At 43.1% G+C, this 144,179-nt stretch overlaps 1 protein-coding gene across 2 annotated transcripts; it reads right to left on the reverse strand.

The window, feature by feature from the left end:
• Window positions 1-2,019: 2,019 nt before the first annotated feature.
• Window positions 2,020-121,434, reverse strand: LOC126092302 (serine/threonine-protein kinase Sgk2-like). 2 transcript variants are annotated; one of them, XM_049907826.1, is made up of 11 exons: window positions 121,255-121,434; window positions 120,883-121,040; window positions 119,986-120,126; window positions 95,655-95,750; window positions 95,204-95,346; window positions 74,476-74,628; window positions 73,932-74,205; window positions 51,703-51,969; window positions 40,719-40,892; window positions 31,468-31,608; window positions 2,020-4,334 (listed from the first exon to the last, which is right to left on the reverse strand). In XM_049907826.1, the coding sequence occupies exons 3-11, from the start codon at window positions 120,100-120,102 to the stop codon at window positions 4,158-4,160; spliced, it is 1,542 nt and encodes a 513-aa protein (XP_049763783.1). In that variant the 5' UTR covers window positions 120,103-120,126; window positions 120,883-121,040; window positions 121,255-121,434; the 3' UTR covers window positions 2,020-4,157. The 2 variants fall into 2 exon arrangements, with proteins under 2 accessions (XP_049763783.1, XP_049763782.1); XM_049907825.1 differs by lacking the exon at window positions 120,883-121,040.
• Between the last annotated feature and the right edge of the window lie 22,745 nt (window positions 121,435-144,179).

Raw genomic sequence — 144,179 nt, forward strand, 5'->3', positions numbered from 1 at the left:
TTTCATAGATTTCTCGAATAAGTTTTCCTTTTGAAGACAGTAAACAAGTTTGAAATGTATGTCTAAAACAATAAATGTTACACAGGACACTTTGCATTCAGTTCAGCATTAATATTATATAGCACCACCTGACACTTAGATACTTATACTCCTATAGCAACAATATTATGGAAACAATAGTTGCTACTCACCATTTAGCAGAGAGATGCTGAGTGGCAGATATACACAACAAAAATACTGCCACAAAATGAGCTTTCAGCCAACAAGGCATTTGCAAAAAATATACAAAACACTCATGCGCACAATCACATGGGTGCGCACGCATGCCCCCCCCCCCCCCCCCCCCACACACACACACGACCAGTGTGTCTGCCAGCAGAAGTTAAGAGGTCTGTCTTCTGCCAGATACTGTGGTTGTGTGTGTGTGTGTGTGTGTGTGCGCGCGCGCGCGCGCCCGCCATCAATTTTTAACAAACGCCTTCATAATGTTGCTACTTTCCATCCTGTATACTTCTAAAGTGTTGCATCAATTGTATCTAGACCTCTTTAGTTTAATTTCACAAATTTGTATTATCTAAAATGCAAGTTTTCATTAAAGGAGTACCCAGTATGTATGATCTAAGCTATGAGCGACAATAGAGATATTAGCACAACAACAAAAAATTAATTTATATAAACTGTGGGTATGTTGCAGACTTGCCACATGTGACCCAGTTAATATCCGCATTAAAGTGCTTCAGCTTCAAAAGTTAAGAATATTATGCAGAATAAATCACTGCGAAGAATCCTCTCACAGAAGTTGTATGCAGACAAGTGGATGTGGAAATACTTGTGGGATGAATGACTTGTCTAGTATCTTTGAACTAGATGGTGAGAACACAGCCCATAAAACATGTGTCCCTCAAAATAAAAGAAGAGATAAAGTACAATATTTATACCAATAATTCTTTTCCAAATTTGAACACATTGTATAAAAAAGAAATATTTCTAACACACAAACTCCTATGTCAACAAAAGTAATCAATTTTGAAAACGTAATTGTATAGATAAAAAAAACCTACTCTCACCAAGTGGTGGCAGGAAAACACACATATAAATGTATGTAAATTTGCAAGATTTCGAAGCCAGTGGCTGCTCCTCCTGGCAGGAGGCTGAAGGGGAAGGAAAAGGGTTGAAGGAAAAGGACTGGTGAGGTTTAGGAAATGGGCAACTTTTCCAAACTCTCCCCATTTCCTTAACCTCACCAGTCCTTTTTCTTCACCCATCTTTCTTCCCCTTCAACCCTTCTGCCAGGAGAAGGAGCCACTGGCTCCAAAAGCTTGCAAATTTACATACCTTTATGTTGGCATTCTCCTGCCACCACTTGGTGAGTGGAGTTTTTACCTATCCAGTTACACTTCACTTCATAAAGTACTACATTACTCATGACTACTGTTACTTTATTATTTTCCTTTTTCTCCAGTTTCTGACAAGTTAAGATTTATCAAATTCTGAAAATAATTTTCAAAGTTTAGATATTCTGAGTTTTTGAACCCCTCTACGTTCCTCTGTCACACTCATGTACTTTTGTTTGTAATGATTACTACTAATATTTTTTGGTGTAACTGTTATACCTAATGTTATCTCTGTGTTTGTGCATAACAAGTTACAGGTTTGTTCCTCTCTTCCATTAAGTACCTAGCTGTAAGGTGAAGAAAGTTATGAGATAAGCTCTTTTACAAAAGCTATAAGCATGGTTTGTTGTTTTCGAATGCATGCAATTATTCTGATGTGATAATTCTATTCACTGTGGCACAAGACAGATGCATCAGAAACCATTTTGATCAGCTATTTTTTTCAGAAGATTCTGAAGACCATTATGGTTACAAAGAAAATTTTGGTACGAGGTTATTTTATTCAACAATCACAAACTTGTACTTTATTTTTTTAAATGTTGCATCTGACTCAGTAATGCATAACAAAAAAGATCATTTTTATAAACAACTAGAAGAATGAAAAACTATTCTGTGAAACAATTTATTTTTATTTAAGAAAACAATACTGCATAAAGTGACATAGTACAAAAATATTAAATGCAATGAATATGCACATCACTGATGAAATGTATTACCAGTACTTACATTAGATTTACAAACATTTCTCCTCCTCAAATTTAAAAACTAGGAAAATATTAATGTCAGGTATGTTCTGTTTTCATTTAGAGGACAAAAAGGTGGCAAATATCTTCTGGTAAATATGCCAACATTTTGCCCATCTGTGCATAGCGAGCACAATGATAAATCAAACACTGTATAAATCATATTTCATGTTACAGTGTGAAATAGTAAAAGAATATTGTCTGAAATGATAACACACATCAGTTGTGCAAAGAGGTAAAAAATGAAGTGCAAACAGTAAGCAAAAAATTCAGTGGTACAAGATCTGCCACGTTAAAAATGATCAGATAGCATTTGTATCTTTAAAATGCAATAACTTCATAAAATTTTATATAAATAGAAGTAAAAATATTTTATTTTTAGTATCTATTAAAAATAGAAAATTATCTATAGATAACAGCAGTTTGTAGTTTACACAGCATGAACATTGCTGGAACTACAGAGAGGAACTAAAGTGAACACTAATATAACAGATCTGCAACAACAACCACAAGAGCTGTTAAGTACCTTTAAACATAAATGTGCCATCAAATAATAACTATAAGAATGAAGGTTACAATAATCAAGATGCTTAAATTTGAACACACAGTATCTGCAGCAGGAACAACTAAGTTAAAAGTCCACTTAATGGGAGTGGAGTAATGTATTAAATAATGTACATGTTGCAAACTACCACAATTTATAGAAATTGATACTCTGACTCAGAAATACATTTCTACCCAGACATTTCACAAAAAAATACTTTATAAATTATTAATGTGTTTCATCAAAGGCACTATGAGAAAGCTATCAGAGTTTGACACTACATTAATACACCTTTATTTCTTCACACAATTTTAAAGTATCCACTTTCAAATACAGAAATTACTTCTCTCACTTAAATCTTCCTATCTAATTTATTTTGTAAAACAGCACCACTACATACTTTATTTGGCAAGCACCCATGTGCATAAACATGGGAAAAGGGCATTTGCATATTTGCATTACTGTATCGTATAAATTAATACTTTCAATTTGGAACAAATTGACTATATGATCAGTTTATGCGAGAATTGCTATTGTTCTGGCAATTGTAGATCATTTATAAGTACTAGTTTATGCATAAATAATAATAAATAATATGGCATTAAACATGAAAGACGAATTATTGTCTTTATATGAAGTCCACCCAGATGCTTAAGGATCCAGGAAGACATTATGAGTAGATTATGAAAGCATCACAGTTCTTTAATACAGTACAAAAACATGTTACTACTGCTGAATATGTGATTGCAGTTAATACCTGCATTTCGAATGGCAGGGTGAAGTAACCACAGGTTTATTCTAATGTAACTACAGTATAAACAAAACATTGTTATAGTTTACTATCACAGTCTCACTATCACTTAATGTGATAAGTATGCAAAAATGATTGATGGTTGGAAACATGGGGAACCATTTCGAAGTTGATGTATTGGACTAAATGTCATGCTAATGATTTTCCATTTACAAAAACTGGGTAATTTTTTGCAGTCATTCCTTCTGGGAAATATCAGGAAAATATAAATCACAGACATTCTATGTTACAAAACTAGATCACTGACAGCATGGAATGTACTGAACTTTCTTCCAGTTCCTTTTTGGCAAGAAGGATATGTATGTGCACTGACAGTGACTAAAAGTTTCCAGTCTGATGATAATATACAGAGTGCACTATCAAATATATTTAAAACTATACTGTCTGCTATCAAAATTCACACGAAACTGCAGTATAAATGCATTAACTGCAGAACAGCGGACTTCTAGGAAATATCAGATCTAGCACATATGCGTGCGCACACACAAAATGACTGCCACTCACACGTTTACTCTGTCCCTATATTCTTTGAATTTACATTTATCTAATCCACAAAAATGTGTGTCTGTTGTCCTATTCCCAGCACAGACTGGTTGGTTGCTCACTTTCACTGAACAAAAGTAAAGGGGGAAAACCATTTGACCTACTAACAACAAATTCAATCGTCAGAGCATCTCATCTGTAGGTGGCGCATAAGAGAACCCTGCAAAAATGTCATCTGGTATCCGCACACTGGCTGAAAGAGCAGATCCCTTCCTATGAGAAGCCGATGTTGCTACTGATGCTGGTACGGCCTCACATGTGAACTCTGGATCAATGTTGTGCAGGTCTAAAACATCGCTCTGAAACAGAATTTAAAAGAGAACAATATAATAACAACCCTGTTGTGTTCGATGGACTCACCGTCAATGGCAAAATCTACAGGTGATTGCTTTTACACCTGCATATGCTCGTGGATGTCCACATGCATTTGTTCACACATTCCATATAGTTTTTCAGGGCACCTTTGGCTACTATCCTACACAAGGACATGTACTAGAGATTCTGAGTTGCAGGCAGGCACAACAATAAGACACTCAAACGAGTTAGATTTCAGCCAAAAAGAACTTGAAAGGAATCAGACTTTGGTTTTGTGTGTGTGTGTGTGTGTGTGTGTGTGTGTGTGTGTGTGTGTGAGAGAGAGAGAGAGAGAGAGAGAGAGGGAGAGAGAGAGAGGGAGGGAGAGAGAGAGGGAGAGGGGGAGGGAGAGGGAGAGGGGGAGGGAGGGAGGGGGAGGGAGAGGGAGGGAGAGGGAGGGAGGGGGGGGAGGAGAGAGGGAGGGGGGAGGGAGGGGGGAGGGAGGGGGGAGGGGAGGGAGAGGGGGAGGGAGGGGGGAGGGAGAGGGGGAGGGAGGGGGGGAGGGAGAGGGAGGGGGGGGGGGGAGGGGGGGGGGGGGGGGGGGGCGGGGTGGGGGGGGGAGGGAGGGGGGGGGAGGGAGAGGGAGGGAGGGGGGGAGGGAGGGGGGAGGGAGGGGGGGAGGGAGGGAGGTGGGGGAGGGAGGGAGGGGGGAGGGAGGGAGGGAGGGGGGAGGGAGGGAGGGGGGGAGGGAGGGAGGGAGGGAGGGAGGGGGGAGGGAGGGAGGGGGGGAGGGAGGGAGGGGGGAGGGGGGAGGGAGGGAGGGAGGGAGGGAGAATTCATGAAATTTATGTGACTTGATAGAATGCTCGCAGATTGTTGCAAAATAATTAAGTTTTAATTTCATTCTCTGCAGCCAACATAAATTGTACATAAAACAGAACAATTACTGCATTCAAATTTATAGCAAATGAATGTACTTGATTGACTAAATTACAGTGTTGCACCTTGCGATTGAGAGTGACTGCAAATCTCTACTAAAGCCTTAAGATTCTGCAATGAAATTTTAATAAGTCATTCAATTAGTTTCATGCAGTCCCACCTTTGGCCCTAGTTTTTTTAACTTTTTCATTGTATCTGGCCACCTTGTACAACTTCCAGCTTTTAGATAAGAATGGGAAACGAATACAGAAAATATGAGGTTAAATAACAACTTGAAGCCCATAGGTAAGGTTGCTTTTTTGCAGAACTTTCAGTACGACAGAGTGCACTGATAAATTTTTGAAGCTTTTGTCAAACACAGACAGTGAAAGAACCGCCTGACTCAGACTGTGTCCCAATGATAATCTAGAGCACGCGAAGAGTCCCATATTGCAAAAGTGGGGCAATGCTCGTTAACTCACTGCAACACAACAAGCAGAGCTATAGTAAGAAGTGCAAACTGTGCAGTATTACAGCACCCTGAAAGTCATTCTGCAAAGTCTACAATACGGAGTAATACTATGCAACATCCGAGCTCAGCTGCTCCGAGGCGTTCTAGTAAAAATGAGAACTGCAGGGGCAGGGAAGACTGTCCATAACTGAGACATCAGAGTGCAGACAGGACTGCTGATACCTATGGTTAAATGTGAGCACAGCGTACCTAACCTGCTACAATGACATGTCGTCTGGCTTTAAATGCCTTTTTCAGACAACTCCTCTTCAGTGTCCGGTCATTCTGCCTGCGGCACTGATCCCGATGGAATGACAGTCTCATCAGTTACAGGTTAACTCTGCTAGCGAACCGTGACGTGCTGCTTGCTGTGTGTTTGAAGACTTAAAACTACAAGACTGCAGCCTGCCAGCTGCGATCGGATTCATCGCGCCACACTGCCACTGCCGACGGGTCACATCCGTGACTGACAGAAGATGCAGACCGACTGGGCCTTCCTATGGCAAAAGGCCGAACCGACTAAGCTGCTACCTTCTGATTGCTGGGTGGAAACGCCTCCCAGGCTGCACACGTACCACCTTCCTGACAGTACATTAAATGTTGTCAAGGAGCACTGAACTTTCGCCTCCACAGCAACTGCCATCCAGAACATGCTGCGAGTACAGGTATAAGGATGCATTCATCTTTGAAAGTGCTGAGGCCTACTGTCTACACAGAGGCGTGTCCACAGGCTGCCTTTACCACCCCCTGCACTGCCTCATTGTTAGGCGGTGTGCCTGACCTGTGGAAAGCTATGTGGGCTGCCAGAGTGCCGTGTCTGTCACTCGTCGCCAATCTGAGCAAACTGCCCGGTCCATTTCCTGCATGCCGGAAAAGACAATATTCATTGTAGCATACATTTCAATAAAATGCTATTACAGGTACTGCTGTTACACTTACACCTTATCCCTTGGAGTTCGGTCTCCAACACTTCTAACATCACTGCCTCATTTGTCCAGCCTTGGTGCCCACTGACCTGACCTGAGGGATGACTGTTACAGCTTGTGTACAGAAGTGGGCCTCTTTACATCTGCCACCATCCAAGAAATGGTGAGAAGTGGTGTTCACTTCCCAGACATTGTAACAAATGGTCATCACATCGACATTGCCACAATCAGCTTCGTTCACCTTTTAGTGTGCACAATCAGCTTCGCTCATCATTTAGTCCTCACTTCAGAATGAAGGGTGGTGAGTGAGAAATAATGTTTGTACATTGTTGCAGGTGTTTTTGTTTCACTGTATAATTTGTTGGCCATGATAGGTTGCACAGATGCTCATTTCAATCTGAAAGTAACTCTGGTACAACACTGCGAATCTCCTGACCTGTCTGCATTCACAGGCAATTGTCACAAAATGTATTTGACACATGTCAGGTGAGAATTTTGTGATCTTTTGATCACAAGTTACCTTGCAACAAGACTGTGCCAGTCAGACATTTTACTTGCTGATGTTTGAGTCATGTGGTGCGGGACTGTAACAAATGTACATGGGCTGTGATTAGCCATTAGAATCAGTGTAACTCCTTTTGTTTAGTGAACCTTATAATTTGAACATTATGTTCACTTCCCTCGTATTGTATATTCTTTGGTTAGGCAGTGGCATGGTATGCAATACGCCAATGGAAAAATGCTCCGCTAATAAGAGTGGTTCTCTTGCTGCTATGATGGAACAGACGTAGATTACAAGCCTCACTTGAGCAGGAGTGGGGAATTAGAACATTACAGAAGCCAGGCAAAAGCACTGCAGGCTGACAATGGAAGACATAACTGTGTTTCTCAGAGATGTTTTAGCTTCTGCCAAGTTCAGTGGTTGGTTTGACTTAACATGCCTTCGTATGGTCAGTTTGCAACTAATTGGGGAAGCTACAGCATGTCACCTAACTGAAACCTTGCAGGATGCACAAACATTTCAACATTTGGCTGAGGTGTTATAGTAGATGTACCGGAAACACCACAGATCTTTCTCCTTTAGGGAAAAATTGAAGACATTAACTCTGAGGTACAACAAGTGGATTGAGTCATTCACGGATAGCATCCAAAGACTCAATGTTCAGACACATGAGCTGACACGAAATGAAGAAGTGAGTACGGTCTTACACCGAGAAACTGAAAATATGGTTTTGTATGTGTTTTTTCATGGCATTCCTGCTGGAGTGTCACATAGGTTGTTATTGATTTATGGTGGAGGGCGCTAAACAGCTAGGTCATCAGTGCCCTTCCATTAATGTTATACGGAAGAAGACTTTCATAATCTATGGAAGGAGATCAATAAACTGGAAAACATTTGATTCGACCACAGGAAATGTAAAGCAACAACAGGTAGGTGAGGTTCAGAAAAGCCCGTAATAAGACCCCAGCGAGGCACAGTGGGATAACTAAATGACATCATCGAGAAAATACCTGTAAAGATGCTCTTAAGAAATAAGACAAGTAAGAGTGGCTGGATGACGACTTAGAAATAATATGCGACCCAGCCACTCTGTCACACATTAAGATTGCACACCAAGTATTTTGGGAAGAATTCCGGACACCGCACACGAACAACACTCACCTCGTCATCAGTTAAAATAGAGGGAAGATCCTGTGGGAGACCCAGTTCAACCCTCAGGTCATCATATAAAACACACTCGGTTAAAAGATGTCGTACTGACAGTTGTGTACCGCATCTGTGACATACTGGGGGCTCCTCCCGATGTAAGAGGAAACCGTGTGTCAATGGCCTAAGCCGAGTAAGGACTACTACTTCACGCTGTCGCAAGTGGAAGGAGGTGATCCGTTGTCGCACTGAAGTCTTGATGGAACATAATTTATTGTTCCTCACTTCCAGCCACTGGGACTCCCACCAAAATATGGCCTTCCTGGTCACAAATGAAGTGACAACCCACTGAGGGACTGAACAGCGGGCAGGAGGAGGAAGGGAGGGAGCGAGTGTCTCTAGCAGCAGCAGCAGCAGCAGCAACTTCATTTCCCTGGATGCCTATGTGCCCTGGGACACAGCAAAAAATGATTTCCTTGTTTTGCCTACGCAAGAGAAGGAGAGCGTCCTGCACTTGTTGCACCATCTGATCTGCTGGGTACATCTGTCCAACAGTGAGAAGGGCTCTTTGAGAATCAGAGAAGATGATAAATTTTTTGTCACGGCGCCATCTCATCTGCTCCATTGCCCTCAGGATAGCAAACAATTCTGCATAATAAACTGAAAACTGCTCTGGGAGCCCTATCCTGAAGATAGTGTTGGGGAACATGACACAACAACCGTAAACATCTCCCTGCTTAGAACCATCCGTGTAGACGGTAATAAAATCTGGGTGGCTACGTAAAATTTCATTAAATTTAATTTTAAAAACATGGACTGGGGTACAATACTTCTTGTAAGCAGTCAGCTCTAAAAGCAATCTAGGCCTTGGTAGTAGCCAGGGGGATGCACTACTCCACCCCTGGCTTTGGACCTTAATGCCCCCCACCTGTAATAATTCAAGGCTCTCTCTCGCACGGATCGCAAATGGTCGTGTCGCTTGTGGTCGATGATCGAACAGCCGTTCCAGTGGCAGCTGAACAAAGTAACTGGATGCTGGCGATGTAGGAACGGACAATTCCCCATATGCTCGGCGTACCACGAGAAGAAGACGTCGAATAGACAGCCGTGACTCACCAGCCTCCATACACAAACTAACAACGGGGCTCATGCGATAGGTCCCTGTTGACAGCCTAATACCCTCGTGGTGAACTGCATCCAGCATTTTAAGGTACGAAGGCCTCGCTGACTCATAAATCTGGCATTGGTATTCAAGCCGGGGTCGCACAAAGGCTTTATAAAGTTGGAGCAGATGTCCTCTGTCGGCTCCCCAAGACCTATGACTAACACATTTAAGGATGTTTGAGGCCTTGAGACATCTCAGTTTCAATTCTTTAAGGTGTGGCAACCGTGTTAACTTCGCATCAAAGGTAAGACCCAGATACTTCACCTTTTCCTTAAAAGTGAGATCGGTGTCCCTCATTTTTAAAACAGGCAAATTAAACAGAGAGTCGAAACAATTAAAAGCAACACAAACTGTTTTCTCTAATGACAATTTAAAACCTGTGGTGCGAGACCATTCCTCCGACCATCTGATCGTCAGTTGCAATTGCCGAGTAACTGTGGTGAGGCTGGAGGATGCACAGAAGATGGAGAAGTCATCCACAATTAAGGAACATAGTACTGGACGTCACACTGCAGTTGTAATACTATTGATTGCGATGGCGAAAGCCGTGACACTTTAAACACTCCTTTGAGAGACACCATTCTCGTGCTTAAAACAGTCAGACAAGACATTCCAAACCCTGTCTCTAAAATATTTGTCCAAGAGAAAGGACCGTATGAAGGTCAGTAGACGTCCACGGAATCCCCACTGATGGAGATGCGACAAAATATTATGCCTCCGGGCAGTATCGTAGGCCTTTTCCAAATCGAAGAAAACACCGATAAGGTGTTGCTTACAAAGGTAAGCTTGTCGAATTGCAGCTTCGAGCACGGTCAGGTTATCGAGAGTGGAACGATACCTCCTGAACCCACAGTGGGAGGGACCGAGTAGGGACCCGATTTCCAGAACCCACACTAGGCGCCGATTGACCACACGCTCCAGTCTCTTTCCTACGCAGCTTGTCAGGCTAATACTATGATAACTACAAGGGTCTGACCGATCCTTTCCCGGTTTTAAAATTGGGATTAAAACAGATTCCTCCCACGAGCTGCGAACGTTGCCAGTTATCCAAATTTTATTGAAGAGCTGAAGGAGGACTTCCTTCGACCGTCGGTCCAACTGTTGTAACGTGCTGTAGGTTATCTGGTCGTTTCCAGGGGTCGTATAAGCAACTGACAATGCAGAATCCAGCTCCCACAGAGAGAAAGGCTAGTTGTATTCTTCCATGTTGGTGGAACAGAAATCAAGATCAGCCTTCTCCTGTGCCTCCTGATATTGACGGAAGGTGGGATCCTGGCTAGAATTGGCTGTAATGGATTTATATGCTTCAGCCGTTGTCTGAGCTATATCCATTGTTGATGTTACAAGAGACCCCTGTATTCGTACAGCTCCTATTGGTGGTCGAGAGTTGTGCCTCGAGACCCTCCTTACGGCTTCCCGTACTTTGCATGCGGGTATGGACCTATTTATGGAGTTCAGGACTTGCCAAGACCTCTGCTTACTCTCCCGAAATATTCTCCCCGAAATATTCTCCTCGCATTTGCATGCGCCATTTGAAAGTTTGCAAGATTCTCATCTGTAGAGCATTGCTACCCTCCTCTTCCTGATTGCAAAGCAACACTTGTCATTCCACCAAGGGCAGGTCGCCTCCTAGCACTTCCACAGACTTTGGGATGGATGCATCAGCAGTATGGTGAATTGCAGCTTTAATGTGATCCACTCAGTCCTGGATGCCGTCACATAGCTCATAAACAGCTAACTGCCTGTAAAGCATCCAGTTAGCCATCTTGATAACCATCTTGGTGGCTTTCTTTCAGGATCTGCTCCATCAGGCAGATGGATCCAGATTGTGATTTGGTCACTACCACAAAGGTCATCGTCCACTGCCCACTGAGCAGTGTCCCCAAAGAGCAGGTGAGCAGAAGGAGGGGTCTATGGCTGTAGACGAACCTGTAGCAGTGCTAAAATGTGTGGCTTCACCCATGTTCAGCAGTATAAGATCTGTTGTGTGTAGCACATCCTCAAGTGCCCGGCCCCTGGGGCATGTGGTTTTAGAACCCCATAGTGCACTGTATGCATTGAAGTCCCCCGGAAGGAGAAAGGGCTGGGGTAGTTCATTAAGAAGGTGAGTGGGGACCCCACTATCAAGAGGCTCATGGGGTGGTAAGTACACAGAGCACACTGTGATGTCAACCACTTGTAGTGTTGTTGTTAAGGGAATTGGTGAGGGGTGAAAAGTGTCCTTTACGAACACTGCAACCCCACCTTTTGCCCTGTCACCAGTAAGGTTGTCGTTTCTATAAAGGTGATAACCTCCAAGTACAGGTGTGTCAGTCTCTTTGGAAGTGAGAGCCACTTTTCTTCGAAGAAACTTGGCATTGAGGGACACACTGCTTTTGGGGTACCTCTGGGCTGTGCACTGTGGAAGCATTACTGGTCTCTTCCATTGTAATGCTGTTTGAATCACTATGTCTTTCACTTTACTTTGGCACAGACAGGTGCAAGTACAGGTGCTAGAGGTGGATAAGGGAACACTGGACATCGTCTGGGTCAAAGCGTCGACCTTAGTAATAGGTTTATGCACCGACAAAGCATAAGAAGTAGCAAAGACAGGGGGTTTCATCGCCCGATAGTCCTTTTTGGTTTCTGCATACGGGATCTGCTTAGTCACTTTGATTTCCTGAATTTTGCGTTCCTCTGCAAAAACAGGGCAGGCTTGGCTTCAGACTGGGGAGCTTCCAGAGCAGTTAATACGGACTGCTGGAGATGGACAGTCAGTCCCAGCTTCATGGGCTGCCTTTCCACACTTCCCCCAAGTCACTTCACCTCTGCAACTCAGCATTGTATGGTCAAAATTCGAAGCATCACATACGGTTCGGTACATACGGCCGAACCCTAAGTCGGAGGAAATCTGCCACGATGTGTTCAGGTAGCGTTGGAGAACTGAAGGTAACAATAAAAGTGGCAGTCTTCTCAGTCTCTTCATTGTTCTTGCGTGTCCTTTATTCTACCTCTATGATCTCCTGTGGTGCCCATTCTTGTTTGAGTTCAGCAACATCTATATCCATAATATCACAGCAGGTTACCACACCTCTGCTGGAGTTAAGGGAGTTATGCAACTCAACAATGTCGTCGTACTCAACCAATTTCTGTGACTGCTTAAGGAGTTCCACCTGCTTTGCCCGGTTAGTCTCAACAAGCAAGGAACCACTGTGCAACCGCTTATAGACTTTAGGGTACCAGCCAGCCCTTCTAAGCCTTTATGGATATAGAATGGGGACACTTTTTCAAACGTCCCCTCCTTCCTCTTGATCATTACGAAGACATTATGATTCATGACTCCTTGAGCCCCGTTACTGACAACAAGTTAATTATCAGGAGGACTAGCCTCCCTCATTCTCTTTGATGAATGGGTGTGAGAACTCCCAGGCAGTACACCCTTCCTGCTGGGAGGAAAAGAAGAAGAAGATTTCGAGGGTTCCATCTCAGTCCCACGAGCAGCTAGGGAAATAAGGGTCCACTCAGACAGAGCCCCGCGTGCCTGAGTAAGGTTAGAATGGAGAATCCTTCGAATTTGGCTATGGATATTGGAGTAGCTATGCACTTGAAGGAGACAAAAGTTGACAATGGGTCATAGTGACTGTTGTGTGTGTTTTGACAGTAAGGTGTCACAGTAGTGGACATGATAGGCAGAAACAGTGTCATAGGCCAAAGTGCTACAAATGTGGACAAGTCAGTCACAAAGCATAGGAGCGCAGTGCACAGAAATGAGAGAACTAATCTCAGGAGAAATATTTGTTAAACGTGAACAGGAACATATCAGTCATCAGAAGAGGTTCCCAATAAAATGTGATACTGCAAGTTATATACAGAGATGGAATGCTACTTGTGGGTTTTGCTGGTGGCAAGGAACATAGATTTTTAATAGATACAGGGCACATTTATCTTTCGTCACACTACATCTCCTGGGTAGGAAAAGATAGGAGCTCCTTGTAATACATTATGTGAAGTGGGTTGCAATGGTATAGATGCAGTGGGGACAACACAGTTCAATATAAACTTGGAGGAACTTTGTTTCTACTAGGTGATAAAGCTGCAAACGAAACAAGATGGGTTCTATGATAAGGTGCCATCAGGCATGGGGAAATTAGTTTGGTCATTTGAGAATACAGACTTACCACAGGAAATGTTTCACCTGTTTGAACCACTGGGGAATAACGGACATTTGGATCAATGTACTGTTTTCTACACAGAAGCAGCACGGCGCACATAAGTAACATATGTGGGGAATATTTATGGTTCTGGTTGGCCTGGATAGTTTTGGTATGGACAATGTGAATCTACTGAAATGCTTAATGATTGACACATTAGATACTTTGGAGGAAGAGGATACAGATATATCATACATCGACCACAACCACAAGCATACCATAAGTTATACTGTGTTACAAAGTAAAATGACTCGCACATCAGGCAGTGACCAGCAAGTTATGGAAGCACTATTGTTACTGTTTAAGGATTTGTTTAATGCACAGAGTCTATTACCCATGACTCCTATTACCCAACATTGCATATCAACAGGAAGTAATGCTCCAGCTTATAAGAAGCCATATCACACACTGAAGCATTTACAACTGCTCACGGAGGAATTTATTGACCAGTAACTGGCAGAAGATATTACAGATGCCAGTGAAAGTCCACAGGGAGAACCTGTGGCCCTGGTCCCAGAAAAGTCAACAGATGGCCCCAAGAAATATCACTTTTGTTGCAATTACAGATATTCGAATGCTCGAACTACCAGCGAGGCCTATCCAATAACAAATATCATGGCAGAGCTTGACAATTTCTCTACAATGGATATGCATAGTGGGTATCACCAGATGGAGGTTGTACCACAAGGTAGACTTAAAACAGCTTTTTCAATCCCAGAGGGCCTTTTCAATATTGCCAGATGCCATTCAGGATTAAAAAAGTGCCAGCCACATTTCGGAGCTTGCTAGATGGTATTTTGCTTGATCCGAAAGCTAGAAAATGTGTGTTGTATCTCGATGACACAGTTCTTTTGGATGACATGGATGAACATTTGTTAACGGCTGGAGGAACTATTTGACAGACTAACAGCAATATGTCTTATGCTAAGTACTAACAAATATAATTTTGCATAGACTAAAGTCAAGTACTCGGGCCATGTCACTAATGGGACAGGTGTAGGAACCGATCCCCATTTAGCATCAGAATTTCTGAATTTGCAACTCCACACAACAGGACAGTTACAATCTTTTCCGTAATTATTACCAAAACTTTATTAAAGACATTGCACAAATTGATCAACTGTTAAATCACTTGTTAAGGAAAAGTATTAAATTTATGTGGTCGACAGAGTGTGACTGTAACTTTCAAGCATTAAAGAACGCATTAATCAAAGACCCAGTATGGTGTTTCCAGATTTTGACAATGAATTTATCCTTCCTTGTCAGGCTAGCAATACTGCTCTCTGTTGTGTTCTGAGTCAGGATATTGACAGAAGAGCATCCTGTATCATACATTTTGACAGTTAAATAGACCAGAACACAGTTACCATACCACAGAGGAGGAAATGTTAGCAATGATCTATGGGACTTTAAATGTTACCTATATGTGCATAAATTCAAAGTAATAACCAATCACAATAACTGACTGGGCTTGAGGGATCCCTCTAGCAGATTAACCAGGTGAGCTCTAAAGCTGAGCAAGTTTGATTACCGTATTTACCCGAATCTAAGCCGCACTCGAATCTAAGCCGCACCTGAAAAATGAGACTCGAAATAAAGGAAAAAAAGATTTCCCGAAACTAAGCCGCACCTGAAATTTGAGACTCGAAATTCAAGGGGAGATAAAAGTTTTAGGCCGCACCTCCAAATCGAAACAAAGTTGGTCCATTGTAATATGAGACACAATTTAGGTCGAATGAATGACGATACAGCTACAGTAGTTTGGTTCGAGTCGTAAGCTTTACCAGGTAGCCATTGCTATGCGTCAGGCGCTCCGTCCGTATTTATACGGGTACCCTTCCTTTTTCACGTGCTTCGTCTGGTTTGAATCGATTGCTTATTTTGTTTGATCTGATAAGTGCCGTTTTCTCTGTTATAGGTGTTTACGTCACTCTAAGCTGAAAATGCATCACTGTACTGTGTCATGCATTGTTTGTCGCATTCTGATAGTGCGTGTTTACGGCCTGTCGCCGTTTGCGGCATGGCTTGCTTTTGTGCGTGCTACCGCCGCTTACAACTAAAAAGAGGCGAATCGTCTCATTAGCGAAGCAATGTCAAGAGACTGCTATTTGTTGTTACTTACACTGCTGCTTTCTTTGAGAATGATCAACAAGAACCAAATAATAGGCTGCGTATGATAGAACATGTTCTGAACGAGAGTTAGGCGAAAATTTTTCTCCGTTTGAAAATCTTTGCGGCCGCTTCTTTAGTACATCAAATTCTGCACAGAAATTAGAGTCATCTTAGATTTAAAAATCTAGTCAGTTGCCGTGGTTCATTTCTGACTGTATCACTATTAGGCTAAGAATAATACGAATATAAACAGACACGATAAGTGTATTCTTCCGCATTTGCTGTTGTCTCACTCTAGTTTCGTAGTTTATTAGGCAGACAGGATTTAAATGAGATAGCAACAAACACGGAAGAACACATGGCAAAATGTTTATATTCGTATTATTCTTATGGTGAATGGTGAAGAGAATACTGCTTGTGATTCACATTTCATCAGGTTACTATTAGCAACCATCTCTTCTCACAGGTAGGAAAAAATTCAGAATGTAGAGTTGGCCATATTGAAAAACATCCCAAACAGTCTTGCCAGTCGGATTTTCGTAGTACATTGAAATTCTAATACATTCGAAGATGAACAATACGGAATTTGTATTTACTTCGTTGGATAATGTATGAAAATGCAGTGGTCGAAACTCGGGGCGGAGAAAAAAAAGCTCGTCTTCCACCTTTTTTTTTTTATTTATTTACTGACGCAGAGGTTTTGGCGCCAGTATTTATCTTTGTGCCTACAAAGCATGTCTGTGTAGCGCTACATATATTCAACGGCAGAAGTTAGTTGTGGCGGCACCTACCAACGTTTTTCAGAACTTCCGCTTGCTTTGCACTCGATTCTAAGCCGCAGGCGGTTTTTTGGATTACAAAAACTGGAAAAAAAGTGCGGCTTAGATTCTAGTAAATACGGTATAAAGTTGTTCGCAAGCCTGGGAGAAAGCATACAAATGCAGATACTTTGAGCCACACAGTTACAGTACTGCAACCGTTTGGGAAAAATGTGACTGGCAGATAGAATAGTCAGCTGATGCATACTCTCAGGAATTTCGGTCACAGCTGCAGTTCACAGCACATGTAGGCTTACTTTGCAGATCTACGAAATCTGGACTGTACATAGCGGTTCCATTGTAACTGAGAAATGATGTTACCACAGGCATGTGACCATATTTTGTCAGGTAATGGGGGCCAAAGAGCAACTGATAGGAGAGTAGCTAAAAAGTTTTGGTGGCATACGAGACAACGCAATGAGGCTCGATGTGTGAAACAACAGCCAGATTTCAACCATAAAAGAACTCCTCTTCAAAGTTGTCTGAGGCGTCCAAACCCTTTGAAATGGTAGGGCTTGATACTTTAGGCCCCTTCAACAGAATTCCAGCTGACAATATGTACATATTAACAATCACTGACCATATTTAAAGGTTTATATCTATAACAGTAATTCCAAACCAGCAAGTTCTACAGTGTTAGTGAATAATTGGATTCTTAAATCAGTTGTGCTGGAAACCTTATCAGCTGATCAAAATACTAACTTCTTATCTGATATGATGAAACATGTATGCTGTGTACTTCATGTTCGCAAGTTAGGGATGAGCCTATTTCATGTGCAAACATCTGACAAACGGGACATGCTCACGGAACAATGTCGAAGATGGCAAGTCACTAGGTCGACAGCTAACATGCACATTGGGCCATATACTTTAGTTGTGTCGTCAACACATACAATTCTACAGTCCATACAAGTACTGGTCTCTCACCCTGCAAGTGGTCTCTCGCCCTGCGAGGAGGTGTCTGGATAAAAAAAAGATGCTGTCTCACTCCAACATACTGAAAGCATCTGGTGTAAGGCCAGGGAAGAAATTTGCTAAAGGAATACACGAGGTTTCGCAAAGTGTTCAACAAACCTAAACAAAAGCACTTGAAAAGCAAGAATGAACACACTGGTCCATAAGGTGACCCCCCCCCCCCCCCCCCCCAGGTCAATGTTTAGATCCAGTTACCTACCAAACTTCCGCTGTACACATCAGAAGAGTAAAGCCATTCAATAGCAAAATAGATAGTTTATTGCAAATTCGAATAACAGTGAAACAATAACAACATGTATGCAGCCCTCAACACTGAAATTTAAGAAAGCAACTATGTTTGCAACCCTAAATGTAAACTCTCTAATTAAAGTAGGAAAATTGAAATCATTGATTGAAAAGCTGAACCAGAAAGAAATTTTAATATGTGCATTGCAAGAAACAAGGTTTTTAGATGAAACTGCTTTAGATTTTGAAAACTATCGTTTATTTAAAGGAAAACCAGGTAAAATCTTAATGAAACAAATGCCATACCTGGGAACAGCATTTCTGGTACATCACTCAATTTTAGATTCAGTTACTAACTTCTACTCGAGTTCTGAGAGACTATCCATTCTTGAGATTAAATGTAAAAACAAAGGATACTCTATAATCAACTGCCATGCACCCATAAACCAGGACAACAAAAATAACCCGGAGAAAGTTGAAGAATTTTGGGAGATACTTGAAATGGAACTGGATAGATGCTCAAAGAAGAACATAAAAATGTTAGTAGGCGATTTTAACGCACAAATAGGAAGGGAGAAAAAATACCATGGAACAGTAGGCCTCTTCCCAGGTCACAAAAGAACTTCAAAAAATGGAGAAAGGCTTATAGAGGTATGTAGGCATTTCAACTTGAAAATAATGACAACACATTTCAAAAAGCTGAGCCGAAAAACTAAAACATGGAGATCACCAAATCCACTTCTCGGAGAATTCCAAATTGACCATGTGGCTATCTCACTTCATTGTCAAGAAGAAATTCAAAACACTAAAGTGCTGAAAAGCCTTGATGTTGATTCAGACCACTATTTGACTACGATTAAATTCAGACCACTCCCATTTCGAAAAGAGAAGAAAACCTTTTACAAAATTCCAAAATATAACACAGAAACTTTAAAAAATGAAGAAATTAAACAACGGTTTCAAAGAGCATTGCACAAAGATAGCGATGGCATATCCACAATAAATAAGGAAGCGGGATGGGAGGAGATCAAAAACGAAATAGTTGAAATAGCAAAAGAAAATTGTCTCGTGAAAAGAGTAAGAAGACATCCATGGTGGGACAATGAATGTGATGAGAACCTGGAGAAGAGACAGAAATTGTGGCAGAAATGGAACTCCACAAAAAATCCTCAAGATCTTGACAATTTTAAAATCCAGAGAAGAGAAACAGCTAAGCTTTTCCGTAATAAAAAAAGAAGACAATTTCAGGATAACCTAGAACAGATTGAGGAAGACTTTAAAAGAAATAATTCTAGAGATTTCTACAAAACTTTTAGAAAACAGCTAACCAAATACCAATCCCCAAATTTATGTTTTAAAGATGAAGAGAACAAGCTAGGTTTGACAAACAAGACTAATTGTGAAATATTAGCAAAATATTTCGAGAATCTACTAAATTGTGAACCACCCAAAGATAAAATGAGTTTTGAAAACCACCGAAATACTAATACCGAGTCAAAACCTCCAGACGCTGAAGAAATAAAACACATAATACACAGTCTAAAAAACAATAAAGCCCCAGGTGAAGACTCCATAGTACCAGAAATCCTAAAAATAATGGATACCAACCTCCCACAAGTTTTGGAACATATGTTTAAGAAGATCTGGGACGAAGAAAGAATTCCTGAAGACTGGCAGTGTGCCCTGATACACCCACTACACAAAAAGGGGGATAAGATGAATGTTAATAATTATAGAGGGATCTCGCTACTACCAGTAGGATACAAAATTTTGTCAAGGAAATTACTTCAAATCGTGGAGCCAGTTCTGGATAAAAAAATAGGTGAATATCAAGCAGGTTTTAGACAAGGTAGATCCTGTGTTGAACAAATATTTAATCTGAAAACACTAATTCGTTACAGAATCTCAAGAGGCCAGAGATTTGCAATAGTATTTGTAGATTTCAAAAAAGCATACGAGTCGGTAGATAGAGAAACATTACTGAAAGTATTGGAAGAATTTGGGGTCGATAAGAAAACAATTCAAATTATCAAACAGACGCTAACAAACAGTAAGGCCAAAGTTAAATTTATGGGTGAAATTTCAAGGAAGTTCGAAATTAAAACAGGTGTTAGACAAGGTGATGGTTTATCCCCAATCCTCTTCAACTGCGTACTGGAAAAGATATTGAGAATATGGAAAGAAGAACTCAAAGGCACCAAGAATGACATCAGAATTGGAACAAAAAAAGAAAAAATAGAAGTGGACTGTTTAGCTTTTGCAGACGATCTGGCAATAATTACAGAAAACGAAGAAATAGCTCAGAACTACTTGGAGAAACTACAAGAAGTTTCGGCCAGAGCTGGACTGCAGATTTCATTTGAAAAAACCGTGTATATGTCTAATCATAGAAATAACAAGAAAAATCTTATTACTAAATACGGCAATATTAAGAGAGTAGAAAAATTAAAGTATTTAGGTGAAATAATTCAAGTGAATGGTTTAGACAAGAGTGCAAACCAGGCGAGAGCAAGGAAAATGGAATTTGCTTTTCAAAAAACCAAAGACATATATAACAAAAAAAAACATTTCGATTCAAGCTAAATTAAGACATTATAAAACTGTCATTAGACCAGAATGCCTGTATGCATCGGAGTGCCTAACTCTTAACAAAAAGAGGGAAATAGAAAACATGGAAAAGAAAGAAAGGAAAATTTTGAGAAAAATATTAGGACCGAGAAAGATTGGAGAAGAGTACAAGCTAAAGAGTAATAAGGAAATATACAAAACTATTGAGAAAGTGAGTGAGGCAATGCGTAAACGCAGACTAACGTTTTATGGTCACCTGTCGAGGATGGATGGAAACAGACTAACAAGAAAAGTGTTTGAACATAGTAACAGGAACGAAAAAACCAACAATAAATGGATACAGATGGTGAAAAAGGATTTGGCCTATTTTAATGTCACCCGTGAGTCAATCAGGGACAGGGAAAAGTTTAGACAAATAGTGAACGAAATTAAGTGTTTTCCAGAAGAAACGAAACTAAAGAATAATAACAGGAAATGGTCGGAAGAGCGGAGGAGGAACCACTTGAAAATGATGAGGAAATATTGGGAAGAGAGAAAAAAAGATCAAAAAGCCGGGCAAGTGAATTGTTGAACGTGGTCCAAAGATGGCCGAAATCGAAAGAAGAAGAAGAAGAAGAAGTGAAACAATAAAGTAAAAAACTGAGGAAGGTTAAGAAGAATGTGCTATCAGATACTCATGCTACATACATGGCACTGTGCAAACTTAGATTGAGGAACTAGTTTACACTGTACTAAAAATTTTTTTGTTGTAGTTTGATGCGTATTTGTATAGTATGTTAGGGGTTAATATGATATTAACGTATGTCACTGTTATGCTTGTTATGTGGCACTCCTTTCGAAAATGTGAGGGGAATTGATGGGCATTCCTTTCCACTAGGTGGCTTAACAGCAGGGACACCCTAAAGAATAACTGTATTCATGACGCTACTACATGTCATCAGAGAAGTGAGAAGTGCAATTCTGAACCAACCACTAAACTCCAGACTTGTTTTCCACACAATCATATGGTATTGCTGGCTAGTCCTTACTGGACCCTAGGATTAATTTTTGAGGAATGGAAAGACAGAAACAAGATTTGCAGGCTACAAGAGGTATTCAGGGAGTTACATGAAGAGGCACAGATAGGAGCTATTGGCTCTGAGACAAATGATGAATACCGAGAGCTGCAACTTTCGTATAGATTAGATTAGATTTACTTTCATTCCAATTGATCCGTAGTGAGGAGGTCCTCCAGGATGTGGAACATGTCAGAAAAACAACAATACATGACAAATATTTACAACTAAAACAAATAAGCTAATGTACCATTCCACAGGTCCCAAGTGGAATGATCGTCATTTTTTAATGAACACTAAGAGTCATTTTACAAATACTAATGCACTGAATTTAAAATAAAAAAGATTTTTATTTATTTATAAGGTAATAAACATGTAATACAACTACTGTAATACTTATTTACAATGAACACATTACTGCACTGAAATGGTGCAGAAGTTAGATTACGATTATACTTACACACACACACACACACACACACACACACACACACACACACACAGACACAGACACACAAATTTTCAGTGAACACATTACTGCACTGAAATTGTGCAGAAGTTATGTTGTACTTATATACAAATCAGTTGGTTTTACTACGAAATTCATCAATGGAGTAGAAGGAGTTGGCCACCAATAAATCCTTTAGGCTTCTCTTAAACTGAATTTCATTGGTTGTTAAGCTTTTTATGGCTGCTGGCAAGTTATTGAAAATGTGTGTTCCTGAATAATGCACACCTTTTTGTACAAGACTAAGTGACTTTAAATCCTTGTGAAGATTATTCTTATTTCTAGTATTGATTCCATGAATTGAGCTGTTGGTTTGAAAAAGTGATATATTTTTAATGACAAATTTCATTAAGGAATAAATATATTGGGAAGCTGTAGTTAGTATCCCTAGTTCCCTAAACAGGCTTCTGCAGGATGTTCTTGAGTTCACACCACATATAATTCTTACTGCACATTTTTGTGCCCGGAAAACTTTAGCTTGGCTTGATGAATTACCCCAAAAAATAATCCCATATGACATTATGGAATGAAAGTAAGCATAGTATGCCAGCTTTTTCATTTTTATATCCCCTATGTCTGACAAAATTCACATTGCAAACAGAGATTTGTTAAGACACTTCAACAGTTCTGTGGTGTGCTCCTCCCAGTTGAATTTATTATCAAGCTGTAATCCCAAGAATTTAACACTGTCCACTTCTTCTATCTTCTTGTCATCGCATGTTAGACATATACTCTTGGGACACCCCTTACAAGTTCTGAACTGCATGTAGTGTGTTTTTTCAAAGTTTAGTGACAAAGAATTGGCTAGGAACCAGTGATTAATGTCCACAAATATTTTATTGGCTGATCTTTCTAAGACTACACTTGATTTGCTATTTATTGCAATGTTTGTATCATCAGCAAACAAAACAAACTTGGCATCTGGTAATGTTACTGATGAAAGGTCATTGATATACACAAGAAAAAGTAAGGGCCCAAGATGGAACCTTGTGGGACCCCACATGTAATTAGTTCCCAGTTGGATGATGCCTGATAGCTTGATACATGTCTCTTTCCAAATAACACCCTTTGTTTCCTGCCAGAGATATAAGATTTGAACCATTTTGCAGCATTTCCTGTTACACTATAATATTCTAGTTTACTTAAAAGTAAAACAAGTATAACAAGTTTAAGAGCACAGACATAGCAAGTGACAGAAGCAGTGCTGCAGGCAGCTATACATAGAAAGAGGGGATGGCTCAACACAGGTGGGACCTTGTTAAAAACCATATTTTTTAATACAACGATAAGGCAGGTGCAAGATACAGTAGTTAGTGTGCAAATTATGGTATAGTGGCATACCACTCGACTAATGAACCCAGAACGTAATGTACTGAGCTACACTAGAGGGACTTGAGAGGTAGCTAAGGAACTCAAAGAGTGAGTGAGCAATGCAGTAGCATCAATAATTCCCTGGCAGTCATTCCGAAATGATTGAGTAAATTAGATGAGAATATGACTACCACTATACTGTGACAAAATACTATTGCTAGAAAGTATTAATGACACAAGACATCAAGTTTCAGGAATGTGAGAAGCCATTTACCGTGCAGTATGTGGGCAAGTAAGTTCGGCACTGATGCCACTGCAACCATTTGCGGAAATATTGTGTCAAGCACAGAGATTTTTCATCAGAACTTCAACATGTGGTAAAACTGACACAAAGGAATTTAGCACTATTTTATAGCAAAGCCAACAATGATGTTACAACAGGTAAGACAAAATTACTTATATCAATCCAATTTCTGGTAGTAAATCAAAATGCATATTATCAATGCTATACCATCATTCATCCATATCCGATGAATTGGGAAACTATGAGTAAATGGGTGCACCTGCAGACTGAAGTAGTAGTGATAATTACAAAATAAGGTGATGCACACACACTCTCATGACAAGAAAGGATATGCAGGGAGTGTAAAACACAAGTGTTTACTAATTGTCTCACTAGATGGTACAAACAGATACACATTCATGTAAGGTACAACTGTTCTGAGGTGAACATGACACTGCACAGTGTCACATAAGTGTAGGAAAGTAACACACACTTTCAGAAAATATGAAGCCACTGGATTTACTCCATCTGTCTCCAGAAACTGTAATAATTAACTGTTAAGAGGATGGGGAATCTAGGAGCATGGAAAGGATGGAATTACAGAATAGTGGTCTCTTGATCAATGACTTGTGATATAGCAGGGGGTAATTATCGTTTACCTGCAACCATTACCAGTTTGACCATGTTTAATTGTAAATTATCAACACAAATGTTGTACTGGCCAGACAAACCTTTGAGTGTCCTACCAACCCAGAATCTAACATTTCTTAATGTCTCCTTGAATCCATAACTCCTACACTCAATCAGTGAGCTAATCACACAATAAAAAGGATGTATTACTACGGGAAAGATGCTCACGCGTATTCAATATTTTCAAGATTATTATCGTTGGAATATTATTAATATAAGTGTTTTTACAACTGGGCATAGCGGTAAAAGACATTTTGATGTGTCCCACCTCCGCTGTTTTTTCACGAGTATTCAGTTTATTAGAACTTTGAGTTTCCATTGCTGAGTGGCTTTTCTTCCATCCCACTACCCTGTGATGTTTTCCTTTATTACCATTCTTTATAGCATTACTCTTCTCAGTTTTCATTCTTACTCTTCTTTCCCATGTTTACTAAGCACCTTCCAAATCGCGTTAACTTCCGAGCCACACTATATCAATGATCAACCACACACAAAGTGTGGCTTTGTAACTGTACAAATTGTTGATGCAGCATCTGATGCTTCAAATTCTTCCCTCTGATAATTATATTTATACCTACTGCTCCCACTTCATCCCTCATCCTTAGCATTTTATTTGCCACACCTGTCAGTGCCACAAGAACTTGTGATCCTTGATCTACCCCTCCCCCCTCTCTTCCCTTATCACAAAATACATATACTCCCATACATTATCTGTTCTTTTCTCACATGTTACTGTACGTTTTTCACATATTTGCATCTCTCTACATATTTTTCACGCATATTTGCTCTTATCCAACTCCTCTCACAACCATCAACACCTTATACTGCCCATTTCTATGTTATTCCTGTTTCCAAAAACAAAGAAGCTGTAACTTACCAAATGAAAGCGTTGGTATGTTGATAGGGACAATGAAAACAATAAAAAACACACACACACACACACACACACACACACACAAATTTCAAGCTTTCGCAACCCAAGGTTGCTTTATCAGGAAAGAGGGAAGGAGAGGGAAAGACGAAAGGATGTGGGTTTTAAGGGAGAGGGTACGGAGTCATTCCAATCCTGGGAGTGGATGGATGTGTGTGTGTGTGTGTGTGTGTGTGTGTGTGTGTGTGTGTGTGTGTGTGTGTGTGTGTGTGTGTGTGTGTGTGTGCGCGCGCGCTCGCGCGAATATTTGAGTTTATACCTGTCCTTTTTTCCACTCCCGGGATTGGAATGACTCCTTACCCTCTCCCTTAAAACCCACATCCTTTCGTCTTTCCCTCTCCTTCCCTCTTTCCTGATGAAGCAACCTTGGGTTGCGAAAGCTTGAAATTTGTGTGTGTGTGTTTGTGTGTTTTTTATTGTTTTCATTGTCTCTATCAACATACCAACGCTTTCGTTTGGTAAGTTACAGTTCTTTGTTTTTAGATATATTTTTCCCACGTGGAATGTTTCCCTCTATTATATTCATATCATTATTCCGGTTTCCTTTACACCATCCCTGCCACAACAGTCCCCTGCTCCATCTTTCTGCCCACTAAAGAAAAATACCCCTTTTCCAGGCTATACCCCTTTTCCAGGCTAAAAGGCAATCCCACATCCTATTCCTTATATGCTGCCTAACCCTGGAATCATTTAATGGCCTAATCATAAAAATTCCTCTCTGGATCCCACCCCTCCTTTCGCAACGACCTTCACCTTTTCAGCGTCTGCCATTCCCTGGCCCTCAGAAACCTGCTACTGCAAAAGCACATCTCCATAGCAAAGGTATCTAAGAACCATCTCTGTTTCCTCTGAAAGATACTGCTACTGTGTGATCCCTGCTTCATACATCACACCTCTGAAATTGAATCCCTTACTCTCCAGCACCTGGAGGAGCATTCCAGACACCATCTCCATAAGTTATCCAACATGCTGACATCCTACTGCTACCTCTGGGCACCACTATCCAACCCCTATCCTATTCACACTGCTCCTGCTTGCCCACCCCTCATAACACCTAAGCCCAGCCCTTCACTAACCTTTTCAACTTTTCACATCCCCCAAACTCCCTAACAACACTCCAAATCCAGAGCCAAACGTTCCCATAACATCACTGTTAACCTTTCCATCAAAATCCTCAGCTCCACAGAAATTTCAGTCCTATTCAAATACCTCACCTTTAGCCCTAAACCCAAATTTAACCATGCTGGACTTGTTGCAGACCTACTCTCCTTCTCCCAAGACATGCAATGGAAACACTTCTTTGTTGCAAATCCCTCCAACCAAAGTAGCCTAATTCTAACATTGCACCCTGCCTCGCCCAGTTCATATTAACATCAAAGTGTGATGCCCCACTCCCTCCCACCTACTCACCCATCCACCAGTCACCTTCCAGAATTCCTTGCCCTAAGCCATCCCACCTGGAGACAAAGGTTCCACCACTGTTGTTATGAATCACAGTGACTACCTGGCAATATGTCTTTGCCAACTATCAGACTCCTCCACTTACAAACTATACCAGAGTTATCCCATCCCGCAAGTCCAACACAACCTCCAGTCCCTGCTTAAAGCCTTAGGCACTTCCCAGAACCTCTCCCCTGAATTATCCCCAAAATCCATAAAACCAACAATCCTGTGCATCTCACTGCTGCTGGTTATTGTGCCCCCACTGAAAGAATTTTGGCCCTCGTTAACCAAAACCTTCAACCAGTTACCTGTGATCTAGCCACCCACATCAAAGATACCAACCTCTTCCTTCACTGACTCTCCACCACCCCCACCAATTTACCTACTGGATCCCTACCTGTCACTGCTGACGCCACCTCCTTGTACACCAACATTCCTCAAGCCCCTGGTGTTACTGCTGTTGAACACTACCTTCCCCAACATCCTTCAGACTCCAAACCCACTAGCTCATTCCTCTTATACCTCACTGACTTCATCCTAACCCACAACTATTTCTTCTTTGAAGGGAAAGTATACAAATAAATTTGCGACACAGTCATGGGCACCTGCATGGTACCCTCTGATGCCAACCCGTTTATTGGCCTCTAGAGGGGATTTTCTTAGGCTCCCAAAATGCCAAACCTTGCCTGGTTCAGGTTCACTGATGGTATCTTCATGATCTGGACTCAGAACCAAGACACACTGTCCTAATTCCTTCAAAGCTCAACACCTTCCCTCCCATCCATTTCACCTGGTACTCCTCAAACCAGAGCGCTACCTTCTTAGACACCACACACATCTGTCCACATTAAAGCCACGAATCACCAACAGTACCTGCATTTCAACAGCTGTCATCCCTTTCACACCAGAAAATCCCTCCCATATAGCCTGGCCACCTGGAAACTCCCTTGGACAATATGCTGAAGGTCTCACAAAAGGCTTTACAGACAGGCACTATTGCCACAGATGAAGTCTGCAAACAATTCTCCTATGGCATTTTCCCATCACACCCCTAATCCTCCCACCACTCCAAGAACCAGTCACAGAGGAGTGCACCCTTCATCGCCCAATACCATCCTAGATGGGAACAACTAAACCCCCTCCCTTGCTGGGGCTTTGATTACCTACCATCATGCCTAGAAATGAGGGACATCCTTCCCAAGATCCTTCCCACCCCCTCCTAAAGTGGTGTTCTGTTGCCCGCCCAACATCCAAAACATCCTAGTCCATACCTATGCCGTTCCCAATCCCAACCCTTTGCCACGAGCATAATATCCCCTGTGGAATACCCAGGTGCAAGACTTGCTCAATCCATCCACCAACACTTCCTGTCCTCTCACAGGCTTATCTACTCCGTCAGAGGCTGTGCCATCTGTGAAAGCAGCCATGTCGTATGCTAGTTCTGCTGCAGTCATTGCACACTTTCTATATTGGTATGACTACCAACCAGCTATCCACCATGTTGAACAGCCACTGTCAAACTGTGGCCGAGAACAAAGTAGATCACTGTGAGGCACAACATGCATCTGACAATAAAATGCTTGATTTCAATGGCTGCTATCTGGATCCTCCCCTCCACCATCAGCTTTTCTGAACTTTGCACAGGGGAGTTATCCTTACAACACATTCTCTGCACTCAATTATCCCAGCCTCAACCTACGGTAACATACTGCCCCACACTCTTCATCCAACAGTTTCCACCCCCCCCCCCCCCCCCAGTCCTATCACCTCCTCTCCATTCTTGTCTCCCACCCTCTTGCTCCTCTCCTTTTTTCACTTTATTTTCCTCACCTCTCACCTCCAGTCTAGTCCCTGCACGCTCTGCCAGACAGTGCTTTTCTCCGCCCTCTTACTGACCCAAACACTGCTGTCTCTTCCTCTTCCCCACCTACTCCAGACTGTTAACTTTGTCTGCAACTTAATGTGTCATCTTTAAGGTAAGTAGCAACCTATCTTTTCCTACGTTGTAAGTAAGAACTAGAGTAACTGGTCATAATAACTGTTGTTAGATTATAGTAATCAGAGACTGGGGTGGTGATGAACACTAAGACCCACTCTCAAGAGTTGTTAAACAATAATTGCTAAATTTAAACCTTTGTAAATATAGCCTATGTACATGAAGTTGTTCTATGATGACACCAACCCAAAATTTGGGACAGATTTTTTGAAGGGAGCTTTGTTGGACAGCAACCCTGTCCCTGGGTGCATTAATAAATTTTTCTCAATGCAGATGGTAAAAGAACCAAGTCTGATTCAGACACTGCGTCACAATCACAATCTAGAGAACACAAAGAGTGCCAATATTGCAAAAGCAGGCAACATTTGAAACTCACTGCCACACAACGAGCAAAACTATAGCAAGTGCAAATGGTGCAGTATGATAGCATCTGGAACAACATTCTGCAAATTCTACAATACAGAGTAATAGCATGCATCATCTGAGTTTGCCTCTGTAAGGCGTTCTAGTACTGATGAGAAATGCAGATGCAGGGAAAACTGTCCATAACTGAGGCACCACAGCACAGACAGGACCACTGACACCTCTGGTTAAATGATGGCAAATGGCTGCCTAACCAGTTACAATACCCAGCTTTAAATACTCGTGTTTCAGACATCTCATCCTCAGTATCTGGTCACTCCATCTGCATCAGCAATCCACATGGTATGACAGTCTCTCTAGTTACAGGTTAACTCTGCTGGTGAACCTCGATGTACTGCTTGCTGACTTTTTGAAGAAACTACGAGACAATAAACTACGAGACAATAAAACAATTTTCCAATATAAAGGGTAAACTTTACATGAAGACAAAGGATTACACAAATTAATTCTCTGATGCACCTTCCTGATGACACCAACCACTATCATTCATTTTCACTTTTAAATGTTTATATAAAATAAATTTTATTTTCCTGAGAACTATTTTTACACAACGAAGATGGGAGTATTAAGCAAACTCCTAACGGAAACTATTCAAAGCACTATTTTATAAAATATAGAAATTATTTCTGTGAGTGGGTACTGTAGGCTACATTTGATCATATGGCTTCAGTTATAAATCTGCTACATATATCAAGTCAAAGGCAGACATCAGAGGGCAGAGGCAGACATCAGAGGGCAGAGGCAGACATCAGAGGGCAGAGGCAGACATCAGAGGGCAGAGGCAGACATCAGAGGGCAGAGGCAGACATCAGAGGGCAGAGGCAGACATCAGAGGGCAGAGGCAGACATCAGAGGGCAGAGGCAGACATCAGAGGGCAGAGGCAGACATCAGAGGGCAGAGGCAGACATCAGAGGGCAGAGGCAGACATCAGAGGGCAGAGGCAGACATCAGAGGGCAGAGGCAGACATCAGAGGGCAGAGGCAGACATCAGAGGGCAGAGGCAGACATCAGAGGGCAGAGGCAGACATCAGAGGGCAGAGGCAGACATCAGAGGGCAGAGGCAGACATCAGAGGGCAGAGGCAGACATCAGAGGGCAGAGGCAGACATCAGAGGGCAGAGGCAGACATCAGAGGGCAGAGGCAGACATCAGAGGGCAAAGGCAGACATCAGAGGGCAAAGGCAGACATCAGAGGGCAAAGGCAGACATCAGAGGGCAAAGGCAGACATCAGAGGGCAAAGGCAGACATCAGAGGGCAAAGGCAGACATCAGAGGGCAAAGGCAGACATCAGAGGGCAAAGGCAGACATCAGAGGGCAAAGGCAGACATCAGAGGGCAAAGGCAGACATCAGAGGGCAAAGGCAGACATCAGAGGGCAAAGGCAGACATCAGAGGGCAAAGGCAGACATCAGAGGGCAAAGGCAGACATCAGAGGGCAAAGGCAGACATCAGAGGGCAAAGGCAGACATCAGAGGGCAAAGGCAGACATCAGAGGGCAAAGGCAGACATCAGAGGGCAAAGGCAGACATCAGAGGGCAAAGGCAGACATCAGAGGGCAAAGGCAGACATCAGAGGGCAAAGGCAGACATCAGAGGGCAAAGGCAGACATCAGAGGGCAAAGGCAGACATCAGAGGGCAAAGGCAGACATCAGAGGGCAAAGGCAGACATCAGAGGGCAAAGGCAGACATCAGAGGGCAAAGGCAGACATCAGAGGGCAAAGGCAGACATCAGAGGGCAAAGGCAGACATCAGGGGGCAAAGGCAGACATCAGGGGGCAAAGGCAGACATCAGGGGGCAAAGGCAGACATCAGGGGGCAAAGGCAGACATCAGAGGGCAAAGGCAGACATCAGAGGGCAAAGGCAGACATCAGAGGGCAAAGGCAGACATCAGAGGGCAAAGGCAGACATCAGAGGGCAAAGGCAGACATCAGAGTGCAAAGGCAGACATCAGAGTGCAAAGGCAGACATCAGAGTGCAAAGGCAGACATCAGAGTGCAAAGGCAGACATCAGAGTGCAAAGGCAGACATCAGAGGGCAAATGCAACACGGGGTTTAACAAGGAAACAGGCAGTGCTGACAAGAAAGGATAACAGCACATGTATTTATCGGCACTTCTCAGTTTATTTCTTTTCTTTTTTTTTTTTACTTGTGCAAATTTAGGTAACAGTTTCTGGATTTGGCACTCGAGATTACTTTCTATTACACTAGAATTTTACTCTTCCCTATTACTGTACATAGTTAAACTGTTGCACCTTTTGTATCTTGTACATTACTTCAATATCCTTTTATTCCCTCCTGGCACTATTTATTTTTGCTTACTTCCATTTCTAACCTTGCCTTTTTCCTTCACATTGGAAAACCTTTTAGTTTAAAAGCTCAAGAAAATTTTAATTTCAATAATTATTTCAGGAATAATAGAAATATTGTAGAAAGATACATACCACATTAGGGTTGAAAGGTGGCTGAATTTTCTTTGCAAGCAGCAACTCCCAATCAACAGAGTCAAAGAAAGAATGTAGTTTTACTTCATCGAATCCACGATAACCAGATCCCAAGCGCTGCTGGTTGTCTTTATGTAATAACTGTAACATAGAGATACATGAAAAACTATTTTACCTTAACCATAGTAAAACTATTACTAAAGTGAGATGCAGCTCCTCTAAAATTATTTCAGTTACTCTATTTGCTTACGTTTTAGAGTAGATGGTTAACAAATATCATCTTCGAGGGAAATGAGAACTGTCACTGCCAAGGTCTCAAAGAAGAGAGTCAAGTACAATCATTCAAGAGCTACACTGTTTCGTAAATAGATCATCAGAGAGAATGGAGGAGAGAAATGTCGCCACTTACAATACATAAATTTGTACAGTAGGAAGTAAGGCAACTGCATAGCTGGAATAAATCAAGGAGAGTGAAAGTATTCTTTTTACTAGCTTGGCATTGTTATAATGGCTCAAATACCACTATTTTTTAAGTTCACCACACAAAGGAGATGAAAGGGGGGATGAACTGAATTTTTAAAGCTATTAAAAAACTGCCCGTTTTGACGTACTCTCATTCCATTACCAAATCAATAGCTGCAGTTTGTATGTTGTCATATGTGGAATTGAAAAAAAAAGAATAAAAGTTTGATACATCTACCACAAAGAGCATTCAAATAGGTTTGTCACTATGTACATAAAACTGTTGACTGAAGGTAAAATATGACCCTCCAACACTTCCTTGGGAAACACCAGTCTCTTGATATAACAAAGATGGTGACTGTTATGGAAATAGCATTTGTTCAGTGAGGATTGAAATATAATAGGAAGTTATGCTATCAGCTTCCACACACCAATATTCATATATTTGTTAAAATTTCACGACCTATAGATAATGATCAACATGGCACCAAATTTTGTTGATGTGTGCACTGATGGGCCAAAACATTACGGGCCCTGCCCACTGTGACATTCGGTGCCGCCTGGAGGCACTGCAGGCATGTGACACGGCGACAAAAGGATGTAAGCAGACGGGTGATCATCCTAGCAAAGATATGGGCTGCAAATGGGGAAATACATTCAGATAAGTGACTCTGACAAAGGGCAGATTATTATTATACACAGTCTGTGAATAAGTATATCGAAAACAGTGAAGCTAGTCAAATGTTTGTGTGCTGTCGTGAGCATCTGCGAAAGAGGTGGAAGGACAGTGAATCTAACACTAGGTGCCAAACTGTTGGACATTCACGACTCTTGACTTAACATGGGTTTGGAAGCTTGTTTACTCTGTATAGTAGGACAGTAGAACAGATCTGTGGCATCTCTGCCAAAAGAGCACAATGCTTGTGAACGCTGTTCATCATACATTGTTGAACATGGCGCTCTGCAGTAGACCACCCTCCGTGTTCACATGCTGACCCACAGACATCGTCAATTATGATTGCAGTGGGCATGGGACCGTCGGGATTTGACAGTCTATCAATGGAAACATGTTGGCCCTTCGGGTGAATCACATTTTTGCTGCACTAGTTAGTCTGTTGTCTCCACAAACGCCGTTATTGGGGTGAACGGTGGCCTGAAACATGCAGTGCGCCATGGATGCAGGCTGGTGGGAGCACTATTACACTACGAGAGACATTCTATTGTGCTGGCATGGGATCTGTGGTAGTAAACGAAAACACACTGACAGATGCAAACCACCTGCATCCCTTCATGCTTGATGTTTTACCTGACAGTGATGTCTTTAAGCAGTATAATTGTCCATGTCTTGGAGCCAGAACCAAGCTACAGTGGTTTGAAAAGCATTACACACAGTGCATACACCAGCAAGTGGTGGGGGGGGGGGGGGGAATAAAAAAAAATTGTGGATTTTCCTGGATTTCCAGGTTAAAGACACACTTTTTGTGGGTGAAAATACATATTTTCTTGGGTGAAAATATACTTTCTCCATGTTAAGTAACAGTATACTTTCCCTCTGAACTGTAAAACAGACTGGAGTCTGGCTCTAGCTGCCAGAGACTGCGGTCACGTGTGTGCAAGTTGCATTTGTGTGAGTGTGTGCATGTGTGTATGTTTTCTAATTTTGAAAAAGGCCTTGTTGGCCAAAAGCAAATTGTGTGACAGTCTTTTTGTTGTGCTTTTCTGTGACTCAGCGTCTCCAGTATATGGTGAGTAGCAACTATCCTTTTCATTATATTGTTACATTCCATTCTAAAAATTAACAAGGTTACTTGTGAAGCCAGGAAACTGTATAACTGGCAGTTTATATTCTACTCCAGGAGTAAATATAAGGCTTTGTGGGGAATTACAAATGATAAAACATGGTGTCCTGCCAGTCCACAATTTACTGAAGAATGGCAATCTGTATATTAACAGACATCGACAGCACAAATTAAGGAATAACGTCAAGCCTAGAGGGGATGCCAAGACTAGTGTTGAAATATACCTTGCAATTGAAAAACACTGTGTTTCACGTAACACAGATATGTAAAATTCCGTTAAAGGTTTCAGTGTTTTTTTGGGAAGCCAGTTTTCTTGGAGTACCATTACTGTATTATCTCACGTGCCAGAAGATAAAATGTACACTTGAAATTCAGCAAATTGTTGAAATTAGCTAATAATGTGGAATGAAATACTTTGTTTCAATTAAACTGACTGTCTTTGTGGAAAAGATTAGTAAAGGCCATTTTCTTTAGCAAACTGACAAAAATAGCTTCAGTGTTCTGCAAAGCCATTAAAGCTTGCCTGCCAATAACATGGAAATGAAATAAGATCAGACTGAAACTAACAACATATTTAAGGCTTCCATAATTATGTAAATATATTTTAATTCATTTGACAGCATCCGGCCATAGAAACCCATTTTGTTTTCATCTGATATGAGAGCTGTAAATGGAGAGAGAACAGCAAAATCATGACACAGAAATGTGGGTCACATGGAGATTCTCCCTTCTACAACTCTGACTGCTCTGAAACTGGCAGGTTAGGAGTGCCAGAAAATTTTTCCGAGTAGTGTCTGGCTGCTTGCAGCCACTGCTTATACATGTAGCCACACTTCAAGCAGTGAGAAACAGGTGAAGGTGCTTCAGCTCTGTGCATGCCTCTCAACAACTGGTAACTACCCAAACATACCTAATTTAAACAGTTGTGATGTCACGCTCATTGAAAGCAGCTCGTTGTTATGAAATATTACATAGTCTTTATGGTCAAGCATTTGACACATTTTGCTTTTGGAGGACACTTTTATGTGCATTATGTTTTGTTGTTGTAAATGGCGCATTTTCTTTGTAACTTAAGTTTTGCATTGGTGTTTTTCTCTTGATTATGTTTTACTGCTGCAGTATTATTCTGCAGTAGCAGGCTAAAGTAAAATTCTTTATTAGAGTATCAGTTCTTACCAGTCAAAATAACAAAAATTTAACTCTAAGATAAAACAGTGAAAAATTCCTGGAATTCTAAATCCTGTGTTTTTCCCAGTATTCTCCCAGATGAAAAAATTTCCAGGTTGTTTCTGGATCTCCCAGTTGCGCTGGGGCTCACACACCCTGATTGTAGCAAACTCGTGTCTACGTCTCGGTGACCAAATTCAGCTGGTGTAAATCCTATGGAACCCATCTGGGTCACTATCTAGCAGCATCATTGTGTACAAAAATCAGTGGCCTGTTATTTATGCGAATTACGTGACCTGTGCATAGACATCCGATGCCATGTACAGACAGAAACCTACCAAGAAACTGTCTGATCCCTGATACTCAGAATCAGTGATGTACAGTATTTTATTCCAAAGATGGGCAAACATGCTATTAAAGAGGAGGTCATAACGTTTTGGCTCATCAGTGTATAACAGTATACTAGCACTAATTCATTAAGGTTTATACTTATGCCCAGACCCCATGAAAGCCTCAGACCATGTGCGTGTATGACCACTGCAACTGGCATGTGCAGTGGCAAATATCGTTTTGAAACAAGTCCTCTATCAGTCTGTCCTATAGTGCCAGCTGCAAACGTCAGATGCTTCCACGGTGACGTGTTAACCTCCACCTGAGCAACATATAGACAAATTTGAAGTGTAACAGCCTGCAGTGTCATTCGTTGTAATTGCAATGTCTGTTACTATTTATTGAAGTAATGTGAACAGGCATCATCATGCCAGTGATTTTTTGAGGTTGGAGTAGTGTCCTTCATGCTACTCCATATGTCATTTTTAACACAATAACACCTAGTTCCTTGTGGTGAGGTACGTGCAAGTGTTCTTCAAACCAACAGCTTGTCTGGCCCACACATTTGGCATGTACAGGGTGAACAATCATAAAACCGACATACTGCAGGGACAGATTCCTGACTGGAAACGGAGGGGAAAAGGTCCTCTGAACAGTTGTCTGGAAATGGACGGTGTGCATGCAATGATAACAAATAATTTTGTAACACAGTACAGAACTGCATCACATTCACGTCACAACAGATGTTCAAAGTGGCCTCCATAGGATGCAATGCACGCAGTCATATCTTGCATCATGGATTGCCACATTCTTTCAAACATTCCAGCCCAGCTCTGATTAGCATCGCAGGCATCATGAACACTATGATGAAGGATCTGCACGTCAGGTACTGGTTCAGCATACACAATGCTTTTCAAATGCCCCCAAATGTGAAAGTCTGGAGGTTTAAGACTGGTGATCTAGCAGACCATGCTAAAGGTCCACCAAATCACTTTCAAATGTCTGGAAAAGATAATGTTGAGGTGGCGGCAAACACTAATGCAGAAGTGCGATGGTGATCCATCGTGCACAAGTAACAGTCTACGCAGAGTATTCCACAGAAGTCCACGTATGTTCCTCTGTCACAGTGTTGTGGAATAATAACCAGTCCAAGTATGTGGTCACCAAGAAATCCTGTCCTGATTACTGATACTGGATCGACACTGATGAGATGCCTCAATCATTCACAAGGTTAGTCTGTATCCCACAAATGACCATTGATGACAGAAACCCCATAATTGTGATGGTCTGGTGTAAAAACCATCCACAAAATCCTTCTTGTTGAGTGAAATCTGCTGCTGACAATCCTTGCACTCATTGCAGATTATAGGGACAGTAGCAGCTCTCATGCAAGATACACGTAACCGTGCTTTGGCTTACACCATATTGGTGGACCACTTGCCTGGAGCTTGTACTACAGTTTGTCTTGAAATCCTGTAAAACCTGGTCCTCCAAATCTGGTGTACGCAGTCTACCATCTCCCTGCATCTTCATCTGTCTGATCACACAAATGCCCAAAAAGGGCTTGAAAAGTTGTGTGATGAGATTGTTGTCCATGAGAGTATTTGTTTTTGTGTAACCATGCTGCCTCGCAGCCATTTCCATCTGTCTAACCATACATCTCTGCTTGTTCCAACATGAATACCAGACCATTCTGCTGCATCAATGATACAACCTGCAACACACAAGGAACACATGGCACGTGATCAGAGGAACTTTCATTCATCAGTGTCATCTACCATGGCAATGATGCATTTCCAGACACATGTTTATAGGATATTTTTCCCTCCCTGCAGTTTGCCAGTTTATTAAAGTAAGCTTTTATGTCTGGCAACTGGTTTGTTAGCAACTTTTTGTTCACAGTCTACCAGCAATCACTGCTGATGCTGACACACACACGCACGCACGCACGCACGCACGCACGCACACACACACACACACACACACACACAAAATCTTTATAAAGATATCTTCTGGAGAAATGTACTGAAGCCCTTCTATTCTATGCCATGATGTTTAGAAGTTGACTGCAGGACACAGTGGGCTTCAAATTATACTAAACTCTCAAAGTCAGAGACCACAAAGCTCTGCAGTCCTTATCATTTGTGTACTGCCATGTACTTTTTCCATCACGATCTTTCTTGGTGATGTGGTTTTCACAAATGTTGGCAATGTTTTGTCTTACGTATTTCTCCAGCAATTTTATTCTTTGAAATGGTTTATCAGTTGTTGGGTAGTACATCACAGGGAAAAAGAGTAGGGATCAGATTCTGGTGAAGAATTGATATGAAAACTAAAAGTAACATCAATACCTGGTGAATGAGTATAAGTCACAATAGGAATCTTGTTTTAATAATTAACTAACTCTATGCTCACATTATAGGATGAAGTACTGTAGAAGACCTTTACAGATAGTTACAGTAGTTGATAAATGACAACAAATCTCCCAAAAAGATTGTAACAGCGGACTGTCATGTTCAAGTAGGGAAAAATTTAAAACCTTTTTCAGTGGACAAGTTAGGGTGTGAAGTGAGAAATGAGAAAGGTCATATGTTAAGACAGTTTATACAAAACAACATGCTTCTCCAAGATGCAGTTTTATGCAAGAAAACAATAAGAAAATAGACTTGGCAAGAACAATATGCCAGTAAAAATTGCCTGTCTTGTATTGAAAATCAGACTCATGGGACAGGATGTGACAATCTGCAGTAAGTTTCAAATTTGTGCCAGACACTTTTCTTTTTCTTCTTTTTCCTCCTCCTTTCAAGTGTTGCGTATATGCCTGTTTTGTCCTCTAGTTTGTGGCCTGTTATTCTTTCCAGTACCTGTCAAGAACTCATTACTGTTTTAGGCACTGCATTTTCATTCAGTGACATGATCTCTTCCTTTATTTTGACATTCTTTGATCTGTACATTTTTTCCTTTCAGTCTTAGTTCTTTTCTGACAGCTGTACTCATTATATCAGATAATCTATAGCCAGCAGCTCTTCCTGAGAAGTCCATTTCTGCAGCTTGTATACTTCATTCATTTTCAGCTGTTATTGTCATGTCTCACTACCATAAAGTATAGATGATGATGCAATTCTTTTGTAGAGCTTTATCAGGCTTTCTTTCCTCTCGCCATTTTATTGTGTTTTGTATATGGTCTCATCAATATAACAAAATCTTTCATTTTTTTGGTGCGTCTTTTTCGTTTGTGAAGCTGATTATATTTCCCAAGAAGTTGAATTCAATCACTCACTCACTCACCATTTTTTGGTCATTTATTAACATTTTGCTTGGGACTGGATCTTTACTTTTGAAAACCCTGGCTTTTGTCTTGTAGGGTTGAGACTGCTAGGTTATAGCTCTTGGGAGTAATTTTTAATTTAGAAATGTCTCTTACAATTTTGTCTCTGATGTCTGCTATAAGAAGTTGGTCATCAGCAAAAAGCGTTGTCATTACATAATGTCGAGGAATGAAGTTATAGACGTGAAACCTTATTTCGTTTAGCCATTGCCTCAATGTTTCAATGACAATGATATTAACAAGTATTAGAGACAAACTGACATACTTGTTGTAATCCTAATTTTGCTCTTACTTTCATATTATCTTTTCTGGCGATGCCAATTTTGGAGTTTTAGTACATTTGCTGGATTTTATTAAGTGTGTGGTATGCTTCTACTCTCTAACTGCAGATGTGTGTGTTTATTAAATTCTACATGCTTTTCACTTATTATGACAAATGTTGTATCTGAACAGCACCTACCCTTCCTGAGCCCAGTTTGCTCCTCCAGTAAGATAGTTTCCCAAATTACTGTGTGCTTGTGTTATCTTCGAATATATTTCACATCCATTTTTGAGTAAGGAGAGGACCCTAAAATCTTCAGTGTTTACTGTCTACTTTCTTAAACAAAGGTGTTCTTGTGGCCAATTTACACTAGTTTGGAATTTCTTTCGTTGTCCAGCATTTGTTGATGAAAAGAAGAAATTTAGGTTTCAAAAGATGCATCATCTATCAATTCAGGGTTCATGCTGTCCCTTCTTGGTATTTTCATGTTTTTCACTTTCTGTAGTACATTATCTAATTCTGTCATTTCTATTTTGTTTACACTTACTCCATTCTCCTCTTCAGGGGTCACATTTGTACTTCTTTTGTCCAACACTTCTTACAGTAACCCAACCACTGAAACTTAATTTTCATCTTTTGTATCCTTATTCCAGTACAGTAGTGTGTTGATTAGCCATACTAAATGGGGGACACAGATGTTTGGAAAACTGGTTTATTTGGGTAATCTAACTATACTTTTATTTACCAGTAAAAACTACATATATTTATCAAAACTACAATCTCTTATTATTACAAAGGCAAGCACAGTAGGAATGTATGTAGTACAGCCTAGTAAACAAAATATATGTAATACATGTGCATTTTCCATGTAGATTACATATGTACAGAATCAAAGCTTAAAAAAGTCCTTAATTTTGGACTGTCTAAGCAAGCCTAACCACTTACTAGAAGCTAAGTCACTTACTTTTTCACGATCACATCTGATATGAGTCATTTTCAACTTGAGCTTCAAACCATCACTGCAAGGCAGTACCTAAACACGTAAATGCTTCACAAGCAGCCAATATATATCCAACTTCATTTTCTGGACAACTAGTTGATGAGATGCTGGGGTGACAGGCAAAGTTGACAAGTGATTGTAGCTGAGAACAAATGGTTACAATTGTTGGCAACTCGGCAGTGTTGTGGGGGAGGCGAGGGGAGGGTGGGCGGCATGTGCGAGCAAGTAACAGTTTGGTTGAGTGGTCATTCGGTTGACCGACATACAGATAAATGACGCTCTACTGTACTTAATTATTTTATATGCAATATTCACGAATATCTTTTTCTATTTAGGTTACAGAGCAAAAATACATGCAAAGCTATAAAGAAACACAATCATCAGGCTGAAAGTCCTTCACAAGAAATTAAATAAACAAGGTAGGAAATGACATACTTACCAGCCTCCTATCTATAACTTACAAAATATTCACTAACATTATCACCAATAGAGTGTAAAACAAATCACTGAATTTTAAGAAAGCAAGGAACAAGATGCCTTTAAATGAGGATCTAGCACAACTGGCCATTTACAAGGCATAAATAAAATTTTAGAATGAAGCAATGAGTGTAAATTATTTTTATACTCTTTCAGTCACTGGTAGTTGCAGTTTAACAAGATGGTAAATTATTATTTTACTAGAACATCTGGTGGAATTGCCATAGTACATAAACATAGTGCCAACAAGATAATGTATTAAGTTGTTTGTAGTACATGTACTGGGATAGATGTTGCTTACAGAGGACTAAACATTGAATTAACTCTTCACTCACCGCCAAGGAAATGAGATTTCTTCAAGACATTATTTCAGTTACGAAAAGTAATTTTTTTTTTTTTTTTTTTTTTAAACTAATGCATACAAACCTTGGCAAGAATGTCTTTCGCACTTTCCGAAATCCCAGTCCTTAACTTCAGTGGTTTATTCAGAATGCGGTCATACATGTCATGAGTATTGCGTGAGTAGAAAGGGGGTAACCCATGCAACATTTCATACAATACAGCCCCAAGACACCACCAGTCCACACTGCGATCATAGCCCTGATAGGAAAGAAAACTGTCATCACTTTTTTCTTTTATTAAACAAAATTCCAACATTGAAATAACAAACAGTGAGAAGCAAACACACTTGCAGATGAAATTTAGGAGTATACAACTGGAGTAACCAAATGTGGAATACCCCAATAAATACTGTTTTAAGAGAAGTATATTGCAGACAAATTCAGAGGAAGAATCCTCACGAAATTTAATTTAAGTGCTGCTGCACTTTATTATTCAAATCATTCTTTACTTTTGCTCATCAGTGTAATGACCCTTATTAGGTTGGATCAGTAGAGGAGGTAGAGTAGGTAGGGAAGGTCCAAGAAACAGCAGCACATTCAACAGCAGGTACATACAATAAGTATGACAGCAGCAATGAGATGCCCATCCAACTCCTTTGCAGATGCTACAAGACTCACATTGAGCACCATGCCGTAGATTGCTTTTAAAATTGAGGTGGCACGCAGGAAGAGGGGTTGAGGATGGGTAGCTATCAACTCAGAGGGAGACAGATGGTTTGCTGGCTACGAATGTGAGAGGGAGGGGTGGCAGATGTACAAGCTAGGTATACGAGGCACGGATGGCAGAGGCAGTGACGAGCATCGCACGAAGAAGCTGACATGGAGATGTGGATTGGGATGGGGTGATAGGACAGGGGAAAGGCAAATTGTTGAGTGGGAGGTGTGGGAACAGAGTGTTAAGGGTTACTGGAGATTCAGGCCAGGAGGGTTACAGGAGCAAAAGTGTTGCAAGGTAACTCCATCTGTGTAATACACAAAAGCTGGTGCTGGAGAGAGAGGAATCCAGATGAACTGGGTTGTGAAGCAGCTATTAAAACGAGCATGTTGTGCCACCAGATGGTCAACTTTGATTTTGGACACAGATAGTCATTCATTCTGGTGGACAGTTAGTTGGTTGTCACTCTGAGACAAAAAATGGTGCAGTGACTGTAGCAGAGTTAGTATATTATGTGGCTGCTTTCACAGGTGGCCCTGCCTCTGAAGGTGCAGGATAAGGCTATGACCAGACTGGAGTAGGATGCACTGGGAACGTCTTTTCCAGGGATACGATCCCTGTCGCCAGGTGATGGAAGTGGGAGTGGCATAGGTAAGGACTAGAATTTTTTTGTATGTTGGGTGGGCAATGGAATAACACTTCAGGACAGTTGGGAAGGATCTTGGGTAGGATGTCCCTAATTTCAGGGCATGATAGATAGTGGAAGTCCTAGTGAAGGATATCGTTTAGTTGTTCCAGTTCAGGGTGATAAAAGGGGTGCTCCTTTGTAGCTGATTCTTGGGGGGGTGGTGGGAGCATTAGGGCCGTATGGTGATATGGCCAATGTGCACTCAGTATGTCTGCCTGGGAGCCTCATCCAAGATGTAGAGATGGCCTTGCCTGAGGCTATCATGCATGAAGGGTGAGTTGTCTGAAAGTAGGGGCTGACAATGGGACCAATAACACTTGTTGCATAGGTTCTGAGGTTATCCTCAGTTCATAGAGGTGGCTGACTGAAGTGGTGAAGACCGCTGGCCTCACATGTGAAGTGTAAGCAGAGCTCATAATTTGCAACATTGTTGCCAGACTTTGTCAGGTTCCTTTGGTTCAGAGCCAAGTGAAGGGTCTCAACCAAAGGCTTCATCAACTCTGACAGTCTTGGCTGCAGATTTATAGATCTGTGTTAGGAGACAGGAATTTGCAGGACTCCCCTTGATAGGCTGGGTTGCACTATACAAAGGAAGCCACTTTTTTTAGGCTACGTGGCACCCTCAGATATTCTGATGAACACTGGGCAGCTCGTATGCAGAGCTGGAAGTCAGATCACAATCAGAGTAAAGACACTTTGACTGTCAAAATTATTCTTGGGACCAAGAGATGGCTGAAACACGAAGTAGAAAGCTTTTAGATATTTGGCGATTCATGGAACATGTAGCAGAAAGACAGATCAGATGGCACAAGAGAAGGAGTGTTCATTGCAGTTAACAAATTTTGTTTTTCCTTTGAGGTCCAAGTTGAGTATGACAGTGAAGTCCTCTGGTAATTTATAACAGGTCCGGGTGGAACCAAGTTAATTGTTGTATGTTTTTACTGGCCACCTGATTCCACTGTGATAGTTTTACAGTCATTCAAAGAAAGTCTACAGGCAGTAGTGCATAAATATCCAGATCGTGCAATACTAATTGGAGGTGACTTTAACTAGCCGAGTACATACTGGGACATCTATGGATTCATTGCAGGGGGTACAGACAGACAGTCTTGCAAAGTGCTTTTGAACAAGTATTCCGAAAACTGTCTTGAGCAGCACACATATACTGGAAATATCTTAGACCTTGTAACTACAGACAGGGTGTACAATATCGACAATGTCAGTATACAGACTGGGATTAGTAATCATAATATCATTATAGCAACTGAGGTTACAAAAGTTGATAAATTGGTCAAGAAGGCTAGGAGTGTGTTTCTGTTAGAAACAGCAGGTAAGCAGTTGCTAGCATCTCTTTTAGACAGTGAACCGACATCACTCAGTTCGAGTAAGGTGGATGCAGAGGAATTATGGGCAAAGTTTAAACAGAATGTAAACTGTGGTCTGGAGAACTATGTCCCTAGTAAGTGGGCTGAGGATGGGAAAGTCCTACCATGATTTAACAATGAAATATGGAAAATTCTGAGGAAGCAAAGGCTGTTGCACTCTTGGTTCAAAAGAGAATGCACAAATGACAATGGGCAAAGGTCAGTAAAGATTTGTATGCGCAATGTATACAACTACCACCATCTTACCTCAGCAAAGGTCTGGTCAAGAACCTGAGAAAATTCTGGTCCTATGTAAAATCATTAAGTGGGTTTAGTGCTTCCATCCAGTCGCTCATTGACCAATGTGGTGGTGTAGCTAAAGATGGTAACAAGAAAGTCAAAGTTTTAAATTTTGTTTTTAAGAAATTCTTCATGCAGGTGAACTGTATGGACATACCATTATTTGACCACAAAACAGACTTTCATATGGATGACATAGTAATAAGCATTCCTAATCTAGAGACACAACTGAAAGTGTTGAACAGAAGTAAGTTGCGAGGTCCGGATCAAATCCCAATTCAGTTTACAAAGAGTACTCTACGACATTGGTCCCTTACTTAGCTTGCATTTATCATGAATCTCTCGCCAGTGCAAAGTACCAAGCAAATGGAAAAAAAGTGCAGGTAACTCTTCTACATAAGAAGGGTAAAAGAATAGATCTGCAAAATTATAGACCAATATCCTTAACTGAGGAGCCTATGTCCACAAATCAGCACGGTTTTGGAAAGCACCGCTCTTACAAAACTCAGCTTGTCCTTTTATCACATGGTAGACTGGAAACTATGAATGAAGGGCAATAGCAGACTCCATATTTATATATTTTCAGAAAGCATTTGACACGATGTCCCATTTCACACTATTAATGAAGGTATGAGCATATGGAATAGATTCCAAAATATGGGAGTGGCTCTAAGACTTCTTAAGTAACAGAACCCAGTATGTTGTCCTCAATGGAAAATGTTCGTCAGAGACAAGGATATTGCCAGGAGTGCCCTATCGAAGTGTGATAGGACTGCTATTATTTTCTGTACACATAAATGACATGATGGACAGCACGGGCAGCAACCTGTGCCCGTTTGTTGAAAACACTGCGGTGTACAGGAATGCGTCGTCATTGAGTAATTCTGGGAAGATACAAGATTACTTAGACAAACTAAGTTGTTGCGATGAATGACAGCTGGCTCAAAATTTACAAAATGTAATGAATAGGAAAAACAAACCTGCAATGTTTGCCTACAGCAGTAGTAGTAATGCCCCTCTTGACATAGTCATATCATTTGAATATCTGGGTGTAATGTTGCAAAGTGATACGGAATGGAATGAGCATGTGAGGATTGTGGAAGAATTTTGGGAAAGTGTGGTTCCCTGTAAAGGAGACCGCTTATAGGATGCCCGCAACCTGTTCTCGAGTACTGCTGTGTTTGGGATCCGTGCCAGGTCAGATTAAAGGAAGACATTGAAGCAATTCAGAGTCAGGTTGCTGGACCTGTAGGTTCAAACACCATGCAAGTTGCAGAGATACATAAGGATCTCAAACGGAATCTCTGGAAGGAAGACAACATTGTTTTCCAGGAACACTATTGAGAAAATTAGGGAACCAGCATATGAAGCTGATTGCAGAATGATTCTACTGCTGCCAACATACTTTTCACATAAAGACCATCATGATAAGATATGAGAAATTAGGGTCCAAATGGTGGCACATAGACAGTCATTTTTCCCTTGCTCTAATTGCAAGTTGAACAAAAAGGGAAATGACTAGTAGTGGTACAATGTACCCTTTGCCACACACCATATGGTGGCTTGCAGAGTATGTATGGACAGGTAAATGTAGCTGTAGATGTGAGGTATGTTGGGGTATACAGGGAGATGGCATCAACAGTGACAAGTAAGGCTCAAGGAGGTAAAGTGGATGGTCGTGTGTGGTGGGAAAGGTGGCAGGGAGGGGGGAGGGGGGGGGGGGAAGAGGGTGTCAGTAAATGAAATGGTTAGTATCTTTGACGTGAGAGGCTAGGTTTCGGGCAACTGGTTGGAGTTATTGGTAGACAAAAGTGGAAATTCTTTCAGTGGGAGCACAATACCAGTTAAAATGGGGCATCCCAGATTGATGGGTGTGCAGAGTGTTTTGGGGTGGAAGAGAGAGATGGATTCAGGAGAGAGGTCCTAGGTTGGACCTAAGAATTTCAGAAGCGATTAAAGGTTATGTTGGACTTGTGGGATGGAAACCCTATGGCAGTAAGTGGAGGAGTCAGTCAGTTGACAGAAGCTTTCTGTCACATAGTCACTCATCATGACAGTGGGGGAGCCTTTGCCTATAGGCTGGATGATTAGATTAGGATCTGTTTTGAGTTAATGTATGGCTGTCCTTTCTCCTGCTGAATGATTAGTGTACTTAGCAAAGGACCTGGGAGGCTGGTGAGGCTAAATTGTAAGTAAATTCCAAAAGTGGGTGGTTAAGTGAGGGAGGAAGGTAATGATTGAATAGTGGTATCAACAGGAAGAGGAAACCTTCCTACCTCCCAAAACAATTCCTTGTCTGTTTCAGGTTTATAGATGATATCTTTATGGTCTGGACTGTATCCTCATTGCCCCACAACCTCAACACCTTGTCTCCCATCCACTTCACCTGGTCCTACTCAACCCAATGTGTCACCTTCCTGGGCATTGTCCTCCACCTCTGACGGCTCCATCCACAATTCTGTACATTTTACACTCACTAAACACCAACAATGCCTCCATTTAGACAACTGTCATCCCTCCCATACAGCCTCACCATCAGTGGAAGGCATACGTGCAGTGACGAAAACTCCCTTGCCCAGTACACTGGTCTCACGATGCCTTCGCTAACACGCAGTGACCACCAAACCTAGTCCACAAACAGATTTCCCATGCCATATCATGATACAGTGCTAATCCTCCTACCACCCTCAAGAATTAGCTATAAAGGGGCACCCCCATTATCATCTTCAACTGGAATGACTGAACCATATCCTCAGACTGAGCTTTGATTATTTATCAGGCCCTGAAATGGTGGACATCCTACCCCAAATTCATTCCCACCTCTTCAAAAGCGATATTCAGTCGCCCACCCAATGTACACGACACTCTAATCCTTCCCTTTACCACTCTCATTCCCAACACCTTTCCACAGGGATCATATCTCTATAGAAGACCCACCCTATCCACCCACCCAGCATTCCCTACTCCAGTCTGATCACAGGCTTATCCTATCCCATCAAACGCAGGGTCACCTTGGAAGCAGCCAAGTAATATACCAATCTGCTACAATCACTGTAAAGCTTTTTATGTTGGTGTGACAACTACACAATTGTCTAACAGAATGAATGGCCACTGCCACACTGTGGCCAAGAACAAAGTTGGCCACCCAGTGGCACAACATGCAGCTGAGTGGAATATGCTCGATATCAATGGCTGCATCACAACCCAGACCTGGAACCCTCTCTTCACCACCAACTTTCCTGATCTATTCAGATGGGAATTATCATTGCAACGCATCCTTTACTCCTGTAACCCCCCTGATCTCAGTCTCCACTAAAGCATTGTCCCCTTAACCATCAACAATCAGTTTCCCCTTCCTCTGTCCAACCAACCCCGCCCTATTCACATTTCCACATCGTCACTTTGTGCCATATATACATATAAACGATCGCTCGGCCGAGGGGACAAGTGGACGGAGTGTGATGTTAGGGGACGCCTGTGAAGTTCCCCGCAGGACTCCGTGTCATTTAGTTCCTGCAGTCAGCATTTGGGTGTTGGCAAGGTAGCCTGCACTTCTTGGGCTCAGCCAAAAAAAATCTTGTGGTACCAAGAGTACGGATGAGCTGGATGTGACGGTGGCGGTGACAACTGTGACTGTGATAGCGGGGGAGGCTCGTCCTCGTCGATATGTTCTGGGACGTCTAGAGAAAGGGAGATCCTGGAGTGCTCGGAAAGAGGAGAGAGTGAACGAGTACTGCCTGGCGGCGTAGAAGGCGTGGAAGCAGAACGGGCCCTGCCCCTGCCCGCAGACGGCCAGTGAACAGGAGGTGTGGCGTCACACAGCGATGGAGGAGGAGCCGGACGTTTCTGGCGCAGGAGCACATACAGCTGATCTGCGAAGCATTGGCGAGAACCGATAGACTCTAAAGAGTGCTGCAGTAGGTGTATCTGTAGGTCGGTAGGTAACTCGGCAGACCATACTGCCCACAGGGTGACGTCTGGCACCGTGTGTTCACTCACGAGTAACCTGAGGCGGCGCCAAAATTGTGATGGAGTGTGGTACCCCAGATGCTCCTCATACAGAATCTTGATTATCAATTCCTGTGGCGAGCAGGCGAGTCAGTCCAATACCATTTTCTTGGGGAACTCTTACTTCGGTGGTGGTGGAGGTGAAAGTAGGAGATCACAAATTAAATCTGAGTGGTCTTGAAAGTGTGTGACCAAACATAGAAACTTGGAGTTGTCATCAGTCGAGTGTTGCAGCTTGAAGAGGTGTTGCACCAGTGCAAACCATGAAACTGGATTGTCCTTGTATAGGGGAGGTAGCTCGGGTAGGTTGCCTGGAGGTGGAGATGAAGGTGGCTTCAGCGTGTCTTGGGAGGCCTGCGGTCCCTCTGCACATGTGTTCGTGCTAGTATCCGGCATCACTGGTGCAGAAATGTTACTAGCACATACTTCAGAACAACGGCTGGTTGTAATGTCTCTGAAGATGCCCGAAAACACGACGCGGACGGCAAAGTGGCACGTAATGAAAGCCCGTAAACTAGACCGTAAACTGCAGGAATAGCTCTGACATTGTCTAACTTGAAAATGATGCGGAAGGCCGGCACAGCAGATGCAGACGGTACTGCAGAAGGAGCGAGTGGTTGGAGGAAGGGGGGGGGGGTTGGTGTCGGCCTGGAGATTAAGTGGCAACAATGAGAGCTTTCCACACACACTGGCCAGGCACCCTTCATGGTAGGACCATAAAATACAGGTGAAACTGTTGTAGTACAATGTTGCTGGGTGAAGAGGATATGCCGGGTGCACTCGTACCCACGTGGTCGTGAATCTGGGCCACCAATCCGGTGGTTTGTTCTGGCGAACTGGATGCATAAAATCATCTGTTACTGATTTGTGAGGACGGCGAGGCTGGCGTAGCTTGGTAATAGTTGACTGCGTGTGCATTTTGCACAAATGGCGACGTTGCACATTGCACTACTGTAACCGACGTCGTGGCGCGTAGAGGATCAAAGCACGTGTGGGAATTTCGGTCCCTTTGAACTTCGTACGAGTGATCGATCGTCCGCTTCACTTTTCACTTCTTGTTATGCGTAATCCAGCGAAACGAAGCCCGAGTCCATTGACTGAGGTAACTGCGTAACACTCGGTCATTGTGGAGTTTCTAAAGTAGAGGTTATCCTCGTGGAAGATCATAGATCATTGTCCGTTAGCTGCGAAATAATCGATGGCAGAGGGTTGAGTTGTCCTGATCGTAAGGGCTGGGCCTCCAAATCTTCGTAAAGAATGTTCGGTAATGTAGCCATGGTGTCGTACGTGAAACCTGTTGATTCTATACGACCGGTGCGGAAGACGTAGAACTTTTTCTCCAGGGTCACCAATATGGGATACTGGATATGGATCGTAATATACGTATAAATGTCTGCAGCCAAAGGATTCGTTTCTTCTTGGATCACTAAGTTCAGCTGTCCATCCACCATCACAACCGACCAGGGTCGACAGATCGAATCTGCACTTTTTACAATTCTCTGTAATCTTTGCGGTATTAAAAAGATCCATACGACAGCCTACCACCTGCAAAGCAACGGGTTGGTGGAACAATGGCACCACACCCTTAAAACTGCACTCAGGTGCCACAACTGTCTCCGATCCGAGGCACTCCCTTGGGTGTTGCTGGGCCTACATTCTACATTTAAACCAGATTTACACGGGACGATTTCCGAATTTGTTTTCAGCAGAAACCCAGTTTTACCTGGGGAACTAATTCTCCCACAAGATCCCGGGGATTCCCCCTCCTTCACAGACTTTATCGGAAGGATGCGTGCAACTTTAGAAACACCTGGCTACACCTGCCTTTCAGCCATTCCCCACCCAACACTTATGTGCCGACCGTACTCAGCTCTTGCTCACACGTCATGCTCAGGGACGACTCTGTCAGACAACCCCTACAACCTCCTTACCTCGGCCCCTTCGAAGTACTCCAGAGGGACGAGACGATGTTCGACATTATTATAAAAGATCGTCCGCAAACCGTTTCTCTACACAGGCTCAAGGCTGCCTTCGTAGATTCCGACACCCCTTTGCCGTCCCAGTCTGACTGCCCGGGCACATGTTCTTTTGATGAACCCGCTAATGAGTCTGTTCAACCTACGGTTGGGTTTTCTCCGTTCAACGATTCACCACAGCAGTTCGCAGGTTCCCCAGACATGTTATCATCATCATCATCATCCCCATTCACAGGTTTTGAAGACAATTCTGGTAGTATAGACGTCCTTCGTTTTGTGCTGCAACGTACCACCTGACCACGTTGACGACGTGTCGAGAATGGTGTTAGGTAATCGTGTGCTTGTACTGCTCACCGACAGCACAGACCCGACCCTCACCGAGGGCGTCAGCGTCAAGATAGTGCACAGCTTGTCCGTCCCACAAGAGTGCGACCCGTCACGTGTTCGAGCTTTCATTTCTTCGGACGGCTCAATATGCATTGAGGGAAGGCATGCTCACATGCTGCCTCCTCTCCCATACCACTACTCCCGAGTTGGACAACGCATTTTTATTACTTTTGTTGCAATATCACGTAACTCGTTTCAAAACATCACTTCACAATATAAAACATACTTGAAAATATCTTCCTCACTCTTAAAGTTCACATTTCATAAACTGACAACAATTTGCGTCTTTTTAACATGACGATCAAAGCTTCACTCTCTAATAACCACTTACGCGCCCAAAAAACAGAGTTACAAGTACGTCAAAGATGATAGTGACAAAAGAAAGAATACACATAAGAATAATATCATTGCAATATACACATATTGATGTATCGAAGTACCTCTACATTAATGAAATCAAATCTGAATGTTATCATAGAAATATGTTAACTATTTTACAGAAACACAGTAGAATATTGCTCGTATCTAAAGGTTGAGGTGAGGTGCCGTAATGGTTACGTAATTCAAGTACCATTACAACCTCACTTTGTAAAACTTCACACGAGAACAAGAACTGTAGTCTCAAGTGTTCCACAATCAGCAGTATTTATGTTTATAACTGTTTACTATGTCTTTTGACCTCACCCTTCATTAACAATGTTGAAAGAAGCAATGGTTTACAGAATATGAACAGAAGAAGCAAAAACCACCAACGATCACAAAAAATACTTTATAAATAAAAGTGAAATAAGTCTAGTATAAAATACTCCAACTGGAGTGAGGATAAAATGGAAAAACCATTAATAACTGGTTTGCATTCAAGTAAAACTTCAAATAATTGGGTGTTCGGTACTTTTCAAGACCTATGAAACCAATGGATATTCCAGTTTCATTTAGTTTTCTTCTTCATTAGCGATCCAGGCACAATATCCTTGCTTGGATTTCTATATCTTTGAGAATAGAACTTATGTATGATTTATTTTAATCTCTACAATATAATAATTTCCTGTCAAGTGTTTATGAATAGTTTCACAAGTTTTAAGAGTACACTTTTCCACTCTTATCTGACTATATAGGAAAGATTCAATGACTTTCACAACCTTTCATTACTGTTTTTTTTGCTGTCAATTTTCTGAATGCTATGTGTATCAACATTCCTTTTCATGTTCTGGCCATGTTTCTGCCATACATTTCTGACAATGAAGTTCCCATCTTCTGTACTAATTGGCAACACATTAAAGCTGATTTTACCTTTTGTAAAATATTTATAATGGTCTCCATTCACATACAACTTCTTTCCCCAGAATTCTATCTAATTCTCGACACTGTTCTTCCCACTATTTGTTCTATCTTCTTTCTGTTTTTAATTTTATCAAAGCCGAGAAACTAAATAGATTCATTATTACGCAGAAGTGTAAAAATTGCTTTTGCATTCAATTGCACGATTAAGTATAAACTGCATTCCGACCAATATTACATAAATCTTATCATTGAAAACATCTTTTTTGTTATGCAGTTCCTACAAACAATTAACATAATTATGTATCGGCAGTTGACTCCACAAAATGAAGGCTAATTTGTGAGTAAATTACCTCTTTCCGTAGAACCTCTGGTGCAAGATATTCTGGTGTTCCACAAAAAGTGTTGGTAGTTTCAGTAGGCAGTAACCCTTCTTTAGACAGCCCAAAATCTGTAAGTACAACATGGCCCTCAGCATCCAGTAACAAGTTCTCTGGCTTAAGGTCACGATACACGATGCCACGTGAGTGGAGGTAGCCAAGGGCAGCTGCTATCTCAGCTGAATAAAAGCGTGCTCTTGGTTCGGTGAACACACGTTCACGCTGTAGGTGGAAAAACAGCTGAAATAAAAAGATGTGTCACACAGTAATTTCATGACATTATTCAATCTTTAAATCCAACAGATTTACTAATTGATTGGCAATGAAGGTCTTGGGCAAATAAGAGCATATATTGGCAGATACTACTATATACATATTAGCACTAAATCCAATTATGAAACATAATGAAAACTTATTGATAAGACACGGGATTTTTAGGACCTACACCTTAAATTTTTTTTTTCTATCTGAATGGTTGTAAATGACTTGTGCAAAGAAAACGTTAAATAAATAATCTCAACTTTTGATTTTGTTGCTTCTTTTTCAGAGTAGCACCTACTCTTTTAGCATACTTTTCTTGTCTCTTTTACATTCTTTGGCACTTAAAACTCTTAGGTCTAGTGATTATGCTGCAGAACAAAATTATTCATCCCTTTGTGAAATTACAGCTAGGTATTAAAATATATACATACAACACAGCAATTTTAACAGATGTAAACGAAAGGTTGTGCAAATGTTAGCTGTTCCTCTCTTTCTCTTATGTAGCTCCTCAATTTAAGCCCTCAACTTATTCTCTCCAATCCTCTATTTTCTTGGATCTAATTGGGCTGTGTACTGCCAGCACTGGGCATCAGTCTGCTCCATGGAAAGACATTATCCAAAAGATTAGATACTTTCTTATGTATCTGTTTACCACTGAACGCCTATATATTCAGTGGTTACATTTACTCCTTCCATCATTTACCCATTACCCAGGACTCTTCAGTATCATATTTAAGTGATTGTAGCTTCATTTTGGACACACTTTCCACACAGATCAAAAAGCTGCCAATTTTCTTTATTACAATCTCCTGGCTGTGGATTATTTGCCATAATTTGCTTTTTCAACAAAACCATGCACAAGGTCATAGACAGCTGCCAATTTGCTTAGTCTCAAGCATATGGTTGAAGGCATTAAAACTGCCCCCATTGCAACTGACACTGTAATTTTTGTCACAATGTGAGTGTTAGGTAAGAGCTGGAGCCATAAGATAAAGGAAGCAGGTATTGCAGTGTGTGTGCACACAATGTTACATGAGTGTGTGTTAAGAAAGACTGATGAGTGTCGTTGTCAAGTTAATTAATGGATGACCTGAGAATATTTCATTTAGTTCTGTCCAATGCAGAAAAATTTTGGTTTAAGTTGAAAGACATTACAAATTGCAGTTTGGATAAGTATGTTATACATAAAGTAATAAAAGATGGCACAGGCTCACTGTGACATAATGGTCTCATTCAGCAAACGTTGTGAATACAGAAGTGACAACGATGACGATGGTGGCGACCACTAGCAATGAGATCAGACAGATACTAATATACAAATTACAATAGCAACTCATGGAACTGTGAAAAGGGCCATGCGTAATGTCAACAATAACTGTAACACTCAGGTCCTGATGAAAGATTTATAACAGAATCCTAAGAAGTTCTGGTCATACATAAAGTCAACGAAGGGATCTAAATCTTCCATTTTGTCTCTCGTGAATCTTTCTGGTATTGAAACTGAAGAAACGAGGTGAAGCATAAGTTTTGAGCTCCGCTTTTCCAAAATATTCACAACACAGGATACTACTGTACCAATGTTTGGCCTCGTTACAGACTCTCAACTGAGTGATATCAGTATTAGCAGCCCCAGTACTAAAAATAATTAGGATTACTCAGTGCATATATGGCATCACGTTCTGGTGGAATTCCAGGTACGTGTTACACTGGATATGGTACAGAATTAATTCATTTCCTAGCTCAGATTTAGCAATAGTCACTGGCAAAAGAGTGCAGGTCACTGATGTCTGCCTGCTGAAGGATCCCAGAGCATATATAAATTCAAAAACTGCATTGTTCCTGGAGGAAAACAAGCTTGTCTCCAGGAATCAGCATAGGCTCAGAAAACAAAATCTACTTATGTGAAACACAGCTCGCTTTATCCACACACCTCTTGCAAGTAACAGAGGCAGGTGAACAGGCAGCTCGGTCTTACTAGATTTCCTAAGGCATTCAACACTGCACAATAGCAACCACTAACTAATACACAATCATACAGAGCTCTCCACAAATATGTGATTGGCTTGAGGAATATTTGACCAACAGAACCTAGTACATCATACTGCATGGCAATGTTCCACAGAAACTAAAGTAACATCAGGTGTGACAAGGAAGAACAATAGGACATCTAATGTTTTCAATGTACATAAACAATTTATCAGATATCATCAGTAGGGATTATAACAGTGATCACTGACAATACTTTTGTATACAGGAAAGTAATGACAGTGGATGATCATCAGGAACTGCAAGAAGACTTTGGCAAAATTTCCACTTAGTGACATCAATGACAGCTCTCTTTACAGTTCTCTGTCTTTTTATAGACATTTTCTTACATTTATAGTACAGTATACACTCTGTTATTCAGGATAATGTAGGGGACAAGATGCACGAATAACTGAAAAACACAAATAACCGAGATTTTTCAAGCATGTATTCTGCATGATGTCTACTGGAGGGGCAGCAGCAATTGCATCATTGGCCAATGTCTGCGTGCACTCCAGACCATTAAATCATTACCCTTTTCTATATTTTAATTTTCAATGAGGTTACAGTAAACAAATGTTATTAGAAACAACAAACATCACTGTATAGTATTTCTGTGATTAGTAAAGCACTATTATTAATATAAGTTGCTAAGAAGTACCTTCAAAGGAAATATCTGAAATGAAACCACAACCAAATGGCGATAGATAAAAATGTTAGCTGTTGGTAGCAAACCACTATACACAAATGCTGACAAACATTACCTTCTCTGATCCACCAGAAATAATGTTATAGTTAAAAGTAATTTGATTATCCAAAGGATGAAGCAAGAAAGTCATTTAAACTTGCATTTCATGGAAAATACAGCAAGAGAGTATTAGATGAAAACAAACACCGAAACATCAATAGCAAAGTGGTTTTGTTCTTTCCCTCCATTATTTGTTCCTTACTGTATGGTTAAATGATGATGGCGTCCTCTTGGGTAAAATATTCCGGAGGTAAAATAGTCCCCCATTCGGATCTCCGGACGGGGACTACTCAAGAGGGTGTCGTTATCAGGAGAAAGAAAACTGGCATTCTACGGATCGGAGCGTGGAATGTCAGATTCCTTAATCGGGCAGGTAGGTTAAAAAATTTAAAAAGGGAAATGGATAGGTTAAAGTTAGATATAGTGGGAATTAGTGAAGTTCGGTGGCAGGAGGAACAAGACTTCTGGTCAGGTGACTACAGGGTTATAAACACAAAATCAAATAGAGGTAATGCAGGAGTAGGTTTAATAATGAATAGGAAAATAGGAATGCGGGTAAGTTACTACAAACAGCATAGTGAATGCATTATTGTGGCCAAGATAGACACGAAGCCCACACCTACTACAGTAGTGCAAGTTTATATGCCAACTAGCTCTGCAGATGAAGAAATTGAAGAAATGCATGATGAAATAAAAGAAATTATTCAGATTGTGAAGGGAGACGAAAATTTAATAGTCATGGGTGACTGGAATTCGGCAGTAGGAAAAGGGAGAGAAGGAAACGTAGTAGGTGAATATGGATTGGGGGGGTAAGAAATGAAAGAGGAAGCCGTCTGGTAGAATTTTGCACAGAGCACAACTTAATCATAGCTAACACTTGGCTCAAGAATCATGAAAGAAGGTTGTATACATGGAAGAAGCCTGGAGATACGGACAGGTTTCAGATAGATTATATAATGGTAAGACAGAGATTTAGGAACCAGGTTTTAAATTGTAAGATATTTCCAGAGGCAGATGTGGATTCTGACCACAATCCATTGGTTATGACCTATAGATTAAAATTGAAGAAACTGCAAAAAGGTGGGAATTTAAGGAGATGGGACCAGGATAAACTAAAAGAACCAGAGGTTGTACAGAGTTTCAGGGAGAGCATAAGGGAGCAATTGACAGGAATGGGGGAAAGAAATACAGTAGAAGAAGAATGGGTAGCTTTGAGCAATGAAATAGTGAAGGCAGCAGAGGATCAAGTAGGTAAAAAGACGAGGGCTAGTAGAAATCCTTGGGTAACAGAAGAAATATTGAATGTAATTGATGAAAGGAGAAAATAAAAAAAAATGCGTAAATGAAGCAGGCAAAAAGGAATACAAACGTCTCAAAAATGAGATCGACAGGAAGTGCAAAATGGCTAAGCAGGGATGGCTAGAGGACAAATGTAAGGATGTAGAGACTTATCTCACTAGGGGTAAGATAGATACTGCCTACAGAAAAATTAAAGAGACCTTTGGAGATAAGAGAACCACATGTATGAACATCAAGAGCTCAGATGGAAACCCAGTTCTAAGCAAAGAAGGGAAAGCAGAAAGGTGGAAGGAGTATATAGAGGGTCTATACAAGGACGATGTACTTGACTAGAGTATTATGGAAATGGAAGAGGATGTAGATGAAGATGAAATGGGAGATATAATACTGCGTGAAGAGTTTGACAGAGCACTGAAAGACCTGAGTTGAAACAAGGCCCCGGGAGTAGACAAGATTCCATTAGAACTACTGAGAGCCCTGGGAGAGCCAATCCTGACGAAACTCTACCATCTGGTGAGCAAGATGTATGAAACAGGCAAAATACCCTCATACTTCAAGAAGAATGTAGTAATTCCAATCCCAAAGAAAGCAGGTGTTGACAAATGTGAAAATTGCCGAACTATCAGTTTAATAAGTCACGGCTGCAAAATACTAATGCGGATTCTTTACAGACGAATTGAAAAACTAGTAGAAGCCGACCTCGGGGAAGATCAGTTTGGATTCCGTAGAAATGTTGGAACACGTGAGGCAATACTGAAACCTACGACTTATCTTAGAAGCTAGATTAAGAAAAGGCAAACCTATGTTTCTAGCATTTGTAGACTTGGAGAAAGCTTTTGACAATGTTGACTGGAATACTCTCTTTCAAATTCTGAAGGTGGCAGGGGTAAAATACAGGGAGCAAAAGGCTATTTACAATTTGTACAGTAACCAGATGGCAGTTATAAGAGTCGAGGGGCATGAAAGGGAAGCAGTGGTTGGGAAGGGAGTGAGACAGGGTTGTAGCCTCTCCCCGATGTTATTCAATCTGTATATTGAGCAAGCAGTGAAAGAAACAACAGAAAAATTCGGAGTAGGTATTAAATCCATGGAGCAGAAATAAAAACGTCGAGGTTCGCCGATGACATTGTAATTCTGTCAGAGACAGCAAAGGACTTGGAAGAGCAGTTGAACGGAATGGATGGTATCTTGAAGGGAGGATATAAGATGAAAATCATCAAAAGCAAAACGAGGATAATGGAATGTAGTCGAATTAAGTCGGGCGATGCTGAGGGAAATAGATTAGGAAATGAGACACTTAAAGTAGTAAAGGAATTTTGCTATTTGGGGAGCAAAATAACTGATGATTGTCGAAGTAGAGAGGATATAAAATGTAGACTGGCAATGGCAAGGAAAGCGTTTCTGAAGAAGAGAAATTTGTTAACATCTAGTATAGATTTAAGTGTCGGGAGATTTAAGTGTCGGGAAGTCATTTCTGAAAGTATTTGTAGGGAGTGTAGCCATGTATGGAAGTGAAACATGGACGATAAATAGTTTGGACAAGAAGAGAATAGAAGCTTTTGAAATGTGGTGCCACAGAAGAATGCTGAAGATTAGATGGGTAGATCACATAACTAATGAGGAAGTATTGAATAGGATTGGGGAGAAGAGAAGTTTGTGGCACAACTTGACTAGAAGAAGGGATCGGTTGGTAGGACATGTGTTGAGGCATCAAGGGATCACCAATTTAGTATCGGAGGGCAGTGTGGAGGGTAAAAATCGTAGAGGGAGACCAAGAGATGAATACACTAAGCAAATTCAGAAGGATGTAGGTTGCAGTAGGTACTGGGAGATGAAGAAGCTTGCACAAGATAGAGTAGCATGGAGAGCTGCATCAAATCAGTCTCAAGACTGAAGACAACAACAACAAGAACTTGGTCCTTGCATTCTCTTCTCTACCTTATACACTAATAAGCCAGAACGTTACAACTACTGCCCTCCGTGACATTGGGTGCTGCCAGGTGGTGTTGTGGGCACGTGACACAGTAACGAAAGTATATAAACGGAGGAGACATAAGATATGGGCTGCAAGTGGGGAAATACATTCAGACAAGCAACTCTGACAAAGCGCAGAGTATTATTACGCTAAGTCTGAACGAGTATCTCGAAAACTGTGAAGCCATTCGAATGTTCACGTGCCACTTTCTTGAGCATCTATGGAAAGAGGTAGGACGGCAGTGAAACTACCACTTGCTTCATGCTTGATGTCTTTCCCAACAGTGATGTCAACTTTAAGAAGTATAACTGAGTCTCGGAGCCAGAACTGTGCTACCATGGTTTGAGGAGTATTATAGTGAACTCGTGTTGATGAATCAGTGACCAAACTTTCCTGATGTAAATCCCATGGAACCCATTTGGGTTGCTATTAGGCATCACCACCATGTACACAAATCAGCAGCCTGTTATCTGCACGAATCACATGACTTATGTGTAGCCATCTAATGCCAGATACCTCCAGAAAAAAACCAACCAACAAGCTGTCAGATCCCTGATATGCAGAATCAGTGATGTATTTCATTCCAAAGAAGGACAAACAAGCTATCAAGAAGGTGGTCATAAAGTTTTGGCACATCAGTATCTACACTATGTACAATATTTTCATTACCTCTTATTTGTCAACTGCCCTGTGGAATTTCACATTTCTCAAGTCTGCAAATATTTTATGTTGCTTGTTTTTTTTATTATGAGGGCTACCCAGAAAGTAACCGAAGTTTTGGCTCACTGTAGTGGTGTGCAGGGCTACAGCCACTATCTCGGTGCTCAATACGCATCCAGTGGTGGTAGTGTGTCACCTGTCTCTCTATCACTTTGCTTTCTAAGACACGTTAAAAAGTGTGCAACACTAGAAAATCCTGTCACTTGTGAGGTGCATTCTGTGATTAGCTTTTGGTTGGCAGACAATGGCAAAAATACTGAAATTTATCACAGCCTTTGTGATGTGTAAGGAAAAGAAATAATGAGTGAAAGCCAAATGAGGCAATGGTACACAGATTTTAAAAATTGCCACACCAATGTCCATGAGGATGATCACAGTGGCAGGCCTAGCCTTGTGACCAACTGACTGACGATGAAAATCAATGACAAAATTAGTGAAAAATGATGTGTGGTTGAAAAGCTTGTTTACTGCAAATATTGTGCTAGGCGGGTTCCCACAATCCTAAATGAAGAGCACAAAAACCTGACCAGCTGCAGCACTGACCTTCACTTGAAGATTATGAGAAAAATGGTAAAGTTATCAACTATATTTTAACTGGGGATGGGACTTGGATAAGCACGTCGTTGTGAAACAAAAAGGCAGTTGACAGAATGAAGAGAGACAAATTCTTCCAAGAAATGAAGGAAGTTTGGTTTTGTTTGGGGGGGGATTAAAGGGACCAGACTGCGACGGTCATCGGTCCCTTTTTCCAAAAAAAGTAAAACCACCCAAAGAGAATAAAAAACGAACAACAGGAAAGACGTCAGACGACACAGGACAAGAAATACTCCTATAGAGATCAGACGAAACAAATTAAAATCACACAGAGTGTGACAGTGGTTGGCCGACCATAGAGATAAAAAGGAAAAGCCAACCACCGAGAACACATTAAAAACTCAGCGTAAAATCGTAGGCCAATGGCCAGAATCAACACAAAAGAACAGAACAAACACTCAGAGTAAATAATAAAAACCCCCTGCCTGAATAAAACGGAAAACTAAGTCAGCCATACCAGGGTCATCACATAAGAGGGCAGGGAGCGTATCAGGCAGCGCAAATGTCTGCCTGACCACAGCTAAAAGGGGGCAGGCCAACAAAATGTGGGCCACTGTCAAAGCCGCCCCGCAGCGACATGCAGGAGGGTCCTCCCGGCGCAGTAAATAACTGTGTGTCAGGTGGGAGTGGCCAATGCGGAGCCGACAAAGGACGACAGAGTCCCTGCGGTTGGCTCGCAGGGATGACCGCCACACAGTCGCCGTCTCCTTGATGGCACGGAGTTTATTGGGCATGATCCGATTGCGCCATTCAGCGTCCCAAAGAGCAAAAACTTTTCGGCGGAGGACTGCCCGCAAATCAGTCTCTGGGAGGCCAACGTCCAGAGACTGTTTACTCGTGGCCTCTTTCGCCAGGCGGTCAACATGTTCATTGCCCGGGATACCGACATGACCGGGGGTCCACACAAAGACCACAGAGCGGCCGCAATGCGCAAGAGTATGCAGGGACTCATGGATAGCCATCACCAGACGAGAACGAGGAAAACACTGGTTGAGAGCTCGTAAACCGCTCAGGGAATCGCTACAGATAACGAAGGACTCACCTGAGCAGGAGCGGATATACTCTAGGGCACGAAAGATGGTGACTAGCTCAGCAGTGTAAACGCTGCAGCCAGCCGCCAAGGACCGTTGTTCGGAATGGTCCCCTAGAGTTAGCGCATACCCGACACGACCAGCAACCATCGAACCGTCGGTGTAAACAATTCCAGAGCCCTGATACGTGGCCAGGATGGAATAAAAGCGGCGGCGGAAGGCCTCTGGAGGGACCGAGTCCTTCGAGCCCTGTGCCAAGTCGAGCCGAAGGCAAGGGCGAGGAACACACCACGGGGGTGTACGCAGAGGCGCCCGGAAAGGAGGTGGAACTGGGAAAAACCCAAGCCCGCAGAGAAGCTCCTTGATGCGTACGGCAATCTGACAACCCGACCGGGGCCGACGGTCTGGCAGATGGACGACTGACTGCGGGAACAGGACACGATAATTTGGATGCCCGGGCAAGCTAAAAACATGGGCAGCATAAGCGGCCAGCAAACGTTGGCGTCGGAACCGCAGTGGAGGTACACCTGCCTCCACTAGGACGCTGTCCACAGGGCTGGTGCGGAAAGCACCAGTGGCAAGGCGTATCCCGCTGTGGAGAATTGGGTCCAGCACCCGCAACGCAGATGGGGATGCTGAGCCATAAGCTAGGCACCCATAATCCAGGCGAGACTGGATTAACGCCTGGTAGAGCCGCAACAGGGTAGATCGGTCGGCGTCCCAGCGGGTGTGGCTCAAACAACGCAGGGCGTTGAGATGCCGCCAACACGCTTGTTTAAGCTGCCGGATATGAGGCAGCCAAGTCAACCGGGCATCAAAAAGGACACCCAAAAACCTGTGGGTCTCCACCACAGCAAGAAGTTCGTCGGCACGATAAAGCCGCGGCTCAGGATGGACTGTTCGGCGCCGGCAGAAATGCATAACGCGGGTCTTGGCAGCCGAAAACTGAAAACCACGCGCTACAGCCCAAGACTGCGCCTTGCAGATTGCGCCCTGTAGCTGACGTTCAGCTGCTGCAATGCTAATAGAACTATAGTAAAGACAGAAGTCGTCAGCATACAGGGAAGCGGAGACAGAATTTCCTACTGCCGCAGCGAGACCGTTTATTGCAATTAAAAACAGGCAGACACTGAGGACAGAGCCCTGGGGTACCCCGTTCTCCTGGACGAGGGAGGAACTATACGAGGCCGCGACTTGCATGCGGAAGGTACGATACGACAGAAAATTTCTGATAAAGATCGGCAGAGGGCCCCGAAGACCCCATCCATGATGCGTAGAAAGGATGTGATGACGCCATGTCGTATCGTACGCCTTCCGCATGTCGAAAAAGACAGCGACCAGGTGCTGACGGCGGGCAAAGGCTGTACGGATGGCCGACTCAAGGCTCACCAGATTGTCGGTGGCGGAGCGGCCTTTACGGAACCCACCCTGAGACGGAGCCAGAAGGCCCCGAGACTCCAGCACCCAATTTAAGCGCCGGCTCACCATCCGTTCAAGCAACTTGCAAAGAACGTTGGTGAGACTAATGGGACGGTAGCTGTCCACCTCCAGAGGGTTCTTTCCAGGTTTCAAAATGGGGATGAGAATACTTTCCCGCCATTGCGACGGAAACTCACCCTCGACCCAGAGACGGTTGTAAAAGTCGAGGAGGCGTCGCTTGCAGTCCACTGAAAGGTGTTTCAGCATCTGACAGTGGATGCGATCTGGCCCGGGAGCGGTATCAGGGCAATCGGCAAGGGCACTCTGAAATTCCCACTCACTGAATGGAGCGTTGTAGGGTTCAGAAGCGTTGGTGCGAAAAGAAAGGCTCCGACGTTCCATCCACTCTTGACGTCGGAGTCAGTACAAACTGCTCCGTTCAGTGAGAGCGCAGGGACGCTGGCAGGGGTCCGATAGCCGAAGACCCGTCGAATCTTGGCCCAGACCTGCGATGGAGTGACATGGAGTCCAATGGTGGACACATACCGCTCCCAGCACTCCTTCTTGCCTTGGCGGATAAGGAGGCGGGCCCGCGCACGCAGCCGTTTGAAGGCGATAAGGTGGTCCATGGAGGGATGTCGCTTGTGCGCTTGTGACGCTGGAGCGCCCGCCGGCGATCTTTAATCGCTTCAGCGATCTCAGGCGACCACCAAGGCACAGCCCTCCACCGAGGGGACCCAGAAGAACGGGGAATGGCAGACTCGGCGGCAGTGACGATGCCGGCGGTGACCGATGTAACCACCGCATCAATGGCATCAGTTGAGAGAGGCTCAATAGCGGCAGTGGAGGAGAACAAGTCCCAGTCAGCCTTATTCATAGCCCATCTGCTAGGGCGCCCAGAAGAGTGACGCTGTGGTAGTGACAGAAAAATCGGAAAGTGGTCACTACCACACAGGTCGTCATGCACACTCCAGTGGACAGATGGTAAGAGGCTAGGGCTACAGATTGAAAGGTCAATGGCGGAGTAGGTGCCATGCGCCACACTGAAGTGTGTGGAGGCACCATCATTCAAAATCGAGAGATCGAGCTGCGACAATAAATGCTCAACGGTGGCGCCTCGACCTGTTGCCACTGACCCACCCCACAGAGGGTTATGGGCGTTAAAGTCGCCCAGTAATAAGAAAGGTGGCGGCAATTGGGCTATCAGCGCAGCCAGGACATGCTGCGCAACATCACCCTCCGGTGGAAGGTAAAGACTGCAGACGGTAAGAGCCTGCGGCGTCCACACCCTAACAGCGACAGCCTCTAAAGCTGTTTGTAGAGGGACAGACTCGCTGTGAAGAGAGTTAAGGACATAGATGCAGACGCCACCAGACACCCTTTCATAAGCTGCTCGGTTCTTATAATAACCCCGATAGCCACGGAGGGCGGGGGTGCGCATTGCTGGAAACCAAGTTTCCTGCAGAGCAATGCAGAGGAAAGGGTGAAGGCTGATAAGTTGGCGGAGCTCAGCTAGATGGTGGAAGAAACCGCTGCAGTTCCACTGGAGGATGGTTTTGTCCATGGCTGAGAAAGGCGTGCCGGGACTGGGACGGCAGATTACGCTGGGTCACCTGCTGCCTCCGATTGAGCACCCGTGCTAGTGCTATTGCTATTCACGGCGTCTGGGGGACCGACGAGATCGAGGTCCTCAGCGGACGCCAGAATCTCCACCTCGTCCTCAGACGCTAAGCTAGAAGGTAGTGATGGGGTGGCTACCACCGCGCGTTCCTTGGGCTTAGAGCTGCTCTTCTTTGATTTCTCACGCTGCTCCTTGGGTTTAACTGGCTGGGAGGGCTTCACCGATTCAGTCTCCAGGACTGAGGAGGATCGGGAAGCCCTTCGACCTGCAGATTGTGGGCACTTACGCCACTGTCGATCGTCAGCCTTCCCGCCGGTGGAAACCTGGGAAGGGAGGGACCCAAGGGACCCCTTGCGAGCGTGAGAAGCCGAAGAAGTTGGACACTTCTCCGGGTTAGAAGCGGGGACCGACGTCCCCGATGGGGGGGGATGGTGTTGCTCCTGAGGTAGGTGGCACAGGAGCAACCCGGTGGGTAGAGCCCCCCACTGGCAAGGGGGCAGGAGGAGTTGTACCACTCGTCGATCCGGCCGGAAGGCGCGAAACTGATGGGGCTAGCACAGGTGTTGTAGCAGCGGCGTAGGAAGTTGTCATTCGCACTGGATGTAATCGGTCGTATTTCCGTTTGGCCTCAGTATAAGTCAGTCGGTCCAGGGTCTTATATTCCATGATTTTGCGCTCTTTCTGGAATATTCTGCAGTCTGGCGAGCAAGGTGAATGGTGCTCCCCGCAGTATCGGGATGAGATGGGCGTCCGCAATCTCGACATGTGAGGCTGGAAGTGCAGCGGGAAGACATATGGCCGAACTTCCAGCACTTGAAGCACCGCATCGGGGGAGGGATATAGGGCTTGACGTCACATCGGTAGACCATCACCTTGACCTTTTCCGGTAACGTATCACCCTCGAAGGCCAAGATGAAGGCACCGGTAGCAACCTGATTGTCCCTCGGACCCCGATGAACGTGCCGGACGAAATGAACACCTCTACGTTCTAAGTTGGCGCGCAGCTCGTCATCAGACTGCAAAAGGAGGTCCCTATGGAAAATAACACCCTGGACCATATTTAAACTCTTATGTGGAGTAATAGTAACGTTAACATCCCCCAACTTGTCACAAGCAAGTAACCTGCGTGACTGGGCGGAGGATGCCGTTTGTATCAGTACTGAGCCAGAGCGCATTTTAGACAAGCCCTCCACCTCCTCAAACTTGTCCTCTAAATGCTCGACGAAGAACTGAGGCTTTGTGGAGAGAAAAGACTCCCCATCAGCTCTCGTGCAAACTAAGAATCGGGGCGAATAACTGTTACCTCCATCCTGAGACTTACGCTCTTCCCACGGCGTGGCCAGGGAGGGGAACGTTTTCGGATCGCACTTCTGAGCATTAAATTGAGCCCGAGAACGCTTAGAGGCTGCTGGCGGCTGGCCGCCAGCGAGAGATGATGTACCACGCTTCATTGCGGGTCATCCGCCCTGATGCCACCTACTCCGACCAAGGGCCCTCCCCACGGGCGCCACCCAGCCACAGCAAAGGCCACCTGGCAGGATGGCCGTTGCCGGGAGTCCTGATACCCCAGGAGGATAGGCATCTACTCCTTGGCATACGTGGGGAGTTAACGGCGCAGGCATCAGTAGAGCGATCCCTGTGTTGTCAGGGGGCTACAACCAAGAGGGTACATGGCGGCCCCACCACAACGGACTGGCTACCGTGCTGGATCTTAGGTGCAAAACTGTCCAAGGTCGTCGTCGCAGTTAAAAGAAACACTGCAGAGGGCAGCGTGGTAATCGCACCCAGGGACGTATCCCCGCTCTAAAGATCGAAAACGAGCAGGACACCATTGCAACGACGTGAAAGCCGGCTAAAGGTCTAATTGCACGACGGATACAGTGCACCATGTAAGGCGCCCTTCCCCAATTGGCTCGCTCTTCGGAATAATTTAGAAAGATGGAGGTCAAACCCGAGAGGGGACCATCACATAAGGCCAAAACATGTGAGACTCCTTTTAGTCGCCTCTTACGACAGGCAGGAATACCGCGGGCCTATTCTAACCCCCGAACCCGCAGGGGGGAAATGAAGGAAGTGTTCGCGAATGCTGTCAGTAAGAAAGTTCATGGTCACTGTGATTTGGGACTCTAAGGGAGTGGTTCTTGAGGATTTCCCTGGATGCAGCAGAATGATTAACTCTTAGGGGTTTTGTCAAAGACTCACAAAGTTAAGGCAAATGATACAAAAGAAGCATTAGGGAAAACTTGGAGCAAGCATTTTGTTTTTCACAACAACACACATCCACACACAGCCAATCACATCCCAGAGCATCTACAGAGTTTTGGATGGGAAGTGTTTGATCATCCACCATACAGCTCAGATTTTGCAGTGAGTGACCATCACTTCTTCCCATCAACGAAGACATGGCTCACTGTATAATGTTTTGATACTGATGCTGAATTGCATGCCACTACAAACCAGTGGTTGCAATCGCAGGCTGCAGATTTCTACAAATACGGTATTAAACAACTTGTGCCACGGTATGAGAAGTGCCTCAATTTCAATGTCAGTTATGTAGAATAAATAGCTTAATAGCGTACCTTTAAAATGTATATAAAAAATTTGTTTTTTGATATTGTTAATTTTTTTATTTCAAATGTCTTACTTTTTGGATAGTCCTTGTACATCTTTTAATATTAACTTTCACAAGCTGCGACATTGTCGCGAATAAAACAGTGACCCGCATATACAATAAGTTTTCTTTAATTTACGTCGATGGTTATAAACTTTTTATTAACAGATTACCGGTTTTGGTCTATAATGACCATCATCAGATCTGCAGCAAAAGTTGAGGAAAAAAACAAATACACTTAAAAACAACAAATAGACCATAATGAAAAGTACTACCGACAATGTAAAACAGAGGGCGCTGATTATGTGCAGCACTATGTTTTCTTTCATTGTGGCTTCTTTAGTGATTTGTTTTATGGTTTTAATATTATCCTGTGCACTATCAGAGGTGTTTATTACCTATGTCATTATCTAGAATATTGGCACTTGAGCATATGTCAACTACTGTCTCTTAACTTTTCCTCTTTTTAACAATCTGACTTTTGTTGTGTCCTATTTCATCACTTTTTATTACTGTAATGCCTTTTCTACGACATAAGCTCATTACAGACTTCAACTATTGTATCCCCCTATATTTTATGCTGTTAATTAATTATTGAAAATTAGTGTATGCCGACATTAGCGACATCTGGTGAACTTACACCACAAACATCTTGTGGCTACTGTACAGCAGCTTGTTTTGAACAATAGTGCTACTGACAACATGACTTGTGTTACATGTATTTGACTATGCTGGTGCTGATTTTGTATTTAACATTTGATGATGCCACTATGGCTACAATACATTAGGACTTTGTTTTTATGAAACAGGTATGCCTCTTCATACTTAAAGTGCACAAATGCATATATTTGTCAGTAGTACTTTTCATTATGGTCTATTTATTGTTTCTAAGCTGTAGACAATCTGTGAGTGTGTTTATGTTTTTTCCCAATTTTTTGCTTCAGATCTGATGATGGTCATTATAGACCGAAACCGGTAACCTGTTAATAAAAAGTTTGTGACCACAGAAGTAAATTAGAGGAAACTTATTTCAATATTAATGATCTTACGAACTCATTCCTTTCTGTTTGACAGATGAAAGGAGCAATAAAACAGTACACTTAATTCTTTTTCGTGGTGGTATTCCTGAAACAGGGCCAACTTGGAGACTCATTTATTTATTTATTTTTACACATGCAAATTAGTAAGATCAACTTCAATTTTACTGCTGTATAATTTCTCCTAAAATTTAATAAAACGTTAGGGTTTTTATAAAATTCTTTATTTTTGACAGCTTTAATTCCAATATGACCCATTTCTTCGAATTACATTCATACTGTAAGTAGTCTCAGGGGTTTGTTGCCAGATGACATGCAAATTCCAAAATATTTCCTCAGAGCAACTGTCCTGCACCTTCAAGTGGTTGAACCATGCTGGTGGTTAGATGCAACTGACAGTATCCACACGTCGATGCTCTGTATATAGAACATGCACATGAAGAATGTGCAAGCATAGAAATCACGCATGCACAATTATTTGCTGGTAGATGGCACCATACTCCAATGCCCTGTGTCGAAAATCGCGGAGCAGTTTTCCTGTGCATGCACTGTATGCTTTGTTTACTAACAGTTGTCCACAGTCTTCTCCATGAGATTAAACACGGACATCTTCTTGGCATGTCTTCTTGTGTTCGGGCTTTGTGTTGATCGTATTTTTTCATCTGATGAACCTTAGCTTGCCGTTCAGTCCAATCGACCAGTGCCAAAGTGGACAACACTGCAGTTTCAGTGCCAGAGAAGGATCTGAATTTTGCACCTACACCAGGGACAATTCCCATCGGAGATGTGATTGGTGAAATAGACCAGACTGTTTTGAAACTTCCTAAGGATGCTGCTGAAGAGATTAGGCATGACACATGCTGCATCTTGACTCGAGCCCCACGTGAGAAGTCCAACTTTAATACCACTTCAGCTGAAAGAAAGGCTCTACGAGAACTGAGAGGAAACCAAGATACCATCATATTCCCTGCTAACAAAGGAAATGCTATTGTGCTTCTCTCATGCAGGGAATATAGTAGCAAGATATACAAACTGCTCAATGATGCTGCATACCGTAAATTAAAAAGTGATCCGAACGGGTAGGATCCAGAGAAAGACTTTGGAACTCCAGGAAGAGTTCGATTCCAGCGCTAGTCACCATGGGTTTGCGTCAACAGGATGCAGTTCCTTCTAGACTCTATGGATCACCCAAGGTCCATAAGAATGGGGTGCCTCTACGTCCCATTGTAAGTAACATAGGAGCACCTACTTAATTTGTTGCTAAATATCTGACTTCACTATTGGTGCATCTCATAGACAACAGCGACCATCATATTCAAAACTCTGAAGATCTCATAGGTCACCTGAAAACTCTTAGACTGCAATCATCCAATCTCTTAATAAGTTTTGATTTCGTGTCTTTATTTACAAAGGTGCTTTTGCAGGACTCTTTACAGCTCTTTAGCAACAAGTTTGAGGAGGACATAATGGCATTTTTTAAACATGTGCTTACTTCAACATACTTCTTATTTCATGACCAATATTTTGAACAAGTGGACGGTGTAGCCATGTGAAGCCCTCCATCTTCTGTGGTGGTCAATTATTTTGTGGAGGACTTTGAAGAAAAAGCACTACAGTCAGCCACCCTGAAACCCTCTTGTTTTCACTCTGAAACCCACTTGTTTTCTGCGGTATGTGGGTGATACATTTGTGGTGTGGCCACATGGACTTTTCACTATACCTATGTTTCTTCAGCATTTAAATTCGCTCCATTCAAATATAAACTTCACAACGGAAGTGAGGAAAAGTGGTAATTTACCTTTTCTTGATGTTTTGGTACAAAGGAGAGCAGATCGAACCTCGGGGACACCGTGTCTACCACAAGCCAACCCATACAGATCCATATTTGCAGGTCACAATCTGCCACCATCCTGCACAATGTGGTAGTGTATTACGTATGTTAGTTCATAGAATGCAAGTGGTATCTGGTCCTGAAAGCCTGTCGAGTGATATACAACATTTTAAGACAGTGTTCCGACAAAATGCTTATTCTGAGACACAGATGAATAATGCATTCAGGCCCAAGCGAGTTCAGTCTGTGGAGCAGAACGAAGATACTAAGACACCCACCACTTTGGCATTTTCGCCATATTTTGGTGCCATGTCATCGAGAATCTGAAGAGTACTCGGAAGATATGACATTAAGTGTGTTTTTCGACCATCTGCAAAACTGAGGAACCTATTGGATTCGGTTAAGGATGATCTCGGCCTGAGAAAATGTTGTGTGTACAACATCCCTTGTCAATGTGGGACTGCATATATAGGCCAGACATGTTGCACAGTACAAGAACGCCGCCATGAACATCAGTGACATACAGGCCTACGCCAGTCAGAGAACTGCAGAGCACTGTCTGAGTACAGGACGTCACATGATTTATGAAAAGATGGAAGTTTTATCCACGGGATCATCTTTCTGGGATTGCTGCATTAGGGAAGCAATACAAATCCACACAGCTGATAATCTCCAACACAGATGCAGGATTTCAACTGAGCACAGCCTGGAACCCTGCAATGGCTGCTATCAAATTACGAAGAGAAAATTAAGTTTTTTTTTTTTTTATAACAGACCCAACATAGCATTGGTCTAATATTTTTTTTCTGTTTCAGTGAGCGTCATCTGGCCACACTGTTAGTATACATAGCATACAGAGCACACGCAGGAAGACCGCTCTGTGATTTTTGGCAGAGGGCATTTGAGTATGGTGCCATCTATCTGCAAATCATTGCGCATTCTTCGCCCGCACGCTCTATATACGAAGCGTCAATGTGCAGATACTGTCAGAAAAACGTAGCTAGCCACCAGCACAGAACCATCTGAAGATGTCTGACTGTTGCTCTGAGGAATTTGCACATCATCATTTGGTGGCAAATTTGAATACTATTTACAACATATCCACGGGAAAGCTTGAAAATCTACATTCTTACTGTGCACATACTGAATCATAAATGTGGTCGCACAGGTTACTTGCCTTCTAAATAGTTGCCCCTGTAATGATATGAACAGTGAGCAGGCTTTCAAAATAAAATTACTATTAACAACAAACCTATTGGAGAGGAGCCGTTTGTAGTAAGACCAAAGTCCAGTTGAAGCGTCCGCATCTTACAACAACATTCTAATAATAATCATTATGTTGTTGCTGTCTACACTGTTAACTAGTCTGCTGCAGCTCCCCAGACTAGTCTATCATTGTTCAAGTCTCTTTGTCTCTGCTTAACTACTATAGTATCTATTTAAACCTCCTTACTGTCTATTCAAACTTTGGCGTCCCTCTGGAAGTTTTACACCTTTGAAGTTCCCTCCATTGTCATATTAACTCTTCATTGACACCTCAAAACGTGTCTGACCAGTCTTTCAGTCAAACTGTGCCATGAAGCTCTTTTTTGCCTGTTTGATTTAGTATAGCCCTATTAGCTATCTAAGTACATAATCTTCATTGTTCTTCTGCACCACAACATTTTGAAAGTTTATAGTCTCTTCTTGTTCCAACTGTTTATCGTCCATGTTTCTCTTCTGTGTAAGGCTACACTACAGACAAATACTTTAAGAAAATACTTCCCAACATTTAAATTTATATCTGAAGTTAAATTTCTTTTTTTCAGAAATGGTTTTCTCTTTCTTGCCTACCTGCATTTCAGACTCCCCATACTTCAGCCATATTCAGTTTCTTTTTCTCGCCAAACAACAAAACTTATCTACTACTTTCAGTGTCTCATTCCCTAATCTAATGCTCTCAGCATCACCTAATTAATCTGACCACACACTATATTAAAGTTTCTTTTTTACTTTTGGTGGAATTCATCTTATTACCTATTTTCGAGACACTACCTACCCTGTTGAACTGATCTTCATTGTCCCTTGCTGACAGAATTATGTCGTTTACAAACCACAAAGATTTTATTTCTTCTCCCTGAATGTGAAGTCCCTTTCCAATCACCTCCTTTGTTTCCTTCACTGCTTCTTCTTCATACAGACTGTACAACACTGGGGATAGCTCACAAGCATGTCTCACTTCCTTCTCCATTACTGCCTCCTTTACACATTCTTTGACTCATAATTGCAGTATGGTTTTTGCAGGAGTTGTAGACAACCTTTTGCTCTCTGAACATTATCTTTAGTAACTGATAATGACCATTATAAAGCAAAACTATTGACCAGTCAAGAAAATATTACTTTGTTATGAACAATGTACCAAGAATCAAAAAATTATAGTTACAATTAAATCTTTCGTAGCACCGAATGCTATTGCCATAGGTTCAGATATACAGGGTGAGCACAAAGTCTTGCCCTGATTATAACAATTTATTACATAACAACAGTTTGACATCATAATTTACATTTGATGCCATTACATGGGTTAGCGTGGTTTTTTTTTTTTTTTCCTTGGACCACTTACGTTAGTAAACCTCAATGTGTGCTCCCTTGGTAGCTCGGAGAATGTCGAGATGGTATTCCAGTTCCCGCCAGGTGTTTCATAACATGTGTTCTGACACAGTACCCACAGCAGCTTGTATCCTAGCCTTCAGTTTGTCGACGTCAGCAACTGGTGTGACGAGGGCTCTGTACTTGATATAGCTCCAGAAAAAAAAAAAAAAAAGTCCAGGGGTGTAATGTCTGGAGAGCTGGGTGGCCAGGGTGTTGGATCATTCCTTCCAATCCACCGATCCGGAAATGTTTCATCCAGGAAATCGCACACCATCAAAGCCCGAGGGGAGAGGGGGGGGGGGGGGGGGGTGGTTTGCTCCATCTTGCTGGAAAAGTATCCATGGTTGGTATTCTTTTAACTGTGGGACAATGAACTGTTGCAAAACGTCAGTAAATGTTAGTGGTAATGGATTTTTCCGTGAAGAAAATTGGTCCAAAAACCTTATTATGCATGAGGCCACACCAAACATTCACTTTTTCTCTGTAACTGTTAAGTAGCACGTGGAGACTGAACCCCCATATGTGGACATTATGCCTACTCGTATTTAGCATTCAACTGACATGAGTGGTGGATTCATAGGTAAAGCATATGTGACTTAAGTAATCGTTAGTGCCATTAATCTTGTTGAGAATCTCAGTTGCAAATTCAGCACTTGTCAGCAAATCACTCGGCTGAATGGTCTGCACGATTTGCACTTTGTAAGCATGCAACCTAAGCCTTTCATGAAGAATCTTCACCACATTTCCTTGCAGTATTTGAAGTTTACCTGATACTTGACGAGTTGATTTAGATGGACTCTGTTGAAACGATTAGTTGCATCACTCACAGGAGGCCTGCCACTTTGAGGATGCTCTTCAATGCTGCCTGTTTCGTTAAACTTTGCATACCATCACTTTATTGATTTTTCAGGAGGGCTACATTGATAAGAAGCACAAAATTTACACTGACCACTGATGGGCGATTTCGTTTCCTGAAACCAAAGCACACATTGCGCTTTCTCCTGCTTTAACACCATTTTGCCAGCAACTAATGTGACCTAACAGACCGCATCAGTGTTGTGGAACACTAGCACCATCTATTGGTCACAACAACTAGTAACACTAAGCTATGTAATGGCATCAAATGTAACTTATTATGTCACATGGTTATTCTGTTATAAATTTTTACAATCAGGGCAAGACTTTGTGGTCACCCTGTATAAGTAAGAGATTTCCTTAATGTCAATTAAAAAGTATTCAGAAGGCAATTTTCAGGACTTAACTGAAGCTGCTTTACTTAAAAAGTAAAGAGGATTAGAGCTGAATGACTAATTAGTAGGTACTTTTAAGTGTAACACCTATTTTTTGCACAATTTGCATCCATTTTTGGTAAAATTTGGATCTAAATTTTTTGTTTGTTTGTAAATAACTAGATGTACAAATTTAAAAGGTTATCGAACTACATGACTAAAAACAAAGCCTTAGTTCTTGAAATTGACATTTACTTTCACAAACACTTCAATTTCTTCCTCGGATGTAATCTGTGTTTGTTTCCTTCTTTTTACTGTATTTAAGCTTTCAAAATATTATTGTATCTGCCGAGATGCAGCAGTATTTTCTCGCCAGTGAACTGAGTGCTTCTCTGATTTAATGTGTTTCTCAACATCCTTTTTCTTTCCCACCAAATCTGATAATTACAAAATACACAGAACATTAATTTTTACTTTCCATGGGCATTCATAGCCAAGCGACCCACCCTTGACAACACTACAGATAAAATCAACAAGACACTAATCACAGAAGTAGGACTGAAAATATCTATTCAGACATTAGGGGAAGAATTCCAGTGTAGCCAAACAACATGTACAGCTTTTATTTTCCTGTGACTTTAGTGCAGACACTATCAACTTGCAGTCAGTCGAGAATCGTAGAAGATATAGAATTGTGAGTGCCAGAGGGGAAGGAGGGGTGTGGGAAAATGAGCTCAGTCACACTCGTGCAGGGCAGCTTGGCAGATGACGTGTAATATCAACATCAAAAACTGGTTTCAGTTTTTATATTTATGTATGGAATAGGAGGCTATTTCAAATTATCTCTGATAAGACAGTTCATATGGATACAATTCACTACATAATAGCATCTCTGATCAGATAGTTCATGTGGATACAATTCGCTACGAAATAGCAGCTACTAGGTTATTAAGCATTTTTGCATTGAGGCAGAATTCGTATTTATCGCAATATGTGAATTTTGTGAGGTCCCTGCTAACAAGTATGTGTCACATCTAGTTTCACTAATCACATTAACTGTGTCAAATCAAAAACAGTAAATGACTTTGTATACTTCTCTGTAAAATTTAAAATGATACTTTTAACAATTTCTATTAGTGGCTACAGCATTATGGATGGTAAGACTCTCACCTCTCCTCCATTAACATAATCAAGCACAAAAAATAGCTTGTCTGGTGTCTGAAAACAGTAATGAAGGCCAACTAGGAATGGGTGATTTAATGTCTTCAGCAACACACTTCGCTCCGACATTATATGGCGGACCTCGTTCCTCTTCACCACAAGTCGCTTACTGAGAACTTTCACGGCATAGAAGCGTTGCTCTGTACGATGTCGGGCCAGCAAAACTCGCCCAAAACTTCCTTTCCCAATGACATGTAGGAATTCAAAATCTGCTGGACGAGCACTGAAAATTAAAATGCAAAAATGTGCATTTTCTAACTTTGAGAAACAGTAACAGCACATTACTAAATTATTATTATTATTATTATTATTATTATTATTATTATTATTATTATTATTATTCGTGGCACTAGACCACCAATTTTATACATAGTGAAGTTGTCTGCAGTCAATATACAGTTCATCACAAAATTCAGCTATGGAACTAAAATGTGTTGTCAACAGTTCCACAAGGGAAGTTTACAAATACAGGGCAGGTACATGCAGTACTTACGACGTGCGTTCTGATGGTCCTAAATTAACTTGTGGTGCCGGTTCTGACGTAGAATCAGTACCTTCTATGCTGTCTCCATCTCCATCACCTTCCCCATCTTCAGATAGGCTACCCAGATTACGATCAAGCTGGAAGAATTCCCGTACTTCAGGCCTGCAAGAAATACAGAACTGTAATGCATCCAGTCAGGGACTGAGAAAGGAAAATTAAAAAATCTTCACACAAAAGTAATACATTCTGTAAATCCATATGTTATATTACAGTTTTCATTAAAAAGGTCAGACTACTTGGATAAAAGCCTCTTTTACCTATGTAGTTAAAAGGATGCAGTGTGTTACATTACGAAGCTCACGGAGTGTACACAATGAAACAGCATTTTCAAAATGGAGGACTAACCACTGCAGGTGTCACACTGGTATCAGTACTCTGTCTTGTTATACAGTGGAAACAAAAATCACAACATCAAAACATAATTAATGTAGAGTACTGAAATTTGGAGATTCCATTGGTCTACTTAACATATTTAAGTGATTACATTGCCAGACCACGGGTTAATGTGTGAGATACGCCACTGCAAATGTGAAAAGCTGATACATCAATAACCAGAATGTTGAACGCAGGCATGAAAACGTGCACGAACTGTGTTGTACATGTGCCATATGTCAGTTTGTGGGGTGGAGTTAAATCCCTGTTGCACTTGGTCTGTCAATGCAGAAACAGCTAACACTGGCTGCAGGCAATGCTGGAGTTGTCGTTCAATGATACGCCGTGTGTGTTTGATTGGAAACTAAGCAGGTGATCAAGCAGGCCAAGGCAAGATGTCAATGCTTTGTAGAGCATTTTGGGTTATAACAGTCGTACGTGAGTGAGCGTTATCTTGTTGGGAAACACTCGCTGGTAAACTGTTCGTGAATTCCCTGGAAAACTGTTCACGAATGGCACCTCAACAGGTCGAACCACCAGACTGACACACAAATCTGCAGTCAGGGTGCGTGGGGTAAGCCCAAGAGTGCACTTTCTGTCATACGAAATTGCACGCCAGGAGATAATTCCAGGTGTACATCCAGTGTGTCGAGCACAAAGAGAGGTAGTTTGAATGCCAACAGTCCGCCTCCTAACCAGTACACAGCCATTACCAGCACCCAGACAGAACCATCTTTTATCAGAAAACACAACAGAGCTCCTCCCTGCCCTCCAATGAGGTCTCATTTGACACCACTGAAGTAACAAATTGTCATTATTGTCAGCTTCCCCTCTGTGTATTAATGTAAAGTCAGTGCCCGAAATGAATTTGTGGCAGCGTAACATCTCTGACTGGAGAAAAGGAAGATTGCTGTCCGAGGAGGGAGTGAGAGGCAGTACGGATGTAATGCTCACACGAGTCACATAAATTGTGCTCAGTAATTAGCAGTGCAGAAATCTTATCTCTCTGGTGTGTCACTATTCTGCTATCACACCTCCAGTACCCCATTTCCCACAAATTTATGAAAATGAATCAGTTCAAAAGAAGGTCTTGAGCTTGGATGACCACTGTATGTCATGTCAATATTTTGTAAATAAAAAGAGTGTTATTTAAATGTGTGTTAACTATGTCTATTGAACAGCCTCGTAATTGTGCCAACAAACTATATAGAAGTTTTTTATATTGGACTTACTTTGAAAGAACATTTGAAAGTCAATGACTGATATATTGATGGAAGAACAGGTCTTCTATTTTAATCTTTTGCTGGCAATGGACACTGCTCCAGTGAGCTAGAAAATTTTGAAATATGAATAAGTGAAACCTATATTGAAAGTGTTATTGCTTTGTAAAGAAGCATCACAAAGTTTTGGAAAATTAGGAAAAGGAAAAATTTAAGATCTTTTAAAGTGACTAACATTGAGCAGTATGGCGAAATAGTTTCGTTTTACTGCGTCACTGTGAATTTGATCTTAGTGGTCACTTGAAAATAATCACAGAACAACACGATTACACAAACTTTATTTCCAGCTACAGAATCTGCAAAGCTTACTTATTAACAGTTTCATGTTAGAGATGCATTTGACATGAAAGTGGTCACTGGAATTTTAAAGATAAACAAATCTTACATTCTCATAGCTGATATCAACCACCACTTAAAAAGAAAACCCATTTAAAGTGATATTTTGAGTATCTGTGGCTGACCATGTTTTGTTGATGTAGTGTGTCATTATTTTAGAGACATGGAAAAGCAGTTCTTACATGATGAAGATAATTTATTTGAAATTTTAAAGACAGTCGCTTCTCAACTTGGTAGACTAAACAATCCTGCTTTATATAAGCAGACCTGGAATCCATTTTCCATGTTGTTGTTGTTGTGGTCTTCAGTCCTGAGACTGGTTTGATGCAGCTCTCCATGCTACTCTATCCTGTGCAAGCCTCTTCATCTCCCAGTACCTACTGCAACCTACATCCTTCTGAATCTGCTTAGTGTATTCATCTCTTGGTCTCCCTCTACGATTTTTACCCTCCACGCTGCCCTCCAATACTAAATTGGTGATCCCTTGGTGCCTCAGAACATGTCCTACCAACCGATCCCGTCTTCTTGTCAAGTTGTGCCACAAACTTCTCTTCTCCCCAATCCTATTCAGTACTTCCTCATTAGTTATGTGATCTACCCGTCTAATCTTCAGCATTCTTCTGTAGCACCCCTTTCTGTACCAAAGTCAGATTTAACCCAGAATAGTGAAGATCATTCTTTCTTCTAGTGTTGTAGCTATGCCCTTCACTGTTATTTTTGGATTGGGATGGATTATTAATAGCAAATTTCATAAGTGAATATATGTATTGCGAAGATACTGTGAATATCCCGAGTTCCTTAAATAAATGTCTGCAAGGTGATCTTGGGTGGGCTTCAGCTATTGTTCTGATACATGCTTTTGGGCGATGAATACACTTTCTCTTAATGATGAATTACCCCAAAATATGATGCCATATGACAGCAGTGAATGAAAATAGGCATAATAGGCTAATTTACTGATATTTGTATCACCAAAATCTGCAACAACCCTAATAGCACAAGTAGCTGAACCTAACCATTTCACCAGATCATCAACGTGTTTCATGCAATTCATTTATCAATGGTGTTATGCCATTTACTGTACAGAATTGTATACATTATGTTTTCTCAAAATTTAGTGAGAGTCCATTTACAGAGAAACAATTAATAATTTTCTGAAAGACATTGGTTACAATTTCCTCAGCTGATTCTTGTTTGTTGGGTGTGATTACTATACTTGTATCATCAGAAAAATGAACTATCTTTGCATCTGCATGAATACAGAGTGGCAAGTCATTAATATATATTAAGAACAGTAAAGGACCCAAGATTGAACCCTAGGGAACACCATTATTGATACCCCTCAATTGGAGGACTGCTGATTTCTGCAGACTATCTGTACTGTTAATTTCAACCTTCTGCATTCTTCCAGTTAAATATGAATTAAACCATTTGTGCACTGTCCCATTCATACCACAATACTTAAGCTTATCTAGAAGAATTTTGTGATTCACACAATCAAAAGCCTTTGAGAGATCACAAAATATCCCAATGGGTGCTGTTCAGTTATTTAGTTCATTTAATATTTGATCAGTGAATGCATATATAGCATTTTCTGTTGAAAAGCCTTTTTGAAAACCAAATTGACATTTTGTTAGTACTTCATTTTCACAAATATGTGATGCTACTCTTGAACACATTACTTTTTCAAGAATTTTGGATAAAGCTGTCAGAAGTGAGACTGACGACAGCTGCTAGCATCAAACCTATTACCTTTTTTATGCAATGGTTTAACAATAACGTACTTCAGTCATCTGGAAAAATGCCATTTCACTGAGCTACTACATATGTGGCTGGGAGTCAGACTTATCTGTTGGGAACAAGCATTTAATACTCTGTTGGAAATGCCATCAATTCCATGTGAGCTTTTACTTGAGAGTGAATTTATTATTTTCCTAATTTCAGTAGGAGAGGTGAGTTGAATTTCAGTATTATCAAATTTCATAAGTATTGCCTTTCCCATATACTGCCTTGCATTTTCTAATAAATAGCTGGATCCTATTTTCTCTACACAATTTATATCAAATGAGAGGGTACGCAATTGGTGGAGGATGGCATCTCAGAAGTCACCATACTGGATATATCAGAGGCCGTGGGATCAGATATAACAGCATCACTCACCAATAACACACATCCTCAGATAGGAATAGCTCCTTTGCATACACCTTTGAGCACCAAAAAACACTGACAGTAGAAGCAAGTAAAATAAACCAATACACATTTTAAAGACTTCCTTCTCTTATTATGTGTAACAATTTATTTACTTAGATGCATTCTTACAAGTGAAATTATACAAATATTTGTACTACATACATGGTCATTCTAAAGGGGAGAGGGGAGCAGGGAGGAAGGGTGACTGAAGGATAGCAATCCAAATAAAGAAGCATCACAATAGTAGCTGACAGTATGTAATTCATAATTTTTTAGTAGCCAGCAATTAACTGCTTAACAATGTGTATATCATAGTTTTATTAGCAGGAACTTGCAGACTTTCAAATAAAAAATGTGACCCTCAGCAACGTAACCTCAGACTCAGAGTTGAAATATTATAAGTTTTGGCTGGTTTCGCTGTCTAGGGGCTGGGATACGTAGTTGCCGTATTACAAGCCAAATACTGCTGAGTCTACAGTATACTAAATGAATATACACATGAATCGAATGGTCGGAGGTTCCTATCAATCGGCAATTGCGAATTTTTTATGTAACATAGAAATTTATAAATGAAAGATTGCAATTCAATAAAATCTGCAGGTACTATTTTCAACAACTTTAAATGATGAGTATGATAGCAGAAGTACCTTTAAGAATGCCATTTATTACTGCAAAACGCTTATTGGTGTCGATGGTCCAGCAATTAAATAAAATACAAATTTAATAACAGGGAAACAATAGAGTCCTACTTCACGTAATTAGTTATGAGCAACAACATAGCTCATGAGATATTCACTTCTAAACACATACTACGTCTTCACTGCAGAAGCCATTAAAATCTCACAAGTGCACAAGCCGGCACTATGAAATATTTCTATCTCCCGCAACCACGTGCAAACTGCTCAACACTCTCCACGTATTTCCTGCACCCGTCCATCGCGCCTTCCCATCCAGCACACCCTGTCTCCTGTGTGAACCCAGTCCTCCCCCCCCACTTCCATCCAGTCTCCCCATTGAATTCAGTAGTCACCTACCGTAGTAACGAGCGCTGTGATTGGCTAGAGCGCTCCCGCCATGTCTCCAAGCCAATGCACACTCACAAACATATTGAAATACATATGAAAGACTGGATTTACATTTAAATAACTTGAAATTAAATAAATATTCCTATGGCTGGACCATAAACGTGCTCTAACAAACATTATTAAATACATAAACAGATTAAATAAACATATATCAAAGGAAAAGAAACAAAAGTAGGCCAGTAGCCTAATGCCTCTGTGCATTCTAAAACACAGAAAATATTTGACCAATTCCTTCATGAATAGTATATGTTGTTGTTGTTGTTGTTGTGGTCTTCAGTCCTGAGACTGGTTTCATGCAGCTCTCCATGCTACTCTATCCTGTGCAAGGTGCTTCATCTCCCAGTACCTACTTCAACCTACATCCTTCTGAATCTGCTTAGTGTATTCATCTCTAGGTCTCCCTCCATGATTTTTACCCTCCACGCTGCCATCCAATACTAAATTGGTGATCCCTTGATGCCTCAGAACATGTCCTACCAACCGATCCCTTCTTCTGGTCAAGTTGTGCCACAAACTTCTCTTCTCCCCAATCCTATTCAATACTTCTTCATTAGTTATGTGATCTACCCGTCTAATCTTCAGCATTCTTCTGTAGCACCACATTTCAAAAGCTTCTATTCTCTTCTTGTCTAGACTATTTATCGTCCATGTTTCACTTCCATACATGGCTACACTCCATACAAATACTTTCAGAAATGACTTCCCGACACTTAAATCTATACTAGATGTTAACAAATTTCTCTTCTTCAGAAACGCTTTCCTTGCCATTGCCAGTGTACATTTTATATTCTCTCTACTTCGACCATCATCAGTTCTTTTGCTCCCCAAATAGCAAAACTCCTTTACTACTTTAAGTGTCTCATTTCCTAATCTAATTCCCTCAGCATCACCCGACTTAATTCGACTACATTCCATTATCCTTGTTTTGCTTTTGTTGATGTTCATCTTATATCCTCCTTTCAAGACACTGTCCATTCCATTCAACTGCTCTTCCAAGCCCTTTGCTGTCTCTGACAGAATTACAATGTCATCGGCGAACCTCAAAGTTTTTATTTCTTCGCCATGGATTTTAATACCTACTCCGAATTTTTCTTTTGTTTCCTTCACTGCTTGCTCAATATACAGATTGAATAACATCGGGGAGAGGCTACAACCCTGTCTCACTCCCTTCCCAACCACTGCTTCCCTTTCATGTCCCTCGACTCTTTTAACTGCCATCTGGTTTCTGTACAAATTGTAAATAGCCTTTCGCTCCCTGTATTTTACCCCTGCCACCTTTAGAATTTGAAAGAGAGAATTCCAGTCAACATTGTCAAAAGCTTTCTTTAAGTCAACAAATGCTAGAAACGTAGGTTTGCCTTTCCTTAATCTTTCTTCTAAGATATGTCGTAAGGTCAGTATTGTCTCACATGTTCCAGTATTTCTACAGAATCCAAACTGATCGTCCCCGAGGTCGGCTTCTACTAGTTTTTCCATTCGTCTGTAAAGAATTCGTGTTAGTATTTTGCAGCTGTGGCTTATTAAACTGATTGTTCGGTAATTTTCACATCTGTCAATACCTGCTTTCTTTGGGATTGGAATTATTATATTCTTCTTGAAGTCTGAGGGTATTTTGCCTGTTTCATGCATCTTGCTCACCAGATGGTAGAGTTTAGTCAGGACTGGCTCTACCAAGGCCGTCAGTAGTTCTAATGGAATGTTGTCTACTCCGGGGGCCTTGTTTCGACTCAGGTCTTTCAGTGCTCTGTCAAACTCTTCACGCAGTATTATATCTGCCATTTCATCTTCATCTACATCCTCTTCCCTTTCCATAATATTGTCCTCAAGTACATCGCCCTTGTATAGACCCTCTATATACTCCTTCCACCTTTCTGATTTCCCTTCTTTGCTTAGAACTGGGTTTCCATCTAAGCTCTTGATGTTCATACAAGTGGTTCTCTTATCTCCAAAGGCCTCTTTAATTTTCCTGTAGGCAGTATCTATCTTACCCCTAGTGAGATAAGCCTCTACATCCTTACATCTGTGCTCTAGCCATCCCTGCTTAGCCATTTTGCACTTCCTGTTGATCTCATTTTTGAGACGTTTGTATTCCTTTTTGCCTGCTTCATTTACTGCATTTTTATATTTTCTCCTTTCATCAATTAAATTCAATATTTCTTCTGTTACCCAAGGATTTCTACTAGCCCTCGTCTTTTTACCTACTTGATCCTCTGCTGCCTTCACTATTTCATCCCTCAGAGCTACCCATTCTTCTTCTATTGTATTTCTTTCCCCATTCCTGTCAATTGTTCCCTTATGCTCTCCCTGAAACTCTGTACAACCTCTGGTTCTTTCAGTTTATCCAGGTCTCATCTCCTTAAATTCCCACCTTTTTGCAATTTCTTCAGTTCTAATCTACAGGTCATCACCAATAGATTGCGGTCAGAGTCCACATCTGCCCCTGGAAATGTCTTACAATTTAAAACCTGGTTCCTAAATCTCTGTCTTACCATTATATAATCTATCTGATATCTTTTAGTATCTCCAGGGTTCTTCCATGTATACAACCTTCTTTCATGATTCTTAAACCAAGTGTTAGCTATGATTAAGTTGTGCTCTGTGCAAAATTCTACCAGACGGCTTCCTCTTTCATTTCTTAGCCCCAATCCATATTCACCTACTACGTTTCCTTCTCTCCCTTTTCCTACACTCGAATTCCAGTCACCCATGACTATTAAATTTTCGTCTCCCTTCACTATCTGAATAATTTCTTTTATTTCATCATACATGTCTTCAATTTCTTCATCATCTGCAGAGCTAGTTGGCATATAAACTTGTACTACTGTAGTAGGTGTGGGCTTCGTATCTATCTTGGCCACAATAATGCATTCACTATGCTGTTTGTAGTAACTTACCCGCATTCCTATTTTCCTATTCAGTATTAAACCTACTCCTGCATTATCCCTATTTGATTTTGTGTTTATAACCCTGTAGTCACCTGACCAGAAGTCTTGTTCCTCATGCCACCGAACTTCACTAATTCCCACTATAACTTTAACCTATCCATTTCCCTTTTTAAATTTTCTAACCTTCCTGCCTGATCAAGGGATCTGACATTCCACACTCCAATCCGTAGAACGCCAGTTTTCTTTCTCCTGTATATATCGGATATGAACAAAGAGATAAACAAAGTGTCTGTGTATGTGCGGATGGATGTATGTGTGTGTGTGTGTGTGTGTGTGTGTGTGTGTGTGTGTGTGTCTGTCGACCTGCCGGCGCTTTTGTTTGGTGGGTCTCATGATCTTTCTTTTTAGATATATTTTTCCCACGTGGAATGTTTCCCTCTATTATACTCATAAATATATTTATAAGCATGCTACTACGGCCCCCCCCCCCCCTCCCGCCACGTAACTGTGGAGTGCTTATGGCCTGATGCGATCAATAGTAATTGGCCACTTTGACCTCCAATAACTCGTGTACTATTCAAGTTACATGCCTGTAATTCATACCAATCTAGGTTTACACTAACAGCTTTCTGAAGACACATCGATCAACAAAATTGGATGAACCATTTAGATTTTGTAAATTCGTTGGTGGGTGTTACTTGTATAATTTACAGTCAGATACTAAACTTTAAACTAATGAAGATATTGAAAATCTGATTACACCATCAGAATTGTCATGAAAATAATGTTAATGTACAAGTTTCTTTTTGAGGTATCATGATTCCTCTGGATGCTATTAATTTCTATATGAACTGTGAAATGTCTGCCATTATGGTTTCATGAAGTCCACCATCTTTGGCACCCCCAGCATACAAATATCCCTCATCGACACAAAGCACCTCCCTCGACACAGCATCAAAGTGGAATTCCCAGCCACGCGGTTGGCCTGGACCGTGCCCTGGGGCTACCCCTCTTGCTCCGGCTAATGTTTGGCACCACACGGTTGCTGACGAGCTCCGGCTTGCCGAGCGGCCCGTGTGGCCACGCCAACTCCGAACTTGGAATATTTTCAGGGCGCCACAACTCGCCCGTTATCTCACAAACTGTTTCACCATCACTGCCTACACCAGAGATCCAGCCTTTAGGTCTGTTCTGTCTCCATCAAAATTAGTTAAGCCATCTCTTCACTGGTCTTCCAGACGATCTTTTGCCTCTTGGTTTATACCATTTCATGGTTTTAGTGATTGTTGCATCTGGCACACAGTTTGGGGGTTCTTTCCATCTTAACTGATATTGTTTTATTGTGTCTATTATGTTTTCACATTCAGTTCAAGCTTGAATGTCAAAGTATATCCAGCCACATCAAAGAAGTTTATTTCACATGCTTCTGTTTTCCTTTGCTCTCTTCTCAAGGGACCAGTTTTTGCATACATAGAGCAGAGCAGGTACAGTCATAACCTTATAAAACTTCAGTAGAGTAGCTCTGTGGACGTACTTTCCCAAAATTCTGTTTCTAGTTCCACAGAACTAGTTGAACAGGGCAAACTTGTTTTTTGTTTAATTATTTTCCCCAAATGTAATTCTGCACCCAAAATATTTAAATGTTTTAACTTGTACCATGATCTGCTTGTGTATTTTGATTTTATCTCTTATGAGCTTGTGTCCTAAAAAATGCCACCACTGATTTGCTTAATGTGTGTGTGTGTGTGTGTGTGTGTGTGTGTGTGTGTGTGTGTGTGTGTGTGTGTGTTTTAATAAGAGTGGGTGAAATTGGACACAAGGAATTAAAGGACTTCTTGGTTTATTTCAGCCGTATTACGTCCGCTGCCCACAATTTTAAGTCTTTTATTCATATATAAACCCTGTACAGCTTTTTTTAAGATGAGATGGAATCCCTCTGTTTATTTAAATTAACCACAGTTTGTTTTGATTTATTTTATTAAACCACTTTTCTAAGTCAATGAAGGCAAGATAAGTTGGTAAATTGAATGCATGGAGTCTTTCTACTTCTTGAGTCATAGTGACGATACAGTTCGAGCATGATCTTCCTTTGTGAAAACCACATCGGGCATCTGATATCACTTCCCCTTCCCCGCCACCCTCCAGATTGCTGCTTCCATTCCATCTGACAGCTGCATTCTGATCTGAGCTGCTGGAGTTGGCAGTTGTGTGTACACGAGGTGTGCTTGCTTGTGTAAATGAATCCTTTTTCTGACAAAGGCTGTGGCTGAAAGCTGACATGTAAGTGTCTTAATTGTGCCTGTCTTCAACTTAACACATCTTTATGGTACATAGCAATCTAGCTTTTCCTACATTGTTGATAACTCAGAAGCTCTGACATTCATGTATATTTCCTTTCTTGTAAATTGGACATTTGAACTGCCAGAACACATTCATAAAATTCAGTATTCCTGATTTTGCAATATTTGGTATGTATTTTAACAGTTCTACACTGTCATATCCTGGAGTCTTCCTGTTCTTGCTAGATATTGCATACTGTAGCTCCTCCAGTGTTATTACGTCTACATTCCTATCTGCTTTAGCCAGAACTGTCCGAGTATACCACACATCTGTACACAGATTTTATAGTACTGTAAGCCATTACTTTCAGATATTGTGTATATTTCTACACTGTCTTTTATCTTTTTTGTTTAAATGCTTCAACTTATCCTCCTCTTTACCACGGCCAGCCATGGAATGCCAAATTTCACAAATGCAGGGTGTGCAGCTTGTCTCATCTCTGTTCAGTCCTCCTCAAAAAATAACTGGAACAGTGCAACATTAATTGAATATTGCAGTGCGGCATTTCTTGGTTGGCGCAACTCTCTCCAGTTCAGCATAATCATAGTGTCAGTGCTGTTTACTGTTTGTTCACGGTATTAAGGACATTCACTGGTCCACTGGCTGTTTGCACAAGAGGAGGCCATGTAGCTATCTATAGTTACATCTGTCTAAAAATCAATGGGAATGACAAACGAGGAGGATTATGTTAAAACTGTCCAGGACATCTACGCTGCTTTCCTCAGGTAATTTCCACATCTTCATAAAAACGTAACAGAAGTGGTTCAATATTTCGAGCAACGTGTGTGTGTGTGTGTGTGTGTGTGTGTGTGTGTGTGTGTGTGTGTGGGGCAGGGGGGGGGGGGGCGCACATGTGCGCAAGATGTTTTTTCAGCTATGAAACTAAATAAGTCACGCACGATTGTGTTGCTGTACTTGGCCAGTCAGTTGACATACAAGTTTTGAATGAAAAAAAAATATTAATAATAATAATAATAATAATAATAATAATAAAAGCGAAAATAGAAGGAAACAAAACCAAACATTCAACACAAACCAAAAGAAATTTTACCAGACAATAGATAACACACACATTAAAGTAGACAATCCACCAAGCATAACAGACATGGAACACTTCTGGAGCAACATACGGTCAAACACAGTACAACATAACAGGCATGCACGGTGGATACAAGCAGAAACAGACACATACAAGATGATACCGCAGATGCCTGAAGTGATAATTTTGCAACATGAAGTCACCCAAGCAATTAATTCTACTCACAATTGGAAAGCCCCTGGAAAAGATAAAATAGCAAATTTCAAGAAGTTCACCTCACCTCAACACATTCACATCTAACTAAATTATTTAACAGTTACATTGCAGACCCATACACATTCCCTGATACACTTACACATGGAATAACTTATCTGAAACCTAAAGATCAAGCAGACACAGCAAATCCAGCTAAATATCGCCCCATACATGCCTACCAACAATATACAAAATATTAACTTCAGTCATTACACAGAAATTAATGACACATACAACACAGAACTAAATTATAAATGAAGAACAAAAAGGCTGTTGCAAAGGAGCACGAGGATGTAAAGAGCAACTGTTAATAGATGCAGAGGTGACATATCAAGCTAAAACTAAACAAAGGTCACTACACTACGCATACATTGATTACCAAAAAGCTTTTGATTGTGTACCCCACACATGGCTACTACAAATATTGGAAATATACAAAGTAGATCCTACATTGATACAGTTCCTAAACATAGTAATGAAAAATTGGAAAACCACACTTAATATACAAACAAATTCAGATAACATCACATCACAGCCAATACAGATTAAGCGTGGAATATACCAAGGGGACTCATTAAGTCCTTTCTGGTTGTGCCTTGCTCTGAACCCACTATCCAACATGCTAAATAATACAAATTATGGATACAATATTACTGGAACATACCAACACAAAATCACAGATTTGCTATACATGGATGATCTAAAACTACTGGCAGCAACAAATCAATAACTCAACGAATTACTAAAGATAACAGAAGTATTCAGCAATGATATAAATATGGCTTTTGGAACAGACAAATCTAAGAAAAATAGCATAGTCAAGGGAAAATACACTAAACAAGAAGATTACTTATTGGATAACCACTGCGACTGTATAGAAGCGATGGAAAAAACAGATGCCTATAAATATCTAGGATACAGACAAAAAATAGGAATAGATAATACAAATATTACAGAAGAACTAAAAGAAAAATATAGACAAAGACTAACAAAAATACTGAAAACAGAATTGACAGCAAGAAACAAGACAAAAGCTATAAATACTTATGCTATACCAATATTGACCTACTCATTTGGAGTAGTGAAATGGAGTAACACAGACCTAGAAGCACACAATACACTTACACGATCACAATGCCACAAATATAGAATACATCACATACATACAGCAACAGAAAGATTCACATTAAGCAGAAAGGAAGGAGGAAGGGGATTTATTGACATAAAAACCTACATTATGGACAGGTAGACAATTTAAGAAAATTCTTTCTAGAATGAGCAGAAACTAGCAAAATACACAAAGCAATCACTCATGTAAATACATCAGCTACACCACTGCAATTTCATAACCACTTCTACAACCCTTTAGATCACATACCATCAACAGATACGAAGAAAGTAAATTGGAAAAAGAAAACACTACATGCCAAGCTCCCGTATCATCTAACACAGCCACACATCGATCAAGACGCATCCAACACATGGCTAAGAAAAGGCAATATATACAGTGAGACTGAAGGATTTATGATTGCAATACAGGATCAAACAATAAACACCAGATATTACAGCAAGCATATTATTAGAGATCCCAATACCACAACAGATAAATGCAGACTTTGCAAACAACAAATAGAAACAGTAGATCACATCACAAGCGGATGTACAATACTAGCAAATACAGAATACCCCAGAAGACATGACAATGTAGCAAAAATAATACATCAACAGCTTGCCTTACAACATAAACTTATAAAACAACACGTTCCCACATACAAGTATGCACCACAAAATGTACTGGAGAATGATGAATACAAATTATACTGGAACAGAACCATTATAACAGATAAAACAACACCACATAACAAACCTGACATCATACTCACTAATAAAAAGAAGAAATTAACACAACTAATCGAAATATCCATACCCATTACAACAAATATACAAAAGAAAACAGGAGAAAAATACATCCAACTGGCTGAGGAAGTCAAGGACATGTGGCATCAAGATAAAGTTGACATTATACCAATTATACTATCAACTACAGGAGTCATACCACACAATATCCACCAGTACATCAATGCAATACAGCTACATCCAAACTTATACACTCCTGGAAATTGAAATAAGAACACCGTGAATTCATTGTCCCAGGAAGGGGAAACTTTATTGACACATTCCTGGGGTCAGATACATCACATGATCACACTGACAGAACCACAGGCACATAGACACAGGCAACAGAGCATGCACAATGTCGGCACTAGTACAGTGTATATCCACCTTTCGCAGCAATGCAGGCTGCTATTCTCCCATGGAGACGATCGTAGAGATGCTGGATGTAGTCCTGTGGAACGGCTTGCCATGCCATTTCCACCTGGCGCCTCAGTTGGACCAGCGTTCGTGCTGGACGTGCAGACCGCGTGAGACGACGCTTCATCCAGTCCCAAACATGCTCAATAGGGGACAGATCCGGAGATCTTGCTGGCCAGGGTAGTTGACTTACACCTTCTAGAGCACATTGGGTGGCACGGGATACATACGGACGTGCATTGTCCTGTTGGAACAGCAAGTTCCCTTGCCGGTCTAGGAATGGTAGAACGATGGGTTCGATGACGGTTTGGATGTACCGTGCACTATTCAGTGTCCCCTCGACGATCACCAGTGGTGTACGGCCAGTGTAGGAGATCGCTCCCCACACCATGATGCCGGGTGTTGGCCCTGTGTGCCTCGGTCGTATGCAGTCCTGATTGTGGCGCTCACCTGCACGGCGCCAAACACGCATACGACCATCATTGGCACCAAGGCAGAAGCGACTCTCATCGCTGAAGACGACACGTCTCCATTCGTCCCTCCATTCACGCCTGTCGCGACAGCACTGGAGGCGGGCTGCACGATGTTGGGGCGTGAGCGGAAGACGGCCTAACGGTGTGCGGGACCGTAGCCCAGCTTCATGGAGACGGTTGCGAATGGTCCTCGCCGATACCCCAGGAGCAACAGTGTCCCTAATTTGCTGGGAAGTGGCGGTGCGGTCCCCTACGGCACTGCGTAGGATCCTACGGTCTTGGCGTGCATCCGTGCGTCGCTGCGGTCCGGTCCCAGGTCGACGGGCACGTGCACCTTCCGCCGACCACTGGCGACAACATCGATGTACTGTGGAGACCTCACGCCCCACGTGTTGAGCAATTCGGCGGTACGTCCACCCGGCCTCCCGCATGCCCACTATACGCCCTCGCTCAAAGTCCGTCAACTGCACATACGGTTCACGTCCACGCTGTCGCGGCATGCTACCAGTGTTAAAGACTGCGATGGAGCTCCGTATGCCACGGCAAACTGGCTGACACTGACGGCGGCGGTGCACAAATGCTGCGCAGCTAGCGCCATTCGACGGCCAACACCGCGGTTCCTGGTGTGTCCGCTGTGCCGTGCGTGTGATCATTGCTTGTACAGCCCTCTCGCATGTCCGGAGCAAGTATGGTGGGTCTGACACACCGGTGTCAATGTGTTCTTTTTTCCATTTCCAGGAGTGTATATACAACTACAGAAATCCGTAATTATTGATACATGTTCAATCACCCGAAAGTTCCTAAATGCAATATAACATATACCGCACAGTTAAAAGGAAGTCACGCTTGATCAAGGTCCGCGTCACTTTCCATTTTTGACCAGACATAACGTCTGAGAAAAGAAAGAATAATAATAATAATAATAATAATAATAATAATAATAATAATAATAATTTGTTCCAACCATGGCTTCAGTGACCTCTTTCTGGGTCTACCAGAAGGAGACCACTGTAACTGTGGCCAAAACATTTGTTTCTCCAGAGTAGTGTTTTTTACACTATTATGAGGTATGATACACCCAAACCTTCAGATATTTGACACTCAGATTGGTACCAAACGTGTGTCGATAGAGTATCAGCCAAAACACAGATACGGTTTGTGCTGTGTGCTGTCATCCAATTGAACATGTGTAAATGCTAATTAAAAGTAACACCAGAACTACGGAGTATAGTAAAAGCATATCTACGAGCTATTGTCTTGAAGATCTGTGGTAGGCAAGTCTGTAGCACATCAGATCATCGTACTGAAGGACCTGAGTTCGAAACCCAGTTTGGCGATTTTTTTGTAACAGTTTACAAGTGAGATTGTTATATGGGAGAACGTTTTTCTGACATGTTGGACATTTTGTAGTTTGTAGGAATGTTCTTTTGGCTGTCTGCTTTTGCTTTGTTAGTTGAAAGTAGCAAACCTACAGAGTACACTTGTATAGAGAGACATAGTGTTATCTATACAAATGTACACTATAGGTTGGCTACTCTCAACTAACAAAGCAAAATCAGGCTGCCAAAAGAACACTGCTACGAACTCCGAAAGGTCCTTTTTTCTGACATGTAAATGTTCTCCCATAAAAGAATATACAATGTAAACTGCTTTAAAAATAAAAAACAAATAATAAAAAAAAAAATCGCCAAACTGGCTTTCGAACTCGGGCCCTTTAGTACAACGATCTGATGCTCTATCAACTCATCTATCACAGATCTTCACATTAACAGCTCACAGATATGCTTTTCCTACACTAAGTAGTTTTAAGAGTTACTTTTAATTACCATTTATACATACTCTTCTGTACGATAGCGTACAACACGAATTAAATCGGTGTTTTGGTTGACTCTATTGACACACAATATTTGGTACTGATCTGAGTGTCTCACATCTAGAGATTTGGGTGTCAGAAAACCTTTATGTCAACTATACATGTCACGATTATGTGACAACTTGAGTGTGAAAATCAGTACAACTGTGTGTCTTTAGCATGCCAAAAATAATTTTCAGTTATGATGTGTGTCATAGAGAACGTGAAAATTGAAACCAAATCATATGCAGGGTGACAGCACTGCCATTTAAATGCAGCTTGTTCGCAGTTTCCTTGACTTCCCCCTCCTCTTATTCAAAAAGCGTGGGGGTGGCGGTGGAAGAAACATGCACCTAGGCTGAATGCCATGGCCCTTGGACAAGAGCATGGCTCACGAGCAGAATTTTTGGCCACCTCTGTCTTAATCCAAGTTTAATATCTTTAATATATTTCCCCAACTATGGTTTTTTAACTTGCCCAGCTTCTCATTTCACTAAAGCAGGTTTCCTTTTATAATATAGTCTAACACCTTGACTGTATGGGAAATGTAACATTTTTAAGTACACGTGTTTGTTATCTTCAATTAGGCTGCATATTTCATCACCCCAGCATTGCAGACCCCTTGTGGGGGGGGGATCTTTCTTGTGCCAAATGCTTCCATTGCTGCTTTAATTAGTGCTTCCTTTATTTTATTCCATTCCTGGATGTCGATATTCAGTTTTTATTTGAAACTTATTTACTCTTCAAGCTTTTTCTGATATAGTAAGTCAATGTTTATTATCTAAGTTAATGTACCTTAAATGCTGTATAAGTATTAGTTTGTTTATGTTAATCTACCTTCTTTTACGTAGTTTCATTTTCAAGACTAACAAGAAATGGTCTGAGGGAGCCTCTGCACATCTCAATATTCTTGTCTCTTGCACTATAGGCCAAGACTGTTTATTTTCTATCACAAAGACTAAAATTGTGACAGAATCTCTAGTTGACCAAGTGTATTTGTGGATCTATATATGCCCAAAGAAAGTGTTTGTTAGCTTTAAGTCATTATTATGAGAATGCCTTTAGCCTGTATTTATTGTTATTCATTACACTGAACCAACAGCATTTGCCGTGGGGTTGTTTCCCACCCCTGTTTTAAATCGCCCGTTATCAGATAACCATTTTGGCACATCTTACATTGGGTCTTTTGCAAAACGTCTTAGAATTCTTCAGTCATCATCCCATCTCTCTTCTGGGGCATATAGTCCAACTATCTTAATTCTGAGCATAATTATCCATTCACTATGAAGATATAAGAATGTATTTTGTTCATTCAAGACTTCTTTCACATATCAGAAACTGTTTCATATTATGTAAATATAAAAAGTGTTAATAATATATCTAAAAACAAAGATGATGAGACTTACCAAACAAAAGGGCTGGCAGGTCGATAGACACACAAACAAACACAAACATACACACAAAATTCAAGCTTTCGCAACAAAGGTTGCTTCGTCAGGAAAGAGGGAAGGAGAGAAAGGGAGAGGGTAAGGAGTCATTCCAATCCCGGGAGCGGAAAGACTTACCTTAGGGGGGAAAAAAGGACAGGTATACACTCGCACACACACGCATATCCAACCTTCAAATGTCTGCTTGTGTCTGTTTATGTGCGGTTGGATATGGGTGTGTGTGCAAGTGTATACCTGTCCTTTTTTCCCCTAAGGTAAGTCTTTCCGCTCCTGGGATTGGAATGACTCCTTACCCTCTCCCTTAAAACCCACATCCTTTCGTCTTTCCCTCTCCTTCCCTCTTTCCTGACGAAGCAACTGTTTGTTGTGAAAGCTTGAATTTTGTGTGTATGTTTGTGTTTGTTTGTGTGTCTATCGACCTGCCAGCCCTTTTGTTTGGTAAGTCTCATCATCTTTGTTTTTAGATATATTTTTCCCACGTGGAATGTTTCCCTCTACTATACTCATATCAAAAGTGTTAATGATACGTATCAGGATGAATTTAGTGTGTGTTGCATATTCTATTTTAAATCTAAGTAAAGATCAACAGTGGGAGGACATTAGGAAGGAAGAAAAGTACAGTTATTTTAAGACTACATGTCCGCAGGCTTTCGTGGCCATTGTCACTGATGAATAAACATCTTCTGAGTTGTTAAGCTGCATCATGTCCCTCTCCCTCTCCAAACTATTTCACTGCACAACATTTTCATCCTTCTGCTGAGATCTTCAGGATTCCACTGATGTCTCTGGATGATGTAACACAGTTGGAGCACTGTGTGACATTCATTTACAAAAGGCTATTTTCCCATATTTTTGGGGGGAAGTGGAGTTACTGTGTAAAAACCTTCAGTCTGCTATTGGTGCAGCACTGTCATTGGTAAATACTGAAAGCAGATACTGAGAAAGGGGGGTGGAGGAACCCAAAATATTATTGTTATTGTGCTACCTCTGCAGTTTCCTGATAGCTGCTAATGTTCCTCACTCACTGTGTGAAGGATCAGTCAAACGAAAACCAAACACCCACCACAACAGGACCATGGATTGGTTCCATTCAAAAGTAATCACCACATGTGTTAAGACATTTATCCCACTGGGAGACGAGATGATCAATTCCTGTGTTGTAGAACATGATCGGCCACTGCGCATCCATAATTGCACCCACTCTTGCATTTCCTCATCCAACTAAAACTGACATCCACACATCTTTCTTTAGGTCACCAAAGACGTGAAAAATCACATAGTGGAAATACAGGCTGTTCAGAAGATGCTGTAGTGTTTCCCCAAACAAACTGCTGAATTGCAGCCTTTGACTGACGAGCACTGTTGGGACAACCAGTGATGCGATTCGGCGGTGGAAGACACTGCCCCTGTTCCACACGACGCTGCCATTGGAGACAATGCATTCGCTGCCATTGCGGAGACGTCATCCACAATTATGGGCTAAATCGGCTCTTATGTCTATGTTGCACGAATACTAGTCTCAAAAACAAATATGGCTAACATTCACTATGTAACATAAAGGAAGCGACCACCACCATCTTGTGAAATGACTCCTGGAGATCCAATGACTTGATGAACAGTTTACTAGCCTACATTAACATTATTATAGTGATGGCACAGGATTGTTTTTTGATGTTTGCTGATAATATATCATTCAGAAAATATATCTGAACTAGTGATTTTTTATCTCCTTAAGTATTTGTAAATTATTGACACTGTCCATTACAAACTTTCTTCAAAAACATTAAGTGGGAAAGAAAATCAGTGAAGGCAGGGAGCAGTCCTACATCAACCTGCCAAAACCAGCACCGTGCAAGTGAATTTTCTGACTTCCTAGAACTGTGAAAGAATACAAGTTGTATAGGTCAATTACCATCTTTTCCAATTGTAATGAAAGTCTTAATAAGACCAGATACATTTTGCTTTATTCTAAAGCATCTTCAGAGGTCAGGTTTTTTGTTGTTTGTTTCATTCTTTTTCATCTTCTCTCTCGTGTGTGTGTGTGTGTGTGTGTGTGTGTGTGTGTGTGTGTGTGTGTGTGTGTGTGAAGTTTTTCCACACAGCACTTTCACTGCACTAAATATATTCCTGTTTCTGTGTTTAGAAGTATCATTGTCCTCTCACCATTGTGTGTGTTTTGTTTTTGCACACCATAGACTTAACTGTCTTAAATACCTTCCACGGGATTAATTCTTTCATTGTTATGGCTTGTTGCTGGAGCCATAAACATTACATTCTCTTCATAGTACTTCAGCAGTAAAATTAATAACAACTAAATATTTTTCATTTCATTCATATGTATGTGGACTTTGCTTATTTTATGAAGTCTAGACTTCTCTTTCAGTGTTGTTATCCAGTCCATTGTGTTCACAGCTCTGGCTGATACAGAGTAATGGTATTAACACAGAAATTTTCACTTTGCAATAAATCCACTACAACTGAATGTGCAGGAGAGCAGATTGAGGGCTGCAGAGAGTGAAGTGGATGAGGCTGCGGCCTGGGCTATTGCCGAGAGTGAGATTTGTTACTACAGACTTTAGAAACATCAGCACATTGGGAACAGGGAGAGTCTGTTGTCCCCTTAGAGCTAGATTTCTGTCTGCAATAACTTTTGCTCTGTACATGCAGATGTTAGAATATAAAATCTGACTAAATACAGTTAAAGTCTGGTAGTAACAATTGCTCTGACCAGATGGAAACAGATGCTTAACATATATAAATGATAGGTTTTGCAAACACATTTTTTTCTCTCAGTTCTGTTTACACTTACAAACGCAAAAGTCTGCCACCACCTTCCTGCATTAGGGACTGGACAAATGCATCCAAACCTTCACGTCGCTCCTGCACAAACGTTGGATCCAAATTATTTCCAAACAGTTTCTTGCCTGGAAGTTTTAGCTGGGGTGCTGGAACCTGGGGGGGAAAAAATATGGAAAAACAACATCAGTAACATTTATTATATGCCGAACCTCTCCAAATGTCTGCATGAATGGGACACATCAAAACTGACTAAACATTTCCAATGAATGTATATGCACTATAGCATTCACACATTGCCTCAATGTATTTGCAATCACATTTAGAGTATCTGAGTTGTTCAATCATCTGCCCTCATACTTCTTAAGATAATCTTCTGAAATGGACTTCCCCATTCCAAAATAAATCTTTAGCTTCACCATTATCTATCAATGGACAATAACAATAGACAGAAAATGTATTACCTGCTTCTTTAAGGTTTCAGACAATTTGTAAAATTCATTGTAGCGGCGAAACACAAACCAGCTACGCCCATCACATCCGACAACCACTTTGTAAACCTGCAAATAAAACCGTATAGAATAATCACATTTCAATTTCTCTACATAATGAATTTTATGTTAATAAATAGCTTTCTCAGTGATCATATGCAAATTATGTGAAAAAGGACACACACTTTACTAATAAGGTAGCTTTACCTTTAATCTGGCAATAAATCCATATATCAAATGAGTCACAAAATCAAATGAAAAAGCAGTTGTGTGTAGGAATGTCGAATGATGTAGAGCAGAGAAGGCTTTGGTAAATTTGGGTGCAGACTAGTCACCAAATTAATGTAAGACTGAATGAGCACAGAAATAAGCCTGCATGAGAATGGAGAAAGGAGTAACAATATATCAACTGTTGATAGATCACTGCTCACCAAGAAATCTTCAGTGAATTATAAATGAAACACACACTAAACTCAACAGGTGAAAATATGCCATTCATAAATTGATGAGAATGAATTTCGTATCATAGAATGGAAAATCCAGGATGGAATGTAACAATTATATGGAAAGGACAGTTGCTACTCACCATAAAACAGAGGTGCTGAGTCGCAGATAGGCACAACAAAAAGACTGTCACAAAATGAGCTTTCGGCCAAAAAGGTCTTTGTTGAAAACACACACACACACACACACACACACACACACACACACACACACACACACACACACACACACACACACACACACAGACAGAGAGTCTCTTGCAGCTGATGCCCGACTACGAGCAGCAACGCAAGATGAGAGAGGCAACCGAGTGGGAGTAAACTGGTTCACTCTCCCATCAGGTGCTGCTGCTCATAGTCTGGCTTCAGATGTCAGAGACTGTGGTCATGTGTGTGAGAGTTGCATTTGCGTTAGTGAAAAAGTATTATTATATGGCATATTCTCAGTCTTGTCAGCAAACCAGGGAAGTCACTCAAAATGGAGTATGTAAGTTCCTAAAAAAAAATCAACAAATACGCCACACAAAAAGGCTCTGTAGAACAAAAACGGAACGCTTTGACAGAGTATACGTGACACCATGTCTACAAGACATGTCATTTTATGCTGCTTTCATATGAACAACAACCTATTACTTTATAACCTAACCAAAATTCTTCTTAACAATCCAGAATTTTCCAGGCACAATTATGACAACTACACATTAGTAGTAAGGGACCAAATTAAATACTATTACATCAGCAAGCACAACAATAAAATAACCAAAATGACTAAAATTGTTGTCACACAGTGAGGAGTAAACCCATAAAATGACACTCATTCACTCACTCCCACCTCACTCATGTTGACCCACACAATAACTCTATCTCAAAGGCCTTAATACAACAGAGAATGGTGAAAGGTTCTAGACATGGGATTACAACAGAAGTAAAACCACAGAAGAGCTGAAAGACGGGCACAGGGAAATGGGAAATGTGACTGGCTGACTACTTACAAACAACATGGGTGAGTCCGTCCCCCTGTTAACACATTAAGAACATTACCAAAATTTGCAGAAATAATTTGGACAGATACCAAAAACCTTAAAACTCTAATACATTCATTTCAAAATCACTTAAAATAGAGGCAGATATATTGGCAAATCTCATCCCGTCATCATGGTCGGAAGGAGGTATGTCACGGCCACGTAGTGGGCTTTACTATACGCAGCTTATTATCTGTTACTTCCACAAGGAGGTAGTATACAGCAGGATAGTACATTGAAATGACTGAGGATCACAACATCCACTAGGCTGCTACATCTGCCTCTTTGTTCCCCACAACACCCAAGTGCCCTGGTACCAGGCAGAAACACAGCTCCTTCCCCAGTCATTTTAGTCAGAGGAGGGTGTCCTGGATATTCTGGAGTACTTTCTCTGTTGGGTACAAGCACTGTGGAGAGTGAAGGGCACTCAGACTCTGAACAGCCATGGAATTTAGCACTTTAAGCATATCTCATCTGCTCCAGTGCCCGAAAGATCGTATATAATTCTGCTTCAAAAACAGTAAAGTTGCAAGGCAGTCTTACCTTGAGAAAATGATCAGGGAAAACAACAGAGCAAGCAATGGAGTTCCCCTGTTTCAACCCATCTCTAAAGACAGCTGTAGAGTAGTGGTACACAGTTAAAATATCAGAAAATATTGTATTAAAACATTAGCAGTAGTGCAATCACCCCTGTACTGCACCAAATCTAAAATTACTCTGGGCCTCTGCAGTAACCACGGTGAAGGTGGTTAAAATCCTGGATTTGGGGTTGTAAGTGATCCGCACTTCAGCACACAGATCCCAAACAGCTCTGTTTTTGGATGATTAGAGAAAAGGTGTTCCAAAGGTTGACAAGCAACAGTGTGGTATGCAGACGAAATCAGAGCTGCAAGGAAGTTACACGCCTGACGCACCAAGAGGAGCTGCCACCAGTAGTTGAGTGGTGGTTCCCCAGCCTCAGCACTGACACTGGGTACGCAGCTGATCCTGCAAGCACCTGTGGCCGGCCTAATCCCCCTCAAGGTGAGTAGCTTCAATAATCTCCAGAAAGGAAGGCCTCACTGACCCATACACTGTGAACCCATAGTCTAGCCACGAACACACGACAACCTTATAAAACTGGAGCAGCTGCGCCTTGTCTGTTCTCCGAGACCTGTGGCTATGGCACTTAAAGATATTCAGTGCCTTCTGGGTTCTGGCTTTCAAGTGTCTCAGGTGTGGTAATCGCAACAGTATAGAGAAAAAAAAATAAGGCCCACAAACCCCCAAGTAGTACTGCAAGCCTTACTGATATCTGAGAATATGCTAAGACAATGAAGTTTACATAGATAAGTCTGCTGAATAGCCACCTCTAGCAGTGTTAAGTTGTTGACAGTGGACCAAACTCTCCAGAATCCAAACTGTGATCAGCTAATGAGTTGCCAGCTCTCTAACAACCACACCAGACCAGACCAGCCGATGGTGAACTATTTGCTCCAGGGTCTTTCCTACACAGCTCGTTAAGGCGATACCATGGTAACTACTGAGACAAGTGCAGTCCTTTTCTGCTTTGAGGAGAGGTATCATAATTGCCTTTCTCCACAAGGTGGTGAAGTGACCTGTCTGCCACATAAAATTATAACATTTGAGGAGGATTATCTTTGACAATGCAAGCAAATTTTGAATCGTGCAGTACTGAATGTGGTAGTAACTGGGTGCAGAATTGTGAGTCTCGGACAGAGTCGATTCCAGCTCCTACATGGAGCAAGGGTAGCTGTAAGACTCATAATAGTTGGATCTGAAGTCCAACTCGCCCTTCTCTACAATTGTAGTGTAGCAGCGAAATGCCAGATGCTGATTGGTATTTGCAATAGTTGCTGCAAAATGCTCTGCCATCATCTGAATGACATCTCTGGGTATTGATTGGAGACACCCCAATTTCAGCACTACTGCTATTTGTAAATGACTGTTCACCAGAAATCCTCCTGATGGCTTCCCATACTTCTGTAGAACAAGTCGAATGGTTGATGACGTCCAGGAATGCTTGCCATAATCTATTCTTACTCTCCTTAATTATGTGTCGAGCCTTGACCCTAGCAACCCAAAATGCTGTGAGGTTGTATGCTGTTGCACAGTATTCAAACCATTGAAGAGCTGCGCACATGTCCTGGATTGCCTAGTGGCACTCACTGACCCCCAAGGTACAGCTTATGTCCCAAGATGACCTGAGGACTTTAGGATGGATAAGTCAGCTGCATTTTGGATCACTCGTGTAACATGAGCCACCCATTCCTGGGCACTTTCGTGGTGTTCAAACACAGCCAACTGGCTGGACAGCATCCAGTTAGCACTGCTGACTATCAATTTTTCTGGATTCTCTTCAGGTGCTGCTCCATTCAGTATGTCAAGGTGGAGTCGGAAGTGATCACTGAATGAAGGTCATCAACAACTTCCCACTGAACAGTCTGTGAGGGCTGAAGAGTCTGCGAGGGCTGAAGAGCAGAACAGAGGTTTATGGCTGTGAATGACCCACTAGTGGCACAGAAAAGAGTGGGAGTACCTGTGTTGAGGATGCACAGATCACGACATGTTGTGAGGCTCTCCAAAACCTGACCCCGAGGGCAAGAAGATGTCAAGCTCCACAAGACCGTGATGAGCACTGAAGTCTGCCATTAGGAGAAATTGTCAGGGGAGTTGTTCTATAAGATCTGTGAAAGCATCAGAGTCTACTGCATCTTGTGAAGGTAAATATAGTGAGCAAACAGTGATCCTCCAACACACATGAATTTCAAAGGCAACTACTTGCAGGTTAATAGTAGCCGGAGGAGGTGGCTGGTGGGGGGGGGGGGGGGGGGGGGCAATGGTACAAATTATAGACAACACAAGGACACGTCCCTTGGCCCTTTCCCCAGGTAGGTTATCCTTGTGAATGTGTTTCCTGCATACACAAGCTGAGGATGTTGTTCTGCTAGGAGTTTCAGTTCCTCCACAGGTGTCCTGTCCGCATTAATGTTCCACTGTAGGATGGGTGCCACCTATCATGGGGGTAGCACTTTCATCCTGACTTTCCACTGCAGAAGGGAGACTGCAATAGATGAAGGCTCAGTCTTGGGGCAAGATGATGGCCCCAGTGTGACATCAAGGTCCATCACCTCTCAAGAAGATTTGAGAGAGACGTCAGAGAGGATGAGGTCCACATCATCTCTGACTGTGTATGTCTCATCTCTGTCAGTGGGTGATTCTTCACCGCTGACTTTGATTTGTTTGTCTAAGGAGTCTTAAGAGCAACAACTGTGGAAGTGGTAATGGCAGCACCAGACAGTGGATAAAAATGGATCTTTGGAGGGGGCAGGGAGTTCTACAATGTCAGCAACCACAGCCTTTTCTGAAGTCCTGGGGGAGGGGGGCCTTCAAAGTAACTGCAGCAGCACAAGTGCATTGATAAGTGCAGGTGCTAATGATGATACTAGCAACCCTCACTCGTGTAGCGGCATCAGCTTTCTTGGCTTTTGAGGAAGGAAGCAAAGGGGGCATCGAACATGAACAGCTACATGGCCTTGTAAATATTTTTGGCTTCACCATGTGGGATGCACTTTGTTGTCATCTGCTGGGTCTTCAATTCTTCGAGGAACACACTGCAATCCATACTCCGGACAGGGTGATCCTCGGAGCAGTTGACACACTTTGAAGGAGAGGAACAACCGACTCCATCATGTGTGGCTTTACCACATCTGCCACAAGTGGCTTCTCCCTTACAACCACGAGAGTAGTATGTCCGAAGTGCTGGCATTTAAAACAGCACAATGGGTTCAATAAATAAGGCCATACGCTTAGGCGAAGGAATTCTGCTTTGACATGCTCTGGAAGTGTGATGATGATGATTGGTTTGTGGGGCACTCAACTGTGCGGTCATCAGCGCCCAGCTCTGGAAAGTTGTTGCTATTAAATTTATGTATAAAAGACTCTGATTTGACAGGATTGCCATACACCCTTTTCATAACGTCTTCATGTCAACAACGCCTTCCCAGGACCAGTCAGCTTTCAGTGCTTCAACCAGATTGCTGCAAGTCACACCAGCTTTGCTGTAGTTCAAGGTTTTGTGCAGTTCAGTTTCAGTTGCATACTCCCCAAGGCACTGAGCTTTCTGGGAGTTCCTTACTTGTTGTGAACTAGGTATTTCTACCAACAACATCCCATTGTGCACCCGCTAAACAGATTTTAAATGTCCAGCAATCCCCTCTAAATCCTTTTGAATGTAAAAAGAGGAAACTTTGTTGAATTTGCCCTTTTTCTTCTTAAATATTACAAACATATTCTGACAAACAGAGTGCATCCTGTTAACATCAACTGAGTCTGGAAAACTGACAACCCAAGTCCTCCGTTAGAATGGGTGTTGGTATGTACCAGTGCCCACCCATTCTGCTGGGAGGAGGAAGAGAAAATTTCGAGGGTCCCATCTCGGTCCCGTGAACAGCTAGGGAAAATAAATAAAGGTCCACCTACACAGAGCCCCTCATGCCTTATACAACTAAAGAGGGCAAGGTTCCCCAGAGGCTGCCCACTAATGACATTTCCAGCTCGACAGCCATGCATCTCATTGGCATGCATCACACCTTGAGACCATGAGGTTTTTACAAAGATTTTTACCATCCTTACACTCTGGGTGATCGAGCCGATATCCCCGTTTCCTGCAACACACAACGTTCCAATGCTCCACCATATGGTGGTCACTGAAGCATGCCCAGAACTTACGATGACAGAGGACTGGTGCCACTTACAAATCCCCAGCAGGAAACAGCGGGTCACCAAGCCTGTACCCAGCAAATAGATGCTGAGATCCTGAGGGCGCACCGGCTCATTAGGGGGGAAGGAGGGAGAAAAGGAAGAGGAAAAAATGCTTGTGAAGCTAATGATTGGCCGACACGGCTGAATCCTTTTAGGAATGTGTGCCTAAGGATAAGAAGGTTTGCAAAAGTGATGACACTTGCTATGTAATATTTAATGGAAGTACAAGGCAGCGTCATGTAAAAATTGTTCTCCGGTGACACATGGCTGAGCCAGGGGAACATTGTCAGCAATCCATCTGTTATGAAGAACAAACCAATTGAACTACAGGCAAAATCACCAAGATTCAGTTCACACTATTTATTATCACTTGTCACGAGAAACACAGCAGTGCAGGAAGAAGTCAATCTCTGATTAGGAATAAATTGAGGCAAATAGGTGTAACTACATGTCAACATATTGTACGTCTTAGTTCTGTATGTGGGTTTAGTGCGAGAATAGTTTAAAGGAGGTATTTATTGGGGAAACATAAGGGAAACTTTTGCTGCAAAGCTGAAGTTCTGGATAACACACAAAAACAGGGAGCAAAGAAAAAAAGTGCCAAACTTAAGAGATAAACTGAGTAGGGCCACTTTTTGTGAAAAGATGATTTTTTTACAAGAATTTTTACAGAGAGAGAGAGCTTTGCGACATTATTTTATTAGTTCTGTTGCGTGATGATTCAAAGTAGAGAATCTATGAGTGGCAAGCTATGGAAGTTTAGCAAACTTATAGCAATGTGAGTGGGGTGTATTTGTGCAGAGTACATCAACTCCAGTGGATTGAGTTATCTGTAGCAAATAATGCTCAGTTAAGTACAATTTAGTTGAAGTGCCACCGGTAAACAAAGAGGAGTATGAAAATGAGGAATTAATGGAGTCAGGCTCTTTGTGTTAAATAACTGTTAAAAACTGCTTCTGAGTGATGACTCAATGAAGAGTTGTGCCCATGTGTGAAAACAGGAGAAGTTCAGTGGACTAATTACAGAAAATACCATTCAGATTAGGTGCACAGACAATGAACCAAGTGGTTTAAGTTGAATTAGTGCAACAGAAAAACTGAATTCACTGTATGTAATTGTCAACCTATGTGTACCATCTCTTTACAGAATTACCGTGACCTGTTATTAACTGAGCTGGGTTCTCTGAAGAGGGGAGGACTCATGTCCTGGAACTATTTTACTTGGCATGTCTGAATAACCAACATATGCCTTTACAGTTAATACAAGATGCAAGAACCTTACGGAAGCAGTTCGTACGGAGGTCAGCCATGCAAAGTTACATATGGAGCAACCTGCTGATACAAGTATTGTCCCCAAAGTGCTGGGCTGTTAGTACATAGCCCTGGCCAGCAGGGAGACCAGATTCACGGTATCGTTGAGGCAGCGTGAAAGCAGAACTGCTGTGGCACTGGTTACCCGTCGTGGCTTATGCAATAGGAATCGACCTGGCAAAACAGGGATGGGGCAATTACATTTAAACAGTCAATAGATAAAAGTATACAGTCCGACAGCTGCAGCTCTGCAGGGAGATTCATGCCAGTCTTCGAGTTGACATGAGTATCCAATCTGCCTATATCATACTTTGTCTTTGGTAGGGATGGGCCTACCGTCAGTGGTCATGCCAAAGCGATGCTACCAGCTGACAGATGGCAACACAGAGCTCATCGGAGGGAATGTAGGAACTAGCAGGATGAGGTATGAGGACTGCAGCCTTGGCACCAGCATCAGCGGCTGCGTTTCCTGTCAGATCGACATGACCAGGAACCCATATAAACACCACAGTGGCTCCATCAAGAGTGAACAAGTGAAAGCTTTCCCGAACCCGTTGCACTAATGAATGGACGGTGTACAGCATAAACAGGCTTTAAGGATCACTGAGAGATTCGGAGCACACGATGCAATTGAAAAGCCTGTGTTGCCAGATGAACAGCATTGATACATGGCAAAGAGCTCTGCTGTAAGTACTGAGCAGTGTTCCAGAAGCCGATAGCGAAACACAACAGAGCCAATGACGAAGGCACACCCACCACCACTGTCAGTCTGAGAGGAATCAATGAAAACAAAGGTACTATCACAAAGTTCCATGCGAAGGTGGTGAAACTGAAGGCGATTGAGCAAGGCTGGAGTAGTGTCCTTAGGAAGCGAATGAAGGCCAAGATGAACACGGGCCACTGCATATAGACACGGTTGTGAAGGGTTTACACCTACCGGGACAGCTACACGTAGTGTGAAGTTTAGCTTCCGGAGAAAGAACCAAAAGCAAACACCAGGAGGTAACAGAGAAGAGGAATGCGCCCCAAACTGGCGATCAAAGGAGTCATTAAAGAAGGAGGCATAGGATGGGTGGCCATGCATGGTAAACAAATGGCATGCACATGTGCTGAGGAGAAAGTCACAGCAGTAGGACAGCCACGGTTTGGCAGCTTCTGCATACAGACTCTCAACCAGGCTAGTGTAGAAGGCACCAGTGACCAAATGGATACCACGATGGTGGATAGTATTGAGACGGCATAAGAGGGAAGGACGTGCAGATGCATAAACGAAACACCCATAGTCTAGTTTTGAAAGGACACGGGGCCAGTACAAACAAAGGACGGTGGTTCAATCTGTTCCACAGGAAGTACTGCTGAGGACATGTAGGGCACTGAGGGACCGTGTACAGCAGGCCACCAGGTAAGACACGTGGGGGAACCCAGAAAATTTCCTATCGAGCATGAGACCTAGGAGTCTCGTAGTTTCAACGAACAGAAGTGCAACAGGCCCAAGATGTAAATACGGCGGAAAAAACTAATTGTGCCGCCAGAAATTCATACAAACGGTTTCGTCAGGGCAAAAGCGAAAGCCACTGTTGATGCTTCACAAGTCAAGATAATCAAGACACTGCTGAAGATATCGCTCAATGAGACAAGTCCACGGAGAACTGCAATAGTCGGTAAAATTGTCAATGAAAAGGGTGCCAGATATGCCCAGCGGGGAACATGCCATTATAGGGGTATGGGCAATAGCAAACAGCATGACATTCAAGATGGAACCCTGAGGCACACCATATTCCTGGGTAAAGGTGTCCAACAAGGCAGAACGGAACCCACACATGCCTTGAAAACTCAGTCTTTTAAAAATGCCTGAAGGAAACGGGGCAGGCGGCCACAGAAGCCCCACATACAGAGAGTAAGGAGGATACCAGTCTTCCAGCAGGTGTTGTAGGCTTTCTCCAAATCGAATAACATGGCCACAGTCTGGTATTTCTATTTATGACACAGATGGATGAAGTGACAAGATGTTCAACTGCAGAACAGCACGCTCGAAAGCCACACTGTGCAGTGGTTAGTAAATTGCGAGACTCGAGCCACCATACCAGCCGGGCATGAATCACACGTTCCATCACTGAACAAACACATCCAGTGAGAGAAATGGAGCAATTGCAATAAGGAAGGTGCTTGTCCGTATCGGTCTTAGGTATGGGTATGACAGTTTCTTCATGCCAGCGTCTGGGAAACATGCCCTTTCCCAGATGCGGTTGTACATATGAAGAAGAAAGTGCTTACCCAAAAGAGAAAGGTGCTGAACATCTGACTGTTAACACTGCCTAGCCCTGCGGCAGAGGATTGGGATGAAGTGAGAGCATGATCTAGCTCCCTCATAGTAAAAGCAGTATTGTAGCACTCCCGATTCTGAGAAGAGAATGGTATCGCTCGAGCCTCCTCTGCTCATTTCCAATGGAGGGAGGCAAGATGATAGGACGAGGAGCACAAGCAAAATGGTGGCCCAAGGTGTTGGGGATAGCAATTGGGTCCACTAAGACATTGTTTGCTACTAACAGGCCGGAAATTGGGGGATGGACCTTGGTGCCAGAGAACTTTGGAGGTTGGCCCACATGGTGAAAGAGGAAGTGGAACTGTTAAAAGAACTAGTAAATGAAATCCAGCTAGCTTTTTTGCCATACCGAAGAATGCGAGGACAATGTGCATGCACCAGTTTACAGAGTGTGTTCCATAACTAATGCGACCAATTTTTTCCTGACGCAACAGTACACCACAACGTGTTGTAACCGGCTGGGCTAAGTGGAGGGGGCCATTAGCTTCAAAACGCTCTTCATCTCAATCGGCTGTGAGCTGCCGAACAGTCAGGACGTGCGTTTCCATTAACCCCGTTTTGAGTTTATGTAACGCGGCACAATGAATCATTCTGTAGAGCAATAGTACGCTATCAAATTTTGTGTTAAACTTGGTGGGAAGTCCGCCACCGAAACATTTCCATTACTTCAGCATGCCTCTGGGACTGATTGCTTGTCCAAATCACAATTTTTCCGATGGCACAAGTCGTTCATGGAGGGCCGCGAGGAGATCACCGACGAACCTCGCAGTGGACTGCCATCAACCACACGAGTCGACGAAAATGTGACGCGTGTGCGCGATTGTTTGAACTCTGACAGACGGCTGAGCCTTCAATTGATAGCACACTCTCTAAACATGTCAAAAACAACTGTTTGCCGCATTGTGACTGAGGATGTGTGCCAAACTCGTCCCAAAACAACAAACACAAGCAAATGTGAGTGCTTCGGTGCCGAGAGATGTTGGAAATGTGTGAAAATGATCCCCATTTTTTAAACTCAGTTATCACTGGTGATGAGTCGTGGCTTTTTGAGTACGACGCTGAGACAAAAAGGCTGAGTTCAGAGTGGCACACCCCATCGTCACCCCGTCCCAAGAAGGCACGCATGAGCAAGTCCAAGATCAAAACCATGCTCATTGTCTTCTTTGACGTCACAGGCATTGTCCACCACTAATTCGTACCTACTGGGACTACAGTGAACTCAGCTTTCTACTTGAAAGTGCTCAAAAGACTGAAAAGGAGGGTCTTTTGCTGCCAAAGCGACATCAAGGACATGTGGGAAGATTACCATGACAATGCGCTGAGTCACAGCGCCTTCACTGTCAATGACTTCCTGGCCAGGACCAAGACCCCATTGGTTCGCCAGCCTCCCTACAGTCCTGAACTGGCTCCCGGTGATTTTTTTTTGTTTCCTCTGTTAAAAGGAGTCATGAAAGGAAAACATTGGGACACGACTGAAAGCATCCAGGTGCATGTTACATCAGCTCTTAAGGACATTCCGGAAAAGGCATTCGAGGATTCCTTCCAGGCATGGAAACACCACCTACAGAAGTGTATCGACGCAAGAGGCTGCTATTTTGAACTGTTTTGATTATTTGTACGAATATATTCAATAAATGATTTTTTATGAATTTAGTCCTATTACTTATGGAACGCACCTTGCATAATGAATGCAGTTTGCCACCAACATTCTGTTGCAGTAAGTATAACATTTGTAAGATATTCTACCCAGTCATCACAACTTGGAAAATGTTCATCGAAGGCCGCCAGACAGGAGTAAAGCCTCCAGCTGGCCTCAGAAAGATGCCACTTGAGTGCACACGGAGCTGGGGAGGGAGTCAACAAACAGATAGCACGTGGGAAATGTTTGCTTGAGTGTGTTTGTCAGAGAGATGATTATGTGTGATGTTTAGTTTGTGGGGCACTTAACTGCGCAGTCATCAGCACCCATACAAAGTCCCAAATTTTACACAGTCCATTTTCTTGTCACAATCCAATCTAGTCACTCTCACAGATAATGATGATGATGAAACGATGAGGACAACACAAACACCCAGTCCCCGGGCAGAGAAAATCCCCAATCCGGCCGGGGATCCAACCCGGGACCCCGTGATACAGAGGCAGCAGTGCAGAGAGAGCAGACCACTCGAGACGATGAGCAAGCTGGGCAATGGAGAAGGATAGGTTCAAATGGGAATAGGTGTGCTTGGAGTCTGAAAGGAGCGTGTATGCTCCCTTGTTAAGGCAGGGAAGTTGATTGAGAAGGTCAGCTAACAGGGCACCTCTTGGAAAGGTTCTGAGAGAATCCCAAAGGGGATGGTGCGCATTAAAGTCGCCGAGCAGCAGAAAGGGATGAAGTAATTGCCCAATAAGTACAAAGGCCTAAGGTCAAGTGAGGAAGGAAAATGTGAAATGCAGTAGCTTGGAGCTGGGTAGTCAGGGAGAGGGGTTGACTGTGATCATCATCCCGGATGAGCAGCATTACTCCCCTGTAACAGAAATGCTGTCCTCAGGGGGAAGGTCATAGCAGACCAGGGAGAAATGAGTAAACTCAAAGCGGTCGTGAGGACGCAATTTTGTTTCCTGGAGGCAGAGTACAAGGGGACCCAGTGATCTAAGAGCAGCCTTAAGTCCTCTTTGTTGGACTGAAGGCTGCAAACATTCCGTTGGAGGAGAGTTATGACAAGGAAACATGAAGGGGTGTCACCTCAGCGGCTGCCACGTGTCAGCCTTAAAAGACTCACTACTACAGGCACAGAGGCTGGAGGATCCTGCTCCACGAGGTCTACAGAGGTGTTGGCATTCTCGTTCTGTCTATCTGCGGATTACAGTGCAGAAAAACAGTTGGTGGTGCGCAACAGGGACACAGAGGTCGACCGGGTGAGGGTATCACATGAAGACACCGTCAGAGAGGAACTCCCAGTCAGCAAAGGAGAAGACCATTTTCTTTTGTTTGATTTACTGGAGCCTTTCTGGTTGGCAGATTTGCAGAAGAAGACTGAGATGTTTGTAAGCTGGAGGGACACAGGAAGTCTTCGTGGGAGTATTCCTTCTGTCCTTTCCAGTCTGCCGGTTGTGTAGCAGGTGGCCAGCGAGGCGAAAGTTTGGTGGCTTGTTGCACAACTGGAGTAGGAGACAGGAACGCTCCCATGATGCTGGGCGATTTCATAATCGTGGCACTAAATTTGTTGTTCCATGTCTGCACGGTCATGTTCTTCGTGGACCGAGATGTAGCAAGAACAGTACTGTTGGTGCCAGATGATACAATGCAAGGTTTTTGACTAGCTAATAACTTGCAAGCAACTGGGTAAGGCACTTTTTGCTTAACCTGAATCTCCTGCGCAGCACGCTTGTCGTGATATGTGGGACAATCTTGGGAATAGGTGACATGGTCACCGTTGCAGTTGACACAGTGGTGAGAGAGAGGCGGACATTGGTCCTCATGAGCATCCCTACACCACAACCGGCAAGTAGGCTTTGAAGGGCGATGAGTGAGTCTGAGCAGACGACACAATTGAAAAGGCTGTGTCACCAGATGTACTCCGTGACCCGAAACAAGCAAAGAGCTTGGCTGTAAATACTAACCAGTGGGCTGGAAGCCAATATCGAAAGACACGGATGCCAATGATGAAGCTAAAACCGACCCCACATGATGTCCAAGAGCCATCAGTGTATACAAAGGTACTATTGTGAAGTTCCAAGCAAAGGTCGTGAAACTGAAGGCAATAGACCGCGGCTGGAACAGTGTCCTTAGGAAGCGAATGAAGGCCAAGGTTAACATGGGCCACTTCACAACACCTAGGTGGTGAAGAGTTCACATCCACCAGGAAAGTTGCAGGAAGCATGAAGTTAAGCTGCTGTAGCAAGTGCCGAAAGCAGACTCCAGTAGGTAAGAGGGAAGAGGGATGCACTCCATACTGACGATCAAAGGAATCATCAAAGGAGGCATAGGATGGGTAGCCACGCATGGCAGGCAAACGGCACGCATACTTGCCGAGGAGAAAGCCACAGTGATAGTTCATCAGCTTCAGCGTACAGACAATCAAGCTAGTGTAAAAGGTGCCTGTAGGCAAAGAGATGCCATGATGGTGGATATTGTTGAGATGCCGTAAGAGGGATGGGTGTGCAGACGCATAAACAAAGTACCCATAGTCCGGTAACCGAAGATTTCGTTGCAGGGCAGTCAAAGTGGGACAGTGCACCAGAATATGGGCCACTGTCAACTGGGCACCACATCGACACTGAGGCGGGACTTCATGGCACAGGAGGTAGATGTGGGTCACCCAAGCATGGCCAATGTGGAGCCGGCAGAGAACCACAGAGTCCCTGCGAGACGACTGCCCCACCACCACTGAACAACCGGACTGCTCCATGGCATAGATTGACTCCTGGATGGACGCTACCAAAAGATGACGAGGGTAGCACTGGTCGATAGCTTGTAGGCTGCTCAAGGAGTCAGTACACAGAAGAAACGACTCCCCAGGGCATGAGCGGATGTGCTCAAGAGCACGAGATATAGCCACCAGCTCTGCAGTGAAAACACTGCAGCCATCGGGCAAGGAATGCTGTTCAATATGTCCTCCACAGACACATGAGAAGCCGACTTGACCATCAGCCATTGAGCCGTCATTGTAAATCTCTTCATGGCCTCAGTACATGTCAAGAATCGAGATGAAGTGACAGCGGAGGGCCGCGAGATGAACTGAATCCTTTGGGCCATGTGAAAGGTCCAGGTGTAAACGATTTGACCTCGAGTATAGGTGGCAAAGGCAAGGACTCCAGTTCAGACAGAAGGGATCGGATGTGAACTGCAATTGTAAGCCCTGACCTGGCCCGCTGATGCGGGAAATTAACCGCCGTGGGTGGGAAAAGGAGACAATGATTCGGATGCGCAGGAGAACTACAAGCATGTGCAATGTAACTGGCGAGCAGTTGTGCACGCCTGAGCTGCAATGGAGAGACTCCAACCTCCGCAAGGACACTGGTCACCAGACTCATCCTAAAAGCTCCCGTTGCTAGGCGAACGCCACAGTGGTGCAATGGGTCAAGTAAACGCAACGCTGAGGACACTGCCGAACCATAAACCAGACTCCCATAGTCAAGGCGGGATTGAACAAGGGCTCTGTATAGCAGCAGCAGCAGCGTAGAGGCATCTGCACCCTAGTTTGTGTTGCCCAGGCAGGGGAGGGCACTGATGAGGTGCTTCCAGCACTTCCGCTTAAGCTGACAAAGGTGAGGAATCCAAGTCAATCAGGCATCGAAAACCAGTCCTAAAAATCCATACGTCTCCACTACAGTGAGGAGATCATCAGTAAGGCAAAGTTCTGGTACCGGATGAACGGTACAATGCCGACAGAAGAGCATTACACACGACTTTGTGGACGAAAACTGAAAGCCGTGGGCTAGAGCCCCTGATTGCGCCTTGTTCATGGCTCCCTGGACGCGTCGCTCGGCAACTCCTGCTGGTGGAGCAGTACAAAATACAGAAGTCATCTGCATACACAGAGGGTGAAACGGACAGCCCTACAGCTGCTGCTTGACCATTAATGACCACTAAAAATAGAGATACAGTCAATACAGAGCCCTGTGGGACCCCATTCTCCTGGATATGGGGGGAACTATTGGAGGCAGCAACTTGGACATGGAAAGTACCAAGTGACAGGAAATTCTGGATAAAAATCTGGAGCGGGTCTCTGATACTCCACTCATATAATCTGCCAATGATATGATGTCTCCAGGTGGTGTCATACACTTTTTGTAAATCAAAAAAGACGGCAACAAGTTGTTGGTGTCTGGGAAAGGATGTTCAGATGGCAGACTCGAGGGACACAAGATTATCAATGATAGAGCAACCCTTGCAGAAGCCACCCTGGCATGGAGCCAGCATGCCACGTGACTCCAGGACCCAACCCAACTGCCAACACACCGTATGTTCCAGCAGCTTACAAAGAACGTTGGTGAGGCTGATGGGCCGATAGCTACCCACATCAAGCGGGTTTTTGCCAGGTTTGAGCACTGGTATGACGGTGCTCTCCTGCCAGTGCGACAGAAAGACGCCATCTCACCAGATCCGGCTGAAGATCACGAGGAGATGTCGTTTGTAGTCAGACGAGAGATGTTTAATCATCTGATGTGGATCTGACTGGGCCCAGGAGCTGTGCCGGGGCAATGTACAAGGGCACCGAGGAGCTCCCACTCTGTAAATGGGGCGTTATAGGGTCCACTGTGGCGTATAGTGAAAGAGAGGACTTTCCTTACCATCCGCCGTTTGAGAGTGCGAAAGGCCGGGGTAGTTCTCTGATGCAGAGGCGCGAGCATAGTGCTCAGCAAAGTGCCTGGAAATAGTGTTTGCGGCAGCAGATAACACACCTTTTATGTTAACACCAGGAACACTGTTGGGGTCTGGTACCCGAAAACTCGTTTGAGCTTTGTCCAGACTTGGGAAGGTGACGTACGGCACCCAATGGTCGACACGTACTTCTCCCAACACTCCTGTTTCCACCTTTTGATAAGCTGGCAAACACGGGCACGGAGCTGTTTAAAGGCTATGAGGTGCTCCACGGAAGGATGCCACTTATGCCGCTGTAGAGCTCGCCGACGCTCCACAATTGCCTCGGCGACCTGCGGTGGCCACCAAGGGATTGTCTTTTGCTGGGGGCACCTTAAAGGACGAAGAATTGCGTTTTCTGCTGCAGAAACGATCGTTGTAGTTACCTGCTCAACCACCACATCGATGTAACTGTGTGGGGGAGATTGAACGGTGACAGCAAAGGTGAAGGCTTCCCAGTCTGCCCAGTTTAAAGCCCATCTGGGTAGGCACCTGTGGGCCTGACGCTGGGGCAGTGACAGGAAGAGGGGGAAGTGGTCACTACCGCACAGTTCGTCACGTGCTCTCCAGTGGAAATACGGGAGAAGGCCAGGACTACAAACCGAGAGATCAATGGCCTGAATAGGTGCCATGTGCCACACTGAAATGTGTGGCGGCCCCAGTATGTAAGAGGCAGAGGTTGAGGTTGAGTTGTGAGAGTAAATTTTCGACATCTCTGCCTCAGCCAGTAAAAACTGTGCCACCCCACAAGGGGTTATGAGCGTTAAAATCTCCTGAAGCAGGAAATGTTGGGAGTTGATCAATCAATGCAGCCAAAGCGTTCAGGGGTACTGCACCATCTCGGGGAAGATAAACGTTGCAGAAAGTTATTTCCTGCATCATTCATATCCTGACAGCCACAGCTCCAAGAGGGGTTTGAAGGGGCACAGGTTCACTACATACCGAGTTCAGGACATAGACGCAAACTCCACTCGACACTCTATTACAGTTGCTACAGTTTCTGTAATATCCCTTATAGCCACAGAGGGCAGGGGTCAGCATTGCCGGGAACCAGGTTTCCTGGAGGGCAATGCAGAACAGGTGTAAAGCTTAGCAGTTGCCGTAGCTCAGCCAGGTGGTGTAAAAAAGCACAGCAATTCCAATGGAGTACGATGTTATCATGAGGCTGGGAAGGCATGAAGTGTGGAGGCAGGTTATGCCTCAGGGTCACCTGCTGCCTCCAACTAAGTATTTGTACCCATTTCTACGGTGGACGAGGCATCAGTAAGATCCAGGTCCGCAGGGGATGCTGACATCTCCACTGCATCCTCAGATGCAGAATTGATGGGGAGTGGTGGTGATGGGGCCACCAGAGGGTCCTGGTTCTTAGAAGACTACTACTTCTCTCAAGGGGCTTGCCGGGAAGATTTCTCCGAAGCAGTTTCAGGCACGGAGAAAGACCGTAAAGCAGCTTTTGGCTCCTCGAACCACTGGCACGTGTCCGCCGTGGCATTAGTGGAGACCTCGGGAGAGAGGGCCCCGAGGGGCCACTTCCGCACAAGAGGATCCGGAGGGGGGGGGGGATCCGGCAGGGGGGAGGGGACCGATGTCCCCTGCATTGGGGGGGGGGGGGGGGGGGTTTCTCCCGAAGTAGGTGCTTTGGGAGCAAAGGAGGAAGATTTGCCCCCTGCCACCAAGGGGGTGGTTGTATTCTGGTGGCCCAGACGGCCCACTGTTCGTGGCACAGAGCGAGGAACCCCTGGCACTTGCGACAGCGATGTTGATGTAGCTGCAGTGTATGTCGACATCAACCAAATGGGATGTAATCCTTCGAATTTACGTTTAGCCTCTGTGTAAGTCAACCGGTCCAGGGTCTCGTACTCCACGACTTTCCGCTCCTTTTGGAGTACTGGGCAGTCTGGTGAGCAGGGGGAGTGGTGCTCTCCACAGTTGAGATGCAAGTGGGAGGTGGCGCACATGGAGAGTATCTGGGTGCAGTGGACGTCCGCAGTCTTGACATGTGACACTGGAAGACAGGCATCTACTCCTTGGCATATGTGGGGAGTTTACAGCTCAGGCATCAGCAGTGTGATCCCTCTGTTGTCAGGGGGCTACCACCAAATGGGTATACGACGGCCCCACCACAACGGACTGGCTACCATGCTGAGTACTGGGTGCAGAGAAATCCTATACTGTTGTGGGGGCGAAAGAGGACAGGAGACAATGGAAGAAGATGACATAGCCCGGAAAGTGTATTTGCCCAAACAGTTGAATCGCAGGTGGTGATGCAAAACCATGACAAGAGATTCAGAATGAATCTAAGGGCACTCCTGCACCACATAAGGCATCCTTCCCCATATGGCCCGCACTTCTGAAGAATTTTGAAAGTGGCAGGTCAAACCACAGAACGGGACCTGAGCTCCTAGGGCCGAAAAGTGTTAGACACCTTTTAGACACCTCTTACGACAGGCACGAATACCTCGAGCCTATTATAACCCCTAGAACTGCAGGGGGGAGTTGCTTTCTGTCGAACAGACAGAGATGGCAGTCATGAGTCCATGAGATGTGCTTGCGGATGGGAATGTGTGGTGTGTTTTCCTTTCAGAAGAAGGTTTTGGCTGAAACCTCACTGTGTAACAGTCTTCTCATTGTGCCTGTCACTCAACACATGACACCTTTACAGTGAGTAGCAATCTATTCTTTTAATAATATTCTTTGATATTCCAAACTGGGCTTTCCATTGTTCAATAATATGTAACTGTTTATTACAACTACGGTGTTCACACCATCTTTGATGGTCACGTCTTCTTCGACGAGTGTAGAGGAGGGATAGTAGCCAGCTTGAAAATTTGGTTATGGCTGCAGAAATGTATTGTGAAGAATACAAATGAATATTGTATTTGCTGAGAATTTAATCAGAAAGGGTAATCATCATTTAAATCGGAAACAGTAGTTCAACATATGTTCATTTAGAAAAGAATTCACGAGATATCTGAGGAAGGTGTGCAACACCGGCTACACTGAATTGTCAGCAGCAAGATGAATAAGGTAGTGAAAATTTAGCTGGGCTGTTCACTCTTAATTATTTTTGAGAATAGTATTTGTCATACAATTGATAAATTCTACGTTGTTAGGTTATACATACATTCACCTATCTTGCAAACACACAGAATGAGTTTGAGCCAATAGGATAAGGAAAGTCACACCGAACTGTAAGTAACAGGGGTTTGACAGAATAAGACAAAACAAAATCAGCATCCTCCATCGGTAAACTCTTGTGGCGTCGATAGGTCACATCGACCACACAAATTACAATCTTTGGAACATTAACTGCTCTGACGAGCCCCCAAGTTTAATTCAGTCTGCCTTTGTACTTCATGCAGTGTTCATGTGAATCAGTCTTTATGGTAAAATATATGTGTACATAGAAAACTTGGTAACTGTTTATTACATATATTATGATCCGTATCCAGAATCCCATATTGGTGACCCTGGACAAAAAGTTCTACGTCTTCCGTGACATCTGTGCCAGTCATATAGAATCAAAAGGTATCACATTCGACGCCATGGCTACATCACCGAACTTCCTTTACGAAGATTTGGAGGCCCAGCTCTTACGACCAGGCCAAGACAACCCTCCGCCGTCTGTTATTTTGCAGCTAACGGACAATGATCTATGATCTTCGACGAGGATAACCTCTACTTTGGCAACTCCACAACGACCGAGTGTTACGCAGTTGCCTCAAACAATTGACTCGGGCTTTGTTTCACTGGATTACGCACAACAACAAGTGAAAAGTGAAGTGGATGATTTACTAAATAGTGTGAGGATCAATCACTCATACGAAGTTCAAAGGGACCGAAATTCACACACGTGCTTTTATCCTCTACGCGCCACGACGTCGGTTATAGTAGTGCCATGTGCAATGCCGCCATTTCTGCAAAATGCACACGCTGTCAACTATTACCAAGCTACACTAGCCTCGCCTTCCTCACAAATCAGGAACAGACATTTTTTATGCATCCAGTTCGCCACAACAAACCACCGGATCGGCGGCCCAGTTTCACGACCACGTGGGTACAAGTGCACCCAATGTAGCTTCTTCAACCAGCAACAGTACTGCGACAGTATGACTGCCAACAGGTTTCACCAGTGTTTTATGGTCCTACCATGAAGGGTGCGAGGCCATTGTGTGCAGAAAACTCTCATTGTTGCACTTTAAGCTCCAAGCCAACCCCCCCCCCCCCCCCCCAGGAGGCCTCGATTCCGACCACCATAAAACCTTCCGCAGTACCGTCTGCACATGCTGGGCCGGCCTTCCACGTCATTTCCGAGATGGACAATGTCAGTGCCAGTCCTGCAATTTCCAGACCAGTTTACGGGCCCTCATTACGCGCCGCTCGCCTGTTCATTCTCACGGTACCGACTGCGCCTGCCGCGTCGTGTCTTCAGAGACATTACAACCAGCCGTTGTTGCGAACGTGTGTGCTAGTAACATTTCTGCTCCGGTGATGCCCGATCCCAGCATTAACTCTTGTGGAGCGGGACCGCCGGCCACCTCCACTCCATCTACCCTGGCTTCCTCCCCTATACGAGGACAATACAGTTTCATGTTTCACACTGGTGGAGCACCTCTCCGAGCTGCATCACGTGACCGATGACAACTCCAAGTTCCTACGTTTGGTCGCACACCTTCACGACCACTCGGATTTAATTTGCGACGACCTATTTTTGCCTTCACCGCCACCGAAGTAAGAGTTCGCCAAGAAAACGATACTGGACCGACTTGCCTGCTTGCCACAGAAATTGATAATCAAGATTCTGTACGAGGAGCACCTAACGGACTGCACTCCGTCACAACTTCGGCGCCACCTCAGGTTACTCGTGAGTGAACACACGATGCCAGACGTCACTCTGTGGGCAGTATGGTCTGCCAAGTTACCTACCGACCTACAGATTCACCTACTGCCATTTACTGCGTGTGAAAATTCGCGTTCAGTGACCTCCGCACCACCCAAGCGCCAACTACGCGCAGTGGCTCACGTTTCAAACAGTGCCTCGCTCGCGCAGCACGATCGAGCCCACTATGCAGCCACCCGCGCCGCTTGTTAATAGACATTCCCCCTCTCCCACGCGCCAGCCGTGCAACTCGGCGGCCATCGCTGTCCCTCACGCGACGTCAGTGCCTCTCTCGCCCGCACCGGTTACCCGAGGTAAAGTTAACAACAGACAGTCGCTGTGTGCCCCCCCTCTGCTCCGTGCTGTGCGCGCAGTCGACCTCTACAAACAAGCGCATGCCGCACTTGCGTAATAGGCATGTGACTTTCGTGCTGCTTTTTCCCACTAGCGCTAATGGCTATGCCTCATTGCGCCCCACTCGTCCCAAAACTCAATGTCAGAACATTACTCAGCCTCGTGTGCAGTTCTCAGTCTCTTCCGTCACTGATGGAATGACACACAAGATAATTAACACTGCCGGCCCTTCTATTAGACACAAGGTTAGATGCCCCAACCCCATTAAGTGGCGCGCGACCCGGCAGCAAACTAATGAACTTCTGGAGGCAGTCATCCTACAGCTATCAGACCGCAATTTGTCTTCACCAATTCACCTCGGCACCAAACAAGACGGTTCTTTTCGAATGTGTGGTGATTACAGACATTTAAATGCTCGCACTTATGGACAATTATCCCATGCCGAACATAAACAATTTCACTCATATGTTATCGGGCACCACAATCTTCAGTGTGATTGACTGCAAACGTGCTTATCACCAGATTCCCGTAGTGCCGGAAGACATTCCAAAGACTTGTTCCAGTACAACTTCATGCCATTCAGTTTAAAGAATGTGGCACAAACGTGGCAACGTTTCATTGACTCAATCTTACAACGATTCAAGTTCTGCTTCGCATACCTGGATGACACCCTCATTTTCAGCAAATCGACTGAAGACCTCGAAGATCATTTATCCCAGGTCCTCCAGACTTTGGCGCCCAACAGCGTCGAGGTCAACAAAGAAAAATTCCAACCGCGATAGTCTTCTGCGAGATTTCTGGGTTACACTGTCTCCACAGACATATTACAGCCTCCCAAATCCTGCGTGCTGGCTATCACGTCATTGCCACCCCCAGCTACGTACAAAGAACTAAGACATTTCCTAGATACCGTAAATTACTAGCACTGTCATCTACCTTCAGCAGCTGCCGCACCGCTGATGGACTCGCTCTCCGGCAAACAAACTTCGGGCATTAAACCAGTCCACTGGACTGAACCCACGCTAGAGGCTTCAGGGCTCTTAAAACAGCTTTATCTCACGCAGTCGTACTCGCCCACCCTGATCCATCTGCCGATTTGTTCATCACTACAGACGCCAATGACATCACAGTTGGGGCAGTATTACAACAGAGCGAAGGCGACACAGTTTCACCATCTCATTTCTTCTCCAAAAAACTGTCTACAGCACAGAAGAAATATCCTGCTTTTGATAGAGAGGTTCTGGTGGTGTACGAGGCCATCAAACATTTCCCCACCGACATCGAGGGCCATCCTTTCTTCATTCTTACTGATCACAAACAGCTGGCTACACCTTCTGCAACCCGCCAGAGCTTCACAGGATTTTTCCAGTTTTATAAGCATTTATGTTATTTTCTCCCAATGGTCACTGTGTGCCCATTCATGCAGCCCTTCTACATTTACACCATTTGGGTTAACAACAATTTACTACTAAGTAGGAGTATCATTTTTGGGACACTGCTTGGGACGAATTTACTGAAAAACATTATAGTGATATCGAATCAGATATTACTCACAAAGACACAAAAAGAACAGTTACCTGAAGCAAACTGAAGGAGGGAAACTGACAACATGAATAAAACTCAAATATTTGCAGTTCTAATATACACAAGGTGTGAGAGTATGCATTATTAACTCTTAGTTATCTATATACAACATTTAGCTTGCAAAAATCGGTGCAGTAAACACGTAGGAAAATATACAGATGGGAATCTTTTTGATAGTACAATGTATCATGTCTGACCAGTAGACAACAGTAGAATAAGGACAGAACACGAACGCTATTGACAGTGTGGATGAAAACCAGCAACTCCTTTTCACAACAGTGCACATTCCTTTTGTATGTGCAAGGAAACTGGAAAGTCTAGCCGTTTAAGATGAAGTGTTACAGTGTCACCTAACCACATTTGACAAAAATGAAAGGTCTGCCTGCATGTTGGGAAAAAGCCACCCCCCCCCCCCAATGACAGTAATAAAGCAATAATAAGAATAAAATAATGATTTGCAATGTGTGGCAGAGGTCCAAAATGCACAGTCTGGGTCAATATGACAATGATGCAAAGGCCCTACCAATTAACCATCATACATACAGTGTTAAGTTTAGTAAAGCTGACCTTTGAACTGACTTACACAACCAGTTATTGTATGACCTACAGTTTAATGTGGACTGTAAACCATGGTGTAACTTGGCATTTTCGTATCAACAAACATTGCCAGAGGTAAGAGACATGACAGATAAAAATTCTAGGAGTGACCACAGATCAAACCCAAAACCTTTAGATTTATAATCTGGAACTTTACAACTAATCCAAGCTTCCTTCTACAGGAAAGGAACGAGATGCAGTGTTAACAATGAAAAGCAGTTCAACATCTACAATGTCATAAGCAGCAAGTCATCAGATTCTGAAACACACGACTAAAAATGCATTGAAGAGGAAGAAAATAAATAAAAAACCTTTGTTTTGAAGAGTCCTTTGCAACCAAAAAAAAGAAAAATCTTCAGTATGCAGCAAAACTTGTGTTGAAAAAGCCAGGCAAACTGCTTGAATACAAATATGGGTGACAAAGAGTGACACTGTAATGAAAGAATATGACCTTTGGAGTAAACTATAGTTATTATATTACTGTATTCTGAATTTCACAAGATATGCATCACTTTTTATAATCCAAACTTATCTGTCACTCAAAATTTGCTTCCTTTTTACAATGGTTCTCCTCTCATATGAATAAACACGCTAAAACAAGTAAAGGAAGTATAGACTCACAGTAAATTTCTTGCTGCGCTGCCAGGTTTCAGTGTTCTCAACGCGTGCTGACGGAGGTGGCACTCCTACAGTACGAACAGCTGGCCTCCCTTTCGTGTTTGGCCACACATCGCACATGTTTGCCAATGAGTCCCACAGCAGCTGCAGAATAGGACAGCATATTGCATCTGTTCGTGTCATTGTAGCACAACACTCCACAAGCACTAATGAAGGACTGACCATGACAGCCTTCTTGCATAGTTAAACTTACCGCTGCTCACAGACTGATAAGATAAAGCCAAGGACTAAAGATTATGTAACTGGTTGCCGGTCTGTTTACCTTCATCAGGGTACTTTACCCACATAGAACATTAATATTAAACAATGTTACTGACTGCCTATTTTGTCTGATAACATTTTTATCACTTTTTGCATTCCAGTCATCACTAATAGTTTCTATCTGGTACCAACTTTTTAATTAAATTTTTAAAAAATGCAAAAAAATATAGATGTCAGTTTTTGGAAACAATATTAAACGCAATGAAAAGGTACGGTATCGAATACTCTTACTTCTACTTATGACTGAATATTTACGGAAAGTGCCTCCTTTCACATGTCAGCATTTAAAACCAAACACATTAACCATTACAAGAAGCAACCGCCGGCCGATGCACGAGAAGACGCAAATTTTGCAGTAAAAGATATTCGTTTACATTCTCAGGGCGTGGAATTGGTGTATTAATGAATTATTTAATTGCTTTCATTTAAACGGAGTTAAACATGCCAGTATATGCGAACGGCCAGCAAGTGATCATAGCAAATATAGCAGCTTGTCTTAGTTTGAATATAATGTGAATCACTTTTCCAAAGCGTTTTGAATAACAATGGCTCACATGAAATGACAAATCCATTTCTTACCTGTCTAAGGGCTCAATCGCCTCTAAGCACATGTATGGCCATGCACACGTAGATTGTGCAGCGAGGGCACTTTATTACTCAAGCCTTCAAAGACTTTAAGCAATATTATGTCACCTAAATGTTCAACATGTTAGGCATCATTTGTGCGTTTTTCTCACCTGCAGTTAATAAAACAATTTTACGTCCTAAAACAACTTTGTGACCATCTAATTAATTAGTGCGCTTCACAAGCTATATGACAGGTTATTAAAAACTTTACACAAAATAATGGTCACTGTTTAACCAAATAGCATTTCTGCTTTCGTCCTGAACTTGACACATCGTTTAACCATCACACATACATACAAAACGTAAACATAAACAAAAACTTACCGTTTGAGTAAACTGTAATTTTCTTTTCAAATTAATACGCAGACTGTCGCAACAACGGTGGCACGTTCAATGTTTTTCAAACTCAAACCTGCTGCCCACTCGGAATTTGACGACACATCTCACTTACTACATAAAAGCACTTCCCGCATGTTTCACCAGAAACGTCATTCCGTAGACAAATCAGATCTTGGACTCTGAGTAACTATGCTTTCGTAAGAGCAACCAAAGATATATATTCTTCCTCACTCTTGAGTTGATAAATATTCCAGGGAATCACAGTCTTCTCTAATGAAAACTTTAACGGAACATATACTGTCCTGGGAATTATTTTTACTTAATTATTGTACCTCTGATATGTTTAATTATACTCCGTCATATTCCACTTAAATAGATTATGTTCCAAGACGTTTATCAAAATTATAACTGACACTTGCAAAATTTACAAAAATTAGGGAAACTAAAAGTTAGCTAGTTTATAACCATATTAAACGCATCAAGTTTACACATTTTTAAACCGCATAAGCAAATTATTTAGAAATTTATTAAAGATACAGGAAAACTCATTTTAAGTACTGGTAATAGGCCTAATAAAAATTCCGTACGATCTCGCAGACACGTAAGCGAAGAATACAAAAAGTTATACAGGTATGCTACAGAACTAAAACGCTGAGAAGCTCATATTGTACAAGCTGAAAACTATTTTTCAAATGAATTAGCACTAACACGCAGTACCAGAAACCCAGTTTTTACTCAAATTATTCATTTCCCTACTTTTCTTTTCTCTACATCCCACTTGGTCTTCGTTTCTACCACCCTCAGGATGTCGGTTTCGAAGTGAACATGGAACAGAAAAGACCAGCAGAAATAATCTTACACAGACTAGCATGTGACAAAATTGTGTTTATCCCTGCACCAATTTAAATTTACATTGTTCTATGATTCTCTTCAACTATTCCTTCAGGCTATGTCAACCACCAGAGATGAGATGATCTTCAATTTATTATTGAGTGCTGTCGGATTTTTTCTATGGGTGTCTGTTATACATTTAGATCCCTGGGATTGTAGGGACCCTAGGTGGAGCTTTCGCGCCATTTCTGCGTGGGCAGCCAATCTCTCTGGTTGAAAAGGGAGAGAGGTAATTTCAAAAGGGCGGCCTCCGTGGCCTCGAGGTTGCGTAGCGTATTTGAATATCACATATGCAGTGAGGCATCTGTTTCATTTTATTTGCTATTTGATGCGCTTCAGATATTGATAATCCACTTTCTCTTTGACGAATAGGTACTTTGGTCTCACAAAAGATAACAATGTGTTATTGTAACTACAGAGACGCAGGTGCCAAGTTGTTTCAATCTAATGAAGAGTTCTCTTTCTTGTACCAGTATACTTGTTCAACATGCTACTTTTTATACATTTATCTTAAAGTTAGTATATTGTCAGATAATTTGTCACAAACAGAACTCATTGTAGACCAAAAAAATACAAGTTAATAATGCTAGAACGCTATATATTTTGCAAGAATTATGAACTTTGGCATACCCCTGATCTACACAGCTTTTGATAACACTGTACTTTACTCAAATCTTCAGAGGAGCAGTACACAATTAAGTATTTTCTACCACGATGAAGCATTTTATTTCTATGTTTAAGTAGCCACTACAGCATCAGGAGAACATAGTTTTAAAAACACTTTTAGCAGATAACTTCTTCTGAGATCTGTAGACCCTTGTTGCATCACTTGTCGGGTCTCCTTCCCCCTCCATTGGCGTATGTTTGAGAAGAGCGAGCGCTCAAGTGCCTGTGCGCTTGCTGTAATTAGTCTAATTTTGTCTTTGCGGTCCCTGCGGGAGTGATACGTAGAGGAATGTATTATAATCCTAGATTCCTCATTTATGCTGATTCTTGAAACTTTTTAAGCACGTTTCCACGAAGTGGTTGTCAACTATCTTACAGAGTTTCCCATTTCAGGTTCTCCAGCTCCTCCATGACGCTGTCCCAAAGGTTAAACGAATCTGTGGGCGTTTGCACTGTCCTTTACCGTACATATTCAGTATCCCCTGTTTGTCACAAACACTTGAAAAATATTCTAGAAGGGTCGCAAGAGTTTTTGTAAGCAATCTCCTTGTGGACAGATTGCATTTTCCCAGTATCATATCAATGAATCCAAGTCTGCCAGCGCTTTTAGCTATGACTGAGAGTATATGATCATTTCATTTCGCATCCCAACAAATACTGCAATCAGGAATGTGTATTTTTTGAGTGAATCAAGCTGTGATACATTGACTTTCTAGTGATATGAAACTACTTTTCGCGTTTTCTGAAGTGCACAGTTTTACATTTCTGAACGTTTACAGGAAGTTTTCAATCTTTGCACCACTTTGAAAATCTGGTCAGCTTATTCTAGGCAGTATTTCATCCCTGACAACCGCACCAACAGTAAAACGTCTGAGATTTCAATATTACCTACCAGATCATTAACATGAAGTATGAACAGCGAGTGTCGCGACGTACTTCCCTGGGCCATACCTTAGGTTACGACTGTCTAAGATAATATGCCGCATTCTGGCTGCCAAAAAATCCTCCATCTAGACGCCAATTTCTTTCGATTCTTCATGTGATTGCACTTCATTATCAAGCGTTGGGGGGGGGGGGGGGGAGTAAAATGCTTTTCAGAAGTAAAGATGAGCCCTGATATATAAGTCCAAGATCTCATGCGAAAAAACGCTCGTCGGATTTTGCATATCCGAGATTTTCGGAGTCCTTAGCCGTTGACATGGAGGAGGTAATTCTCTACGAGATAACGCATGATGTTTGAGCGCCTCGTGTGACAGTACTGTACGTAACCAAAGGGAGGACTTTAGGACTTTAGTCACACACTCCGATACCTATTCCGTTATATTGACTAGAATTTGACGTTTCCTGTCACGTTTATCTGCATGTAAGTGTAGGCTAGCCTAAGGGATGATTGTAGGAATTTCGGTATGCTTTTCACTAACAGACAGACTGAATCATGTGTGTATAAATTATAAATATTTCGAGAAATTGGTTGACATACAGTGAATTAAAATACCTGTCGAGTTTTCCCGTGGATTTCGATACAATTTTCACAGATAAATAGAAGATTAATGAGAAAGGTATGTATGCATAATTTGTAATATATCGTGCAAATTGGTCAAATTATAATGAATTAATGTTTCTCACTGTTTTTTGTTTGTGTACCAAGGCTAATCTCAGGCACTATTTTAGGGATTTTGGTATGGTTTTCACTAATAAATAAACTGATTCATGACGAAGGTTTGTGTGATGTAGTAGTCAGTAAAGCAAATCTAGCGCCCAACATTCAAGATAGCAGGAAGCTAACCCAAAACCACAGATAAACATTGCAGTGTGAGGTAGCAGACTTCCACACTTGTAGTGCATATGATCACAGGGTGTTATCTCTAAAGCAGTCAGTATGTGGAACACAATGTGAAACATGTAATAAACATTAAAATAATGTATACAGAATTCTCAGCTTTGATTGCTGCAAGCTGTGCTGCACTGGAGTCCAAGTCCTATACCTTAGATAATGCAACACATTGAAAGAAGCTGCTACACTGAAGAGCCAAATAAACTGGTACACGTGCCTAATACCGTGTAGGGCCTCTGCGAACACGCAGAAGTGCCGCAACACAATATGGAATGGACTCGACTAACGTCTGAAGTAGTGCTGGAATGAATTGACACTACGGATCCTGCAGGGCTGTCCATAAATCCGTAAGAGTACGAGAGGGTGGAGATATCTTCGGAAAAGCACGTTGCAAGGCATCCCACGTATGCTCAATAATGTTCGTGTCTGGGGAGTTTGGCGGCCAGTGGAAGTGTTCAAACTGAGAACAGTGTTCCTGTGGTCACTCTGTGGCATTTCTGGGCGTGTGGGGTGTAGCATTGTCCTAGTGGAATTGCCCAAGTCAGTCGGAATGCACAATGGACACGAATGGATGCAGGTGATCAGACAGGATGCCTAGGTACGTGTGTCCGATCAGAGTCGTATCTAGACATGTCAGGGGTACCGTATCACTCCAACTGCACACGCACCTTCAGAGAGCCTCCACCAGCTTCAACAGTCCCCTGCTGACGTACATGGTCCACGGATTCGGTGTTGACGGGCCCAGGCGAGGCGTAAAGCTTTGTGTCACATAGTGAAAAAGGGTACACGAGTGGGCCTTCGGCTCCGAAAGCCCATATAGATGAAGTTTCGTTGTACGGTTCGCACGCTGACAGTTGAGGAAGACCCAACATTGAAATCTGTATCAATTTGCCGGAAGGGTTGCATTTTTGTCACGTTGAACGATTCTCTTCAGTCGTCGTTTGTCCCGTTCTTGCAGGATTTTTTTCCAGCCGCAGCGATGTCGGAGATTTGATGTTTTACCGGATCCCTGATATTCACGGTACAATCGTGAAATGGTCGTACGGGGAAATCCCCACTTCATCGCTACGTCGGAGATGCTCTGTCCCACCGCTCGTGCGCCACTGTAACACCATGTTCAAACCCACTTAAATCCTGATACCCTGCCACTGTAGCAGCAGTAACCGATCTAACAACTGCTCTAGACACTTGTTGTCTTCTATAGGCGTTGCCGACCGCGGGGCCGTATTCTACCTGTTTACATATCTCTTTATTCTATTACGCATGCTTATACCAGTTTCTTTGGTGCTTCTTTGTATATAATCTATAGATTTCTGTTTGACTGGCAGGCTGAGGCAGTTATTGAATTCAGTCTTTGAATCTGAATTTCACCTAGACACTCGGAATTTAACTGTCAGACAGTCACTCGTAAATAGCAGTTTGCTATTACGGCAGCAAATGTTGCTCTGCTTTGGTGATGATAACTGTAGATTGGAACTGTTGCTTGGTTGCGTGTTGCCGCACGTCTCCATTTACGCACGATCGGCAGAATAATCTTACACCTGCGGTCTCGTTAGTGAAAGCAGAAACAGCTCCAGCTGTCGACGACCTCTGCAGCAACTGACGTCACTACGGTGGACCGCAGCAATGTGGACGTCATCTAGGGGGCGACTTCACGGGTTTTCGAGGTTCCTGACGTGAAGAGTGTCCGCTTGGTTTGTAACGCCGGAAATGCATATCCTCCTATTTCCATCTATTGTACTATAATTTTTTTTCCTTGTTTTGTTACCTCAAGATATGACATTTCTGTCTCTTTATATATTGTAATTGTTTTACTGTTTGTATATATATTTATGCATTTATGTCGATGTATAATTGGTTGTTTTGTAAATATTATTTGTATTTTTACGCTGGGTCTTGCCTAGGGAAAACTATGCTATCGAACGAATACGTCTATAGGTCGTGTGGAGAACCAGAGTGTTTAGGATCTTTGGGAGTGTGAACTCTGCCGCGTGGAGCGCGGGCAGGAGGAGGGTCTACCGCGAGTAGCGAGTGGAGCAGGGGTGTTGTGTGAAGCTCCCGCGAGTTGCCGCGCTTTCGGGGTTTGGCAGCATGTAATTGCGCTCGACTTGCGATGATAGTTTCTGACACGGTGACGCGGACAGGAAGCATTAGCTGGCGCACATCAAGAGCCCCTTTCGCCTGGTGACCGTGTCGAGAAGAAGGCGCGCCAACATCCAGCTTCTGCAACAGCGACGGCCGACAATGAGTGACTGTCGCCACCTCCTCGATCGACGGCTTCAAACCTTCAATCAACCAACAAGGAAGACTGGAAGCACGTAAAGTTTTAGAACTGTATGGCAGACCTCAGCTTTTCAAACTTTTAAAATTGTTGCATCACAAAATTACAGCAACTTAGCATGAACGTTTGTTGCTCATTGTCCTAATTGCATTACCAAGCAGGGTCCCTTCCTTTTCCGAAAGAACCCGAGTGTCGCTGAAATTCAGACGCCAGTATTAAAGTACAATCTTTCAATGTCACTGCTTTAATTTCAAAGTTCAGTTAAGGTATTCATAGCTGGCCACAATATTTAGATTACACAAGCACAAATTAAGAGTGCGAGTTTTGTTACCGTATTTTAAATTACCTGTGACTGCAGCTCAGCTTGGTATGTACTAAATTTTACTATTGTTAATTGTTCAGAATCATTTAATTCAAGTTCAAAGTTAAATCTCTTATTTCTAAATTGCGCAGATTCAAGTAGCTTTTGAAATGATTGTTGAGGTAGTCCAAGACTAACCGTATTTTACTGAATTTCGATGTGCTTCAGAAAGAAAGCTCACTATTAACTTCAGTCACTAAATTAACTTTCGATTTTCCGGTTTTATTAATTCTTTTGCTAAATTAAGTCAGAGTGTAGCGAAATTGATTACTTCTGACAAACTTTCAATTTTCACACTAGACGTGTCAACCTTCAGTTGCCACGCTTCTAGTGCTAATTATATGTGTAATAACCTTTCTTCTTCAGTTACTATAGTAATTGTCCTTAGGACTGGCGACCGTAATTTCCCCAAATCTCAAATATCTAATTACCGCTAGTTAATTGTTAACTTAACGGCCGCACATTTACTTTCTTTATTAACTTTACCCCTTATTCAAAATTAATTTCCACCAGTTTCATTTGCATTTTTCCTTTCATTTAGATGTAACCCTTTCCTCCCTCTTTACCAACAAATTAACTTCAGTGACGATTGCTTTTCCCAAATTTCCATTAGGTACACGCGGTTTAATTTTTCACTGTCATTAAGGTCGATAAGTGAGGGGGAGGTTACAGGTTGCCCCCCTCACCTAATTTTGCACGGCGTCATTCCCCTGGAGGACGGGTGGCGGGGGGGGGGGGGATGGAGGAACCTCCCTTCATTAGCTTTACGCTTCCTCGCTTGCTTACGTATGAACCTGGTGAAAGCGAGCATGTTCGACAATGTTCCTCGGTGAATTACATGTTCCCACATATCACAATATATGTCCAGTATTGTCGAACATGATCGTTTTGGTGGTCCAGGTGTTGAGGTGTAGGGAGGCATAACGCTGCAGGGGCGTACTGGCCACCAAGTCTTTGAAAACGGTGTACTCACCAGTCAACGTTGTTCTGACTCAGTACTCCTTCCGCACGAGCCTCTTTTAAGGGGTGCATTAGCCTCAGACTCAATTTTATGGATGACAGTGGGTGAGCTCATCGAACGACGCAGATGGAGGAACTCTTGCAAAGAGAGGATATCCTGCGAATGGACTAGCCTGCCTACTTCCCAGACTAAAACCCACCGAGCACGTACGTGACTCATTGGGCAGACGTACATCGGCACGTCCTCATTCACCAACGACCATCCAGACGTTGTCAGCCGCACCGGTAGGGGAGTGGAATGCCACACCACAATAACTCCTTACCAAGCTTGTGGCCAGCATGGGAGCACATTGGAGTTCCGTGGTGATCGTACACCCTACCGAGAACCGTGCCCCCCATCCCCTTTTCGTAATGTCCAGGGGATCGTCATAAATCGTTGTGACTGCAGTGTGATTACATTATTGGCTTTGAATAGAAGTGTCATTTCTGTTCGCCACACCGCATAATTCTTTCATTTACTTTCTTTACTACGTTGTATCAGTTCGTTCTACATTTTATCCAAGTTTTCATCGAGCTATGTCACTCGGCAGTGATACATCTTGCAAAAGTTACTTTCTTCCTTAAGTTTTGCACACAAGTGTACTTTATTCTATACTAAATGATGCAACCTTTTGCTCAGAATTAATATGATACTTTATGCATGCTTGTCACAGAAAATGGATCCACAAGGGAGAAATGCTCTGATTAAAAAGGGGAATAATGCAGGGACACAACCACTACATTCCATTATCCTCATTTTGCTTTTGTTGATGTTCATCTTATATCCTCCTTTCAAGACACTGTCCATTCCGTTCCACTGCTCTTCCAAGTCCTTTGCTGTCTCTGACAGAATTAAAATGTCATCGGCGAACCTCCAAATTTTTCTTTTGTTTCCGTTACTGCTTGCTCAATATACAGATTGAATAACATTGGGGAGAGGCTACAACCCTGTCTCACTCCCTTCCCAACCACTGCTTCCCTTGCATGTCCCTCAACTCTTATAACTGCCATCTGGTTTCTGTACAAATAGTAAATAGCCTTCGCTCCCTTTATTTTACCCCTGCCATCTTTAAAATTTGGAAGAGAGTATTCCAGTCAACATTGTCAAAAGCTTTCTCTAAGTCAACAAATGGTAGAAACGTACGTTTGCCCTTCTTTAATCTTTCTTCTAAGATAAGTCGTAGGGTCAGTATTGTCTCGCGTGTTCCAACATTTCTACGGAATCCAAACTGATCTTCCTCGAGGTCGGCTTCTATGAGTTTTTCCATTCATCTGTAAAGAATTCGCGTTAGTATTTTGCAGCTGTGACTTATTAAACTGATAGTTCGATAATTTCCACGTCTGTCAACACCTGCTTTCTTTGGGATTGGAATTATTATATTCTTCTTGAAGTCTGAAGGTATTTCGCCTATCTCATACATCTTGCTCACCAGATGGTAGAGTTTTGTCAGGACTGGCTCTCTTAAGGCTGTCAGTAGTTCTAATGGAATGTTGCCTACTCCGGGGGCCTTGTTTCGACTCAGGCCTTTCAGTGCTCTGTCAAACTCTTCACGCAGTATCATATCTCCCATTTCATATTCATCTACATCCTCTTCCATTCCCATAATATTGTCCTCACGTACATCGCCCTTGTATAGACCCTCTATATACTCCTTCCACCTTTCTACTTTCCCTTCTTTGCTTAGAACTGGGTTTCCATCAAAGCTCTTGATATTCATGCAAGTGGTTCTCCTTTCTCCAAAGGTCTCTTTAATTTTCCTGTAGGCTGTATCTATCGGACCCCTAGTGAGATAAGCCTCTACATCCTTACGTTTGTTCTCTAGCCATCCCTGCTTAGCCATTTTGCACTGCCTGTCAATCTCATTTTTGAGATGTTGGTATTCCTTTTTGCGTGCTTCATTTACTGCATTCTTATATTTTCTCCTTTCATCAATTAAATTCAATATTTCTTTTGTTACCCAAGGGTTTCTACTAGCCCTCGTCTTTTTACCTACTTGATCCTCTGCTGCCTTAACTATTTCATCCCTCAAAGCTACCCATTCTTCTTCTACTATATTTCTTTCCCCCATTCCTGTCAATTGTTCCCTTATGCTCTCCCTGAAACTCTGTACATCCTCTGGTTGTTTCAGTTTATCTAGGTCCCATCTCCTTAAATTCTCACCTTTTTGCAGTTTCTTCAGTTTAAATCTATAGTTCATAACCAATAGATTGTGGTCAGAGTCCACATCTGCCCCTGGAAATGTCTTAAAATTTAAAACCTGGTTGCTAAATCTCTGTCTTACCATTATATAATCTATCTGATACCTTTTAGTATCTCCAGGGTTCTTCCATGTATACAACCTTCTTTTATGATTCTCGAACCAAGTATTAGCTATGATTAAGTTACGCTCTGTGCAAAATTCTACCAGACGGCTTCCTCTTTCACTTCTCACCCCCAGTCCATATTCACCTACTATGTTTCCTCCTCTCCCTTTTCCTACTCTCCAATTCCAGTCTCCCTTCACTACCTGAATAATTTCTTTTATCTCGTCACACATTTCATCAATTTCTTCATCCTCTGAAGAGCTAGTAGGCATATAAACTTGTACTACAGTAGTAGGCATGGGCTTCGTGTCTATTTTAGCCACAATAATGCGTTCACTACGCTGTTTGTAGTAGCTTACCCACACTCCTACTTTTTTATTCATTACTAAACCTACTCCTGCATTACCCCTATTTGATTTTGTATTTATAGCTCTGTACTCACCTGACCAAAAGTCTTGCCCCTCCTGCCACCGAACTTCACTAATTCCCACTATATCTAACCTTAACCTATCCATTTCCCTTTTCAAATTTTCTAACCTTCCTGCCTGATTAAGGGATCTGACATTCCACACTCCGATCCGTAGAACGCCAGTATTCTTTCTGCTGATAACGACGTCCTCCTGAGTAGTCCCTGCCCGGAGATCCAAATGGGGGACTATTTTATCTCCGGGATATTTTAGCCAAGAGGACGCCATCATCATTTAACCAGACAGTAAAGCTGCATGCCCTCGGGAAAAATTACGGCTGTAGTTTCCCCTTGCTTTCAGCCGTTCGCAGTACCAGCACAGATATGCCGTTTTGGCTAGTGTTACAAGGCCAAATGAGTCAATTATCCAGACTGCTGCCCCTGCAACTACTGAAAAGGCTGCTGCCCCTCTTCAGGAACCACACGTTTGTCTGGCCTCTCAACAGATACCTCTCCGTTGTGGTTGCACCTATGGTATGGCCATCTGTATCGCTGAGGCGCGCAAGCCTCCCCAACAACGGCGAGGTCTATGGTTCATGGGGGTGGGGGGCATAGCTCATAGAACATGCATTGTGCCAGGCTTAGCTGTGACGTAAGTTTGGTCACCAACGAGACAGCCTGGTTCTGACTCTGCACTGTGTCAACAGTGTCCCAGCCCCACCAGCACCAATGGGACGTGTGGTAACTAGTCTCCCTCTAGGGCCAGGGTGGAGGATTCCATTATGTTGCTTCTTGCTTCAGAACACGCTGACAGTGCCCTATTTCCTTGGTCACAGATTACAGCCACCAAGTTGAAACCCAGTGACACAACGAACATACCCAAGACCGGAGCTGGTAAAGGAGTGACAATATATGTGAGTTTCGGGGTGAGTGACGAAAGAGTTTTGAGATTTCATGACTATGGGTACACTGGCTCTTCGTCAGTATCCATTACATGTTAAACCTTTGTTGAAACTACACTGCACTTATATGTCTCTCCGTTTGGCGAGGTAGGATGCAAATTGATTTTGCAAAGATTTCTTTGTAGGAAAGCAGCCACCCCCATCTCCTCGCTGGCTAAAAGACAGTTATAAACAGACGTGAGGTCGGATGAGTTGAGCGCGGGTGCCAGCTCGCAGTTCCACAGTCGACTGTACGGTGCGCTCGGTGCGGGCCCGCCTGCCGCCGGCGCGCCATAAGGCACGGAACCTCGCACCAGGGCACCAGGGCACCATGGCACCAGCGCACCAGGGCACCAGGGCACCAGGGCATCAGGGCACCAGGGCACCAGGGCACCAGGGCAACAGGGCACCAGGGCACCAGGGCACCAGGGCACCAGGGCATCAGGGCACCAGGGCACCAGGGCACCAGGGCACCAGGGTACCAGAGCACCAGGGCACCAGGGCACCAGGGCACCATGGCATCAGGGCACCAGGGCATAAGGGCACCAGGGCACCAGCGCACCAGGGCACCAGTGCACCAGGGCACCAGGGCACCAGGGCATCAGGGCACCAGGGCATCAGGCCACCAGGGCACCAGCACACCAGGGCACAAGGGCACCAGCACACCAGGGCACCAGGGCACCAGGGCACCAGGGCACCATGGCACCAGGGCACCAGGGCACCAGGGCACCACGGCACCAGGGCACCAGGGCACCAGGGCACCAGGGCACTAGGGCACCAGGGCACCATGGCACCAGGGCACCAGGGCATCAGGGCACCAGGGCAACAGGGCACCAGGGCAACAGGGCACCAGGGCACCAGGGCACCAGGGCATCAGGGCACCAGGGCATCAGGGCACCAGGGCACCAGAGCACCATGGTACCAGAGCACCAGGGCACCAGAGCACCAGGGCACCAGGGCATCAGGGCACCAGGGCACCAGGGCACCAGGGCACCAGGGCACCAGGGCACCAGGGCACCAGGGCACCATGGCACCAGGGCACTAGGGAGTATCGCTTGTCAGTCGGGTGTGCCGGTGAGAGGCCTCACACGGGGAAGTGATGCGTCATATGTACATAGCCTCTCCTTCCCAAGTGGTCTCTCCGCCTTCCCGTGGTGCCACACATTAAAGTCAGGACTTCCCAGACCCATCCGGATGTTGCCTTGCATCGTAACCCAACCCGATGTGAAAGCAATGGGTGCACGGCACAGGGGGAGCTGTGTCCAGGGACCGAAGATCCGTCCCTTGGGGGGGGGGGAGGGAGGAGGGTTTAGCGGGCTGCTAGGCCGGTGGGTGTCGCTCACTCTGTGCGCTGGGCAGCTGCTGTTCCCCTCCCCGCTGTCAGAGCACAGGAGACCAGCTGCTCTGGATGCTGGCGACCTCGTTCGTCAGCTCGGATCTCGGCGCGAGTCGGCGAGGACGCCTCGCTGTGCCTGTGAGTAGCTGGGGGGTGTTCCGCCGAGCCCAGAAGGTGGTGACATCGCCTGGGGCAGATTAGCTGCGTCCAGGCCGCTGAATGACTGGGTAACCGACCCACCACCTGAGCAGGAGTGGGTGTTCGGCCGAGGGGTGGAAGGTCGGATTAGTAGGCAACGAAGGGCGAGAAGTGCATCCGCTTCTTTGGAGTGCGAGGTGTACTTGCCGAGGAGCGCCGGGTGAAATCGTCGGCGACGGGGCCACCGAGGGCGCCAGTACTTGGCGACGGCGTGCTGAACCCAGCAGCTCAGGAGCGGCCTCGGCCTAGGGGCGAGGTCGGTGGGCGAGCTGCAGCAGTCCCCCCCCGTGCCAGAGGAGCCGGTTCGGGGCAAGAGATGGGCTCCCACCATTTCTCACTCATCGAGCTACACGACAGCTGACACAGAGACGAGTGATGCGAGTGCCCCTTCGCGGTCGTCTACGATGTCTGATCCCTCCTCACAGGACGAGCTGAGATAGGCGACAGATGAAAACGTGCTTAGTAGGCATGTCAGAATTATGCTAATTCTGGAGCAGAATATCAAAAATGGAAAGATAAGTCAAGTGGCTCTAACGACTATGAAAAACGAGTTGGCAGCATGGGCCATTGCCAATGCCAAACTCGAAGGCCACGTTGAAGAGCGCGAGAAGGAAAATGATAGACTTCGCAAGCAGCCAATAAAGACCTGGGCGGGTGTGGCCGCGCAAGTGCCGCCCGAGCCACAAACTACGACAGACACAACTGCAAGGTGTTACCAAACGGCCAGACACGCTGGTCTTCCTCAAATCACTGCCTGGTCACAACATAAAAAAGGTACAAGAGATCTTTACAACAGTTGTAAACCATGAAAAAGACAAAATTAAGATTAATAAGGTTAAATCAGGGAAAAATGTAGTAACTGTAGATGTAGCAACAGAGGAAGATAAGGAAAATTGCTGAATAACCAAAAGTTACGTAAGGTGGTTAAATGTGAACTACCTAAGAAGCGAAATCCCCTTGTCATATTATATGATGTACCCTCGATAATGAAAGATGAGGAACTGTATGAAATGATAAAAAGACAGAACTTCGAAGACATGGAGGACGGGCAGTTTAGAAAGTGCTTTAAACTGAGATTCAAATTGGGACCTCGGGCACGTGACTTCGTCCATCACGTTGCTGAGGTCACTGGAGCTATGTGGAGGAAAGTAATAAGAATGGGGAAGCTGCATATAGGTTTTCACGCGGTCAGCGTAAGGGACTATCTTGTGGTACCTCGTTACCACAACTGTGGGGACCTGGACCACATTCTCAAGCACTGTACCAGGGGGTCGGCTTGCTCCAAATGTGGTGAGGAAAACCATACAAGAAAAGACTGCAAGGCAGTAGGGGTATGCATCCCATGCAAAAAAAGCGGCAAAAGATCATGCGGTGTCACTGGTGGAAACTGCCCTAGATATAGGATGCTTAAACGGAGATTAATTTCAAGAATCTATTATGTCTGAAAATACAAGTGGGAACAGGATGCCAAAGAGAAAATTCCTGAGCAAAAGGAGGAGGGACGCAATGAGGACAAGCAAATGTAAAGAATTTTTGAGGCTGCTTTCAGGCGCCCAAACAACAGAAATGGTCGACATTGGAATACAAAAGGAGCTGCCCAAGCTGGCTGCAGCTCCCTCCTCTCAAAGCTGGGGATATAGGCCGGCTGAAGATGTAGGGCGGCAGGGGCATCCTGTGGCAGCGGCTCGACCAGTGGCTGTGCGGGAATGCGACACGCACAGAGTGGAACAGTACGCAACTCAGCAAAGCACAATAACAAGCACCAGTGTGCTCCCAGCTGTACAGGGATCCACTCCTGTTAGAATACCACACGCAGACCCTGTTAGAGCATATGCAAACATTGAACACACTATGCAATTGGCAAGGCTGGAGCAACCGACTACCCTGACCACTGCATTGCGACATGTGGTTCGGGTAGGGCATAAATATGGTAGGAAAGTCGCCTTCTAGGTGATGGAGGCTGTTAACAGAATACAGCTCAAGTCAATGAATCTCCCCATCGACTTTGGAGCCCTGCGAGATCTGCTCAAAAATGTGTTCGAAAGAAGAGGTGAAAAAGCTGATCTTGACGAAATTTACGCACAATTGGTTTTGGGCGCATTGGTTTCGATTCGCAAAAGAACTGGTTACATGATCATATACACGCATACTTTCCATAACGGTAACAATAACTATTAGATAACTAAACACACACAACAGCAGACTCGTGATGCAGTAGCTGAGCAAGCTGGTGGAGGAGGAGAGACCGGATGTGCTCTGCCTGCAGGAGCCGCGCTCCCAGGCTCGGCGAATAGCTTTCGCAGCTGCAACGTGGCAGCTAGTCAGCAGTGCAGATGACCCGAGAGCGGCGATAATAATAACAAACAGATCATTGCGGTTAACAGCTTTCTCGCAGCTGTCAAACAGTCACTGCAACGTCATGGAAATACAATCTCCTGCGGGAGTACTATCTCTCGTCAATCTGTACTTTCAGTATGAAGATGACATTGAACAGCATCTGAACCATCTCACCCGGGTAATCACGCCGTTGCGTGATCGAAAAATGATTGTGACTGCTGATATAAATTCAAAATCCCCCCCCCCCCCCCAATGGTTCAGTGGCACAAGAGACGCAAACGGAGGGAAGCCAGAAGAAACAATTATGGCCTTGCAACTTGTAGTGGCCAACAAGTCTGGTAACCCTCCCACCTATACAGCAGGAAAGGGACAGGGCACAAACTTCGATGTAACACTTACCACACCTAATGCTGTAAACATTGTGAGAAACTGGAAAGCAGAAGACAATGCCACCACAAGTTCCCACAATCTGATCACATTTACGATAGGCGACAGAGAGTGCCACTGGAACATGGGGTGGGAGGTGCGATTGAATTACAATAGAACAGACTAGGAACGCCTAGGAAGGTAGTGCGACATTCCTGCATTACCAGAGGGTGACCAATACCAAGATATAAATGTGTATAGGTATGTCAAACAGCTGGTGGGTGCGATTACCAGAGCAGTGAAAGCAGCCGTACCAACCAGGAGGAGGGTCATAGTGACCTCTCTGTCACCATGGTCAGCTGAACTGGAGCATATGCGCCAGTCTGACAAGAAGACTAAGGAGGCACTACCAGCGCATTGTCGACTGGTGGGAAAGGCAACAATGGTTGCAACAGTTCAGGGAATTGAAAGAAACGTTTCAGAAGGAACTTTAGGCAGCTACGGTTCGAAGTTGGGAAAGGTATGTCATAAATCAGTTAACTACCAGCCCATGGGGAGTGCCCTACAAGTTGGTGAGAGAGAAGATCCGCTCTCCAATGGTGATATTCGCGGTCAGGCAGGATGACGGAATCCTGGCAGGAAACTGCTGAGGTCCTCCTCCAGTCCCTGTTGTGTGACAGTGCACAAGAGGAAACTGAGGGCCAGCGCCAAATGAGAACTGATGACCTTGCAAGATCTACAAATGACCGGGCAGTATTCCCCTTTTATGAAGAGGAGGTGTACGCCCAAATAAAATAGTTAAAGAGAGGAAAAGCCCTTGGGCCGCACGGCATTGTTGTGGGGGTAGTGGAGCTCCTAGCCTCTCAGGTGGTAACACCACTTACCCTACTATATAACTAGTGCTTCAGGTTGTAAAAATTTCCCAAAATCTGGAAAACTGCAAGCGTGGTCATCATAAAGAAAGAACCTGGAAAAGACCCAACTGAGACCCAGTCCCACAGACCGATTTGTTTACTAGACCCTTTCGGAAAGCTATTTGAGAAATTGCTGGCTGACAGCCTGACTGCACATCGAGTGCTGTGCCGGGTGAGCGGCAGGCAGTTCAGCTTCGGGCCTGGGCAGTCGGCGGCTGACACACAGTCGCCCTGGCGGCCGAGGTCTGCAACACGGCCCCATACAAGTACATAGTTGGCATCACGGTAGACATCAGTGGCGCCTTTGACCACCTGTGGTGGCCTTCGCTCTTCTCCTGTTTACGGGAGAAAGAGTGTCCAGGGCCGGGCCGCTGTACAGTTGTCTGAGGATTATTGCGAGGATCAGGAGGTCTGGCTGTCATCCCCTAGCGGGTGATTTAGAAAAGCAATAACGAAGGGATGCCCTCACGGTTCTGTGTTACGCCTCTTATTTTGGGACGCCCACATGGAGCCATTATTGGACAGCTTGCAACAGAGTGAAGATGTGCTACAGGTGACGATAGCCTATGCGGATGATCTCCTCCTGCTGATGGGCGGCCGTGGCTGCGAAGATATCGAGCCAAAGATTGAAAGGGCTATGGAAATATTACAACAATTGTGCCGAAACACTAAAATGACAATATCACCAAACAAGTCAACCTATCTCTTGTTGAAAGGACAACTACATAGGAACCCAACAGTGAGAATCAAGGGTTCGCCAATTCTCCAGTGACGAGAGGTGCGTTACCTGGGAGACATCATTGTTAAAAGGTAGAACTTTGCAAAATACATCGAAACCGTACCCCAAAGAGCCCTAGAAGTGCTTAATAATCTCATACGCATTGGACATACAAGATTCCATCTTCAGCCCGAATTAATAAAGCTATATCATAACAGCTTACTAACATCGATAGTGGGTTACGGCTCGGGAGTCTGGGAGCACAGGCTCACATAGGGTGGTGCCCGCCATGAGGGTCATAAGGGCGGAAAGAAACGTGTTAATAAGGTCAGTTGGTGCCCACAAGACATCTCCGTGTGGGGCCTGTTGGTAATAATGGGGCTTTGCCCCCTTGACATCAAAATAACAGAACAGGCGGCACGGTTCTGGGCGAAGAAAGGGGAGATCGGGAAAACGGGGGATTTCTGGGCATTCAGGCTGGGGATAACGGTGTGATCCAGCGAAGAGGTCAAGATCTGTGGCAGGAAACGTGGGAAGCCGATGACACTGGCTAAAGAACTTTCCAATTCCTACCAGATGTCAAAGAACGATTACGTCTGGGATACTTCAAGCCGACACGGGGATTGTTCCATTTTCTCACCGGTCATGGGTCCTATCCGACATACCTGTGTCCGTTTGGGAGAAGGGCTACGCCTTCTCGCGACTGTGGTGCACCGGAGGGAACTGCCTACCATGTGGTTTACGAATGCCCCCTTTACAACGATGTAGCAGCTGCGCTAAGACAGAAGTACCGAACTGTGACACTTTTACACTAAGCTAAGAGGATACACTTCGAGTATTAAACAACCTGGCTAACGAGGTATCACGAAAAGTTCTTTTGGAATATCTGAGGTACAACCGTAAGTAACGACAAATAACAAAATGTAGCGCAGTCCCCAATCCCATACTGCCTGTGCGTGGATAGGTCGTCTACCGTCACAGTTGGAATCCGTCACGTGCAGTTCTAGGGGGACTGGAGTACAATTACACCGAATTAGACAAAGCACCGGAATTGGCGTACGTTAGATGTTTCTAGTAAGTAGGACTTAGATATAACGAAATAAAAAATAGGAACCTGCAGCGAAAAAGTCAAGATATCTTGGGCGTGCCCGGTGTCAGGGGCACGCTCACCAGGATTAGCTCGGGGGTCAAGGCCGCGCAGTGTAGGTCTCCGTATTCGACTGGCACACCTGTGACACTGCAGGTAGTGTACAGGCTTAGTTCTTAAGTAAACCACTAGAGTGAGTAGAATAACATCAATAGTAAAGTATCTTGCCCATTGTGACTAACACTACTTGTAGCTCACTAGTGAGCTTTGTACACTAGCTGCAAAAATCATTGTAACAATTAAAGGACCCACTAACTGCATAGGGTGGTGATTTGTATGTATAATAAAAGATTAAGAATAAAGAATTAAAAAAACAGGAGATTCACAAGAGTCATAGATGAGTTACTATTCCTCAACAAGCTAAAATTTGCTACGAACAATAACAGGGGAGCCTAAAAACATTAATCCAATTTCACAAGAACGTATCTATTACATGGATCAAGGCGGTAATTTGCCATGCATTTTAACTTATGCATATACTCTGGTGACAGCTGTAAGTTCTCGGTTCGTGTGGTTCCTGGCAACCGTCTCGCGCTCACTCGTTCCTTCATTACCCAACATGTGTCGAGCTGAGGTGGAGGTAATACAGCACTAAAAGGCATTTAGGGTTTTCACTTGCCAAAAGGACCTAACAATGACACGCATTTCTAAGAAAAACTAAACAGCGGCCTCAGGTAAGGACAGGGACACCCTGCCTCTTCCCAGTGAGTGATTCCAGCATAAACATACAAAATAGTTCCGTCAACACCAAACAGTGTAACTATCAGCCTGTAGCTTCAGACTTCACTTGACGTGCTGTATGCCGCCGAATTACGATGTTGTCCTACTGCAAGAGGTGACGAACATAGACCTCCATAAGATAAGTGGATATACAGCTTTTACTCATCCAGGACTGTACAAGACCTCGGGACAGCAATACTTACGAAAGAAAATTTTTTGGCAAAAGGTGTGGAGTACCTGGTAACAGCCTGAAGTACTGTGTTCACCATACAGAACAGACGCTTCATTAACGTCTACGCATCTTCAGGCTCTGGCAATAGATGTAAAAGGGAAGAATTTTTCAAAGAAGAAATGGCCTCATTAATTGCTGGCAATTACGACGATGTTATCTGAGGGGGTGACTAGGATTGCATCCATTTCCCGAAAGACCAGACGCCGCATTTTAACGATTTCCCGGAACTGGCAAGTACTGTTAAACACGTTGAACGGACAACTCCAGGGAGTCATGGCATGGGGTCATAAGTTCGTATGCCACACCTACGCGGATGACGTTGGCCTTCTTGTCAGGACCACCTTTGAGATACAAACGTCCATGGGCATATTAGAGCAGTACAGGAGGCGATGAAAGCTAAGCTGAATCTGATAAGGTCTAGTGTCCTGGACTGGGGGCTCCCGTACAAGAACATATAAAGGAGATCATAGTCACAAAGTGCGTGGGAGTGAAATCGACTTGAGACATTCGACGAACAGTTGCAGTTAATTGCAAAGATTTACTCAATAAAGTATACGCCTGTATATGTCAACACACCCTCTGATCCCTGGACAAACTACAACACGTGCTGTTGGGGAACTTTGTTTCATATTTAAAATAAGCTACAGGGTGGGGCAAATAAAAGTGGCCTGGAGAACAGAATTCCGTGGTGCGAAGAAACACGGCAGAGGAAAGGTAATGCAGCACAAATCTGACTATGGCAGATGTTGAAAGTGACCACCATTCATCTCTTGGCAATTTTGGGCCCTGGTTAGAAAACTGCTGGAGGCATATCGAAGTTGGACCGCTGGAATTGCTGCAGTCTCATCCGAAATGTTCTGTTGCAATTGTTGAAGACTATGAGGGTTGTTGCGATATACCTTAGACATGAGTGCTCCGCAGACAAAGTAACCGCACGCTGACAGATGAGGCGATCTGGATGGCCAGCTAGGACAGCGATCAGACCGACCCCCGCTAACAGCTCTGTTAGGTGTGAAGTTCGTGTAAATGTGCTCCAAGGTTCGGCCGGCTGAATGGGCAGTTGCTCCATCCTGTTGGAAGTAACGGCAGGTCTTTTCCTCCTCCGTTAATACTGCCACAAATGGTAGTCCAAACGTATCCACTCTTCCAAGCCACTTTTATTTGGCTCACGCTGTACATGACAAGAATGCTCGCACTATCCCCAACGATAACAAACAGATTACTAGATGCCTTCGGCCGCCTTGTCAGCCGTGACCACATTTCCAAGGTCAAATATTCTACCTTGACTCTTCCAACTCCAGTAGATGGACACAGCCTCACCGACCTACATACGAAGTCGTCGGCTCCGCATACACGTTCCACATACAAAAGGTGGAAGCATTCGCCGAATAGTATCGCCACCATTTCATTGAACAATACCAGCCAAACTTAAAGCGCCAGTGGAGGTTCACTATATACAAACGACCTTTAACATCCCAAATATTTTCTGATTGAATACAACTACATCGGTACGGGGTTACCCAAGAAGCAGCTAGCCACTGTCCAGTTGTTGTTGTTGTTGTTGTGGTCTTCAGTCCTGAGACTGGTTTGATGCAGCTCTCCATACTACTCTATCCTGTGCAAGCTTCTTCATCTCCCAGTACCTACTGCAGCCTACATCCTTCTGAATCTGCTTAGTGTATTGATCTCTTGGTCTCCCTCTACGATTTTTTACCCTCCACGCTGCCCTCCAGTACTAAATTGGTGATCCCTCGATGTCTCAGAACATGTCCTACCAACCGATCCCATCTTCTAGTCAAGTTGTGCCACAAACTCCTCTTCTCCCCAATTCTATTCAATACCTCCTCATTAGTTATGTGATCTACCCATCTAATCTTCAGAATTCGTCTGTAGCACCACATTTCGAAAGCTTCTATTGTCTTCTTGTCTAAACTATTTACCGTCCATGTTTCACTTCCATACATGGCTACACTCCATACAAATACTTTCAGAAATGAATCCTGACACTTAAATCTATACTCGATGTTACCAAATTTCTCTTCTTCAGAAACGCTTTCCTTGCCATTGTCAGTCAACATTTTATATCCTCTCTACTTCGACCATCATCAGTTATTTTGCTCCCCAAATAGCAAAACTCCTTTACTACTTTAAGTGTCTCATTTCCTAATCTAATTCCCTCAGCATCACCCGACTTAATTCGACTACATTCCATTATCCTCGTTTTGCTTTTGTTGATGTTCATCTTATACCTTCCTTTCAAGACAATAGTGTACAAATATCTGATCGCAGCGCATGCCAAGAATGATGTTCCCACCCCGCGGGCCCTGGCCCACGTGTGGGCTGGGCCGTGAGCGCTGGTCGAGACTCGAAGACAAGATAAAAGTTTTCGGTAGCCCCAGGGTTTTCACTCGTCAGTCGTCAATGTCAAAGAGAAGAGAATGAAATAACATTTGAAATGCCCTGTCGCTATCTTATAATACTAGTGACAGGGGAATAGTCCATTCTGTCATGTCGGAATCTGTCCATTTTTCAACGCCGGCCGTTGTGGCCGTGCGGTCAAAGGCGCTTCAGTCTGGAACCGCGTTACCGCTACGGTCGCAGGTTCGAATCCTGCCTCGGGCATTGATGTGTGTGCTGTCCTTAGGTTAGTTAGGTTTAAGTAGTTCTAAGTTCTAGGGGACTGATGACATCAGAAGTTGAGTCTACACAGTGTGCTGCAGGGCTGGAGCGCGGCCCTGGCCGACTGCTCATAGCGTAAACACACGCCACAATCCGACCTCAATAAGTCGATATGGTAGTTTCTCGGACACAAGTGTTCACAAGAATGACTCGCTTGAATTTTGCTCATTTAATATCCTGACACAAGAAGAAGGAAGGACGACTGGTGTGTTACTTCCCATGCTCGACTAAGATTATCAGAGAAGGAGCTTCGCTCGGATTTCCTGCTACTGGAGAGGAAGGAAGCGACTGTGGCCCTTCAAAGCAGCAGTGACCGCAGAAAACGAATATGTAGATGGCCGAGCCGAGAACTGAACCCATGACTCTAGAATGCGTGTCGTGTGCCTTGTTGTGAGCGTTAGCCAGTACACAACAGCGTTCAGCCCCCGTGGAGATTTTGCTGAATTGCTGTTCATTCCGACACTTGGTGAGCTTTTCGAAAAACTATGTAAACGAGCCTTTTCAAATTGCTTTGAAACAAGCAAAGGAACAGATTGAGTGTAGATAGCTGATTTGAGGCTAAAATTAACCAGTTTTAGTCCAGATATCGCTTCTCTCATGGGTGACAAACAATGTCAAAAATCCCATTGCATTCTTTTTAACACTGACCACTCGATTTTGAATTTTCATCTAGTTGTGACAGCTAAGTGAATATAACACAAGCCATTTCTTTATAAAAGGATATAAATATCTTTAAATCCTTCTTATATATTACGTTTTGCTAATTAAGTCTACACACACACACACACACACACACACACACACACACACACATACACACACACAAACATAATATATAAGAAGGATTTAAAGATATTTATATCTTTTATAAAGAAATAATTTGAGAGAGAAAGACAGATGCTTGCTTGCGTGTATGTGCGTATTTTTTACTTTTATATTTAGTTATTGGGCCGCTAGGCTTTTTTTACATGATGAGCGAGCCACTCAGCTAAAGAGGTTGGGAACCGCTGATACAGGAGATAAGTACTGGGAGGTCGATTGGAACACCATACGGAAAAATGTCGATCACCCACATTTGCCAACGAGTGCGAAGGCCTTGTCGTACTGTGTGGTCAAAGGGAAACTCCCTTAGAAATCGCAATTGCATGCGATACATTTGGCAGAGTCCCCACCCCCCCTCCCCCTCCTCCTCTGTGCAACCTGTTGCGTCCAAGATAGTGATGAACACCGATACCTATGGGAAACGGCCCATGAAATATAGGAAGCGGTAAGAAACCTCTTGGCATTCCTCCAACGTACGTCACCGCACACCATCGCCCGTTACAGTCTATTGTTCCCCGCAAGATGACCTTTACCCTAAGGCGAGCAAAACGGCGTCAGTTACCTGAAATGACAATGCCAATGCTGGCGGAGAAGAAGAGTCAGTTGATTTCGTCCAGAGAGATGGTAGTAACACAGTGATGTGTTTTAGATTATTTTATGTCATACGTTTAAGAAAATGAAAAAAGTAAATAGCGCTAGAGCACTCTCCCGCGAAGGGCAAAGGCCTCGAGTTCGAGACTGGGTCCGGCATACAGTTT

This window comes from Schistocerca cancellata, chromosome 7 (genome assembly GCF_023864275.1).
Source record: "Schistocerca cancellata isolate TAMUIC-IGC-003103 chromosome 7, iqSchCanc2.1, whole genome shotgun sequence".
Lineage (NCBI taxonomy): Eukaryota > Metazoa > Arthropoda > Insecta > Orthoptera > Acrididae > Schistocerca > Schistocerca cancellata.

What these genes read in the sequence shown, in the direction of transcription:
- LOC126092302 (XM_049907825.1), bottom strand. Translation starts at nt 120,102, where the DNA reads ATGTGCGATGTGTGGCCAAACACGAAAGGGAGGCCAGCTGTTCGTACT. An exon ending in GGTGGCAGACTTTTGCGTTT is followed by an intron (nt 74,629 to 95,203) that starts GTAAGTGTAAAC and finishes TATTTCTTGCAG; the next exon opens with GCCTGAAGTACGGGAATTCT. An exon ending in ATTATGTTAATGGAGGAGAG is followed by an intron (nt 51,970 to 73,931) that starts GTGAGAGTCTTA and finishes TTTTTATTTCAG; the next exon opens with CTGTTTTTCCACCTACAGCG.